Below are 125,562 nucleotides of genomic sequence, written 5' to 3' on the forward strand. Positions count from 1 at the left end.
CGGCGTGCCTTCCCACAGGGGAGGGCCCTCCTCTTTCTGGACTTGGCCTCCATTCTTTGCATCTGGCCCAACGTCTGGATTCATCCTGGCCTTAAAAGGAGCCCTTGTGAAACCTGGGAAGCCTCGCGGCCCTGCGGCGTTGGCTCAGCTGCAGCCCTGGTCCTAAACCCTGGAGCACAGACTTGAGGCGCCCCTTCCTGCCTGTTGGTGCTGAGGGGGTTGGGTGCTGTGTCACTTGATGACATGGCTGACTACCACCCAGGGCAGTGGCTGAGCCCATAGTGGCGTCAGTGCCGCCTCCGTCCTTGGGGTCCAGTAGTCAAGGCTCAGCCCGCTGAGGAGATCCGCCCGGAGTTGGTTCCAGCACCGGTCCAGGACTGGAGAGTTTCTCTAGGACCTTGAGGACCCCAGAAGTCCCTGCAGCAGGAAAGGCTGTGAGAGGGGGTCAGCCTGGGGCAGGACACAGGGAGGGGAACTTTCTCGATACATATTTGCCTTTTCATCCCATCCAGCAAGCACAGTGTTAATTTTATAAATTATAGAAGAAAAAATCAGCAGGGAGTGTGTGAAAACTGCATGCCCCAGGCCTCCCCTGCGCCAGGGTGAATTGGAAGTCCTGGAATGCGCCGAGGCACACCAGGCAGCTGATCTGGGTGCATGTGGGCCACAGGCCACCCTCACAAGGTTAAATCTTTAACGAGAGCCTCATGTTTGTTAGGAGAAGGTGGGACCCCGGCCCAAGCACCTCCCCACTGCAGCCTGGCAGGAAATCTTTGCCTTTTAGTGGCGATCACTCCTGCCTGAGTCCTGGCCGTGGTGGGGACTCTGCAAGTTGCTAACCCAGCGTCCATTCTCTTTCCTTCCTACTGACAGAACCCCGGTGCCTCTGCCCAGTTCCAATAGCGGGCAGACGAGAGCCATGGCCTGGCCTCCCTTGCAGCCCGGGGTGTGCAGCGGTGGCGTGGAGGTGGGTGGTGCTGGGAGAGACTTGCCGGGAAGCTCCTGTGAAGGGGGCCCAGCTGCCACGTGCAGGACCCTCCCCCTTTGCCTTCTGCCTGCCTGGAACATGGATGTGATGGCTGGTGCTGGCACAGCTGTACTGCCAGCATGAGGAAAGAGTCACACCCTAAGGACAGTGGAGCAGAACACGGGAAGGACCCTGGGCCTTTGCTGACGTACCAGCCCCGGACTACTTAAGTTCAGCTTTTTTTAAATGTGAGAAAATAAATGCACCCCTCTGGTTTAAGCCGCTGATATTTGGGTTTTCTGTTAGGTGCAGCCAGACCCACCTGTGAGAACTTTTTACATGAGGGAGTTTTCACAAGCGTTGTAAGGCAGCATCCCCATTTTAAGCCCAAAGAAACAGAAGTCATCTGCTCACCTCTGATCTGACAGCAGAACTGTCACGTGGCACCTTCGCGCTGTCTCCACCGTGGGGCTGGCCTCACGGAGGGCCACAGCCCGCCTGCCTGCTCCTTCCTTGACCCCGGGTGACTTCTGCTGGACACCACATAGGGCAGCCCCTCCTCCCCTTCAGGCAGCAGCGATACTGCCTCTTCCTTCTCCCGCAGGCCGGGGAAGAGGGGCCTGTTCTTGTTAGTTGCCCACCTGAGCCAGCCAGAGCATCTGCTTTCTCGATGCAGCCACAAAGGCCTCCGCAGTTCCTGGCGCGGGGTCTCATCACCTGTAAGGGCCACGCCGAGGGGTTCCCCCAGCTCTTCCTCCACCTTGGCCTGCTCAGGCCTCAAGTCCACAAGAAAGGAGGGACTCCGCAGGCTCGCTCTGCTGTCTCCTTGCAGTGGCCACACAGAAGGCTAAAGATGGACAGGAACTGACCTGCGACATGGGCTAGAATACTGCCAGGGACCCGACAAACCCATGGGCGTGACACCCACATCAAGGCCAGCAGCGACCCCTCACTGAGGGCCGGACCCTGGGCCTGGGTACTGAGCAGGCAGGGGCTGTCATCTGCAAAGGGCTGTGCATGCCTCAGGTCCCTCTTGCAGCCCCCAGCTGTGAGCAGTCCGCACCAGGCCCCGCCCTAGACGGCTGGGCAGCTGGAGCTCCCTTCTGTGCCACGCCTGGCTCTCACTGACGCTGAGACAGCCCCCTCAAGCCCACCCTGAAGCCAGACTCCCTGGCAAACCAGCAGAGGCCTGGGTAGAGCAGCTCATAGACCACAGTGCCCACGGGCCCCAGAGTGGACCTCAGACAGATCAGGGCAGATCCTGGAGGGCCATGATGGGTCCTTGGTCGAGTATCCTGATAATGAGGCCAGAGAGCTCAGTCTCCAGGGCTCCACTGTAACAGAGCACCACCTGGAGGGGCTTCAAACCACGGGAACGCATTCCCTCCCTGCGCTGGAGGCAGAAGTCTGAAGGCTGGGTGTGGCTAGGGCTGGCTCCTTCTGGAGGCTCTGGGGCGGGTCTGCTCCAGCCCATGTCTGCAGCCACTGCCGGTCCCTGTAATCCTCGGCATTGCTCCAGCCTCTGCCTCTGTCGTCACGCGGTCTTGGAGCGTCTCTTGGTCTCTGTAACCAGTATGTGGTTGGGTTTAGAGACCACAGGGAACCCAGGACCGTCTCTAGACCTTTTGCTGAATCACATCTGCAAAGACCCTTTCAAGAGAAATCCACATTCACAGGTTCTGGGGATCAGGACATGGACATATTTTGGGGAGCATCATTCGCCCCAGTACAGAGGCCAACACTGACCCAAGACCCCAAGATTGGGTGTGGGGCTGGTTTGGGGAAGAGGCCGGTGTAGGTGGGGAAGGAGGGTGGGTCATTCCCGGGAGCAGCATCTGGCCTGGTGCTGGAGGAAGGTGGCTGAGGGGTGGGTGGGCACCAGCCCACTGAATAGGAGCTGGTCTGCACAGGGCTCCAGGAATTAACACACAGCCTGATGAGGCACGAAGGGGAGGCGCTGCTAGTCGTGGAATGCTGGAGTCAGGTGTGTGCACAGAAGCAGGGCCTCTGTGGCTGTGCATGCAGCCTTGGGCCTCCGTAGCTGTGCATGCAGCCAGAGAGCCTAACTGGCTGTGCTTTCAGAGGGGACAGTCGTCAAAGTGCCCAGGACAGAGACCTCCACTTCTGCTCCCTGAGCTTCTGACAAGGGCCAGCGTCCTGGGTGTCTGTGTCACTTGGTGGGGGACATGTGCCAGGGCAGGGTTACGAGGTGGGGGGTGCCTTGACTGACACATAGGCAGTCGCAGCCTACCAGGATGGCAGTGACATCGACACCGCCTCAGCCTGTGCACACTGCCCGCCTGCTGTCCTGAGGGGTCTAGAGCCCTGTCCCCGTCCCACAGCCACGGCCCACCAGCCACCTTCTGTGTCCTGTCCCAGGAGAGACACAAAGGGAACTGCGTGTCCTGTCCCGGGGGAAGACGCAAAGGGAATTGTGTGTCCTGTCCCAGGGGAAGACGCATAAGGGAACTGTGTCCATGGGGGGAATGCACAGGAGTGCTGCTGCCATTTGCTTTTAAAAAGTGCCCAAGTTTAATAATTAATTTACGCTTCACCATTAAGAGACATGTTACTATTTTTCTTAAAATGACTTAGTTGAAGAGCCGAGCATGCCAACCCCAAGCTGGCCTGGCACTGCCTGGGACTCTGCCCCTCCCTTCCCTCACCATCCAGAGCCCCCTAGATCCCCGTGGCGCCCATGCCAGGCCCACCACAGGGCCGTGGCTGTGACTCGTGGCTGTGGCCGTGGGTCTGGGCCACCCCCCGGCCAAGAGGGGGCCAGCGGCTGCTCTGGACACCCCTCTCCTCTGGCCTCATCCCCGCCCCACTCCCTGCCCCAGCCCCAGGATGGAGCACAAGTGGTTTACTCCTGACCCAGCCCCCAGCCCCCAGCCCCTCTCTCAAAATTGGGCCTTCCCTTTAATATGGTGAAAACCATGGTGAGAATTTTCCACGGGCCCTGCATGGAAAGAGAACACGTGGTGAGTGGCCTTCCAGAGGGGAAGGGGTGGTGGCCCAGGGCCCTGGGGGACAGCAGGATAGGGACGCAGGGAGGTCACCTGGCTGCTCAGGCAATGCCCCAGGGGCTGTCTGGTGACTCCCAGCTGCTCTCTTGGGACAGTCCCACGAAAGGGAAAGGCAGCGCCAGGAAAGCCCCTTGGGGCAGCTGCAGCCCACCCCGGGGCCTTTGTGGGAACAAGAAGGGGTCAACCTCTCCCAGCAGAGAGGCTACAAAAAGCACCCACCTCCCCAGCTGACACAGCAGCCCCAGCCCTCACCCAGGCCCCGCCAGGTACATTCCTGCAGCCCCATGAGGAACGAGCTCAGGGACCCCCTCCCGCCCCTGATCCCCAGGCCACGATGCCCCTCCATGGCCCTCGCCCCCAGGCTGCCCCCACAGGCACCCACTCACCGATTCTGCCCTCGTGGTCTGAGCCGGGGCCTGCCCTGGAGGCTGCTGTGGGGGAAGGGTGCCCCCCTGGAGCCTGGGTGTCCGCGAAGTCCCCCGCGGTCTGTGGAGCTGATCCCAGGGAAGTTGGTTCTTTTCGGCAGTACCTGGAGCAAAGGCCTGTTTCGAGTCCTTCTCAAGGGGCAGCCAAGACCCAGCCCGCAGCCGCTGCAGCCCCCACCACCCTGGAGCGTGGGGTCCTGCCCAGCTCAGGACGCCATTCAGGCCTACAGGGTCCCCTGCCTTTGCCTACCATAGCTGTCGTTATGATACCCCGTCACGGCCAGCACCCCCGCAGAGGGGGCTCCCCCTGAGAGGGGACACTTCCCCACCACGCCACTGCAGACCAAACCCAGCTTCAGGTCTGAGAGTCCCGCCACATCCTGTCCAGGCCCAGCCAAGCACCGTGCCTGAGACATGTGGTGCAGAGAGGAGCCAGCTGGGGCTGCTGTGTGTCCCAGGGCCAGTGGGCCAGCCCCTCTCGCTCACGTTCCTGGACCTGGGGAGCACCGGCGCACCTTGATGAGCCGGCCCCGGAAGAGGCTCTGGTCCAGCTCCACGGCGGCCTGCACGGAGCCCTTGGTGGCAAACTCTATATAGGCATAACTGAGGGGAGGGGCAGGGAAGAGAGGGGAGGGGTGAGGCCGGGCCCTGTCCACATGGCCAGTGCCCCCACCAGGCCCCACACTGACCCCTTGGGGTGTCCAGAGAACTTGTCGCACAGGATGGTGACTCGGTGGACCTCCCCACAGCGGCTGAAGTGGGCCTCCAGCTCCTCGGCGGAGCCCCCGTAGTCCACCTGCATCCAGGCCCAGACCCGCACGTGAGGGAGACGTCTGCCCTGACTTGGGGCTTTCTTGTTAGAGGTGGGGAAAGAAACCCCAAGGCTGGGCCCCGTGGCGGGGATGGCCCCAGGCCTGCACCCCACACCCCTGCTGGGGATGGAGGGAAGAAAATAAAGGGTATCTCGTATGGAGCACTTCCTTCTGGAGGGTTGGAGCCTTTTAAAAAGCTTCTCAAAAGTGGAGATTTCAATTGCAACCCTCAATTCCAGCTCATGTTGTAAAAGTGGAATATGTGCCCAGGCCAGTGTTTCCTCCAGGGGACGGGGCTGCCCCCAGTGTCAGACCCCCTTCCCAGCAAGGCTGCCTGGCCCATGGCTGGACGCCGGACCCCCTGGAAGAGATGGGGCCCCACTCACTGCCTGCCCCCCACCCCGCCCGCCACTCACGTTGCCCACGTAGACGGATCTGTGGTCAGCCTCCACCTTCTCCTCCGGGGTCCCAGGGACGGGGCAGCCTGCGGAGAACACAGCTCAGGCCCGCAGGCCCTCGGCTCCTTCCTCACTCCTCTCACGGGGAAGGTCGCCCAGGCTCATAGGGGAGGCGACACCTTGGAGCCTGCCAGGCCCAACCCTCATGGAAACTGTGGGACCCTCGCTCAGTGGGGGGCTGCCTGTGCCCCTGGTTCCTACCCATGGTCTCAGGGCTCAGCAGCTGCCCGGCTGCAGTGCCCTCCTCTTCCTCGGCCTGCTGCTGCACTCCCGGAGGCCGCGGTGGCCCCTTGGCCTGCTCCATGGCGCACACCTTCATCCTGATGGCCTCCAGCTCCTGTCGACACATGGCCCTGAGCGGGGCAGGCAGCCTGCAGGCTCTGCTCGAGGAAGGTGGGTGTGTGGCCTGCCAGCTCCAGTACCGGGTCACAGCCCCAAGGGGCAGCCCTTCTCTGGACAGGGACATTCCTTCCTGGGGCGGCTGGCTGGGGTGACGAACTCGCCCCTGCAGAGAAGCCCCCAAAACTGCACCTCAAGGGCCCTTCCCCAGGCCAGAGAGGCCACCTTGACCCTGCAGTCTGTGTGGCCGGGGGCGGGGGGGTCTCCTTGCCACCTTCGTCCAGGCAGGTGGGCAATGGCCCTCGCCCCTCCTAAGTCAGCTGTAGCCGTCCGTCACCCAGACCCCGTGTCTCCACCAGCCCCCGTGTCTCCACCAGCCCCTGTGCCCCAGGTCCCCTGAGATCCTCAGGGCCTGCACACAGCTGTTACCTGGTCAGGCACTGGGCACTCAGCCAGGTTCTCCTGCTCCAGCAGAGACAGCAGAAAGCCTGCATCCCCATCCTGGTCTTCCTCTGCCTCGTCTTCCTCCTGCTTCTCTTCTCCACCCTCTGGCCCTACAATCTCCTTGGTCTCGTTCCAGGCCCCCCAGCCCTGGGCCTCAGGGTCTGAGGAGACCGTCTGGAGCCAAGCCTGAGTGGGGGGTGGGAAGAGAGAGCGGTTCGGGAAGGGCCACATGGTGGAGGGGCAGGAGGTAGGTGGGCCAGGCGAGGCCTCTCCTCCACTCCCCTCGCGTCCGCACCTGCCCGGGCTCTCCTGGAGTTTTAAGCCCTCCCCTGAGGCCAGCTGCTCCCACTAGAGCATCTGCAAAGGCCGAGTGGGGCTGAGCTTCCAGCCTTGGCTCCTGGCCCCGCCCCTTCCCTGTCACTCGGACAGGTACCTCCGGGACACTCCCTGGAGGAAGGAGAGGCTGAGTTGAGTGGGGGTCACTGGTCTCTTCTGCTTCTGCCCGGCCACGCTGTGGCTCACTGGAGCCTTGGTCCGTCACAGGGTTCACACCTCAGCAGCATCCACACGGCACGAACACCACATGGCACGAACACCACATGGCGTGAACACCCAATCCAAGTGGGAACACGGGAGTGGTTTCTTCTAGTACCAGGATCCAAGCAGGCTGGGGAGGTGGCTTCCGACAGGGGAGGCAGGGGCTGAGCTGGTCCCGGGGGAGGGAAGGGCCTGGGCAGGGACCGAGGGCAGGTGCATGGGATGAGAGGGCCGAGGCAGGTCGGGGCGGGGTCCTGGGCCCAGAGGAGGGGCAGCAACAGCTGTCTCTGCATCCTGACCCCTCTGGAGTCCCCAGGGACCCTTGCCTCTCTAACCCTCATTCTGGGCCTTTTTTTTTTTTTTAAGGCAGGAGTCTTGCTTTGTTGCCAAGGCTGGAGTGCAGTGGCGTGATCTCAGCTCACTGCAACCTCTGCCTCCCAGGTTCAGGTGATTCTCCTGCTTCAGCCTCCTGTGTAGCTGGGATTACAGGCACCTGCCACCACGCCCAGCTAATTTTGTTTGTATTTTTAGTAGAGACAGGGTTTCACCATGTTGCCCAGGCTGGTCTCAAACTCCTGACCTCAGGTGATCTGCCCGACTCGGCCTCCCAAAGGGCTGGGATTACAGGTGTGAGACACTGCACGTGGCCTGGGTCATCTTTTAGATGGGTGCCACTTCCATGAGGCCAGAATTCTTCTGCTGTGGGGTGGGGGCTCCGTGGGGAGTGACGGCGTGAGTTACTGTGGGGTGGGGGCTCCGTGGGGAGTGACGGCGTGAGTTACTGTGGGGTGGGGGCTCTGGGGAGTGACGGTGTGAGTTACTGTGGTGGAATTCCTTGGGCATCCAGTGGTGTCTGCACCTGGCTTCACCCATGCAGGGTTGCAGGAGGAGGTGACCCGGTCCGCCCTCGCGCCTCCCTCTGCACCTGCCACTGCGGCTGCTGGAGTCTGCTCTGGCCTCTGTCTCCAGTGCTGCCGTCTCCCACCCAGTCTGTGAAGGACTTGGGGCCAGGGAGTCATGCATGGCTCTTACCCCTGCCATCGGTGGTGGGGGACGGGGCCCCCTGCACAGCTGCCACCCCCAGGCCGAGGCCATCTTCTCTGTGACTGCACCCCAGTGTTCAGTCAGTGGGGCTGGGATTCCTGGGAATTTGGGACTGGGGGAGGAGAGAGAGACACGGCGTGGCCTAGGCTGGAGCCGTACTGCTGCACCATGTACCACCCACCCAGGGTGGCCCTTCCTCCACCTTGGGCTGGGGGCTCAGGGGGAGCAGGTAGTGACATGGAGGCTGCCACAGCCTGGGGACCCAGGCTCCTGCACCCACTCTGTTCTCACCTCTGTAAAAGCCAGAAGGTGTCTGAGATGGGTCTCAATCAATTTAGAGGTTTATCTTGCCAAGGTTAAGGGTGCACTCAGGAAAAAGGAACACGAAGCCACAGGCAACATCTGTGCTCTGCTTTTTCCAAAGAGGAGTTAGAGGCCGGGCGTGGTGGTTCACGCCTGTAATCCCAGCACTTTGGGAGGCCGGGCGAGGTGGCTCACGCCTGTAATCCCAGCACTTTGGGAGGCTGAGGCGGGCAGATCACTTGAGGTCAGGAGTTCAAAACCAGCCTGGCCAACATGGTGAAACCCCGTCTCTACTAAAAATACAAAAACAATTAGCCGGGCATGGTGGTGGGCGCCTGTAATCCCAGCTACTCGGGAGGCTGAGGCGGGAGAATTGCTTGAACCCGGGAGGCAGAGGTTGCAGTGAGCCAAGATCACGCCACTACACTCCAGCCTGGGCGACGGAGTGAGACTGTCTCAAAAAAACAAAAACAAAAAAACCCAAAGAGGGTTTGGAAGCTTTTGTATTTAAAGGGAAAGAGCGGGCAGGAGGGGAACACAGGAAGGAAAGAAAAGGGAGGGCGGATAAAAGGCAAGCGGTAGCGTTCCTTTGAATCTCTCATAGGCAGTCACCAAATGCACATTTTGAAATATGGAAGGTGGGGGTAGAAGAGTGAATTACATAGCCCCACGCTCAGCAACCCTGCGTTTCCACAGAGGATAGAACTGCCACAGGGAATAGGAACCTGGCAGATTCGCATTCGCCTCCGGTGAGTGGAGGGTGATGTTAGCTCTGCCCTTTTTCCCGTACCTGGGAAGATAAGCTACTAGATCACACTGTCTGGGTGGGATCCAGCAGAACTGTTTCAGAGCCAAGATCTTGGGACCCACAAGGAATTTCCCTGCAAGCGCATTGAGGGGGCACAGGCTCCTTTATCTTCGTAGCTGTCCAGTTAGGAAGAAAGTGGGAGGCAGGTGTGTGTGACTCAGCTCCCAGCTTGACTTGTCCCTTTGGCTTAGTGAGTTTTAGGTCCTGAAATTTTGTTTTCTTTTCACACCTCCAGGAGGCTGACTGAAGACCATGCTGTCACCCCATCTGTTCACCACCCAGAGGATTTTCTGGGGCAGGCTCATGATGTCAGGGAGGAGCGGGCCTTGTCTGGAACCTGGCTACGGCCCTGGATGCCCCTTCCCCTCTCCCTGGCTCCGCACAGCCACGCACTTACGTGTTCGTGGTCCCTGGACACCTCCCCCTGTGCACGGTGCCACTGTCTCCGGGAAGCCCGCCGGGCTGCTCCTCCTCCCTTGAGAGCCGCTGTCCTCACGCCTTTCCTGCTGTCCGTCCAGTGTTGATGACTTGGCCAGCTCTCCCCTTATAAACCAAAGCTCCTCAGGGGCAGCGCCCACGTCTGCACTGAGGACAGGCACGCTGGCCAGGGTTGGCCAGACGAGGGTGGAGTGCGGCCTCAGCCTGGGCCCCTCCTGCTGGGATGGAGCCCCCTGCCCCGTGTGTCTGTGCTCGTGTGTCAGAGGGTCTGCCAGCACCCGTGCCTCCACCTCCCTGTCAGAGGCAGGACTGCAGCCACTTCCGTCCAAGACCAGAGCCTGCTGGACTTGGCCCAGGCCCTGACGCATGCCACTCTGAGCTCGGGCCCTGGCCATGGAAAACCTTGTCGTCCTCACCCTGTCTGAGATTGCTGACACACGAGGCCTGGCCAGGGATCCTGCCAGCTGCGACACTGGCCTTCCCAGTGACGCTCTTCAAATAAACCCTGTCCCAGAGCCGGGCCTGAGGATTCATGGCAGTCTGGCCCCAGGGGCACCACCGCCCAGCCCAACTCCTATTCAGACAGGATCCAAGTGTGACCCAACACCAGGGCCCCATGGGGATGGCTGAGAGGGGTGAGCCATCCCTTCCTGCGCTGTCCACCCTCAGGTCCCCTCTGTCCCCTCAGTTTTCATTTCTTTTTTTTTTTTTTTTTTTGAGATGGAGTCTCACTCTGTTGCCCAGACTGGAGTGCAATGGCACAATCTCGGCTCACTGCAACCTCCACCTCCCGAGTTCAAGCGATTCTCCTGCCTCAGCCTCCCAAGTAGCTGGGATTACAGGCACCCACCACTGTGTCCAGCTAATTTTTTGTATTTTTAGAAGAGACGGGGTTTCACCATGTTGGCCAGGCTGGTCTTGAACTCCTGACCTCAGGCGATCCGCCTGCCTCAGCCTCCTAAAGTGCTGGGATTACAGGTGTGAGCCACCTCGCCCGGTCTCCCCTCAGTTTTGTCTGTGTCCCCTGAGGTACTGTGTCCCCCATCGGGGTCGGAGTTGTCATGGCCCCAGCCTCAGCACTGTCTGAGGGGGTGCTGCTCAGGCAGGGGCTCCAGTCTTGGAATCCTCAGAACCATCTCCCGGGTGTAAAGTCGGGACCCCCCCGAACGTCCCCTTTGCAGGCTCAGCTGTTGCCAGCCCTGCAGGGGCCCTTGTGGCTGCGGCTGCTGCTCCTCCCCGCCTGTGTGCTCCCGCCCTGCCTCTTCCCCGTCGCCCCAGCCGCACGTCACACACTGGCTTCTTTGTCCCTGCATCGTGTATGGTGCATAGGGAGGCCCGTCCCTGCCGGGCACGGAGAAGCCGCAGCAGGTAATCAGTGAATTCACGGGTGAGACGAGGCGCAGCCGAAGCCTCCTGGGACCCAAGGAAAGGAACAGCCAGGCGAGAGCGAACGTTCGCTTTATTACACGGACACGGCGCTAACCCGACCATTGCATCTCACAGCGTCTACAGGCCAAACCCATAGTACATCAGACGGGGCGGCGGGGGCCACCTCGCAGCCCTGCACAGCCGCAGATCCGGGGCATGGGCTTCTCACAACTACAGGAAAACAACTCAACTCCTTTGGGTGACTCAAAAAAAGAGGAGGAGGAAGTAGAGAGTAAGTCCCCTCCACACCAGGCTCCACGTGGCTGTGCCACAGCCTGGTCCTCACCGGCCCGACCCCCTTGGCCCTGGCAGATGGGGTTGGGGAGCTGACAGCTGGCCTGGCCGGGCTCTCCACCCCAGCCAGGTGGGGACAAGGGAGGCCTGTTGCCGTCATTCACGTATTTCAAAAGCAGGCTTCACTCTGAGTACTGACGCTGAGTTCCCGTTCCTCGGGGTCTTTGGGAAGCTACTCCGGGGCTTGGCTGGATTGAAACATAAAGAACAGAAAGTGTCCAAAATGGAGTTTCCTAGAACTTTGGGAAAACAGAGCAGGGGTTGTCAGCAGCGCCCTGGCCTTATCTCTGAAGTGTGCACGGGAGCTGGCGGGCCTCTGGGAGGCCAGCGCCATGGACTCCCCCCTCTCCTCACTGTCTTCCTCTCTGGCCAGCACGCTCATCATCCAGGGCTGTGGCCCCAGCCCCATTTTAGAGAGTGCCCCCTCAGTGTGGGAGCTTGCAGTGCAGTGCGGGAGGAAATAGGCCCCTGGGGCTCGGGGGTGCAGGGCAGGGAGACTGCAGAGGACCCTGGGGGGCCCCCACCACTCCTGGCGGAATTTATCCAGGCAGGTCTGTTCCCAGAAGCCCCCAGTCTCAGGCCGTAAGGACTCAACTCTGAGGCATCTGGGATCCCAGGAAAGGGGACGGGGGCCTGGCACCTGAGTACCCCCTCCAGGAGTGGGGCTCCAAGAGTGCGGGGATCTTGGGGAAGCTGCATGGGGTTGCCCTCCTCTCCTGGGGACACCCCCTCCAGGCACTGACCCCCGGAAACGAGGAGGAGGAGAGGGCGGCCCCGCAGCGTCGCGGCCCTGCCGGGGAATGTGCTCACCCTGGCGCCCTGGTCAGGGACCCCGGGCAGGTGTGCGGGCCGCCACCCAGTGTGTGCTCCTGGCCCCTGGCCACCCACCTCGAGCTCCAGGTGGCCCCAACTGGCCAGAGCTGTTGCGAGGTGTTGGTCCCACCTGCTCACAGTACCTGCAGCAGAATTTTATCTGCCCCTGGAGGTGTCTGGAGCAGTCCTGGACTGGGCTGGGTACGGGAGAGGCTGCCGCCCACCAGCAGGTTCCCTTAGGGCAATAGCTGAGGTCATGGCAGGAGCAGCCCTTGTCACTGGCACACGATGGGGGGCAGCTGGTGCCACTCTGGGGTCCGTGGGTGGAGAGGGTGGGGTGGGACGGAGGGACGGCTGTGTGGGTGGCCAGAGGACACACAGAGGACATGCAAGTGGGGCGCGTGGGGGTGGAGGGGGGGGAAGGGCGGGGGCTGGGGGTGGGGAAAAGTGATCTCTGGGATACTGGACAGATAGGTCAGAAGAAAAAGTGATGAGAGAGAAGAACCAGTAACTGGGGCCCGGGTGGCGCCAGCACGAGGACGGAGGGGCTGGCATGCACATGTCTGGGATGGATGGGGGTCGATGCTGGAGTCAGGCTTTGGTGTCAGCTTGAGGATCTATTTGGAAAAACGGGCAATAGGAGCCCTTTAGGCCCGTCTTGATCCCTGTTACTGTGTCGTTTGGGTGAACCCCCGCCCCTGCCGCTGGCTCTCCCGCTGGCCCCCCCATCACTGAACCTCTCGGGCCTCTGCGGCCTGTCCCCACCTGGCTGGGCCTCGTGGGTCCTTCTGGGAGGCTGGCCCCTCCAGTCCTGCAGCCTCACCCCTGGTCAGGTCCTGGGGCGGCCCTGGCAGGCAGAGGGGCTTGGGGTTGTCCATCTGGCCCCTCCCAACACCCACTCCTTGAGCGCCATGGGAAACGCTGGTCTCTGCCTCGTTCAGGTCAGAGGGCTGGCCTGGAAGGAGCCCTCCAGGTGCACAGCCATAGCACAGAGCCAGGCTCTGTTGGGGACTGGGAGGCCCTCTCAGGGGAAGGCTTCCTGGGTCCGAGGCTGGCCAGGACCAGGAGCAGTGAGAGGAGGGGTGGGAAAGGCTGAGGGGCGTGCATGATGAGCCTCTTTCCAAAGAGGTCACGTTGGTTCTGCTAACCCATCAGGCCATCCTCCAGCTGGGCCTTGGGGCTGGGAGCCCCTCACCTCACGGCCGTCCTGTCCTGGCTGTGGTCTCAGGATGGGAGATGCAGCTGCCGTTTGGTTTGGGGTTTGAGGAAAAGGCTCTGAGGAGTGTTTGGCTTGTCATGGTCCTGTCTTGACGGTGGCTGGCGGGAGGACACCTTGGCAGGCTGCACCTCTGGCCAGTGATCTGTGAACTTGTGGAGGTGGCAGCCAGGAAGGGGTAGAGACAGGATGACTCTCCCCAGTCCAGGTGTGGCCTCTGCCCAGACTCTCTGTCCAGACCCCCCTCTGCCTGGCGGAAGAGAGGCGGATGCCTGCAGGTGCAGACTGCAGGTCGGAACCATGGGCATGGGTGTTCACGGCCACCAGGGGGACCACCCCTAACACAAGAATGCCGCCTGTCCCCGTCCCCTCCCCAGAGCCATGGGTTCCACCTGGTTTGCTGAGGTCTTTGGCCACCAGGGCCTGGGCATATGAGCTACAGAAAGGCGGGTCTCTGAAGCATCGGAGGGGGCCCCAGAGCCTCCCTGGGTGGGAGCTGCCTTGCTTCATCTGACCTGGCCAACACCTGCCCAGGGTTCCCTGACACAGTGCCCCCAGGACATCTCCCTCTTCTCTCTCCGGGCCTCAGTTTCCCCAGCCGTCCTGATTTCGTGTGGCCCTTGGCCGCAGGGCTCCGTCTGCCTGGTCTCTGGCCAGGTCCTCACGCCAGGTTTTGTATTCGTGCATGGTGGGGGGCTACGCAGGGCAGATGGCATTCGTCTTTGGCTAGAGGGCTGACCCCTTCCCAAGATCTGAGGTGGGAGGGCCTGTCTCACCCTCAGCCTTGTGGTCTGGCCCCTGGAGGCTGCTGGCCAGATCGACACGGCCAGCTGGTGCGCATGCCACTGTCCCTGGTACGCCTGTGTGTCCCCAAAGAAGGATCCAGGGAGGGGAGGGAAAAAGAGGAGGCTTTTGCCCACAAAGTAAACTAGTGCCTCCTCCACGCTCCCCACCACAGTCCTGACCCCAGGGACCTGAGTAACCAGGGAAGCTGCCCATGGGTCCATTTGCCCTGGGGCTCGGCGCTCTACAGAGACCACCGGTTCACCCGCACAGCCTTGGAGGGCCTAACTCAATTTCCCCCACAGCACCGTGCCCATTTCCTGTCCCCTAGAGCCTTTGATCACCACAGCCAACTGCCCTGCCCACCTGGAAGGGCACTGGAGTTTGGGTGGGGACAAGATGGAGGCCCAGTGGGGGAGAGAGATAAGAAGAGTCCCAGGACGCCTACCTCCGAGGGAGGCGGGTCCCCTTCGTGGGCACGGGCGTGTCCGCTGCTGCCGCCATGTGGGTTCGGAGCTGGAGAACCGCAGCCCTGGAAGGAGAGGCGGGCTTCTGCCACTTCACCGAGAGCCCCAATCCCAGACCGGTCCTTGCTTCTCTGAAACCCACAAAAGCAAACCTTGGGGAGCTTGCTGGACCTGTCACTGAGGAGTGGAGGTGGTGCCAGGGCCAGGGCACTGTCTGGAGGACAGACTCCTTCTTGACTTTCAGAACGAGGTTTCTGTTGTCAGACTTGGTCCAGACGGTACCTGGCTGGTGGTGACCCGACAGGATCCATCCTTACGATGCTCAAAGAATGAATTTTCACCACCGTGAAAGAACCACCAGCAGGCAAACCGCTCCTCCCCTCAGGGCCACTGTTCGGATTTCTTTGAAAATCTGTTTCCTACACTTTGCAAACTCCCACGGTTTCTCTTTTTTTCATTTGGCAAACATCTCTTCTTTATTACCATCATGAATATTATTTGGACCTCTGCAAAGACTATATACATTCACATTAACGTACACTCTCAGCTTCGGGCCTCTGGCGGGCCGTTCGCGGCCGGTTCAGTAGCTGGGTCACTCCTGTATTGCACTGAGTTCCTGGAACTCCTGATAGCCACGTGCAGATGCCAGACCATGGGCTGTGCCTGCTGTCTGTCCTTGCACTCAGTGCAAGCGTGCATTTCTTTATCCCTTTATTTCCTTCTTGAAATCGCTGAGGGAGTTGAGAGGAGTGAAGGGAGTTGGGGGGCTGGAGGGTGGGAGGGAGCACGTCTGATAGAAAACATCACCGAGACACACCCCAGGGCCAGAGGCGAACGCATCCGAGGGGTGGCTGGGCAGGAGCACCAGGGCTATGTACATGGTCAGGGTCTTCCCCGGGGAGGAGGCAGATGGCTGCTTTTGTTTGTAGTTTTTTTTGTTTTGTTTTTCTGCAAAAGTTTGGAAGAAAGGGGAGTAGCTGCAGTGGGGCGATGGGGCGGAGAGAGGTTGGAGTTGGGGCAATGGGGCCGAGAGAGGTCGGAGGGCACGGAGAGGAAAGAGGTAGAGGAGGACGGGCTGGCTGAGAAGCAGTGTTTCAGGGAGCCATGCTGGCTCCGCATGCTCGAAAGCAGTCGAGAATCAACCCAAAAGATTGTCACAGTTTTGTTTCGGAATTATGCTCTCTCTGGGAAGAAAACTTTAGCACTTTTTTTCCACAAGTGGAAAAAGGAAATATGAAAAGTCACAGGGGGCGTGAGGACAGATGGTGTGTCCTTTCCGACACACACGGAGACGCAGGCCAGAGCAATGGCACACAGACCGCGCACACGCGGCGGACGCACCAACGCCTACGCGGAAGGGAACGAAAGTCGCTTCTCACTGGGCACAAACCCTCTGCACCCCAATATCCCGACACCCACAAACAAAACCAAACAGAAGGGAAAAAGACCCACATCCAAACAAACCCAAGAGCAAGTAAAACAGTGAAAAAAATACTTTGGCAGTGACAAATAAATTTTGGATTTTGATTTCTTGTGTTTGCTTTTTTGGACTTCCTTTCGAGCAGAGGTCTGTCCGGTATCCTTGGCTGGCTAGCTAGCAAGGTAGTTCACAAGTATGCTTCCTTTGCTTTTTTAAAAAAAACTTTTTGGATTTTTACTTAAAGCCAAAGAGTTTAACATTACAGGAAAAAAAATATGAAACCAAAAATGCTTCTTGAGTCAGAAATTGAAATCTTTCCTCCCGTCTTCGCTGATCAGCCTCACGCCCCTGGGGGAGGGGCACAGCTGGGTTCAGATCTCTGGCTATAAAATTGCAGTTTTCTTTCTCCCTTTTTAATCAGGAGGGGGAGAACCCCCCAGTTTTCTTTGTCCATTTCTGAGTAGCTCTTTTGCCAACAAACAAAAGCCCCCAAAATTCTTTGCTGAAAATATAAGCCACCAATTCAATTTTTTCATGGAAGAGAAAGTGTGTGATAGTCAGAGAGAGAGCGGATAGAGAAGACAGAGGAGGACAGACAGAGAGAGAGGAAAAGAGAGAGAGAGGCGGGCAGAGCCACCGCGCCCGCGGCATCCGCTCTGCTGTCTAAAGCTCAGTCGAGGCTTCTGAGGATGCTTGAAGAGAGGTTGTCAGGAGGTCTCCACGCGGAGTCATTAGGTAGCTGAGGCAGGTGCATCGAATGCGGTTTCGTTGGTTCTGTGTCTTCTTTTGGAGAGGGGCAGTAGCAGCAGTGACTCTAATTGGTCGGCTCCCCCAGGTCAGGTGGGGCGCAGTGTCTGGTAGGCCGGGCATCAGAGGCCAGGCACAGCGTCCAGCGGGTCTGGAGCTGGGTGGGGTTGGCACGGTGCTGTGTCCAGCAGGCTGGGGGCCGGTGGGGTCAGCGGGGCACGGTGTCCAGTGGGCCGGGTGGGCTGGGGGAGCCGGGGCGAGAAGGCCCCGCAGAGCCGGCTTCGCTGGGGCTGGCAGCACCCACAGGCAGGGAGGGGCCCAGGCTGCGGGAAGCTTCGGGCGGTCCAGGCACCGGGTCGGCCACCACGGCCGCAGGGCCCTGCAGGCTCTGGCCACACACGTGGTGGTGCTTCTCCCAGTCTCGATGCTGGCAGAAGGACCCGCAGTAGCGCGCGGCGTTGCAGCCGCTGCACGTCTCACTGGCTTTCCGCCCGCAGTTCCAGCAGCTCTGGGTGGGGGCAGAGGGTCCAGTCAGGGCTGGGTCTGGCCACCCGAATCCCCAACACACGCCTCATCCAAGCCACTCAGACCCAGCCACGTCATCACCAGGTGAGAAGAGAGAAACTCCAAAGCCCCACAGCCCTCGGGCCATTCCCCAGATACAGCCACTCACTGGGCCATTTTGGGGGCGGCGTCCCGCTACTGTGTCTCACGCTCCAGCCCACCCAGATAGATTTGCGCTGTGCTAACTGGACGACGACCGCTGCCTCCTCTCCAGGAAGCCCTCCTGAGCTCACCAGGCTCCAAAACCGCAAAACCGAAGGGCGTGGCCCCGGCAGAATTGAGGCTGCTGAGTTCTCACCATCCGCCTCTGCTGCACCCTCCTTCTGATCCCCCGCCTCTGCTGCATCCACCCCGACCCCCGTCCCCCTCCCACCTCTGCCCCACCCCCGCCTCTGCTGCATCCACCCCCACCCGTCCCCCTCCCACCTCTGCCCCACCCCTGCCTCTGCTGCATCCACCCCCACCCCTGTCCCCATCCCCATCTCTGCCCCACCCCTGCCTCTGCTGCATCCACCCCCACCCGTCCCCCTCCCCACCTCTGCCCCACCCCTGCCTCTGCTTCATCCACCCCCACCCGTCCCCCTCCCCACCTCTGCCCCACTCCCCGCCTCTGCTGCCCCCCCCCCACCTCTGCCCCCACCCTGTGGTGAGCTCTGCTCCCTTCCTGTAGGGTAAGTTGTGCCCTAGGCATCCCTGTGGGCAGAGGGGTTGGGGGATGCCACAGAAAGCCTGAGCATATTTCTTCTTGGGGCCTGGCTGGATCTCTCACAGACGGTTGGGTTGTAGGGTAGGAAGCCCAAACCTGCCCCAGGGGAGAAGTCCAGGTCCCTATTTGGCCTCCAAAGCCTCTGGTACCACCTCCCACCCCACCTCACCCTCACTGCCACAGCAGCAGCAGCCTCCTTAAGGACCGGGCACTGCCAGGTACAGTCCCTGCTCCAGGCCCTGGCCCCTGCTGGTCCCTCCGCTGGGCCTGCTCCCCCGATGCCTGCGTGGCCAGCTTAATTCCTCCCGGCATCTGCTCAGGTGTCACCTGCCCTGAGGCCTCCACAGCCCCACTCCCCACACACTTCCACCTCCCGAAACTGCACGCCTCACTTCTGCGTTGGGTGTTTCTTTCTCAGTGCCAGCTCTGTGAGAGTTTTGCCTGTGGTGTTCTAGCTTCTCCCCAGCTGAGAGCATGTGTGGAAAGGGCCGGTGCAGAGACCCCTGGATCGATGGGGCTCCATCTCCTCCCACCCCAGGGCTGGCCCAGGCACAGATGCACACAGGGGCTTCAGATAGAGATGTGCTCTGTCTCAAGGGACAGTCCTGGGGCTCCCCTGGAAAGTGTCTCTCCCTCTCCCCGCTTCGTGGACAAGGCAGAAAAGGCTCACAGAGAGTCCTCTGCCCCCGCCTGCCTCCCAGGTGCACAGGCACAAGCGCCGTAATTCTCAGGCCTGCCGTGTGCACCGGGAGGGAGCCGGGCGCCTTGGATGCCACCTAGGGCCCTCACAATTCTCCTGGATCCTCCTGCTCTCACAGGCTAGAGAACAGGGGTTTCAGGCCAGGCACAGTGGCTCACTTCTGTCATCCCAGCGCTTTGGGAGGCTGAGGCAGGGGGATCACCTGAGGTCAGGAGTTCGAGACCAGCCTGGCCTACATGGCAAAACCCCATCTCTACTAAAAATGCAAAAATTAGCCAGGTGTGGTGGCGGGCACCTGTAATCCCAGCTACTCGGGAGGCTGAGGCAGGAGAACTGCTTGAACCCAGGAGGCGGAGGCTGTAATGAGCCAAGATCATGCCACGGCACTTCAGCCTGGGCAACAAGAGTGAAACTCCATCTCAGCATCAGCCAACCTGGGCTCGAGTCCTGGCCCCACCACTTCCCAAGGCCGTGACTTCAGACAAGCTGCCAACCCTCTCGAGCCCTCAGTTTCTGGAACTACAGAACAGGGACACCCACAGGACGCCTCACCAAACCATGTGGGATCTCCGTGCTGATAAGCACAGTGTGGGCAGGGACGGCGTGCCTGCTGCAAGACGCCCACGACAACTGTGCTGATGCCATGTGGAGGCTCACAATTCTCACGGGGGTGGCGTGGGACTGCACGGGAGCCGAGGCAGGGGATGGGTGTCAGCGTGGCCGGGTGGCCTACCTCACTGGAGTCCTCCTGCTGGTTGACGACCGTCAGGGCATCCTCGGAGGCCTGCCGCTTCGCCTCGGCCAGGGCCCGCTCCATCTTGGCACGCTCCGTGGTAATGAGCTCATGCGCTTTGCGTTCTGCGTCCGACACGGCTTTCTGCAGCTCCGACATCGCCTGCCGCTTCACCTCATTCACGGCCTCTTCTGCAAAGGACATAGGCAGGGCTGGAGGTCACATGGGCCATCCCAGACGGGCCTCTGGACTTCCTACGCGTGGCCACAACCTGGGGACAAGGGCTGTGTGCAGCTGAACACACAATGCATCTGTGCACACACAGACACACGCTGATGGCCCTCATGCCTGTGCATACAAGTGCACGCAAACAAACACAAGCATCCCAGGCACGTGTGTACAAAGCTGGGTCATGTGGCGAGCACACGGGGAGCTTTTCAAAGCTTGCACTCCACTGCAGCGGCTCCCCAGGCACTGCACCCCTGCAGAGCAACGGCGAGGCCCACCCCAGGGCCTGGTCAGCCAGGGGCGCACCCGGAACCTGCATTCCTAACGCGAGCTGGGGGAGCTGCTGCTGCTGCTGCACCTGAAGCACTCGGACAACTCTGCGGTTCCGCCTTCGCCTCTGGCCCCACCCAGACGCAGCCCAGGAAGCCCCCTCGTCCAGGGCTCTGTGCTGTCACCCCAGACCCTGCTGTTATCCTCACCGCACTTGCCATCCTTTAACCTGGCTGGCCTCAGAAGACCACGCTCCCCGACCCACACACAGCCACACAGATCCTGATCTGTGCTAAGATGGGGTAAGCTCAGAGCAGCTCCAGGGAGTGCTGCCCGCCCAGCAGTTTCAACTCCACCAGGCCTCCACCTGGAGACCAGGTTTCAACTCCACCACTGAAAGAGACCCTGAGGCCAGCCGGAGACCCCGGTACCGCTGCCCAACCCTAACCCCTCTCGCTGCCCACAGATCCGGCTCTGTCCCAGCCCCTCCCCCAAGGCTGGTTCCCACAGCATGAGCAAATGTCCCCACAGCCTTGCCCAGCACCCAGCTCCATGTCTGCCCATGTTCTGACCCCATTCTGCCCAGACTCTGGCCCCGCGTGCCTGACGCGCCCAGGCTCCGAGTGTGTGCGCTTCTGCCTGCCCTCCTGGGTGTGCAGGTCCAGGACCTTCTTTATTCTGCTGGGCGGCCACCGGTCCGTTTTCTGGTAGGCACAGGTAGCAGCTGTCCTGCCCTGAGTGTGAATCTACTCTGACCCCTTCGTGAGCCACACAGCGGAATGCGTAAAGCCCTGTAGCCTAAGCCCCCAGAGGGAGGCAGAGCTCCTCAAAGCTGAGCTGGTGAGAGGTACATCCGGGGCCCTGGCCTCCCGCAGCTCTGCTTGCCAGGACCACCCCCACTCACCAGCCTTCCTCCAGATGTCCTCGGGCATGTAGCCGGTGAGGGTCCTTGGCGGGAACTCCCGGGGCACGTCTGAAACAGGGGCCGGCGTCACACAGGATGGGCCACACGGCTGCCCCTCCCATGCTGGGGCCCTCCCCACCCTGGCTGTGCCGAGTGCAGGGCGTGAGGGTGTGCGTCCCTGGGGGAGGGCCCAGGTGCCCTTAGGCAAGGTCTAGCTCAGTCGCCAGGCACCCAGGGCAGTGCCCGGGCACGTGGGGGGGGTGCACTGGAGCTGTGGACTTTGGACTCGGCTGGGAGCCGTGTGTGTCCTGGGCCCCTCCTGGTTTCAGCATTCATCGCTGAGGCGGAGGAGCAGAGACCCTCAGGACCTCCCAGCTCTGAGCCTCTGGCCCAGCAGACGCCCCTGAGCTCCAGGCTTCCCGGCAGACCAGGCAGTGTTTTCGTACAAAGAGAAAAAGGTGCCTCTTTCTCAAGTGCAACTTTTGCCTGGTGTTTCATTGCACTGCCTGCCTGACAGCTCCCAGGTGTCCGCCCCACCAGAGCACCGTGTCTGCTCCCTCCCCCCACAACCCCCACACACCTAGCTGAGACCCTTCAGGACCCGCGGAGCTGCTGCGGGGCCGGGCCGTGGTGGGACCGGGGCCCTTCTTGGTGTCCTCTGCATCGCTGTAGCGCCGCACCCAGTGGTTGAGCTCCTCGCGGTCGGCCTCCTGGCACCGGCGCAGCACCGTGAGCGAGCGCCGCGTCTTCTCCACCATGTCCATGATGCAGTTCAGGAGCTGGGGGCGGGCGGGGCAGCCTTCAGCACCTCGGAGGGCCCAGCACGCACCAGACACTCCCCGAGCCCACTCGGCCAGAGCCCTGGACAGGATGGGTGCCCGAGTCCACCACCCATGAGGATAAGGGGGTGAGGGAGGGCCCACCTCCAATGCTTAGAAAGATGGGTCCCTAGGCTGGGACTGCTGAGCGCCTGGGGGTACCAGACTCACACAGACACATGCTTAGACGCACGCAGGAGTTTGGGATTCTCCTTTTTAACCCGCTCAGCGGGGCTCTGCCTCAGGGACCTGGCTCTCTGCCTGGGCTCCCCTTTCCAAAAAGGACGAGGGCGAGGGGTGAGGCTGACAGCAGTGCTGGGAGGGGTGCTGGCCCCACGCCCCGCGACCCCTCCTGGGATGTGCTGCAGGATGGGGCCGGTGGGTTCTGAGGAGCCCAGTTCCGCGGCCGTCCCTGAACATGTCCTGCCTCAAAGAGGCCTCAGCACTGCTTTTCCCCACACTTCTTGCAAGACTCAGGATACACTCTGGGAAGAGCCAGTGAACAGAAAGTAAGTGGAGGGAAGGCAAGGCCCGCCACGATGGTTTTAGGAATCCTCCTCCCTGTGCCTCTCGCGATGCCTGGGCTGCGCCGACAGCTGGGAGGAGGGGTGCTCAGGTGAAGGATCCAACAGCTGGGCAGGGATGGGGCAGGCCACCCAGGCGGGCACTGAGCTCAGGGGCGCCCACATAGCCCTGCTGTCTCTAGCAGCCCCAGGCCCCATGGGGCAGAGCCATGGCCATGTTTATGCATGGGTGTACAGGTGTGGCTGTGTGTGGGTGTGGCTGTGTGTGGGTGTGGCCATGTGGGTGTGGCTATGGGCATGGCTGTGGGTGTGGCTGTGCATTGGTGTGATTGTGTGGGTGTGGCTGTGCGTGGGTGTGGCTCTGTGTGGGTGTGGTGTGCATGGGTGTGGCTGTGTGTGGGTGTGGCTGTGTGCATGAGTGTGGCTGTGAGTGGGTGTGGCTGTGTGTGTGCGTGCAGCTGTGTGGGTGTGGCTGTTTGGCTGTATGGGTGTGGCTGTGTGTGTGTGGCTGTATGCATAGGTGTGGCTGTGACCGTGTGCATGGGCGTGGCTGTGTGTGCACGTGTGGTTGTGTGCATGTGTGGCTGTGTATGGGTGGGGTTGTGTGCGTGTGTGTGGCTGTGTGCGTGTGTGTGGCTGTGCACATGGCTGTGGCTGTGTGCATGGGCGTGGCTGTGTGCACGGGCGTGGCTGTGTGTGGACACTCACGTTGTTGAGGTGCTTCCACTCTTCTGCCCACTCACGCTCTGTGAGCTTGTGGTCGATCACTTCTTCTGGCCGGGACCCAGGCACCACTGTGGATGGGGGAGGTGCACGCTTAGGTCCCGCCCACAGCCAGGCTCCGCCCTATTCTCCCAGACCCCGCCCTCTGCTCCCAGGCCCCACCCATGGGCTCTGCCCACTGGGGACAAGGGACAGGGTAACTGAAGGGCTGGTTGACTTGGTGAACGTGGAGGATGCCTGGGTTACTGAGCTGCCTGGGGCTCTGGGCCGACTGCTCTTCCCTTGCAACCCGGCACACGCCTCCAAGGGAGGGTCCAGTCTCAGTCCCATTCTGCAGCTGAGGAAACTGAGGCTGGTTAAGATGAAGTGTTTGCCCGGGGTCACCAGGCAGCGAGCGGTGGAGGCGGGGTGTGGACCGAGGCTGGAGCTGGAGCACTGTCCTCAGCCACTGCCCAGGAAGGCCTTGTTAGACTAAGCATGAACTGAGGATGCCTCAGTGCCGAGTCACAGCACGACCTGGACCTGCCTTAGTCTGTGAACCAACGGGTAACCTCGCTGGGAGGAGCTGGTCTCAGTCATTCACGGCAGCCCTCTGTGGTCACCCGCAGGTGTCCGCGACTCAGATGAGGCCACACCAAACAACACCCAACCACGTGGCTTCGGCACCCGCCTCCTGTCTCTGCCTGTGAACACCGCCAGCCATGCTGAGACCAGGGCTCTCGGAACACACTGGCTCTGAGGCCTGTCCTATTCGGGGGTTGTTCTTTGCTCAGTTAAACTCTGTTCAATGCAGCGTGTCTAAGGTTTTTCCCTTTTGACAGGCTCCAGGACTGAAGCCGCAGAGGCCACTCCCACAGGTCACCAGAAACTAAGACGTGAGTGACGCCCGGCAGTGGCTGACTCTTCCGCAGTGGCTGTGCCCACGGGAGACATGAGTGACGCCCGGCAGTGGCTGACTCTTCCGCAGTGGCTGTGCCCACGGGAGACATGAGTGACGCCTGGCAGTGGCTGACTCTTTTGTGGCAGCTGTGCCCACGGGAGATGTGAGTGATGCCCGGCAGTGGCTGACTCTTCCGCGGTGGCTGCACCCACAGGAGACGTGAGTGATGCCCGGCAGTGGCTGACTCTTTCGTGGCAGCTGCGCCCATGACTTCTGGAGACATCAGAGGCTTCCAGGCCCCACTGTTTTCTGCATTTGGCCACGGCCCACGTTGCTGGGGCTGGGGTCTCCCTCTTTGGGCCTTTTCATCCCCTAAAGATCTCCTAGCCGCGAACCTGAAATGGCTCCCCCAAATTGCAGAGGAAGCGGGGAGGTGGCAGCCACAGCTCAGTCATCACCCTGCTCTGCCGCCTGTGAAGCTGCAGCTGGCACCAACACCCCAACCAAAATAGTGGCTGAGACGTGCCCGACAGCTGGCGTTTATTTCTGTATCAGCAGAAGCTGGTGGGAGTCAGCACCTGCCCGACCCGGCTGCAGCATGCCAGACGCCATCACCTGCTGCCTAGGCCCTGGAACCCTCCGCAAGGTGGGGGCTGGGAGATGGCCTTGTGTAGGGCAAGGCCTCTGCTGACCCTGCTGCTAGGCCCCCACCGTGCCCTGGGCCTCTGTCTCAGCATGGCAGACTGGAGGCCTCCCTGCAGCCTGTCCTGGGGGGCTCCTGGGGTGGGGCTGGGCCTAACCATCTCTGGGTCCTCAGCACAGAGGCTGTCAAAAGGTCAGGCAGGCCGGGCTGTGAGACTGTGGGTGCATTATGTGTGCTCTCAGGCCTCAGTCTCCTCATCTGTGGTATGGGGGTGCTGACGCCACTCCGCTGACGGGCTCAGGAATGAGTGAAGGGTAAAATGCACGGAGACTTTGTTCCCACCTCTCTGTTATCCACACCAGCCACGCCTCACGCCGAGACTCCGTGCCCACCTCCTGTTCTAGATACCAGCCAGGCCTCACGGCAGCCCTTGCTGAGCTCTGCATTAACTCCCCCGGGCCTTGGACTCTGAGAGTTGGGACTCTCGTCTGACCCAAGTGACAGAGAAGGAAACTGAGATGCAGACAGCCATGTGGCCCGCCTGCAGGTGCAGTGGGCATCGCCAAGCCCGGATGAGAACTGCGTGGGCAGTTCCAGGCCCGAGGCCGCCCACACCAGGGGGAGAGGTGGGTTCAGGGCCCAGGACAGGCCCCTCTGCAGCCGCCGCTCTGCTCCGGTGGGGAATGGGGCCCCCCTTGGCCCTGAACAGTGCCAGGCAGGGGGAAGGGGTCTCCCGACCGCAGGTGCACATAGCTGCCCGTGGTGCCCTGTGCCCACATGCTCAGGTGTACACATGTAGGTGCACGTGTGCTCCTGTCACACGCGTCCAAGCTCCCGCCCTACCGTGCTGCTCACCAAGCGGCCGATGGCGCTCCCGCAGCTCCCGGGGGTCTGGGTGGCGGTAGGCGTCCCGGAAGTGGTGCGCCATGGCTATGCCCTCCAGGCGGTAGTGCGGCGGCGGCGTGGGCTGCGATGGCCCATTGCTGGGGCTGTAGCGCTGGGCAGGGTTCAGGGTGCACGGCCGTTTACCGAGGTGCTCGGGGTGCAGCGGGTCACGGTCTGACCCGTTCTCTTTGGTCCTAGCCCCAAGAGCAGGTGGGGCGGGGACAGTGGATATAGGATGAGCCAGGGACAGAGGCGCAGGTGGGGTGAGAGGCAGACAGGCGTGGGCAGAGAGAAAGAGGACACGTAAGGGCGAGACAGAGACACGGAGCAAAACACCAGCCCGGGGGAACCCAGCCCGGCGCCCCCACTCTCCACCCCTCTGCTGGGGCCCATGCCAGCCTCAACCCCCGCTCCAGCTGCCCGGGATCCTGGGGCCTGGTGGTCAAAGAGCCGGACTCGCTGCTCTGGGAATGAGGAGAGGGATACACCGACCTCCCGTAACTGGAGACCACCCAGCCCTTGGGCAGCAACAGCACAAGAGCGTCTGGGGCAGCACAGTGGGCCTGGCCCAGGCACCTGGGGACCCTGGACCCCGGACACTCAGAGTCCACGCCTGGCACACAGGGGAGAGCCGTCCTCCCACCAGCCTCCTCCCTGTCCTCCTAGGCTCCCCGGAGCATCTGAGTCTGCAGCCCACTGGGGTGTCTGCCTGTGCAGCCTCCAAGCCTGCTGGCCCTAGAATGCTTCGCCACGCTCCCTCAGCCCCAGAGGGCTGGACAGGCTGGCTGCCGCCCCAGAGGAGGTTCCCTCTCTTACCCAGAGGGGAGCAGGGTGAGCCGCGTGTCCATGGCGCCCCCAGCCCAGATGCCCGGAGCCCACAAGTACCTGTCGGGCGTCCTCCTCTTGCCGTTCTCGTTGACTTCCAGCAGCAGCTCTGAGGAGTCGATGGGGGAGGAGGTGCTGGCGTCCAGCAGGAGCTGCTCATGCTGGGCCAGGTACTGGGCAGGCGTCTGCTTCGCCAGGCGTGCACAGTGCAGGAGCTCCCGCTGCAGCAAGGGCAGGTTTGCCTGTGGGGTGGGGAATGAGGGACTGGGTGGTGTGCAGGGGTGCACAGCCCTGCTCAGGTCCGAGCAGAGGGGGCCTGGGCTGGGTGGCCGAAAGCTCAACTTGACCTCGGGCCTCAAAGGTCAAGGTGCTTGACCTCTCTGGGCCTCAAGTTCCTTCCTAGCAGTGCCGTGGGAGGGTGCCATGGGAGGGTGGGCACAGAGGCTCGCAGGAGTGCCTCACCCGGGGCCACACAGCAAGGTCGGGTGTGTGGGACTTGAGCCCAGATCCTGGACTCCCAGGCTGGGGCTTTTCCACTGCACCCAGCTCCCTCCCATGGCGCCGTCTGGAGAAGGCGAGGAGGGGACGAACGGGCAGCAGATCTTGGTTGGTCTTCCCGCCTGCACTCGCCCCGCCCAGCAGGCACCACATGACCCAAGACAGCTGGGGAAATGCAAGCTCAGAGACGGGGAGGTGGCCCTGGGCCTGCAGGCGGCTCACACGAGGGAGCTGGGAGTGAAACCCGGCTGGGATTGCCTGCAGTATGTCTGCTCCAGCCCTGATGGGAAACCCCTCAGGTTCAGCTTCCCCTTCCCTTCCCGCTGGTTTCCAGCCTTGGCCTGGATGGAGCGTGGACCTAGGACGTGGACACCCACGTTCTGTGGCTGCTCAGTGATCCTCCAACCTGGATGAGGACAGCCTCAAGACCAGGCTCCACGTTTGCGGGTAAGGGCCCCGCAGCATGTGGCCGAAGGGCGGCCCAGTGTACAGGATTTGTATGCAGACCCTGCCTGTGACGCCTGTGTGTACCCACGGTGCCCGCCGCCTCCTCCTTGGCTCCAGGCTGGCACTGCTGGGCCGTAAGCCGGGCTCCTCGGGCGCCTTCCCCAGTCTTCCCAGAGCTGCCGCGGGAGGGCGGACAGGCCGGACCCCGAGCGTGCTGGACCAGGGCCCAGCAGCAGGCCACTTGGGAGAGCCAGCAGTTCTAAGCATTTGTAAATAAATACAATTCCCCAACTTTCTCATGCGTTTCAAAGCTGCCACGCCGCCTTCTCCTGCCAGCGCCTCCCCCTTCCCCATGAGTGCATCCACCAGGCCCTCCAGCAGTGCCGGCTGTGGGCCTGTTTTTCTCTTTGGATAGCTGAACAGGGGCCAAGCGGCCATCTGTCGAGCACATTAGGAGCATGAGCTGGGAAACGAGGTCCCGGGAGGTCTGAGGAGCCAAACATCCTCTCTCCCTCATCAGCCCCTCCCCAGGGGCCTCCTCTCGGCCAGTTCGGGAACCGGCTGGTCGCTGTTAGGGCAGGGAGAACATCTGGATCTCTGGCTGGCTGGGGCCGGCTGAGGCCAGCTGGGAGCCGGGGCGGTGGGTGGGGCTCCATCCCCCAGCTTCTGGAAGGCCTTACCCTTGGGCTGCGTGTGGGGCAGGCTCAGGAAACGGTGCAGGGGACCCAGGACTGGGCAGCATCAGCGTGGGGGCCGGATGCACAGCAGCCCTTGGCCAGCAGGGAATGGCTCCCCCAGGCCTGCAAAATGGGGTGGGGACTGTGGGAGGCTCCTGCAAAGCCTCCTTCCAGGCAGTGTCCCCATTCTGTCCCCAGGAACCCAGGGCACCCGGGGAGGTGTCACCACTAAAATGCTACACAAACTGAGCTGGTCAAAAATGCCCCAACTCCACCACCAAACGGTGGTTGTGGCTGCAGAACATCTGAAGCTGCCCTCTGCACAGATGGGAGCTCAGGCTGGGGAACTGGTGTTTGCAACGATGGCAGCGGTGGCTGAGGCACTAGTTGAGCTACAAGGCCTTTCGCGGACTCCGCTGCTCTGCCAAGCACCCAGCTGAAGCCTCCCTGACTGTGGGCTCTGCCATAGAGGGGCTGTGGCCTTGGGCTGGTCACTTAACCTCTCTGACCCTTGCTGTATCTGCAAACTGGTGCTGTGGAGACACTGGCCGAGACGGACTCTGGGGAGCTCTGGGTGAATTAGCTCAGTCCTTTCCCACCACCCCGTGGGGGAGATTCACCATCCCAGCTATGAGAGAGAGGGCCCAAGCCAGGGCTGGGGTTCCAGCCAGGCAGGCCCCCACCCTCTCCGGCCCCTCAGCCACGATTCCTGCCGTTTCTAGGATGATGTCTCCAAGGGCTGCGTGAGGGTACCCCAGACTGGGCCTGGGGGGCTGTGAATGTCTTGGGAAGGTGCTACCCCTCCCCCAGCCCAGGCCACAGTCAGGAACACCGAGGCCCAAGGGGGCTGGCTGGGGGTCACTCCCACTCGGCACCTCCTGTCTGGCCTCGGAAGGTCGGGCTGTCCCATTGCCTCTGTGTCTGAAGGGGCTGTGGCCCTGCAGGGGTGTGGGTGGGGTGGGGGGTGCAGGTGGGGTGGCGGAAGGGTTTGGGTGGGGTTGGGGAGGGGTGCGGGTGGGGTGGGGTGGGGGCTTCTCCCTGGGTGGGACAGCAGGGCCGGGGTTCTGGCCGGCATCTGAGCAACAAGCCCTGGAACCAGGACTGGCCGCAGGATCTTCATTTTTTATTTTTGAATCCTCCTGGCCTTCCCTCAGAAGCTCCATGTCAGAGAAGTGAACGGACTTCACGTCCTACTGGCCCTGGGCCCCGGGTGGGGGCACGAGGTGGGCTGGCCTCGACGACCCCACACAGGCTGTGGGAGCCCCTGTGTACCGAGGGGAGACTGAGGTGGACACGGACCTCACGAAAGCAGTGCTGCGGGCGGCGCCTGCTGGGGTGTGGCTGGGGGACACCAGGGCCTGACCAGATGTCATGGACAGGGGCCGTAGGCCTGGTGGGGGCAGGGGTGGGGATGCTGCAGCGTTTCTCTGCCTGGCCCTGCTCCTCGGGTAAGCAAGGATGGCTGAGGCTGGGGGCATCTGCGGCTAATAAGCAGGCGCACCGTGTCCCCAAAGACTGGGAGGGGTGGAGTCTGCAGCAAGTTAAAAGAAGGACAGGGAAGGGCCGCTAACGAACTGCAAACGATGCCAGATGGGCCCAGGCTCCTGCCACTCCAGAAGCTTCTCTTTTGTCACCAGCTGGGAGCATGAGCACAGCAGGGCGTGGGAGGGGGCGGAGGAAGGCAGGAGGAGGAAGGGAGCGGTGGAGGAGGGAGGGAGGGCAGGAAAAAGCAGAGGAGGCAGGGCAGGAGGGTGGGAGCAGAGGTGGGTGTGATATGGGGTCCCCTTGGGGAGGGACTGAGGGGAATGAGGGTCTGGCCCTGGACGTGCCCTGTGACAACCATGGCGTTTGGAGTTTGACAAATCTAGGTTTGAGCCCTGGCTCCATCTCTCCACTACCTGGGGGGAACCCAGAGCCTCAGTTTCCCCACCTGTTAATCAGGAACATGGCAGTGCCTATGCTACACCTTGACAGAGATCAACAGGGCTGTGAGAGATCTTCATGAAGCATTCCTCCTCCTCTAGGGGACAGTTCAAATCCCTGGACGATGCCCCGCGATTCCTCCTCTAGGGACAGTTCAAATCCCTGGACGATGCCCCACGTGAATCTAGAACCTGCCTCACCTCCCTGTGGTCCCCGCTACCTGGGAGGCTGAGGTGGAAGATTCCCCTGAGCCCGGGAGCGAGGCCCCGTTCTTTCTGTGTGTCCCTCCATGCTGTCCCCTCAACAGCCTGAGAATGACTCCACTTTGCAGATGCAGAAACACAGGCACAGAGGAACTGGCCTGGCCCAGGGGCCAACAGCTGCTAAGTGGCAGTCTCGGGCTCAAGCCAGGGAACATCTGGCCTGGTCTGTCCTCTGGACCCCCGAGGGGAGGCCCGGCCCAGCAGAGACGGAGCCCACAGCAGGGCGGGCAGTGCTCAGGGTGGGCCTGAAGGTGTGGCCAGACTGGCAGCTCCCAATTAAGCTCCATGGAACCCTGACCCCAGCAGGTGCTCAGCAGAGATGGGCATGTGGTCAGACACATGTGGGGAACCTTCCCTCAGCTCCTGCTAGAGATGTGCAGCCGTCTTGGGGAAGTGGAGACCCGCAGAGATGGCAGTCTGACTCCACAGCACTCCCGTGCCTGTCCTATCTGTGTGTGCGGGAATCACTTTTCCATGGGAATCACTGGCTTGCTTCATTCATTCATTCATTCATTCGTCCGTTCAGAGACAGGGTCTTGCTCTGTTGCCCAGACTGGAGCACAGTGGCATGATCACAGCTCACTGCAGTCTCAACCTCCTGGGTTCAAGCAATCCTCCCACCTCAGCCTCCTGGGTAGCTGGGATCATGGGTGCACACAATGCTCAGCTAATTTTTAAATTTTTTGTAGAGATGGGGTCTAGCTGTGTTGCCCAGGCTGGTCTTGAACTCCTGGCCTCAAGCATTCCCCACTCCTCAGACTGGCATCTTAAAAAATGCAGGCTCTGATTCAGCAGTTTTGGGCTGGGCTGAGAGCCTGCATAGCTGAAAAGCCCTGCGTGCTGCCACCCTGGTCCACGGTTGATCAGGGTGTGACCATCTGACCTGCTTTCACCTGACACCTCATCATCCACCTGCCTACGCAGCCACATAAGCCCCTTTCCGTCTGTCCACCGCCTCCCGCCCTCACCTCTGCTCTCTCTGCCCCATGTATTCTGTTCCAGTCACACTGACCCCTCTGCTGTTCCTCAGGCACAGCGGGCGCCTCATGCCTCAGGGCCTTTGCACGTGCAGTTCCTGCTGTCTGGAAAAGCCTGGGCTGGCTCTGCACCAGCTCTGCCCTCATCCTCAGCCCTCACCAATATGCCTCCATGCAAGGGATGTTCGGAGTATTTCTCCAACACGTACAGCTGCAGATTTGACAGTGGCTGTGGGCCGAGCGCCTTCCCACCCCAGGGTGCTGGCTCCAGCAGGGACCTGCTGCACGTCCTGGGCCCTGTCCCCGAGACTCGCCCCACACTGGCACGTCATTAGTGCTCAAAAATCACCTGTGGAGTGAGCGAGCACATTCGGCCAACGGCAACCAGAGCCGAACCGGACAGCTCTGTCCTGCGCTGGATTCAGTGGCTGACTAATCATCCGGTCTGGCAACCAGTTTTCAGGCCTTAACTAGGAGGAATCAATCATGACTAGTCAGCAGTGCTCCCCTAGGGTACCACAGGGTCCCAGGTTGGCCAAGGTCGATGCCTGACACCTCTTCATCCACCTGCCTACCTGGCCACATAAGCCCCTTCCCGCCTGTCCACCGCTATCCACACCGGCAAGGAATGGGATTAGGGGCCTTCTAGGGAGGCCTCTGCAGCACGGAGGATGGGTTTGCTATTACCTTCAGGAAGGGAATGACAAACGGCCGCAGAGGGAAGTTGGTGGCCTCCTGAAGCTTGGAATGAAACTCCTCGATCGTCAGCGTCGAGTTCTGCAGGGGAGAAAACCCACCTGACATCAGCAGCGCTCGGCATGAGCCAGCGCCGACCCGCCCATGCCCGAGGAGGAGGCTCCATGTGGGAGGCAGGCAGGCAGCCCAGGAGGTGGGCACGGCCTGGGAGGGCACAGGTGGCATCGGGGGAGCGGGTCCACGCCCGGTTGTCAGCGTGGTGCCCACATAAGGAGTGGCTGTGGCTGCATCCTCATTAAACGGAGGGAATATGCACGTCCCAAGGCCCCGACTGCCCCTGCCCAACTCACCACCAGGCCCAGCACCAGCGTGCGCACGCGTTCCCCGATCTCTGGGGAGATGTCGCTGCCAAACTGCTGCAGTGTGGTGAGGAAACGCTTGAGCTTGCTGAGCTGCCGGGCCCCGCAGGCCGGGGGCAGGTGCTGTGTGGACAAGGAGGCCGTGGACGAGGTGGCCGGGCCATTGCTGAAGCCGTTGGGTGTGGACGGTGCACCGTTGACGGCTGTCGGTGAGTGGCTGCTGCCGTTCATCACTGCAGGAGGGAAGCGGGTGTGAGGGCGAGGGACACGAGGACACAAAGGTGATAGTGACAACACAACCCAGACGGCGGTGACAGTGAGGGCAGCAGCGACCAAGGTGACAATATTAATAGTGACGGCGACAATGACGAGACACAAGAACAGTAGTGCTGAGGATGACGGCGGGAGCCCTGGGCCCGCCCAGAGCATCTGAGCCGGACCTTTGCAGGCTGACCGTCTGTCCTTCCAGCCTGCTCTGAGAGGTCACACACACCCCCTTACAGACCTGGAAATGGATTCCCAGGGAGGTAAAGCCTCTTTGCCCCAGGTCCCCAGTGGGTAAGGGCTGGGATGGCACCCACAATGGTGGTGGCTGTGGAGTGACTGCGTTCTGAGTGTGGCTTCTCCTGCCTGGCACCACCCTTGGGACTTGCTCTGGGGCTGAAGTCAGGCCCTTCACATCCAGCAGGGGTGTGGCCCCTACGCCTGGCCTGGGAGACAGTGACCCCACCAGGCTGGCTCAGGTTTTCACTGTGAACAGGGAGCGAGGGGCTTCTCCACACACTGGGGGCTTGACGGCTCAGTTCCCACTTTCTGGAGGCACAGGAGACTTGGAAAATGAGAAGTCGCTCATCCCCCTGGAAGGCCAGCTTCCATCACCTCTGGCGTGATGTTCCCAAGCAATACCCCCACCCCAATCAGGCATCTCCCAGCCCTGAGCAACGTCCCCTGCAGGTGCTTTCCCACCCTGAGCAATGTCCCTCCTACAAGTGTCTCCCAGCCCTGAGCAATGTCCCAGACAGGTGACTCCCAGCCGTGAGCAATGCCTTCATTTGCACACAGCTCCAACGCCTGCTAATGGGGTTCCAAGAGGCAGAAGGGCTAGGGCACACTGGGTGGGTTCCTGCCCCTGGCGGCTGGACACGCAGATGCACGTGCACACAGGCCAGCGCATGTTGAGGACAAGCAGGTGACATAAGGAACAGCTGATGAGCGCGCTGCAGGGCCGCCTGTTGGCCACTGAGACGTGACTGCCTGGCTGGCCCTGCTATTGGGGTCAGCGTTCCAGGGGCCTGGCACACATGGGGCTGCTATGGAAAGTCCCAGGGCCGGGCCTCACCCCTTTTCTCAGGTGACAGAGCTAAGGCGAAGCCTCTTGCAAGAAGGCCAGGGCAGCCCTCCTGTGCCCGGGACACCTGCACCCTGTGCCCTTGGCCTCAGGAGCCTGACAGGTGACCTCCACGCTCTGCAGACAGGTCAGAGGTCACAGGGCTCCCAAGTCCCTTGCTGACAGGGGAGGGGGACCAGATGCCTCTGGGAGGCCTGAAGGCCTGGCTAGCTCCTGCTGTCAGGAGGACCGAAGCCCCACACACACTCACGGCTGGCTCCCGCCTCCTGCACGAGGACACGCTCCCTACACAGGGTACCAACTCGCCTGCCCCCAGAGTGAGCCCTCCATTTCCCTACCTCCACTCACCCCCACCACCCTTACACACGTACACATGTGCACATGCACACAACGTGAACACATGCACACACGCATGCACGGCTATGATGTAAATGCGCGTCTCTCTTGCTCCACTGTGGCCCTGAGTGCCCCTCTCCAGGGGCCCCACCCCTCACCTGTGCTGAGAGTGTGGGTCTGGGGGTTGGGGGGGGCAGCTCAGAGCCACCTGCTACCTCAGGGCCGAATTCCTCTGAGGCTCCAGCCATGTGTTCGCACCTGCGGCTGAGGCCTGGCGGGGTCTGTGTGTGCCGAGGAGGAGAGGAAAACCCTTTCTCCAGGATGGAGATGCTGCTGGGCTGGGCTGGTGCAGCGGCTCCTCCTGGGCAGCCGGTAGGCACCAGCTGTTTACTTCATGTGCCCTGGATGGTGGGGGGTCTTGGTGTACCCCTCAGATCAGGCCAGCCCTGCCCATCCTGACCTGGGCCCTGGGAAGTGACCCCTGCTGAGTGTTGTGGCCTCTGCCTGGACGGGAGGGAACATGGGACGTGGGGGCCCACATGCCGGCCCCCCTTCCTGCGCTGCGTCCCCACAGCTGGGGCTCCAGCTAGGCCAGGCCTCCCTTTCTACCCGCTCCTGCAGGCCTGCACTGGAAGGGGCCGCACCCTCCGGAGGGCGACTGACCAGCCCGTACCTCCACCAAGGCCCTTCTGAGGGGTCAGGCATCTCTAACTGTTCCTTCAGTAACCCTCAGGTGGCCGCCATCGGCTTCCTCCACTCCACCTTCCCAGAAGCCGCCTGAGGCTCCCACCTTCCCGACCAGCCTTCTAGCGGCACCTGCGAGGCGCCTCCGGGTCAGGGAGCTGTGCTGTGGCCCGAGCCTGGCTCTGCACCTGCGCAGACACAGGCTGCGCGGTTATCACACACATCCCACGTGGCAGATGGGCTCCGAGGAACCGAAGACACACAGCAGGGTGGCCCGGCTCCCCGAGACTGCCTCCCGTCCCCGGCAGACCCCACACACCGAGCAGCCAGCGCTGGGCACAGCGGCACAGGGGTGAGGCTGGCCCTGTGCCCAGGATGTTCTTGGTGGAGCGGGGGGAACAGATGTGCCCACAACGACGGCCTCCCCCGGAGCCCAGCGCTCACCCTGCTCTCGCTCCAGCCTGGGCCTCACAGATATCCGCTGCAGGGGCTGTGGGAGGCCAGGAGGGCGGGGGACGCCGCAGAGGCCCTCAGACACACCAGCGTGGTGAGGACATCCAGACAGACACAGCCCTGCCCTCGAGGGCTGGGGGACGCTGCCCTGGTTAGGAGTGAGGACCGGCCGCCAGGCCCAGACGTGCCCTCAGTCAGACTCGGCGCCTAGCCTCAGTTTCTTCATTTGCAAATGGCTCCCAACCCATCCTGGAGTTCCAAGTGGGGCTCCAGGGACCAGAGGACAGCACGGCACTGACCTCCTTTGTACCGTGTGTCCCCAGCCAGAGTCGCTCAGGCCTGACCTGGGCTTCCCCAGCCTCTCCTGCGCTGCCCAAGTCAGGCCCCCAGGGTCGCTCCCTCCTGACTGGTTTTATGGGTTGGGTGTTCTGTGAGGCTGTTGGCAATAAACGGCTTAGTGGAATTCTGGAAACCGCTAACTGCAGGTCAGATACGGCACAAAACCTGAGTGCAGGCGCGCCTTGGCCTTTCCTATGGGGTGGCCATAGAATTGAGACATCTCTGTTGCTGGGGCCGCGAACCTCCACACGGTGCTCTGAGCGGCTGCTCCCCTCAACCGGGGCAACTTGCGCAGGGGGGAGCCTGTCTGCGCCCCTGACTTGAATGGTCTCAGCAGCGCCTTCCTGGGCTCAGGATGGATGCACAGGCCCTCTGGAGTGCGCGGCACCGATAACGGCGTTGTATTCTGGGGTTTTCCCTCCTCTAGGGGGACAGTGGACACTGACGCAGGATGCAGCGAGCCCCTGGTCTCTCGCCCTCTGAGGCTCTGTCCGGAGGACCCCACCGCGCTGCTGTTTCCCTCTCACTGGTGAGCTCCATCTGGCCACACGGTGGACTCTGACACACACACACCCCGTCAAGACTGAGGACAGCCACTTGCGGTCACCCAGCAAGGCCAGGAGATGGCCCGTCACCATGGGAGACCTCACCACAGCAGGAGGCTGGTTTCTCCAGGACAGACGGGACTGTCGTCAGGACTGCGGACCTTCCAGTGGCTTCTCAGACACGCCACGGTGCACGCCGGGGCCCCTGCCCACCGTCCCGGCCGGCCAGGGCCTGGCCCTCCCTTAGGTGCGCTTACCAGCCTTGCCCTGGGTGCCTGGTCCTTCCGGCGGCCTGCTAGCCCTCGCCTGCCCGCGCACTCCCTCCCGCGCTGCTGGGCAGTCTCAGCAGCTAAAGAGACGCCAAAAATAACCCCAGCACAAGTGCTTTCATTCCTGCAACAGGTGTGTTACTAAGTTAGACCGCACACGTGTCCCCAGCTGAGGTTTGCGGGCACATGCGAGCACCCCTGTGGCTCCCCCAGCCTCAGAGCCTTGGTGGGGGGTCAGATGCGACAGAGGCGCCCTAAGGCAGCCCCTCCTGTCACCCCTGCTCCTTGCTGTGGGGGCTGCAGGAGCTGAGATTCACCAACTTTACCATCCATAAGTTCACACAGTGGGTGACAACGGCCACTGTCCAGGAGCCGCATGCCAGGCGCGGGTGCACGGCCAGGCCCATCACAGAATAACGGCTGTGACAAGGACAGCCCTGTGCAACAGAAACAACGCACAGTTGTTCTGCCGCCCTCGTTCTTAGAGCCGGGAGTGCCGCGGCAGCCACACCTGGGCCATGCTGGCTGGTAGTGATGGACCGGAGCTGTCTGATGGGCTCAAGCATGGCTGCAGTCACTGGTTGACAAAAACTCTAAACACCGCCTGGTAAGAGCCCGTGCTCCCTGAACGCCTGCCATGGGCCACACAGGTCGACAGAAATGTCTGCTGGTGACTCAAGCCCGCTGAGCTCCCAGCGTGTGCCTGGCGCCATCATCTCATGGCTCCTGGAGAGCGCCGTTGGCACTAGGGGCCGTGATGACTTCCATTTTACAGGTGGGGAAATTGAGGCACGGGGGGCGTGGTACCTGGCCAAGGTCACCCTGGCAGGAAGAGTTGCAGCTGGGACTCCGGGAAGGTGGGGTCTGCCCTAGCAATGGCTGAGCTACAGGCTGGCCAGGGTCGGTGTCTCGCCCCTCCCCTCGGCGCTCGCAGTTAGCCCCATTGGCCATGTTTTGCTGCTGGGGAAGGAGAGCTCAGAGAGGCTCTGCTCCTGCCTAAGGCCCTGCGGCTTGGAGCGGAGGGTCTGTGGGATGCAGGGACCCGGCAGCTCTGCCCTCCTGTGCCCTCTTCTCCCTAAGGAGGCAGGGCCAACACAACAGAGGCAACACTGAGGATGCGGAGGCCGTGGAGGAGAGCCGAGCGCCCCCAGGGCAGCAGTGTTGGGCCGGCTGAGGGTGCTGCGGTGAAGACCTCCGGGGAGGCCTGCGGTTTTTGTTATTTTACTTACAGAGACAGACCATTGACCATTTTAAGCAGCCATGAAAACGGCCGTGGGGCAGCGTCGCAGGCCCGTCCTCTCGATCTGTAAGCAAAATAAGAAGAACACGCTGTCAGGAGGGGCGTGGGCAGGAGACTCCGCCCTCAGGGGCACCTGGCCGCCTTTTCTTGCTTCTCAGAGTGATTTCTGGTGGGGGCGTGGGCAGGAGACTCCGCCCTCAGGGGCGCCCGGGCCGACGTTTCCTGCTTCTCAGAGTGATTTTCTGATGGGGCTCTGTCACCACCTGGGGCCAGGCCACTCCCCTCTCCGAGCCTCAGTTTCCTTCTCTGAGAGTGGGTGATCCCTAAGGGCCATTATGGCAGGACTGTTCCAGGGTCTACAAGAACTGCGGCTTCTCTATGAGCAGGGGCGGGGCCCCCCGTTTTCAACCTCCTCTTCCCAGAAGGCCCCTGTGACCCCATCAGCACCATTCTCAGGGACCTGGGCCGAAGCCGCATGTCCTAAAAGTGACCTGAGTCTCAGCTTGGAGTCTCTAAAACAAAGCCCTGGGTCAGCGCTGGAGGAGGAAGCACCAAACAGGAAGAAAGATTCGGCCGGGCGCGGTGGCTCATGCCTGTAATCCCAGCACTTTGAGAGGCTAAGGTGGGAGGAACGCTTGAGACCAGGAGTTCAAGACCAGCCTGGGCGAGGTAGGGAGACCCAAACCCTACTATATAAAAAAAGAAAGAAAGATTGAATTTGTCCGAGCTGAAGTTAGTGGCAAAGGCCACAGGAAGACAGGCTGTAGGGCTAGTAAACACGGGTAGTGAGTTCTCTGTCATGGGGGTAGTCAAGGGCAGGATAAAGCCTTAGCCCTTTAAGGGTCCTCCCAGCTTTAGAGGAGCTTGGTCTGGGTCCCTGCTCCTTATATTCCTTCTCCCCACCCCCCAGCCCCGCAGCAGCATCTTAGCTTCAACTCCAAGATGAATTTGCGCCCAGGGCAGTCACTGGGAAAGAAAAACTTCGGCCCTCAAGTCTCCGTTCAGGCTCAGTCTCCCATCAGCTTGGCTCAGAGGCCAGTTCCCGGGGAGGAGCCTCCCGGCAGGGCTCTGCAGCTGAGCTGTGGCCCCTCAAGGGCACCCACCAGCCAGGGGCAGGGGTGCGGCCAACCACCTGGCTTTCAGGGAATTGCGTGGATTAGGGGATGAATCTGAGGCCACCTCAGGGGTGGCCAGAGCCTCAGACTGATGCTCCCGACAGCCCGCTGGGACTGAAGCATGGGCTTAGAAAAGAAAAAGCAGCTGCTTATCTCTTTTATAACCTTCGTGCTCCTTAAACCAGCTGGGCCCTCACCCCAGAAACATGACCCCAAGGCGGGCTGACAGTGGAGGGGGCGGGAAGGACCCCAGCCCCAGGCATGCCGGCTGCCCTCACATCCGTTCACAGGTCTCCGGAAGCAGAGCCCAAGGCCCCGCTGATCCCAACCCACTTCCAGCCAGGAGCATCAGGCCAGCACCTTCGAAGCAGAGGCTGCTGCTCCCCAGGGAAGAGCAGGTGGGGGAGACGCAGGCTTGAGGGTCTGGGGAACCAGGCTCAGCCCACGGCGTTTGTCCCCGATACTGGGGCCTGAGGTTGTCTGTGGAGCGGGCGTTTTAGGCACTGCACCCACGGCTGGGTCTCTTGTGGTCCGCCCTGAGCATTGCCTCCCCCAGGACGGGGGGGTGTGCTGCGAATTCAACACACCAGGGGTCTCCCCTCTCTACCTACGTGGGCTCGGTGTGGTCACAAGCTGCCTGGTGGAGAGATGGCTCCTGGTTCATACCAGACGGGAGGACTCTTCCGGAAGAGGGAAGGGTGATCCCAGCCCCGCCACATCGCCGTGTGACAAGGACACGTGAGAAAAAGCCCAGCCAACCTCTCACTAGAAACCGTGGCCAGCTCCGCAGAGCCAGGACCTGCACGCTGGGCCTGCCGTCCTCCAGGACCTGCAAAATCATGAGTGCGGCGTCCCGACTGTCCGAAGCAGGGCCAGCCCCCAGTACAGGCTCCGTGACATGTGGACGCCCCCGCGGGTGCAGGGAGTAGGCGTTAGGTTGTTTGGCTCCTACTGAGTGCTGGGCATATTTCCAGCTGTACCTGCCTCTGGGCGGTACACCTGGGGGCACCCCAATGCTGGGCCACCCCATTCCCCAACCAAGTCAGAAGGCTGACTGAGAGCCAACATCCTACAAACAGGGCCGCAAATCTGCTGCCTGACCCCACAGCCAGTGCTCTTTCCAGATGGAGGGGAGATGATGGTCAAAGCCCTCGGCGAAGCAGGCCCCCGGCCTCAGGGCCAGAGCCAGGAAGGGAGCCAGGCCTGGCCTATAGCCACCCGGTGCTCTGGGGACAGTCGTGACATAAAGGGACTGAGGAAGCAGCTCTTCCTGGCCTGTGGGGGACCCGGGGTCAGCAGGACGGAAGTCTCAGGCTCCTCCCCCAGAGAGGGGCTTCATTTGAGTTTCAGAGCCTGGGGAGGGTCCCCCAGGTACAGGGCCTTCTGGCCTCTGAATGCGGAGGTGGCACATGGAGTCTCCCAGCAGACACTGAGATGCACTCCTGAGCCCCGGCCTTGAGGGCAGGGATGCTGCCACTCCACCAGCCCAGCAACTGGGCCACAGAGCACCAATGTCTGTCCTCAAAGCCAAGGCTCTGGGGGTGACTGTGATGAGAACTGGCTGCTCCCTGCCCCACAGCCTCCCAGGCACTCCACAGAGTGGAGCCTCCCAGAGCTCCCCACACCCTTGGCAGCTCTGTGCGCCAAGCATGGCCAACCCCTTGCCCAGGGCCAGCAAGACAAGGCCTGACAGCTTCTCGAGGTCCCGCCCTTCCGGCCTCCTGTGCCGAGGCCCCCACCCTGGCCCCTGTGCTCAGCCAGGCTGTGGAGCTCCTGGGATCTGAGCCCCTCCAAGGCCAGAGCTGCCTCTGTGGTCCCTCCATGGGGCCTGTACGCAGGTGACCTGCTGTGTGACCCTGGGGAAGCCCCTGACCCCATCCAAGTTCCACATTCCCTCTGGATGAGCCTGGCATCCCTAGGCCTGCAGGACGAGGCAGGAGCCTGAGGCACAGCGGCCGGCTTTGACCCACGGCCGGCCCTGGTGCAAGGCCTGTGTGGGCTCACCTGGCCCCACCACAGCCCTGGGAGGACCTGCACTGCAGAAGAGGAAGCCCAGGCCCCCCAGAAGGCAAGGACATGGCCCAGAGCTACACACTGGGAAGCCGGGAAGCTGGGATTTGAATCGGCCAAGCTTGGGCTCTGGGCCACATGAGCGCCTCACACTCAGGGCTCACAGCAGGTGCACACCGGCTCTGGGCAGGAAGCTCAGAATTTCAAACAACACAAGGGGCTCCCCTGAAACACCTGGCCCTCAGCTGCCAGGTGGGGGCTACTTACGTGTGTGTGGCGTGAAGGAAGGGGGGCGTGTGGCCCCCTGGGACGCGGCAGGCGGTGGGGGCGGCATGCTGGGGGGTGTGGACCGGGGCTGCGTCTTCACCTCCGCTGGGGAGTCCGGCATCGCTGAGGCCTTAGCCTTCCTGTCCACTGGGGCTGCGACCAAAGGAGAAAGAGAGAGTCGGTGAAGCAGGCTAAGTGCAGAGGCCAGTGCCCGCAGCCCCACGGTTCCCAGCTAAGGCCCCACTGCGTGTCTGCTCAGCGCTGGGGCAGTCTGCCCCAGATGTCCTGACAGGTGGCTGACGTCCCACCTGCAGGATGACGGGGGGGCAGAACCAGGCCGGAGGAGGGGCTTGGGCCAGCTCATCTCAGGTGGCCGGCCAGGCTGGAGCTGGGGCCCTCAGTGTGTGGCGGCCCTGGGAGAGCCGTGCCCCACTCCAGGCTTGAGGCTTCTACACACCAGGGAGTGGACAGTGCCCCGAGGCCGCGGTGCCTTGCTCCCCCCTTCATGAGCATCCCCTAGGGGGGTGTTCGGACAGACCTCAGCCTCTCCCCCCAGTTCTGATTCAGCAGGTCAGGCTGAGACCCAGAATCTGCATTTCCGGCATGTTCCCCGGTGGGGCTGCTGCTGGTCCGGGCCCCAGAAGCCATGGTTCTAAGAGTCCCTTCCACTTTCAGATGCTAAAAGGCTCCCCTAGGCTGGCGGGCGGGGGACGGTGTCTGCCCAGGGAGAGGCTGGCAGGCAGCCCATCTAGGGCGGCAAAACCTCTATTTTAATCGTCTTCTGCCCCGGTGATTCATAGGACAGCCAAGACAGAGGCGGCGTTGACTTCAGGATGGCCAAGGCCTGGCCACACCGAGTGCGGCCACCAGAGGCGCAGGAGGCGTTGATTTCAGGATGGCCGAGGCCTGGCCGCGCTGAGCGCAGCCCCCCGCAGGTGGTAATGCCAGGACACTTGATTCATCACAACCTGCAGCTGAACAACATTCCCTCGTGGTCTGAGGCTCCCTGAAGTCTGAGAAGCTCTACCCAGGGCCAGCGGTGTGCGGAGACGGCAGGAAAAAGCTCAAGGCGCTGGTGGGCTGGGACTGGGGGGCACTAAGCCCCCCTGCGCCACCCAGAGAGCAGGGCCTGCAGACGAGGCTTCCAGGTTAACCGAAGGGCTGCAGCACAGACCTGCCCGAGACACCGGGAGGCCAAGCCAGCACACTGTCTGCGGCGTTTTCTGCAGGGGATGCGGGTGTAAGCCCCTGGACCTCCCCCATTTATCTTAAGGCAAAGTCAGCCAGCGCCAAAGCAAGGCAGAAAGACCTAGGATCCGTGCCTGAGACTTCGGGGGCTTCAGCGGCTTAGAGCAGCAAGGTGGGCATCCTCAATCTGCTAAATACTGGACTGCAATGCACTCTCCTCCTGCTAACACCTGTGGGTCTCACCCACCACTACCCTGCAGCTTCCTCCTGCTAACACCTGTGGGTCTCACCCACGACTGCCCTGCACCCTCCTCCTGCTAACACCTGTGGGTCTTACCCATGGCCTGGGGCATGAAGCAGGTGAGGCCACAGTTGGGGGTTGGTGTCTGTCATGTTATTAGTCAACTGTGGGCACTGCCCCTGCTTCTGCCCATTCCCCATTCCCGGGGCCCTAGCAGCATCATCAGACGGAGAGATCCACCCAGGGCCACAGCCACGCGGCCTCTGTGGAAGGTGACAGATAAATGACTTCTACAGTGATCACATGCCAAATATGGTGCAAACCTCTCCTGATCCTCTTGCCGCCGGCTCCTTTTACAGAGGGGCAGACAGGTTCAGAGATGCTGAGGTCCTGCCTAACATCTCCGGGCAGTGGCGCCTGGGCTCTAACCAGCCCCTGGTGCTCCAGGCAGGAGTGGAGCAGCCCCGTCTGCTGGGCCTGTGGGGAGCGGTGGGGGGAGGAAGCAGCCAGTAAAAAGCCACAGGCCTCGCGGCACCTGCTGTTCCCTCCGCACAGCCGCTGGCCTCCCTCCCACGGGGCGCCCTGCCCCTCCTGGCCACCCGCCTGTCCGGAGGCTGATGGCTGGGCACACATGCGGCCACAGCTGTGGGGGCCGTCAACACTGCCTGGCTGCAGGGCCGGTGGCCAGTCCCTGGTGACAACCAAAGAAGGCGAACGTGGTGGGCCGTTCCTGTGGCGGGCATTCCTGTGGGGGTCAGCTCTTTCAGACCAGGCTGCCCTTGGGCCAGCGTGGGTTGGGCATGCCCAGAAGGGAGCAGGCAGGGATGCGGCTGAGAGCTTCAAACGCCAGGCTGGCTCTGGGGACACGGGTCCACGACACGGGGATGCCCCCTGTTTGGACTTTCCAAAGCCCTCCCATGGAGGCAGCTACATTTGAGCCATGAGACTCGAATAAAACAGAAGTGGATGCAGAGAGCCCCACTGGGGAGCTGGCACCGGGCGCTGGACGGGCGCTCGTAGGATGGATGGACACGCCACAGTTCCTAAGGTGGAGAGGGTGGCCAGGAGACCGCTGGGGCGTCGTGCCACAGTGCAAGGAGTCGCCACAGCCGTCATCCAACAAGGGCTTATGGCCACCACCTGCGTGCTCGTGACACTCTGGATCCCGAAGCCAGAACAGACAGTGCCCTGACGGCGCCCGGAGCAGTCGGGGACTTCGTGTGGTTCCCTTTGGACAGAACAGGAGGCCGCCCCTTTACTTCAGAGACCTGGACAGAGGCTCACTGCAGGAAGACCCTTCTCAGTGCTCTACAGATACCGATGACTCATTGCACCCTCACCAGGACCCTCTGCAGCTGATGCTGCCATCAGCCCATTTTACTAGGAGTGACCAGGCTTGGAGAGGTGAAGTCATCTACCCAAGGTCACACTGCGAGTGTGCTGCGGGTCTGGATCGGAACCATGACCTGGTGTTGCTCCCACAGGGCCAGGGCTCTGCAGGACTTCAAAGTCCCTGCTTGTCATCAACACGCTCGCTTCCTTTTAGACCTCAGGGTACTTGCAAAGAGGCAGCAGGTCTGGGATTCAAACCTGAGGCTGAAGAGAGGCTACAGGGGCAGGAGGCCCCGTGCCTGAGGAACACCCTGGGAGCTGGTGGTGTCCTCCCCTCCGTTCTCTGGGCCCCACCCTGGGTTGTGCGGAGGCAGCTGTGCAGGTGATGGGACCTCACGGGTGTCTTGAATCCTGTTTGAGTGCTCCTGGCTGTGTGTCCTAGGGAGAGCCTCTTCCCCTCTCTGAGCCTCACTTTCCTCCTCTGTACATGGGGAGGAAGCCAGGTGATAGGAAGATGACGGGGAGGTCCCCACGCCCCGCCTAGCACACAAGGAAACCAGGCCAAGGCTCATGGAGCAGCGTGTGGCTGGGACCTGCTCCTGGGGCTGCCCCTGGCGCAGACTCCACCCGAGAAAGCAGAAAGTGACAAGGACCCTCAGAGAAGATGAGGGGTGAGTGTGGAGAGGTAGAGGAACAGCATTTGTGGCCAAGAGAACAGCCTGGGAGTTGGCCAGGACCTGTGGAGGGACCTGGGAAGGAGGGGGGTGGGGTTGCAGGAGGGACCTGGGAAGGAGGGGGGTGGGGGTGCAGGAGGGACCTGGGAAGGAGGGGGGTGGGGGTGCAGGAGGGACCTGGGAAGGAGGGGGGTGGGGGTGCAGGAGGGACCTGGGAAGGAGGGGGGTGGGGGTGCAGGAGGGACCTGGGAAGGAGCAGGGTGGGGGTATGGGCAGCAGGGAGTCGGGAGGTCTGCACAGCAGCAGCTGGGGCCATCTCTGGTGGGGCACATCGTCTCTCTCCTGCTTAAGACCCTTCGGCAGCTTCCACTGTACATGGGGCTTCACCAGCCCACACCCCCTCCATGACACCCATCTTCCTGCTCTCCCCCATTGCGGGGCTCAGGGCCATGCACGACTCCCCCACAACCCCTAGTTCCCTCTGGGATTCAGCTTCAACCTCACTTCCCCAGGAGAGGCTGCCCCGCCCCCGTGAAGCTCTTCCACCCTTCCCCGTTCAGTCCTCAGGATGTCACCCCACTCTGGGCGGTCCTGCCTCTTGTTCGACCCGTTTACAGGGTCTCTGTGCTTGACTGGGCCCCCCAGGATGCATCTCGCCCAGGGTAGCCTTCAAAGGAAGTCCCCCAGGGGAAATGCCTCTTTGGGTTCCCCCCTCCCCCGCTTAGGGGCTGGAGGGGAGCAGAGAGGGAAGTGGGGTGAGTGGAGCGCCCTGGTCAGGGGCGGGGCTGAGGGGAGGTGGGGCTGAAGGGGGCGGGGCTGAAGGAAGGTGGGGCTGAAGGGGGCGGGGCTGAGAGCTAGTCTGCGGCAGGTGGGAAAGGCTGGGCTGCCCAGCTTGCAGGACAGGTGCTTTCTGCAGACATGGGGGGCCGGCTGCTCAGGGCAGGGGACCCATGGCTGCCCTGAACACCCATCTCCTTGGTGCTGGCTGGGAAGGGAGGCACGGTGGGTCCACCCCACAGCCACAGAGGGAGGCTGAGTCCTGCTGGCCTGGCTTCCTCGGGCAAGCCACAGCCTCTCCGCCCATTTCCTTGCCTCTTCAAAGGGGATGGAGATGAGGCCGTGCGCAGCAGGGGGGTCCAGCACTCTCTGCGATCACTCAGAATGGTGGCTATTATTATCCTCCTCTATCCCTGCACCCGCAAGCAGTGTGGGGAGTCTCTGGAGCCTCCCACCAGCCCACAGCTCCGCCAAGGCCAACAGCAGGCTCCTCTCCAGGCTAAGGCACCGCTAGACAGGGGCAGCCTCGTCCTTCCTGGGTGCCTGGCTTTCCACCCCATTCCCCTTTGAGACCCTGCACCTCAGCCACGGGCCATTTCTACTCCCCAGACCCACTTCGAGGCTCGGAGGCCCTATGGGCTACCAGCCCATGGCTGCGAACCACACAGGAAGAGGCCTGGCCACATCCCTTCGTCCCCAAGACCACTTGCTGGCCCTGCTCCCCACTCCATCCACAAGACGGCCCTGCCCAGACACACGGAGGTGAATGAAGTCATCAAACCACTCGGAAAAATAAAACCGCACAGAGCTTCACAGTAGACCCCAGCATCCTGGTGCAATGGCCCTCAGGCAACCCCGGGGGCTCAGCAGCCGTCTCAAGGGGTTTGTATCTCAAGGCAGAATAGAGAAGTGGCAGGAAGGGCTAACGTCACGGAGGAACCTGGCGCCCCAGGCCTGTTCTCAGCACCATCTACCCGCTGCCCCATGAGGCAGGCCCTGTCACTACACCCACTTTCTAGATGGGGAAACTGAGGCCCAGAGGGGGTGAGTGACTTGTTCTGGGTCTCAGGGACCAGAAGCACCAGGGCATGTGCCTGGAGCCCCCAGGAGATGAAACGGTCCCGATGCCAGCCAGCTTGGACCCTGACTGAGCCTTACTGGGACAGCCCAGGCATCCAGCCCCACACTGGGACGCGCAGCCCTGTGGGTGTCACGTGGGCTAAAGGGATGCTGATTTGTACTGGAGGCTGGGGGGGGGTGGCCCGTCGCCATGCAGAGTCTGGGGTAGTGCCTGGGGTGGCCGGCTCTGAGGCATGAGCGTAAGGACCATCTTTCAAACCCCAAGGGGTTTTCTTTCCAGAGCTCGAAGTGCCCATGAAACAGAAACGAGGCCTCCAGCATCCCGGAAACCTACATCAGCTGCAAGGGGACCCCAGTCCCCGAGGACACCCCCATGTATTTTCAAACAGCTCCCGAGGCCCAGCGCTGCCTGTGCAGAAGAAAGCATGGAATTTGGGGAGGAGTCCCGAGGCCCGGCCGCCCAGCACAAGGGGGTCCCCGGGGTACCTGCTGTCCCTACCCTGGCTGTCCTCCCGGGGCCTACACAAGTGTCCTAACCCCTGCCTGGCTCAGAACAGCACTGGGGTCCTCTTGCTGGGGTGGGTGGGGTCAATCTGGGTCCCAGCCCCTTCCCTGTGGCCCTGGCTCAGAGGCAGGTGGGTGGCAGGTGCAGAGTCTGATGAGAAGGGCTCTGACGCCTGGAGGGGAGGGATCTCACACAGAGGACCAACCCTGTCCTCACGGATTCTTCCACAGCCCTGAGGGAGATCCTGCGCTTCTCCATCTTACGAGTGGGGAAACAGAGGCACAAAGAGGCTGAGGAGGGGGAGAGCCAGGTGTGGATCCAGGTGACCTGGCCCAGCTGCCCCTTCCCCACTGGCCACAGAGGGTACCTGTAGCCTGGGAACCCCGAGGGGAGGCACCTGCCCTCCAGGCCTCCCTCTGTGGCCTGGGCCTCTGCCTAGTGTCCTTCTCACTTTCCCTGCCCATGGCTGATGGTGGCATCTTCTAATTGTCCCCCCCACCCCAGAGCAGGGGCTTTGCCTGTCCTTCCCGCCCTGGATGGTTCAGGCACTGGCTCCGGGCACAATGCGCCCGTCTCTGGGCACGCCTGAGTCCGCCCTGATGTTGGGTTTCCCTCTATGCGGTTCTCCCCAAAGGGTCTGGGCGTGCAGCAGCTGGTCAGACGTCTAAAGGAAGAGGACAGGGAGAGGGTGCCAGCTCCTCCCCCAGCCCTGGCTGCAGCCTCATCTGCCTCCCAAGCTCCCACTAATCAAGAAAATTCCCAGACCTGCTGGATGTGGTGACTCACACCTGTCATCCCAGCACTTTGGGAGGCCGAGTTGGGTGAAGCACTTGAGGTCAGGAGTTCGGGATCAGCCTGGCCAACATGGCGAAACCGTGTCTCTACTAAAAATGCAAAAATTAGCCGAGCGTGGTGATGCATGCCTATAATCCCAGCTACTTAGGAGGCTGAGGCCCGAGAATTACTTTAGCCTGGGAGGCAGAGGTTGCCATGAGCCGAATTCGTGCCATTGCACTCCAGCCTGGACAACGAAGCGAGACTCTGTTTTAAAAAAAAAAAAGAAAAGAAAATTCCCAGACCCTGGAGGCCGCTCCCCGAGGCCCATGGGAGAGGCTGTGTCTTTCCCAGACGGCACATCCAGTTCCCAGCGAAATGTCACTAATGGGCCGGGACAGGAAGCCACTTTCCAGGCTGGGCAGAGCGAGTGGGAAGGAGCCTGCAATATGCCGGGACCACTCATCCATCACTTCCCCGTCCGCGGGGGCACCCAACCCGCCCTGCCCAGCTGGGAAACGGCCACAGCCCAGGGCTCCCAGCCTGGGAGTTCCAGAACCCTCCATGGGAGGAGGACCCATGGCCACCAGGGCAAGAACGCACCTTCCTGGCTTTCCCCGCCTCGCACCCTCGCCTGCTCTGGAGTAACAAGCCCTGCTTCTGCTGTAACCTCCTTTGAGCCCTCACAAAAGCCTTGGGGCATAGGACGCCGGGCAGGTAACGCAGGTGACCTGTCTTGACCCCTTGGCACAGGCAACACAGCCACGGTGATGGCGTCCTACTGCGTGCCAGGCCTGACCTGAGCGTTTTGTGCAGATTACCTCATTTCGTGCCCCCGAAGGTCTAGAGGCTGTCAGGTGGGGAAACTGAGGCACGGGCCCAGGGCACCTGGCTCTGGATCCCATCCTCTCCGTGGGTTTGGGACATGCTCCCGGGGAGCGGGGGGCACCGGCTCTGCCCTTGCTGGAGCTGACCACAGGCAGGCAGGGGAGGAGGAGGGCATGGCCTGCAACCAACCTGAGGGTTCCAGGCCTCTCCTCCTGTTAGTCCAGCCGACCCCTCATCCCAGGATGCCCCAAAGTCGACCCTCAGAGGCCCAGCAAGGCCCCTTGCAAAGCCCTTTCTGGGGCTGTGGTGCAGGCCGGGCTTGGATATGCTCAGGACACGTCCAGGACGGGCCCTGGACCCAGAACAGTGCTGTGCCTCAGTTGGCCCCTCCATAAAAGTGCAGAATTAAGGGGCTGAGCTCAGGCTCCGGGCCCTGCAACCTGGGTGGGCAGCCTCAGTGTCCACATCTGTGCAATGGGGGTGAGGGTTGACATGAATGCACGCGTCACAGTCACTGGCAAATCCCGGGTGACCCTGACGGCAGCTGGGATGTTGAACACCACTGCATCCCGGGTGACCCTGACGGTGGCGGGGACGTTCAACGCCACTGCTTTAAACAGCTGTTTATTTTCCTTCAGAATCACACGGTCCCACACCTTCCTCTGGGAAAGGCACAGATGTGCAAAGAGGAGACCACGAGAGTCATCCGTCCACGGCCGCCCTTCCACCTCCTCACGGCCCTGGAGATGGACAACCCCGCACCCACGCTGCCCCCGAGAGGTGAGGTCACCTGAGGTCACTGGCCACGGCCATGCAGGGAGTAAGGGGCAGAGCCGGGAATGGAGCCCCAGCCTCTGAATTCCAGCCTCTACTTGGCCGGCAGTCATCCAATGCAGTGAGCCCAGGCCAAGGTAAACCCGCACACTTGGCTTTCTGGGGAGTCAGAGGGGCGAGCCACCCTCTAGCACACATTTCCCAAGAGCAGTCCACGGCGGTCCCATAGCGGCTCGCCAGCTGCTTGGCCAGTGCCAGAGTGGCCCGGCTGTTCCTCACTTGGTGCGTGGCTGTCCCTTCTGGCCTCACCACCCACACTACCCTGCACCCACCTGCGCTGGGCCTCGGTCACTTGCTGCACCTGCCCCAGGGCCTTTGCATGGTGGTGTCTCTGCAGGCTATGCATTTCCACCAGGTCCTCGCAAGTCTGCCTCTCATCCTTACGCCTTTGCCCCAGGCTGCCTGCTTCCCGGTGATGCTGCAGCCCGCGCAGCCCTTCGCCCTGGCTCCCCTCCTGTCACCAGCTCTCCCTGGAGCTCTGCCGCTGAGCCCACCTGCCTGTCCTGCTCCTCTTCTTCTCTTGTGGATGCTCCCGGTGAGCTCAAGGAGGGCTGGGCTTCCTGTGCATCGGTCACAGCCCACAACAGTGCCAGCCACACCGCAGGTGCTCAGCAAACACTTGCTGCGTGGTGACGGAGAAAACTTGGAAAGGCACAGCTCACTGAGGACCAGACAGTCCCAGCCTCAGTGTCCTCCAGAGCCACCGTCATCTGAAGGCCTGGGGACAGGCAGTGTCCTCCCACCTCGGGAAGAGCTGTGGGGTGAGCTTCGGATGGTGTGAGCAGTGCAGGGTGGCCCTCGCAGCGGGGTCTCTGTGCCGCTCTCCGGCGCCCCTGAGGGGCATGTGAAACAGAGGAGAACTTGGTGCTCACTCTGGGAAGGGCCCTGAGAAGGTCTCTGACCTGCATCAGACCCGGGGCTCCCAGGCCAAGACAGAGGCAAAGTGAAGGGATGTGGGGCTCCTCCTGGGCAGGCCTGAGGACAGCGGGTGCCCCCCCAAATCCCCTCGTATCCGGATGACCAGGAGGCGGCTCCCTCCCCCGCCCCCGCCCCCAGCCTCCAGGGCTGTGCCAAGTGTGCGGATCTAGGGTGGGTGGAGGCGGCCCGAGAGCCTTAGGCGCTGCCCTGTAGCTGCCTCCACATCTGGCTTGTATCCAGCCTTCCTGCCTGGCGAATAGGCAGCCATATAAACACAGGGGAGCAGTGCCCTCTCTGCCATCGGTCTACGCGGACCCTCCCGCCCCTGCAGGGATAAAGAGCCAAGTCCCATTTTTTTCGCAGGCCCTTCCGGGTCCTCGTGGGCCTGACCCAGGGCGGACCCTTCCTCTGGCCCCACTGACTCACCCCTGCTGCCCTTCCCGCCGCGTACAGGAACAAGGGACCCTAACCCCAAGGCCTGTGGGTGATGACGATGGAGGTCACGGGGTTGCCATGGCAACAGAGCGGGGCCAGGTGGCAGGAAACCCAGTTCGCCTCCCGCGCCGCTGTGTGAACCGACTCTGTGAACTCAGGGTGGGGGCCGTCCCCAAATGTGTATGAGTCTCCGGCTCCCCTCGGGTAAGATGGGGTGCCTCTTTGGGTGGGGTGACAGCGAACAAAAAGGCTTTCGTAAACTCAAAAGCCCTCTGTGGCTCTGCCATGGGGACGTCATCTCTTGCGATCTGAAGGACAGGGCAGGGAGGGAACGGGAACCTCAGGTGCCCTCTCCCTGCAGGAACGGAGCTGGCTTTTCCATCTCCTAATCTGGCCTCAGTTTTCTCATCTGTAAAATGGGAATGAGGATGGAATTCCCGCAGAATCACGGAGGGATGAAGTGCATGAGCTCACGAAAAGCGTCTAGAACAGAGCGCCTGGCCGCTCGCCCCGGCCACCCAGCTGTCATACTTCGGGCCGTCTGTCCAGCTGCAACGGCCGCGTGGAGCTGGCACAGGTGGGGCTTGTCTTTGGCACTGTGCCCAGAGCTGGCCCATGGGTAACAGTGAGCATCCGTGCTGGGGAACGGGACCAACCGGAGAGCCTCTGGGGCACCATGAAGACCCCCCTCCCGCCTCGCAGCTGTGTGGGGGAAGCTTTGTTGCCCAGAGTTGGCTGGCAGGGCCCGGACTGCCCACCGGCTGCCATCACCACCACGAACAGGTACCCAGGGCATCCCTTCAGCTGGCCTGGGTGCAGAGGTACCTTCTGTCACAGATGTGCTGCTAAACCGTAGCAGACAAAAATCTCACTGAAACTCCCTCCGGACCCCGGCCCAGGGCTCCCCGTTGGAAGGTGCACAGGCCGGCCTCTGCCTGCAGGCTGGGCCCACCCGCGCCTCCCCAACCCACTATGTGGCTCCAGGCAGACCTGGTCTTGCCTCTTCCTTTCCCAAGGAGAGAAGAAATCCTCCCTCATGGGTTTTTGAGGACCAAGGAGCCTCTCTGGATAAATGCACCCTGCAAGTGAACCCAGGGCTCGCCAAAGAAATGCAGAAGATGGGACAAAGTGTGCTGTGCGTCCTGGGGCCAGATGGGGACAGGTGGGCTGGGGGTCTCTCCACCAGTCTTGGCCAGCCATGCCAGCTGCACTTCTGTCCCTCTCGCCGGCCTCAGGGCCTTGGCTCCGGCTGGAATACTTCCCTTGATCTCTGCATAGCCGTCTCCTCATCATTCAGGTGTTGGCGCAAATGTCCCTCCTCAGAGAAGCCTTCCCTGACTGCCCATGTCCCTGCCCCCACGCTCTCTGCCACATCACCCATTTTTCTTCTCCAGCCACTCGTCAATGTCTGAAGCCTCTGTTTGTGTTGGTCCTCGTATTTATGCCCGTCTCCCCCAGGGCAGGGCCCTGAACAGCACCTGGCACATGGCAGGGCCCCATAAAGGTTTGCTGACTGGCACATAAGGACAAAGCCCCCCATCTGCCTCCCCTGGCGGCCCTGTCCTCTGCAGGTTCAACGGGGCGGCTCGTTGCTGCAGGACACAGCCTGGGCTGGACTTGAATTGAGGCCTGCCCCCTCTGCCGTGTGAGCCCAGCAGGCAGCTCCCCTCATCCATTAAGTGGGAGGAACACCCCTCCCGGGGGTGCGTCTGAGGACTAAGGAGCTACTTGAGTCTGTCCTGCAGCAGGAGCGCAGGGAATGCCGGTCATGGCTATTCGGGGCCCTCTCCCGCAAGGTGGGTTTCCCGCTAATCTCCTCGATTTCCCACCCTGCCAAAGCCCCTGCCGTTTCGATGTGATTGCAGCTCTTCCGGTGGAGAGGAGGGGTCTACTTCCCTGCCCCCTGGATCTGGGCTGGCCGGGGGACTTGCTTTGGCTGGGGGGCAGGATGTGGCACAAGGGATGTCAGATTATGCTGAGCCTGGACGTCAGCGGCGGGCAGCCCCACCAGCCCTCTGTGGAGCGCCCACGTGAACACGCTCAGGATGAGACACACGCAGGACAGAGTTGGCCCAGCCAATTGGTGGAGCTGGACTGATCCATGGCTGACCACAGACCAGACAGCAAACCCAGCCACGCCCAGAACGAACACCCCACTGAGCTTGCCAAAACTGCCAACCTAAAGAACTGTGAGCCAAAGAATGGTGGTTGCTTTGAGCCACTGTCTGAGGGTAGCTTGTTACACGGCGATAGCTGACTGATACACTTTGCTATTGCTACTTAGAATCTCAACATATCGGCCGGGCGCGGTGGCTCACGCCTGTAATCCCAGCACTTCGGGAGGCCGAGGTGGGCGGATCACGAGGTCAGGAGATCGAGACCATCCTGGCTAACACGGTGAAACCCCGTCTCTACTAAAAATACAAAAAATTAGCTGGGCGTGGTGGCGGGCGCCTGTAGTCCCAGCTACTCGGGAGGCTGAGGCAGGAGAATGGCGTGAACCCGGGAGGCGGAGCTTGCAGTGAGCCGAGATCGCGCCACTGCACTCCAGCCTGGGTGACAGAGCCAGACTCCATCTCAAAAAAAAAAAAAAAAAAAAAAAAAAAAAAGAATCTCAACATATCAGAGCTGCAAAGGACCTGAGGGACAATCAATCAAATTTCACAGCTGGTGAGAGGGAGGCTGGGAAGCTGGAGAACAGAAGTGACCCATCTCGTCTCTAGCCGAACCAGGCCTCAGATGCCAATGCTGAGCTTGCCCTCCGCTACTCCACACCTCATTCCTCTGTGGTGGGGTCTCAACTGGGACCAGCAATTCCACCTTCCGGAATGCATTCTCAGGAAATATGCACAAACGGTGATCTACAAGGATGTTCGTCAAAGCATCGTTTATGAGAATGACAAAAGGAATAAATACGATGACTCCTCAGAGAGGGCTGGGTAGATAAATTATCTACTCGATGCAAAACTAAGGAACCTGAAAATCACACTGTGGCCACCTTCGTTTTGGAAAGCTGTTTGTTGGTATCTGCTGACTGGAGCAGTCACAGCTGCTGGAATAACCGGCTCACTCCTGGGCACAGAACCTGCAGAAGAGCCAACCCACAGACACATGTGCCTCCAGGGCAACGAGCCAGAGCTGCACCGGCAACTTCCTCAGCAAGGGTGCACCGAGGTAGAGGGACACGAGGCTGCAGCATGGCCACACAATGGAATACAATACAGCAAGGAAAAAGGACAGGCCCACCAAGTACAACACTGCACACGGTCTCTCACAAACACAAGGGCCAGGCCCCGCAAAGCATATGCTGTGAGAGTCCGTTTCTACAAAATTCAGAATCAGGCAGCAACACTCTGTGATGCTAGAGGTCAGGAATGGTGGCCACCCTGACAGCGGAGTGACCAGAGGGGGACTGGAGGCCTTGGGGGCAGGTCGGAAAACGTTTGTTGGTCAGACCCGTATCCGTGTGCACGTGATGCTTTGTGGAGCCTGTCGGGCTGCACGCTTGTGTGTGCGGTGACGCAAGGATACGTTTACCTTCAAAAATGATGTCACGGGATGCTCTCTATTCACATCCCCTATGAGTGAACACCAACAAGGCGACAAAGCGTGAGGTTCTATTTTGGAAATAAAAACACGTACAGAAAGACGACTAGACAGAAAAAGTGATCGTGGTTGCCGGGCAGGACGCTGTCGCAGCCATCACACTCTTGCCGTGGTTTCAAAGCAACCAGGGTGAGTCTGGGCCTGTCCTCTGGCTTAAGCCCAGAGCCCCAAGCCATCAAAGGTGCCATCAAAGGTGCCCTGACCCTCTGCCCTGCACCCTGCGGACGGCGCCCAGGGCCTAGTCTTCTACAGCACCCTGCCGGTCGAGTGAAGCCTGGAAAGGCGGGGGGAGAGTGGTGAGCTCAGAGGCTGGAGTGAAAAATCTTCCCTGCTCCCCAAAAGGCCGCAAATGGGACCCAGATGTCCGGGGCCTGTTCGCCCCGTGGCTGCACACAAAGGAAGCACATTCCTCGCCCAGCTGCTGGAGCTGCGCTGCCAACAGCAACTCCCTGAGCGCCCTGGGGGAGGCGGCCCTGCCATCTGGGCCGCTCGCTGCCAGGGCGGGGTGAGGGTGGGGTGTGGCTGCCAGCCGGGGCAGGGGTGGAGGGAGGAAGGGGTGCTGTCCTCGCCCAGCACCGGCCCTGGCACCCTGGGAGTCCTGGGTGTGGCCAGTCCCTTCTCTTGTCCCCATGCCCCCAAGCCACCAAGGGAGGCAGCCGACCTGCAGACAAGCAAGCTTCCGCTTGAGGATCTGTGTGCCGGGGGTGCCGCCAGGAGGCGGCGTGGGTGTGGGGTAGGGAGGAGATGGGGCTGGCGGGGGAGGAGATGGGGCTGGCGGGGGCCTATGGGTGGGTCGGGGGGTGGGGGAACTGGTGGGTGGTGGCCTCCTGCCCTGGGTCTGCCTATCTGAGTGAGTTCTCCAGTCTGACCTCAACTCAGAGGAGGGACAGCTCCTTCAGGAGCTCCACAAGCAGCACGGAGTATGGAGGGGGGAGTGTGGAGGGGGGAGCGTGGAGGGGGGAGTGTGAAGGGGGGAGCCTGGAGGGGGGAGCGTAGACGGGGGAGTGTGGAGGGAGGAGCGTGGAGGGGGGAGCACAGAGAACAAGCAGACACGTGCGCTGGACACAGGGTGGGCGGGGGCCCTGGTGGGCTGTGTGGCTGGTCACCTCGGTCAGAACCTTGCCCTCTCTGGGCCACTCCCTGCCACCTTCCCCTCTCAAGAGCATCACGGTGCCCTCTATCCATCAGGTGTGTGTGCGTGTGTGCATGTGTGTGTGTACGTGGGTGCATGGGTATGTATTCATGGGTGTCCATGGGTGCATGTGTGCATGGGTGTGTATCCGTGTATATGTGTGCACGCACGTATAAATGTGGATGTATGTGTGCATGTGTATTCATACATGTGTGTATTCATGTGTGTGCATGGGTGTGTGTCCGTGTATGTGTGTGCACTCACTTGTACATGTGGGTGTGTGTGTGCTTGTGTATTCATGTGTGTGCATGAGTGTCAGTGTATGTGTGTGCACTCATGTCTACACATGGGTGTATGTGTGCCTGTGTATTCATGAGTGTGTGTATTCATGCGAGTGCATGGGTGTGTGTCAGTGTGTGTGCACTCGTGTACATGGGGTATGTGTGCGTGTGTATTCATACGTGTGTGTATTCATGTGTGTGCATGGGTGTGTCCGTGTATGTGTGTGCACTCACTTGTACATGTGGGTGTGTGTGTGCGTGTGTATTCATGTGTGTGCATGAGTGTGTCAGTGTATGTGTGTGCACTCGTGTACACGTGGGTGTATGTGTGCCTGTGTATTCATGTGGGTGTATTCATGCGAGTGCATGGGTGTGTGTCGGTGTATGTGTGTGCACTCGTGTACATGGGGTATGTGTGCATGTGTATTCATACGTGTGTGTATTCATGTGTGTGCATGGGTGTGTGTCCGTGTGTGTGCACTCACATGTACATGTTGGTGTATGTGTGCGTGTGTATTTCTGTGCGTATTCGTGGGGTGGGTGTTCGCGTGTGCATGTTGTCTAATAAGGGCTGTGTGACCTCAGGGATGGCCGCAGAACATTCCGGCCTGAGTCAGAGGTGGTCTGATCTGCAGACAGTGCTTCTCTGGAAGGAAGAAGGGCGGCCCCTGGGGAGAGGTGGGTGGGCTGGGCGGGGAAGGGGGTTGGGGGGGCTCCTTTGCCTTCACTCTTTGCCTCCCAGTCCTTTATTTTATGCCACGTCCTTGTTTTATTTTTAAAAATGCCTCTTGGCCACTGGCATAGGCCCCTCCTCGCTGCAGCCCCTGGGGGTGAAGACGTGACTGCTAGGTGGAGGAGGGGCCCACAGAGAGGAGGTCAGGGTCGCGAACGTCATATTGGTTACTAGACAGGCGTGGAGGGGCCAACAGAGGGCAGGGTCGCGAACGTTGTATCGGTTACTAGACAGGCGCAGAAGCACGGATTCTTCTAGAAAAGGAGGGCTGCTTGGGAGGCTGAGGCAGGAGAGTCGCTTGAACCAGGCAGGCAGGGGTTGTAGAGAGCCGAGATCCTGCCACTGCACTCCAGCCTGGGCGACACAGCGAGACTCCATCTCAAAAAAAAAAGGAAAAAAAGAAAAAGGAAAAAGGAGGAGAACTGGTGGAATCTGAGATCATCGGCTGTCGGCTGACCCCAGGCCCGGGCTGCAGGTGTGAGTTAGCTGACCCTGCCCTCGGCACAGCCACGTGCCTGGACTTAGGTGTGGAGCAGAAAGTCCCACAGACAGCCCCAGACACAAGCGGAGCAGAGAACCTCACAGGAAGAGGCTGCACCTGGTTCTGAAGGCTGCGGAATTGGCACCGTGGGAGAAAGGTGCCACCGTGGGAGGGGAGGGCCTGCCCTGGGGAGGGCACAGAGGCTGGGATGCCAGGGCCAGGCAGGCCGCACAGCCCTGGGAACAAGACCCTCCCACGTGCAGGGCCTGCAGGGCCCAGTGGTGGGGGCTGCAGGGAAGGCTCGGCTGTCTGGAGGGTCTGGAAACCCCTGGAAACCTGAGGCCTCTGTTAGGATTTTCCGCCAATGAGGCGCCAGGGGAGGCTAAACCCGTTCCCAAAGTGTCAATGCTGTTTAAAAAAATGTGCGAATTGGCTGCAAATCACCTTGAACTCTGCAGAGGGCGGCTGCCAAGTTTAAAGTCATGCCACTGCCCCTGTGGACGCTAAGGAGTAATTAGGGTCTGGTGGCTCAGGGTGCCCCTGCGTCGTCGAGAATGTTTCCCCTGAAGTGCCAGAATGTTCTCCCAGCAACCCCCAGCAGCGTCATGAGTGTGACATGTGATGTGCGCACCGATGACACACGCATGCAGAGAGTGCGGGGGCGGGGGAGAGTGCGGGCGCGGGGGAGAGTGCGGGCGTGGGGGAGAGTGTGGGTGCAGACGAGAGTGCGGGGCCACCATCCCCTTGGTCCCTCCCGGGTGTGCGGCGGGACCCCAGGAGACGGTGCAGGTGAAACCCGCAAATCCTAGCAGCCCAGACAGAGCTTTAGAGGTGGCCTCCCTGGAGTGGAAGAGGGGACAGCCTGGGCTGGCTTCGCCCTGGGGCTTCCCGCCACATCCTGTGAGTGGAAGTGGCCCACGTGGAGAGACAGCGTGACCTCCCTGGTGCTGACTGCAGGAAGCCCCTGGGACCCCAGGACCCTGGGCCGGGGATGCCTGCGGCTTTTCTCTCTCACCCCCACCCAAATGCAAACACGCACACAAATGGCCCTTTTGCTTCTCAGTTTTTTGACACTGAGGCCCCGACCTGGGCCCTCCCTGATCCCTGCAGGCCGGGGGTGAAGGGAGGCCTGGGAGACAACCCCACCATGGCCTGGGCCCCGTCCTCTTGCCCTGGGCCCCCTGCCTTCGCAGTGTGGGCTGCGGCTGCCCCTGGGACCAGCTGCATCACATCGAGGACCCAGCCCACAGCCGTGGGGAGGCCTTTCGCCACTCTCACCTCCCAGACAGGGTGGGGCTCCCGCCCCTCCAGAGCTGTACAGCTACTGGCACAGGCCTCGAGCTCCAAGCGTGCGGCCCACCAACCTCCTCAAAATTTATGTTGTGAGCCCCACACAGGAGGCTGGGTGGCCTCCAATGCCTCCAGGAGTGAGGGTGGAGCAGAGCTATGCCCAGGCCAGAGCCCCCAGCCCAGAACATTCTGTCTTCTTGCCCTAAGAACTTTTGAAATGTCCCAGAAGTTCCATGGCAGGTCGCCCACATGGCCCAGCCCGGCCTCCCACAGCAGGGGGTGCCGAGAACCTTGGGGCCATACGGCCTCCAGGGTTGGTGCCGAGAGAGGTTGGAGCTGCAGGATCACCGGGTCATCCGTGCAAAAAAGTAGAGGTTCCTCTTCAAAGACTTTCCTCCCCGTCTAATCAGGAATAAATAGTAACTTCTCTTAGAGGCAGAATTTATTCAAAGACCTGTACTAACATTCTTAAATATCTGCTAGCCATAATAAAGAAATCAATGTACTTTATGTTCTAAGCTCCCACAATTTAGCCTAAGTATCTGCCCTGGCATGCTTATACTGATCCAAGCAAGCATTAGGTCACAGCCTGTTCCTCTTCCTTATTTGAAGGTGTTTTTACCTTTCTCAGCATTCCACAAGTTACTTCCTCCTTCCTTTGTTCTCCTCTGCCTTTGCCTCTTTTAAGAAGTTCTAAGTTGCTAACCAATCGGGACAAATACAGAACGTGAGGTCCCGTTCCAGCCAATGGAAACCGGACACAGCAATAGGGTGGACGCGTCAGGTTATAAATGACCCTGTCTCCTTTGTTCGGTGTACTCTCCGGGCAAAACTGCTGGCGAGCGTACCCTTTCTGCAGAAAGTAAAAATGGCCTTGCTGAGAGAATTAAATTTACGTTCAAGTACTATTTCTTTGCAGCACCAGGGAACAAGCATTCTATTTCTAAAAAAACATTCCTAACATCAGCGTGGCCTCAGGCGCTGTCCCCACGGCCCAGTATTCACTCAGCCTTACAGGTAAGAAGCTCAGTGCCCAAGGCCATGATCACAAAGGCAAAACCCACTCCTTGAATTCTCCAAACTGGACGCATGGTGCACGGCAAGCACGGGTGTTCCCTCCCACCCAGAGCAGCCTCTCCGCCAAGTCCCCTGGCGGGACCCCAGTTACTTCTGAGCACGTGCAATGTTTACTCTAAAAAGTAAGACACGGATGGTGCCTACAAGTGGAACTGTTGGAAAGTCAGCTTTGCTCCACGTAGTCCGTGGACGCCGTTTCAATGCAGGTCTGGAGGCCGCGTCAGACCCCGCCCCACGCTGCAATTCCTGGGCCTCGGTTCCCTCATCTGCACAAAGAGGCCAGTGATAACGTCTCCCTGGAGAGTTACCTTGGCAAGCAGCATGAGAATTAATGAGAATTAAAGCGATTTACAAGGGCAGGCATACAGCAAGTGCTCAATTAGTGCCAGTCTGTAAACCAGCAGCTTCCTCAGGGCTCTGCTCAAGGATTCATCACGCTCCCTGGGGTGGGCGTTCCTGCCTCCCTCCTTCCCCAGATGGTGAAAGGGTCAGGCGGTGTGCGCCCGAGGCCTGCAGTCCTCCCATACCAGGGACGCGCAAGTCAGCTGACCAATGAAGCTTGTGCCACAGTGGAATGTTCTAGGCCCATGCACTGACAGTCGCCGGAGCTCCACCTGGCTGCCAAGTACTTGAAAGGAAGCCCTATGAGGGGAGAACTGAATTTTACATTTTATCTTTTTTTTTTTTTTTGAGATGGAGTCTCGCTCCGTCACCCAGGCTGAAGTGCAGAGGCATGATCTTGGCTCGCTGCAACCTCTGCCTCTCAGGTTCAAGTGATTCTTGTGCCTCAGCCTCCCGAGTAGCTGGGGTTACAGGCGCCCACCACCATACCCAGCCTTTTTTTTTTTTTTTTTTTTTTTTTTTAATAGAGACTGGGTTTCACCATGTTGGCAAGGCTGGTCTCAAACTCCTGACCTCAAGTGATCTGCCCACCTCGGCTTCTCAAAGGGCTGGGATTACAGGCGTGAGCCACCACCCCTGGCCAGGAATATTTCATCTTAATTAATGTAAATTCCAACAGCCACAGGTGGTGCGTGGTGACGGAGTGGCAGGAGGCCCCACCACGCAATGCCAAAGGCACCAAAAGTGCAGGTGGACGAGGGCAGCCTCTGCCTCCCCTTGGGGGCAGCCACACCTGCCTGCTCCCGGATTCTGCCAGGAGGACTGGGTCCCCAGCCCCTCCCTGCCCTGCCTGCTTGCCAGCCCCAGCTGGGTGGTCTTCCTCCAGCCAGGCCCACCTGAAGCTGCCTCCCGCCCTCCTGGAGGCCCAGCCCTGGCCAGGGGCCTACATTAAACAGCAGGGCCAGACTCACTGGGGAGGCGTCTTGGAGAGCAGCGGGACTGGTGTCTCCACAACCTGGAACAACACATCCTTTCTCTGAATTTAAGGAAAACAGGCTGCTCTGGAGGCAAACCTTTTAAACAGATGTTTCCTCTTGGCGGAACCTCCCTGCTCCACCCCCACCCTGGGCCTTCCCCCAGGCGGGGCCTGCCCGGCTCTCACAGGGGGGAGGCCTGGGGCAGGGGAGACCAAGTGATTTCAATTCTTTTTAGGAAGAGGGAGGAAAATATTTTTAAAAATGTGTTTTACAAGCCTGCCTTTGCCATTGTTGATGTAAACAGGTAAATTGTTTCCTGCCTCAATTAAAAACATCTGCCACATAAATGAATACCAATTAACTCATCCTGTTTTTAATTACTCTGTTAATTACACGCAGGCAGCAGAAAGGATGGTGGGGGAGCAGGGAAGCCGAGCTGATCCTCCGTGCCACGCCGCCCCACCCCAGCTTGGCAGGATCGGAAATGTGTCTGGCTGGTGACGGATGGGGTGGCAGGGAGGTGGTGGCACGCCGCCAGCCGGGATTTCCCCATCCAGGGCGGTGAGTGGGCCCCTCTTCCCGGGATATCCCTGGGAGGGGGTCCAGCCCCTGCCCCTCTCCTGCCCTCCCTCTCTGTCTGCAGCCCCCTGCTCACTTCTTGGGCCACATTTTGCTGGGGGAGGGAGGGAGGGGCGGTGCGGGGGAGGCCTGGATTTTGTCCAGGAAGCTCTGCCTTAAGGCTAGGGTGGTAGGAGAATACAGTCACCCTAAACAGGACCCCTGGGAATTAGGATCGTGTCAGCTGCCATTTCCTGAGCCGTACATCCGAGGTGCCGGGGGACTTGTGGCTGCAGCTCCCTCATTTGAAGCTGCTTCCTCGGGGGCACCTGGGACACCCCCCATATGCGCCATAGTCTTCGTGGTAATGACAGTTACTCATTCACTTGCTTCAGTAAATGTCTACCTGGGGAATGGGGACGCCTCACCCCATCTTACCCAGACCTCTCTGCGCGGCGCATTTTGACTCCCAGTTCACACGTCAAAGCTGAGGCCCACACAGGCAACTGCCTGTCCAAGGTTAAATCACTGGGACAGGCCAGGGTGAGCCGTGAGCCCAGGACTCTGATTTCAGGGCTGGTGTCGATGCCACCAAACGTGTCGCGGCCAGGACATCCCGGGAGCTGGGTTCAGCGGCTGAAGCCCGCCTGCTCCACACTTTGGGTGGGGGTGCTCCCGATGTAAGGCATCTTCAGGGTCTTCACCCAAGAGGGTGCCCCATGCCTCCCTGGAAAGCAGTCCCCACAGAAACTGACCCTGTTCTTACCCTAGGTTTCTGCAGCCTAAGGATGCGGAGGTGGCCAGAGCTGGCTGGGCTCTCAGAGCCAGTCTAGCCAGAGTAAAAGTCCTGTCCAGCAGCAGGGCCTAGGGCCCTCCACGAGAAGGCTGCTGCTGCCTTAGCAGGATTGAGGGGGCCGAGGGCTGCGGTGCACTCACCATGTCTGCCCTGGGCTCCAGCGTGGGTGCTGCGGGAAGGGGCTGTATGGGCTGGAGCATTAGATCCTGTCTGCCGTTTGCAGCACAGAGGAGAGAGGACCTGAGTCCCAGGGCCTGGCCATGCTGGTGCCCCGGGCAGACATTCTGCAAGCAGTCTGCCTCTCCTACCCCACGCCAGGGCTATGCTTGAGGCCTTCCCAAGGGCGGGTCAAGAATGCACCAATGCCCAGGACAGCAGCCAACCCACGCCTGTTCCTGGGCAAATCCCTCCTACAGGCCGGGTCCCAGCTTGGCAGCTGTTGGAGGGTGGCGGACGGCCCCTTCCTGGAATCCCATCCCGACCTCGGAGACAGCGACGCCAACTTTCCCGTAGCACAGGCTTTGCCCCTGCGTGGTTTCACGTGGCCAACAAAATACTAACTCATTTAACCTTGGCAGCCCCCCCCACCCAGGAGGCTGTTGTGTTATATAATCATGATGAAAACATAAACCTCTCACTCTTCCCACTGTACAGCTGGGGCAGCAAAGGCCCAGAGAGGAAGGAAATGCTCAAGGTGCACAGCGGACGGACAGAGCTGGGACCCGACCAGCTCTCTACACAGGCCCCCAGCGCCTTCACCTAGCGCACCCCAGCTGCCTGGCTCCCACCAGGTCCCTCCAAATACCCCACGTCTCCCCAATTTGCCAAATGTGGAGGGAGAGACGCGGAGGAGTTTGTGATGTGCTGAGATGGCACAGCAGGTTGGCGAGCTGGGGGCACAGCTTTTGGGTTTGAAGTCAGCGTCCACTGGTGTGGGCGAGTCCCCTGGCCTTGCTGGGCCTCAGCATTCTCCCTGTGAAACGGGGGGACCCGCACCCCCTCCTCATCGCACAGAGGAGGTGAGGATTCGGTGCTTCCGCCTCCTGCCCCCTGCCTGCCTCCTTTTCCAGGGAGCCCACCAGGCTGAGCTCTTGCTAGTCGCCTTGAGGTTTCCTGAGCTGCCAGGGACTTGCACAGAGACCTCAGGCTGAGTGGGGGCCTCTCAGACCTTTGGCTGCCCAAATTACCTGCCATATCCACTGCCACCAGAAGGGCTGTTTGCGGCCTTTGAGACAATTTGAGCAACAAATGCACTTACTGCTGTGTGAGCTGAGGAGCAGCTGAGCCGTGAAGGGGCAGCTGGGGAGCAGCTGAGCCGTGAAGGGGCAGCTGGGGAGCAGCTGAGCCGTGAAGGGGCAGCTGGGGAGCAGCTGAGCCGTGAAGGGGCAGCTGGGGAGCAGCTGAGCCGTGAAGGGGCAGCTGGGGAGCAGCTGAGCCGTGAAGGGGCAGCTGGGGAGCAGCTGAGTCGTGAAGGGGCTGCAGGCTCTGCACAGCCCAGTCCTGGTGCGTAGCACGGCTTGGGGAGGGAGGCCAAGCTGTGCATCCTCCACAACCCGGCTCACACATCTGTCGCTCCTGCTGTCAGGGTGGGAAGGCCCTCACATGGAGGTCGGCTTTGGAACGCAGGATCTGGGCTCCTGGGCTGGATGCCGGCACCTTCCAGGTTGGGGAGGCTCTGGAAAAGACCAGAATGCCAAACCCACCCCCAAGCACTGTCCTCTCTCAAAGGTGGGGCCGGGGGAGGAGCCCAGTCAAAGGTGAGAGGCCAGGCTCACTGGCCAGGACTTTGAAGCATACATCACCACAGTGCAAGGACCAGGATGCCCTGCGGATCTCATGCTGAGGGTGCACAGCGACCCAGCCATGGTTATAGCAAAGACCCCGGGTGGAGGTGGGGGCGTGGTCAGGCAAGGTCACAGCAACCCAGCCAGGGCTAAAGCAAGGAGCCAGGGTGCGAGGGCCATGCCTGCTGGGCTAAAGCAAGGACCGCCGCGGTGGGGGCGGGGCAGGTGGTGGTCATGTCTACCCTGGAGGGGCTACACCTGCTGGGCTGAGTCCCAGTGAGCCTGAGTGAAGATCTGCCCTCTCTGGGCCACACCTTCCTCGCTATTCCCTGGGAGCTGCAATGGCTGTGCTGATGTGGGGCACACTGTGTGCCTTGAGGACCGCCCCAGTGGCCCTGCATAAGCTCCCCCGTGGCCCTGCACAAGCTCCCCCGTGGCCCTGCACAAGCTCCGCCCTGGCCCTGCCTCCCTGGGGTCGCCGACCACGAGGAGACTAGACTCTGCTGAGACCAAAGGGGAGGGACCTGGGGTCCAGGAAGGTGGTGGAGAATGAGGCTTTTGGGGCCGATGGTCGGGATGGCCTTGGAGAGGGGTCCAGCAATGGGCAGACACAGGCCACGGGGAGAAGAGCGGGCGCAGGGCCCAGTGGTGGCTGCGGGGGCCACCAGGGCAGCTCTCGGTGCTGTGCCGTGGGGCCTCGAAGCAACTGGATGCAGGGAGTGGTCCCTGCAAGGAGGCACAGGACAAACCTTGTGGCTCCCAGAGGCAGAGGCCTCATGGCCGGGAGCATGAGGTCACTCTCGTCAGACAGCCTCTGCTGCCCAGATGCGGATGGTCTCACCCACTGCCCCAGCTGGCCGGACACGGTGGGGACAGCCAGGCACTGGGGGCCAAGCAGGTGCAGGAAACCACCTGTTGAATTTAGACCCAACCAGGGGCCGTGACGGCAAGTCCTGCCCACAGCTTCGGGCTGATGGAGGCCGCTGCCACCGCCTCCCACCTCATTGAGTGCTTTCTCCACCAAGGCCACAGAGCCACACTCCCCGCCACCAAGTGTGGGTGCAGACAGTGAAAACAGGGACGGCCCTGAAGAAATTACAAGCCACTGGTCACCGTGGCCAAGCCCAGGGCTTGCTGTGTCTGTGAGCGATCTCAGCTCTGCAACAGCCCAAGGGGGAGGCAGCGGAGAGGACAGGGACCCCCCTGGAGTCACACAGCAACAGCCTCGTCTTGGATACCGAGCTCCCTGACCCTGGGGCAGCAGGCCATGTCCGCGGTGGGCAGAGGGCCGGGTTCCAGCCCTGCCCCGATTGGTCCTCTCTCAGCTCCTGGCCTTGGGAAGGTGCCAGGCAGGCAGATGGGCTGGGCTCGGGCACGGTGCAGCCACAGCCGTGGTGGCAGCTGCTCGGGGGAGACCCATGAGGGGCCGGCTCTGCTGCTCCCTCCTGAGCGGAGCCTTCCGGGTACCCTGACTCATCCACCAAGCGCTCTCACGCAGCCTCCAGGAGATCTGCGGGCGGCCGGGGGGTGGTGCTGCTGAGTCAAAACAGCCCCCAGGGAATTTTCTGCAGGGGAGGGAGGCCCTTCCTGTGCCTGGCAGCCAGAGACCTGCTCCGAGTGCCCCGTGCTGCTCTCATCCCAGCAGGAGGACGACTCTGAGGGTGGCAAGTGGGACAAGCGGTCACTTTGCAGTGGCAGACACAGGCTCAGAGAGGCTCCAGACCTGCCTGAGGCCACCTGGATGGCTCTGAATGCTGCTTCTCCCTCCAGGGCACCAGGGTAACCGGACGCTTCTAGTTTCTTCAGGGACCATCCCTCAGCTTTCACTGTCTGCCCGACTGCCCGCCGGGAGCCCCTGCGTGTGTGGAGTCTGGCAATGTGCTTTCCGGGGGGCTCAGAGCTGCCCCTGCACCCTGGACTCCCAGCTCCCTGGCGACGGGCTTTTCCAGGCTGCAGCATAGGGAGCCCCAGTCACCAAGGACATGGGTGGCACTATGGAGTCGGTGCCATCCTTTCTATACCAGAGGCCATGTGAACGTTTTTACGATGATTTTTAAAAGAGAGGCCGAGAAGGACCAGGATTAGAAGGACAACGCTGTCCTCTCTCCCACGGGCTGCAGCCTCGAACTGGCACCACCTCTTCTGCCCCCTGGAAGGTCAGCTCCGTGAGACCAGGGATGCCCCCGTGAATTGTGCAGGGAGCACTTGCTGGGCGCTGGGCGGTCTCACTTTCCCCGCCTGTGAAACGGGGTTAATCCCACTGTGGTGGGGCCAGTGAGCTAATTCCCAGCAGGGCAGAGCAGAGCCGCCGCTGGGGGTACAACTGGCTTCTGGAGCCGGGCTGCCACCTCCAAGAGTGCCACCTCCTTGTTCCCAGAGGCGAGGAGTGAATCTGGGCTCCGTGCAGGGGGTTCCAGCACCTAAAAGGTGTGACAAATTCCTCCTCCAATGTCCAGCTGGACAAACCTCCTCCATCCACCACTGAAGGCCCCCCAAGCGCTCCCAGGGACCTGGTGTGCTGTGGGCTGGGGGGCGTCTGTCCCAGCCTCGTCTCCGAACTGTCGGTGTCTGCTGCGGTTTTCAGGAGTCGAGGTTGAGCCATCTCTCTTTCCATCTCTCCTGCTCGGGGTCAGTTGCCAGGCCGAGTCTCAGGGCTGTGACATGGAGGTTTGTCATGCGTCACACCAGGTGGCCCTGGGTCAGCCAACGAGCTTTGTGTCAGGAGAGCGTGGATGAGCGCCGCCCCCACTGCACGGCTGCAGGGAGGCCCGAGGGCAGGATCTTCCCGAGGGACAAGCTGGCCACAGCCCTGTGTGTGCCAGGGTGGGGCCTATTGAGCCTGTTTCCTCGGCTCAATAAGACGGGACGGAGGCGTTCACGGCGGGGGTTGCTGGGAATTCCTCCTCTGGATTGGGCTGGGGCCTCGGTGCACCGTGGGCTCCCAGGAGCTCACAAGGCCTTCTGTGCCTGTCCCTTGTGCCCCACCTCAAAGCGAGGTCCTTGCAGCAGCAGGGCAGCCGCGTCCCGCCCCGTCCGGCCCCTGCCACCTCCCTGCCCTCATCTCCTTTCTCTGAGACAAGGCTCCTCGCTGGTCCTGGAGGTGGCGGCACACTCCTGCCTCGGGCCTGGCACGTGTGGTCCTTCCCTCCTCCTGCAGCTAAGTTCCACATCCCTTTACCAGAGAAGCCAGCATCAACCCCCACGGCCCTTGGTGGGGCAACACCATCGCTGCTCCCTTCCTTCACTTCTGTCTCTCCCAGACGGAGCAGCAGCCCCGGGCGTACAGCAGGCACCAAACACCATCGCTGCTCCCTTCCTTCACTTCTGTCTCTCCCAGATGGAGCAGCAGCCCCGGGCGTATAGCAGGCACCAATCACTATTTGTCGAGGGAATGAACGGGCACCGCCTAACGAGTTGGGTCAGATGGAGGCGTGGCTCAGAGATGTCAGTGTGAAGGCCAGGTCGACGTGACAAGCCGGGTCCCGCCCTGCCCTCGGGTGCATGGACTTCCCCAGGCAGCACTGATGCCCCCACGGAGGTGAGGCTGCTGGGCCCCGTCTGTGGGGAGAGGCAGCTGGAAACTGGGGGCCCCAGCTCCTCCTGGAGCCACATCTTGACCCCACACCCAGCCTGTTATCCGGGTGTCTGAATCCTGCCGGGGTGGAGAAGCGGCTGGAGAAGGGGTGGGTCCACCTGTTCTCCTCCAGGGACCTCCCTGAAACCCTTCGTGAGGTCAGAGCTGGGCACCCAGGGAGACAGCGACCTTGGCCACAGGAGCCACGCCAGCCAGGTGCCAGCCTGGCATGCAGCCTGCAGGTGATAATTTCCGGGCTGCTCTGGGGCTAGGCGGCAGCTGTAGGGGGTTCAGCTGACACAGAGGGAGCCTGGGAAGCCAGCACTGCCTGGGGTGATCCCCCTTCCGCCTCCTCCTCCCCAGGCCCCGGAGGCCCAGCTGGCCATACCCTACCTGGGGAGCCAATCCCTGCTAGGCCGCCTGTGCTGACACCCTGGAGCCAACACTGACCCAAGACAGGTCAGCCACACTTCCCACCTGCTCCCTCAGGAGGTGGGATCTGGTTCCCTCTCACTGGGCTGCACAGGCCACGATGGAAAGGCGCCTCGTGACACTCTGCAGTCAGCTCAGAAAAGCCGTAGATGCCGACACAGGCAAGCCTGCCCAGTGTGGGGCGTTCTCTGAAGTGGGAGCCACAGGGAGGGCCTCGTGAAGGCCTCTGTCCACAGGCAGCGACTCCCGGCACCCACCGCTGCTGACCAAGCCCCTGGCACCCCCGAGCCGAGCCTTTGAACCCCAGCAGGGAAGGCCACCTGGCCAAGACCCTGGCCACCACGTGGCCATCACCGTCCCACGGGGCTCTGTTCCGACCCCTGGCCCGAGGGTCGCTGAGTACCACCAGGGTTGCCTCACGCCTCTGAGTTTGGGGCAGTTTGTTCGGCAGCACTGGGGCCCGGGCAGCTTCTTGCCTGGCGTGTGGCACAGCTGTCCTTGGAGGGGGCGTTTCTGGGATCCTGTGGTTTAGGGGACGCTCCCCCACTCCCTGGCCTTGGGGGCCGATGACCAGGTGGAGCGGGCCCGGTCTGTGAGGCAGTCACAACGCCAGGTCACTCCAAGCTGCCTCTGTGGCCACAACGTTCAGCTGTCCCCACACAGACGAGACCCATGATCAAGCCCTAGGGCTGGAAAGCGGACACAGAGGATGTATTTGTTTGTGGAATCAAATACGACGGCAGCTTGCAGGCAGTCCAGCCGCTGTGCAAACAACCCTCTTCCAGCACCCAGTGAGGGTGTCCCTGAAGCAGCCGGCGACCCTGGGCACTGTCACCTGCCAGGTGGGGTGTTGGGGACCGTCCCTCAAGCAAGACAGGGTGCCTGTGTACTGAGTGCCTCCTGTGTCAGGTGCAGGTGCAGACAGACAAAAGTCCTGCCCCAAGGAGCTGACCTCGGATGGGAGCCCAGGAATACGGTGCAAACGTACAAGACCCACGGCCGAGGCTGGGGGTGCAAACACACAAGACCCAGCAAACGTACAAGACCCAGCAAATGCACAAGACCCAGGCTGGGAGGTGTGGTGGTTGGGAGAGGCACAGGTGGGTGAGTGGACGGCCACTGAAAAGATGACATCTGAGCAAGGACTGAAGGAGGGAAGCCGGGAGCCACGCAGGCGTCGGGGGAGAACATTCCAGGCACTGGGACCAGCAGCACAAAGGCCCTGAACTGCAGCCAGCCAGGCGAGGTGGGCAGCAGCAAGGCAGAGCAGAGCGGGTGGTAGAAGGGAGGGGAGTTTGTGTGGTCTTAGAGGCCCCACAAGGACCTCAGCTCCATCCCTGGAGAGCTGTGACTGGCCTTTAATGGGTTCCATCTGGATGCCAAGTGCAAAATAGACCTGGGATGGGGGGCAGGATAGAAGCAAAGAAACCAGGTACAGAATCTGGCACAAGTCACGTGGTCAGAGAGCAGGTGCTGGAGAGATCCCATAATTGTGGAATCAAACATGACAGCAGCTTGCAGGCAGCCTGGCCGCCGCTGTGCAAACAACCCAGGGCGTCCCTGAACCAGCCGGTGACCTCAGGCAACGGCATCCATCACCGGGGCCAGCACACCATCACCTGTGAGAGGTGTGGTGAGGGCTGCTCCCAAGGGCCTGCGGGAGGACCCGGTGACAGCAAGGCCAAGCCCCCTGCCCACCAGGACGGCGGCTTTTCTTGATAACTTATCCCTTGAAACCCCGTGGACAATTAAACCCAGAGTTACCAGGTGAGCCAGGGATTCTACTCCTAGGAATCCAACCAAGAGAAAAGAAGACATTCGTCCACGCAAAAGCTACCAATACCCACAGCTGCATCATCCACGCAAAAGCTACCCATACCCATAGCTGCATTGTCCACGCAAAAGCTACCCATACCCACAGCTGCATGGTCCAACATAACCACAATGGGGGCAACAACTCACGCATCCATCAACAGACACACAAAACGTGGTCTTTCTGCACAGTGCAGTGCAACTCAGCCACAGGGAAGGAGGCGCCCACTAGGCTCCAGTGCGGGGAGCCACGAAGGCCCCAAGCTGACAAAGCCAGACGCAAGGGCCACACGTGGCCCCATCCCTTTCATCCGAGGTGTCCAGAACAGGCAAATTCACAGAGATGCGGGAGGGGGTGCAGACTAGGGGCTGGGGGTGGAGGATTGAGGAGATGGGGGAGGGGGCAGACTGGGGGCTGGGGGCGGAGGAGTGAGTGGCAGTGGGAGTGGGGTTTCCTTTTGGGGTGATGAGAATGGGAGCTAGCTCGTGGCGGGGGGTTGCGTTGCATTGTGAGTGCACTAAATGCTACTGAAGTTACACTGTACGATACTTAAAATGATAAATATTATGTGTATTTTCCCACAATTAAAAAAACAGCGGGGAGGCTGAGACAGGCAGCTCATGACCTATTAACCTCCCCCTGCCAGGGACCCCTCCACCAGCTCACAGCCCAGGGGTGATGAGTGGAGCCACCTCTTCCCTGACTTTGGGGACCTCAAATGTGAGAAGGGCTCAGCCTCCCTCCCAGGGGCCCTGCTCCTGTCAACTGGGGCCGACCTGCAGGCAGGTAGCGGGAGGCACTGCTGTGACCCCAGCCCTGGCTCTGTGGGCCTGGCTGTGCTGGAAACCAGGAGGGTGGAGGCCAGGCCCAGAAGGCTGGTGGCTGGAGTGGGACCTGAGCGACCTTCTTGCTGCAAACACCCCCCTTCCAGAGACACAAGCACACCCTCAAGGGTGGGAGGCACCCACAAGGACCGGTCTGTGGCAAGTGACCTTTCCAACCTGAAGGTCTCCTGGGCAGAAGCCCCTTCACGTGCCAAGGACGAGCCAGAGGTAGAGAAGGGCCATGGGCCGGCCCCGTGGATGAGGCAGAGGTGGAGAAGGGCTGTGGGCCGGACCCGTGGATGAGCCAGAGGTGGAGAAGGGCCGTGGGCTGGACCCGTGGATGAGCCAGCGGTGGAGAAGGGCTGTGGGCTGGCCCCGTGGTGCAGAGTGAGCAGATGCTGGGGACACTGGCCTGCAGCTCAGGCCTCTGCTTATCCCTCCGGTCACCCCAGTCCTGGGGCAGCATGGTCCCTGGCTCTGGGCAGGTTTAGTTGGATGTAGGTGCTGTGGTCCCCAGTGAGCCCTAGTGTCACGGCTCATGCTTTATAAAAGCTCTCATGGGATCACAGTGCAGAGGGGACGGGAAAGAGGGTTTGGGAAGGGTAAGCACTTCGCCGAGGCACTTATTGTTTGTGGAACATTCTCTGAGGCTGGCTGTGGGGATCCCGTGAGTCTGGACAGCCAGGTCATAGGTCATGCTTCCTCCTGGCCCGGTTTTCACACCGTAGTACCCCACACGCATGCACACGTGTGCACACCATCACACTCAGACTTTACACACACGCACCTGCATGTGTGCCCCTGGCAATGGCACCCGACGCAGTGACCTCGGGGCTGGTGTCCTCATGGAGACAGCCTGCCAGGTGGCCCCTCACACGGCCCCCGCTTTCCCATCCCAGCAAACAGGCAGAGCACACTTCCAGGAAAGAAGCCGCCCTGGCGTTGGACTCAATGACCATAAAACTGCCTCTTAGGCTGGGTGCAGTGGGTCACGCCTACAATCCCGGCACTTCGGGAGGCTGAAGCAGGAGGATCGTTTGAGCACAGGAGCTTGAGACAGCCTGGGCAATGTAGCAAGACCCCATCGCTACCAAAAAAATTAAAAATTAAAGAAACAATTAGCTGGGCATGGTGGTGAACACCTGCAGTCCCAGCTACTCTGTAGGCTGAAGGGGGAGGATCGCTTGAACCCAGGAGGTTAAGGCAGCAGTGAGCCATGATCGCACTACTGCACTCCAGCCTGAGCGACAGAGGGAGACCCCGACTCTAAGGAAAGGGAAAAAAGAGGCCGAGCACGGTGGCTCACGCCTGTCATTCCATCACTTTGGGATGCTGAGGCGGGTGGATCACCTGAGGTCAGGAGTTTGAGACCAGCCTGGCCAACATGGCAAACCCCCGTCTCTACTAAAAATAAAAATTAAAAAAAAAAAAGCCAGGTGCAGTGGTATGTGGCTGTAATCCCAGCTACTCGGGAGGCTGACGCAGGAGAATCACTTGAACCCAGGAGGCAGAGGTTGCTGTGAGCTGAGATTGCGCCACTGCACTCCAGCCTGGGCGACAGAGTGAGATTCTGTCTGGGGGGAAAAAAGAAAGAAAGAAAAGAAAAATGGCCTCTTGGGCCAGGTCCTGGGAGCTCGAGGGAGGTGATGGCATGGAGCCAGGACCCGGCGACGTCACTTCTAATGGAAGTCCGCACGCCTAGAGACAGGCCAGGCCCTCGGTGTGCAAGCCACCAGCCTTCTCTCCTTTCCATAAAGGCTTTGCCCTGTGGTCCCGGCCCTGCCTGGTGCACCTCCCATTTGCCTCACTGGTCAACTCCTGGGGGCTGCTTTGCGCTCCCCCAGGGTAGGGTCCCAGACTACACGTCTCACAATGCCACACGTCTGCACACCTCTGCACACATCACATGCCTCTATACGCCTCAGAGTGCCACACGTCTGCATCCCCACAGCCATAGTGGCCACTTCATGCCATGCGTGTGTGACTTGGTGAAATCCCTGTCCCTCTGCTCTGTGCAGCGCAGCAGCAGCAAGCACAACACCGGCACAAGGAGGACAGAGGTGAGACCCCAGTGAGCCAAGGTGCACGCTGCCCCCACAAGAGCTTAAATAAAATACCTCAGTCACTTAAAAATCAGTGGATGTCGAAAATAATGAGTTTTGGACACACTGGGTTAAGTAAGATTATATATTATAAACATCAATTTTGCCCGGTCTTCTCCCTTTTTCGTCGTGGCCATGAGACAGTCTGAAACGATCCACGCCCCTTCCCTGGCACGCCGAAGCTCCCTTGGGAGAGGCCGCCCCTTGGCAGACAGAGGCACAGGCGAGAATGGCTGCCCCACGGTACCTGCTCAGGTCACAGGAGAGGCCGACTCGGGCCCAAAGGGGAGGCTCCGTGCACATTCCCGAACACTCTGCTCCCAGGTCCCCTGTGGGCTGGTTTGGGCTTCTGGGCATGAACAGTGCTGGACCCTGATGGAGCAGCTGGGCCGCAGAGGCACGGTGGGGACACGGCAGCCAGCAGGGCCACACAGAGAGGGTCTCAGCCACACACCTGGCCCGCACCATTGGGGGGCGACAGGCGAGGCTCCATCTTCCCTGTGCACAGTGTGCTGTGCTGAGCAACCCCCGCAAGGGACAGATGGGGACACGGCGGCCCAGAGGAGCGGAGATAAGTCTGGCCTCGCTGCCTGCCTGTTCTTGCTGTTGGCAGGACCTGGTAAGGGAGGCAGAGACGCCGCGAAAGAGGCATGAACGTTCCCTGCCCTCTTCCACCCCCGAAGTTCAGAACGACGCATTCTTTAAGGGAGCTGAAGGCCACGTCGTGGAGCTGCAAGCTGCCATCAGGCACAAGGATACGTGGAGTCCAGCACCCAAGGCCCCTGTTCCGTCCACTCGGCCACAGGGATACGTGGAGTCCAGCTCCCAAGGCCCCTGTTCTGTCCACTCAGGCACAGCCACAGCCCAGAGACCCAATACTGCCCCTGGTCAGGGGCAGTCCTGCATTCTGATGTCTCTGGCGCAGGAGAGGCTGTGTGGAAGGGCCCCGTGTCCACTGCGCTCTGAGTACAGGCTGGGCTGGATTAGGCTGTGGAGCCCCGGGGTGGTGGCCAAGGCAAGGGGAGGGGCCTGACGATCCCCAGGCCTGGTGAGAGGCCCCCACCACCTGCGTGGGGACCCTGGTGGTGCAGAAATACCTGGGCTTTGGATGGCCCGAGTCAGGTGGCCTCGGCTCCCAAGTGGGAATTCTGCCTCTGACGGGGAGAAACTCAAGTGCGACCGATCTTACCCTGTTTCCCCTCTGTAAATGGGTCTACAGGTGGCTGGTGCACACGGGCCCCAAGCTTGCAGGCTGTCCTCCCGTAGGTAGAACAGGCACAGGGCCTGCGGTCTGGACTGTGCAGGAGTCTAACCATCGAGGTGGTCTCTCTGGACCACCCCATTTTGCAAAGGTGCAGGCAGTGAGCTTCTGTTCGGGGGCCTGCAGAGAAAGGGGCCTGGGTGCAGAGCTGCCTTCATGCCGCATCCACCACTGAGCCTCAGGACACCACCGGGTGTCCCCCCAGAAAGGGGACGAGGCTGTTGGTCGCAGCCCATACACACACAGACCTTTCCCAGCTCATCACAGCCCGAAGGGGTAGATTGCCTTTGTGACTGCATTTTGCGTTTGAGACCTGAGAGACAGATGGGAATATTTGCTGTAGGTCACGCAGCTGCTGGGAGGGGAGTCGAATCCAGGTGGGGGCTCCAAGAAGCCAAGGGGCTGCCCATCCCCCTCCCCGCTGGCTCCGGGAACTGGGCAGGGGGCTGCAGTCACCCCTGGCCCTGGAGGGGAGCCCCTCCCCACCTGTAAGAGGGTCTCACTGCAGCTGGAGCTGCTTCCCCTGCTGGCTTGACGGCACCCTGACTTTCCCGGGTACTCAGGGAGGTCGGGTACACTGGGCGGGGACTTCCTCATGAGTTCCATCTGTGACCTGGAGCCACCAGGGTGCGCAGGAGCCCTCCTGACTGCCCCGGGCGTTTCCTGGGCGTCTCCCAGGCATCTCCCATCCTGGTCGCTGGCAGGTCCCACCTGCTGCCTCCCCAGTGTGGACTTTCCTCTGCTGAGTAAACAGAAGACTGCCCTGGTGCCCAGACTTCCTCCCCAAATCTCCTCCTGCCACGTCCACCGTGACCCCAGCTTCAGAGGCCGCCGAGTATCCACCACGACCCCAGCCTCAGGGGCAGCCGAGGAGGCTCTGAGCTGCCCAGACCAGACGGGGCAGAACCAGCCCTGGGTGGCTGAGCAGGCGAGAAACGCAGAGGCAGGCGGCCGAGAGCAGCACAGGGTGAGCTGCCGGCTGGGCTGCTGGTGCCTTGGCTCCGGGAGACATCTTCCTTATTACGGCCAAATTCATCTTTGTTTTCCTTCCCAGTGACATCTGGCTCTCAGTGAGGTCCCATGAATTACAAAAAGCAGAAAAGTCTGAACTTCTGTTTTATTGCCACAGGAAACTCACTGCCACAGCACAGGCAGAAAGCCGGATCCCAGCGGGTCCTGAGTCCCCAGCTCCCACCCTTGGGGCAAGCTGCGAGCTCAGAAGTGGGGACTGGGGAGCGGTTATTTCTCACTCTCCTCGTCGTCAGTTTCCAGCCCAACTGCCAGGTCTCCGCCTGAGCCTTTTCCACCAATGCTACAAGAGTGGCTTCCACTCCAGGAATTTTTTTCCAGACAAGCAAAGCCCTTGCCTGCATTTGCTCTTGGCTAAGGCGGCCCTCCCAGGCCTGCCTGGTGGACTGTTTCCCGCAGCGCAGCCTGGGCTCCGCTGAAAGGAGGGTCCCGGCCTGGGGAACTGCAGAAGCAGAACCAGGCCTTCTCACTCTGCCCAGGAAAGTCAGAGGGTGGAGAATAAAACCCCCAGGAAAGGATCTGGGGTGTGGTTCACTGACGCAGGCATTCCCAGGGAGACTAAGCCACGAGGTGGACGAACAGCGTGGTGTCCACCCAACCTGGCCCAGACCCTGACACCAGGGATGGTGACGCTGTCGTGAGCCTCCCTCTGAGCTACCCTCAAGCGGCCTGCACCTCCCTAGCCAGTACCCCAGCAGTTGTGTTTCCACCCCCTCCTGCCCCTGCGAGGCAGCGGGTCCCAGCCCACAGTGTGCACTGGACTCTGCAGGTGCCCGGCCCACTCCCTGCCGTCCCCACGCTGGCCTTCCCGTGTCAGAACTCAGTGGGAAGTTCCAGGGGCCTGACCACCCCGGATGTGTTGCAAGCAGAGCCCGGTGGTACCCGCCCGCGTCGGGCTCCTGAGCTGCGAGCTGGGAACCTCTGTGGGCCTCAGCTTCCCGGTCTGGAAAGTGGGACAGCAGCGGTGGCTTCAGGGCTGCCGTGAGGATCCAATGCAGGGCCTGGGTGCCTCTCACTGCATGTGACTCTGCCCCCGCCTGGTATGGAGTAGGTGTTCGATCAATACTTGCCCCGGGAATGAGCACTGGAGTAAAGGCACTTTTTGTCCTGTAAGTGAAGTGATGGCAAAGCCACCCTCTGGCATTGACAAATTGTAGAGTTTGGGTCCCTCCCATCCCCAGGGGCCTGGGGCCAGCCTGGGAGGTGACATCAGTTGCCTGGACGTGGATTTCTACGAACAGTGGATGCTGTGTCTGTGTTAATAGCCGGGCAATGTTCCAGTGGCTTCTGGAGGGTCTTTAGCAACAATGACCCCCCTCCTCTGCACAGCAGGGCAGGAAGCAGAGGTGGGGCTGGCCAGAGGTGCAGGACTAGAGCAGCTGGGATGAGGCTGGCCTTGGGGCTCCATGATCCAGGCAGGGCAGAGGTCAAGTTCTCCCACCAGTGCCCTGACCCCAGATGGGCCCCAGGGCCTGTATCCAGGTGAGGGCTTTTGCACCTACAGTGCTAACCCCGAGTCATGACTGAGCCCTCAGCCACCAGATCCCCCAGCCCCTTGGGGGTGCTCACATGCTCTAAGAATGTGGCCTGGCAGGCTGGGGATGGGGACTGACGGCACAGGCAAAGGAACGCCCGGGCAGGGCTGGACAGGGACTGGGTGGGGCTGGACAGGGGCCTGGAGACACTCGCTGCAGCCCGCCGTCAGACTGGCTCCCTGCATGACCTGTGGAGTGACTGTACCTCTCCCGGCGTCGGAGAGGGGGAACGCTCCACGGCCCTCATGGGTGTTACAGGGACGTGACAGTGCGTGTAAGCCCCAGTGCTGTTGTAGGCTATAAGACCCACCCAGGAAGGTTCCATGACCCTGTGGGCAGGAGAGACAGGCCACAGGCAGGCAGTGCAGCAAGCGCGGGCCGGGAGAGCAGCCCCACGGAGACGCCAGTGCCTTCACCTAACAAGGCCCTGCTGCTCCCTCCATGCTGGGTCTGAACACCCGTGTGGCACACACAGCACTGGGGCACGCTGAACTTGTTTCTGGTTCCTCCCTGCCTGGGAAGGAAATTCAGATCCACTTAATTCAACCACCATCCTTCCACCCTGGCACTGTGGGAGGCTGAGGATGAATCAGAAAACCCCAAAGTCAACCTGCTAACGGTGCAGCAGGGGAGGGGGAGGCCAGCGGAGAGCCCCAAGATGGTTCCAGAAGCTGGCAGGGAAATGCCTCACCCACCTCACACCCTCCCTGCCACCCCAGATGGGGCAGCGGCGAGGCCCGGCCCTCCCCGGTGCAGCCCTGAGGGCTGGGATCTTGGGGATTAGTGACCCAGCCTGCCGGCAGCATCTCCAGATCCTCGCGCAGGGAGAAAAATTAATTTCTTCCAGTCATGCAGAAATGAAAATATGTGGAGCCAAACCAGAGAGATTTCCTGGAGGTGGTAACTGAATTACGCGGATAGCGGGCGGCAGGGGAAGAGCTCGGGGGGGCTCGGGCGGCTGGCGTGTGGCTTTGCAGCCCCAGAGGGTTCTGGAAGATGTCTGGGGAAAGCCCTCCCACTCACCAGCCCTGGCTTCACAGGTGGCGACAGCACGGCCCCCGCACCACGAACCACTCATGTGAACTTCCCTTGTCCCCTGTCACTAGAGGATCCCAGCACATCCCAGGAGAGATGGAGCCTGCCGGAAGACCAATCCTGATGCCATACTCTTCCCTCCCTGAGCCCCAATCTCGGGTGGAGGCCACATCTGTTCCTCCTGCTCTGGGCGCTTCTTCCTTTCTGTTTCCCTTTCAGTGTGGAAGAGTGGCCGCTTGCCCAGCAGGACGGTCCCAAATAGCATGGCTTTTCCAGGCACGGTGCTGTCGGCCGCACAGAACAGGACCCTCCCGGTGGCTCCGGCTTGCACAGCATCCGCCTGTCTGCCTGTCTGGCCCCCGGGGAAGTTTCTGATTCCCAACGCCCAGACTGGAGCGGGCCGAAGGACACAGCCCGACCCCAGAGGCACACAGAGCCAGCCCTCCACGGACAAACTTGCCCAGGAACTGTGGGCTGGGCCTTCCTGCCTCCTCCCCTGCCGGGAAAGCGATGCCAGGAGCAGGTGAGGATCGGAAGCGCTCAGGCCCAGCCCTCACCCCTTCGGGTCTGGGGGACACAGTGGAGTCCCAGCCTCAAGAAGTTTCCCCAACCTCTCAGCAACTTGAGGAGCAATGCCAGGCACCGAATAACCGGCCCCCGCCCCTTATCCCCGGCCGACCCGTCCTCCGAGGTGCCTGCCCTGGGAACCTCCTGTTCCTGGTCCAGGAGAGGAAACGCACACCCGGGCCGGACGCACAGAAGCCGCACCCTGGCCGGGGCCACAAGCCTGACAGCTACCGACAAACCCCCACCCACAGGAGCAGGCGACGTGCTCTCTTTTCAAGGGAAAGGTTTTTCTTCCTGGGTCCTGGAATGGGCCTGAAGTCGGCCGGCCTCAGCCCACAGAGTGAAGGAGGGGTGGGCACAGCCCGGCCGCGGCCCCAGCACACACAGGGCGCGCGCAGGGGCGGGGGAGCGCCAGTCCCGCAGTGTGTTCGGAGCCCAGCGGCTCTGAGTCGCCGCCACCAGCCTGGCCGCCTTCTGCTCCACGTAAGTGAAGTCAGCCGTCTAGGGCTGCGTTTTCAGCCATCTGTCCCTCCACAGAGGCTCACACCTCCCTCCCCGCTGTTCCCACAGCCTGGCTCAGGGCCTGCCCAACACAGATGGACGCTTCCCAAAGGCTGTGCGCGCCATCGCTGCCACCCGGCTGTGCCGAGGCCCGCAGCCGTCAGGACCCCAGAGACCGCAAGCCAGGCAGGGTCCAGGCCCCCAGCGCGGACCACCTTTAGCCTGCGGGGCAGCGCCCGGGACCTGGGCAGGAGAGGGAGCGGCTGGAGGGAGCTCTGGACTCTCCTCCCCAGCCGGGCCGCCGGCACCTCTGCCACTCCCAGGGCCGCCCTCGGCCTCCCCACACCCGGGTCTCCGTCACGCGGGCCGCGGGGCCTTTGTTAGGAAAACCGGGCGGCCCCAGGGGAGCCCGCGAGACTCCCAGCGCCCGGGCGCGTCGTTCCCCCCTAAGTTTCGCCGCAGCCCCCGCAGGTCAGGCTCCGCTCACGGGGGGCTGCGCTCAGCCCGGATGGGTGGGCGCTGGGCGGGCTGGCTCCACCCTGCCGTGGGCACCAACTTTGAAAACGGCCCGTGCGCTCCGCGCGGCTGCGGCGCAGATCCGGGAACGGCAACCGCGGGCGGAGTCGGGGGAGAGCGGCGGCGGCGCGCGGGGAGGACACGGCACTTACGGTCGGGGGTTCCGGGGGATCCGGGGGGCGGCGGACGGCGCACACTCGCGACTCGGTCCGGGAGTCGCTGCTCCTTCCAGCTTGGTCCCCGCCTCCACGACTCAGGGGCGGCTGCGCGCTGTCTTCTGGCGCCGCACCGGGCTCAGGCGCGCGGCGGGGCTGGGGCGCGCGGGGCGGCCTCCTGGGCCATGCCGGGGACTCGGCTCCGGCCACCCCGCGCGGGAACAAAGCGCGCACCCCGCCCCGGGCGGTCTCCGGCCTCCGCGGCCCGCGCCAGGTCCAGCCGCCGCGCCTGTGGCTCCAACGCCGCGCGCTTGCCCGAGAGTCTCACGGGGCCCCGCGGCCCCCGCCCCGCGCGCTCCGCCTCCGCCTCCTGCCCCCCGCCGCCGCCGCTGCGCCACCTGCCTCCCGCCCGGCGCCCATCGCGCTCAGCTCCGCCCCGGGGCGCCAGCCTGGAGAGGGGCTCCCCGCCGCCGAGAGCCTCCCCCAACGCCTCCGCCACCGGGGCGCGCCCTAAGAACTGGCCGTGGGGGCCGGGGCTGTACCGAGCGCCGGGCGCGGGGAGAGGGGCGAGGGGCGCGGGGAGGGGGGCGAGGGGCGCGGGGAGGGGGGCGAGGGGCGCGCAGCCTCCTGCGGGGGGCGGCGCGGGGGCGCGCGAAGAGGTTGAGGGGCGCGGCTCTTGGGGGCGGCCCCCGCCTGCGCCCACCCTCTCCCCCTCCGCAGGCCGCGCACACCCACCTCGCAGCAGTCGGCGGCCGCGGGCCTCGCAGCTTTAGAGCCGCGGCTTCTGGCGGCCGCGCGGGAGGCTGAACGGGGGTTGGGGTTTGGGGGTGTGGGGAGGTGGGGAGTTGGGGGGGAAGTCGCTTCTTCGGCCGCAGCCGCCCCCTCCGCCCCCCGCTCGCCCCCCGCACGGCGCCCGGCCTGGCCTGGGGCCACCTCCGTGCGTGGCCGGCAGGGGTCGCGCTCCCCCCGCTCAGCCTCCCGGGCGGGTCCGATGCGAAGCCCTCGCTCCCCGCTGGTCCCGGGGCCAGGTCATTTGCATATCCTTTGCTATCATTTGCATATTGTGCGTTTCGTGTCCACCTGCAGAAACGCCCCGAGCCGCTGCTCTGGCCTCTCCGCACTTTCTCTGCGGGCAGGCCCCCTCCCCCACCCGCTTTGCCTTTCCCTAAAGTACTTTGTGGCGTATCTGGTGCATTTGCCTGCTTAGTACATTTTAGTAAAATTGGCGCCTTTTCCCTGTTTCCTGCCCCAACTCACACGTGCTCTTATTTCTTAGACACAAACGGGGCTGGGGGGGCCCAGGGGTCACCATTAGGAGACACAAGAGGCCAGACCTTCAGAGCAGCAGGGCCTTGGTTTGCCTCTCATTTCGCATAAATTTTGCATGTGATGGTCCGAGGTCCCCAGTATAAAAATATAGCAACGTGCGAAACATGGCCCAGTCCAGCTTTGTGCCGCGGCCTTTTTCCTCCACCCCTCGTCCCTCTCATGGACTTGCCTCTGCCCACCTGAGCTGGCAGAGGAAGGGGACAGAAACCCAGAACGGGGGTCCCGTGAGGGGGAGGACAGCACCACCCCCCCTGCAGCCCCTGGGCAGCGGTCTGGTCAGCTGGGTCACTAACCGCAGTGTGGCCCAGCCAGTTCCTCCAGCTCCTGGCTGTGGGAAGTGCTGTCTAAAGCCCGCCAGACTCCTTGAAAATTGTGACACAAACGCCAAGCACCTTCATTCTCCTGGTTTTCAGACTGCGCTTAACTTGGTGCTTGCCCACGTGGCTCAGCCCAGTCCTTGTGGAATGGAGTGGGGGGGTTCTGAGCCCACCCCACAGAACAGTGTGAGTCTCCATGCATTGGGTGTGTTGCCTAAGGTTACCGATTTTATGCTCGAAATTTATCCATCCTGGCTCCCTGGCTTCATGGACTCTGAGGCACAGTGGATTTTAAGATGCACCATTATTTTATGTGCCACTAAGAAAGGAAAACATTCTGCCGGTGGTAATCCTAAAACGCCCCCAGGTTTCAGAGATTTTACAAAGCAACATCAACGTGGGAGTGGGGGCAGGTGGGAGAATTCAGCAGCGAACCACCCTGAAGTCAGTCAGGTTCTGAGCTCAACAATGCCTGCGGCAGCTCTGGCTTCCCACAGGGCCTGGGAGCAGAAGCTGGCCTGGACCTGGGCCGGAAGCCCTCACCCAGCACCAGCGGCACATCGGTGGTCTCGGTTCTCTGGACCGCAGGCTTCAGGTGTTAAGTGACCAGTTACAACGTCTCTGACTTACACAGGGTGCATACAACCATTTGAGGAGTGACAGACCTGAAGGCACCGAAGATAACACTTTAGCCATCAGACACCACAACCCAGGCGCTGCACCTGCCCCACCACAGCCCCTCCTCCCTACTCCTCCGTACTCAGGAGAACCGCGGTGGCATGGTAGAGAAGGAAGGGATATCGCGGGCAGGAGGGCTTCCTTTTGTGCCGTGAGTGGGTCAGCCTGACGCCTAGCCCAGTGGTCACAGGGTGGTCAGATGATCCTGGCAGTAGCCAGCACAAAGCTGGGCACCGTCTCTGCATTTCCCCGTGCTGTGCGGATGCTCCCGGAATGCCCATTTTACAGGTGGAAAGGCTGAGCCTCTCAGCCACACGGACTTCCTGCTGCCTCATCCAAGGAGTGGTTTCTTGCCCTGGATGCGGCCAAGTCACAGCTCCTGGGCATTTCGAGGGGACATTTAAGGAGGAGACTCCCAGCCCTGTGTGAAAGATGTCTGCAGTCTGTCCGACAAGGCCAGCGTCACCTGTGCGGGAGACAGACCGCGGGCGAGCAGGACCTCAGAGGACCACACTCAGGGCTCGGGGAGAGGCAGAGCAGTGAAGGAGGGAGCTCGAGGCTGCGCCCATGGAGCCCCCAGTGTGTCACTGTCTATAGCGGCAGGAGCTCAATTCACTTAAAAGAAACCACCACGGCCGGGCGCGGGGGCTCACGCCTGTGATCCCAGCACTTGGGGAGGCTGAGGCGGGCGGATCACGAGGTCAGGAGATCGAGACCAGCCTGGCTAACACAGTGAAACCCCGTCTCCACTAAAAATACAAAAAATTAGCCGGGCGTGGTTGCAGGTGCCTGTAGTCTCAGCTACTCGGGAGGCTGAGGCCGGAGAATGGCGTGAACCTGGGAGGTGGAGTTTGCAGTGAGCTGAGATCGCACCATTGCACTCCAAGGAAACCACCTCCCCTCCTCATGGCATGGCAGCGGTTCCAAGTAAAGTTGACTCCCCACCAGCATTTAGTGCCGCGATCACACATCCATGGAAGCCTCAGGGGACCGTGCCTGGCTCTAGGGCCCGCAGTGCACAGCAGGGCAGCCCCAGCTTTGCTGACCTGTGCTGGGTCGGCCTCTGAGGCCCCACCCTGCTGCCCTCAGGAAAACAAACCCAGCCTTCTGTCTTGCCATCTGTACTTCTGGCCATCCTGATCCGTCTCCCCAAAGGGCAGCACCCACATCTGATTTCCCTCTCAACTGCCCAACAGTGCCCAGCTCAAGGTCTGGAAAAAGAAGCAGTTTATAAACACTTCCACAGGCGGCCCTGCACTGTCACCCCCCACAGTCATGGCCCCTTCTTCTGACACCAGGTAAGACTTGCTGTTTGTGGGGCCCTGGCCAAACGGCAGGCACTAGGCCCTCTCATGTGCCCTCCGTGACCCTAGGAGGTAGGTCTTGCCACCAGCCTTGTTTGCCAGAGGAGAACACCGGGACCCAGAGAGCTTGAGTAATCGCAGATCACAGGCTGGTCTTTGGCAGAGCTGGGGTCCTGCCAGGCAAGCGTGGTCCAGGGGGAGGCCAGGCCATCACCGTTGCTGATCTTCAGAAAATAGTTCTGAGCACTATAGACTCTCAAACATTTTCTGTTATAACTAAAAATCTGCAACAAAAGTTTAGATAGCTGCCAAGAATAGAAAGTCTGATACACTGTAGGTATAGATTTTTTAAAATAAGCGGGTGGCTAATGGATTGTACATACCATAGCAATTTGATAGCCACTGTCGTTCATTAAAAATATCTGAATAAACTCTTCTTAAACACCTGCATTTTCACTCAGCTCCCTACCTAAAACAGTGAGTTTTTAAATATAACACCAAAAGTATGATGTATAAAATAAAAATTTGGTAAATTGAATTTCATTAAAATTTCATACTTCGGCTCTGCAAAAGACACTATGAAGAGAATGAAAAGACAAGCCATAGACTGGGAGAAAATATTTGGGAAACACATATCTGATAAACAACTGTTATCTAAAATATACAAAGAACTCTTAAAACCAAACCGTAAGAAAACAAACAGCCCAATTAAAAATGAGCAAAAGATCTGAATAGACACCTTATCTGAGAAGAGATCTAGAAGATGATCTGGCAAATAAGCGTAGGAACCGATGCCCAGCAGCCTTGCCACTAGGGAGTGGGTCAGCAAAGCCATGAGAGGCCACGACACGCCTGTTAGAATAACTAAAACTCAACACACTGACAACCCCAGATGCCGGTGAGGATGTGAAGCAACAGGAGCTGTCATTCATTGCCGACAGGAATGCAAAATGGTACAGCCCTTTGGAAGACAGTTTGACTGTTTCTTATGAAACTACACACTCTTAGCACGTGACCCAGCATTCACATTTCTTGGTATTTACCCAAATGAGTTAAAAACTAATGTCCACACAAAATCCTGCACATAAATGTTTATAGAAGTTTCATTCATATTTGCCAAAACTTAGAAGCCACTGAGACAGCCTTCAATAGGTGAATAGATAAAATACTGTGGCATATGCAGATGATAGAATGTTATCCATGGCAAAAGTAGTGAGCTATCAAGCCATGGAAAGTGAACACTGATGGCCGGGCGCAGTGGCTCACACCTGTAATTCCAGCACTTTGGGAGGCCGAAGGGGGTGGATCACTTGAGGTCAGGAGTTCAAGACCAGCCTGGCCAACATGGCAAAACCTCATCTCTACTAAAAATACAAAAATTCGCTGGGCATGGTGGCAGTGCCTGTAATCCCAGCTACTTAGGAGGCTGAGACAGAATTGTTGAACCCAGGAGGCAGAGGTTATAGTGGCAGTGAGCCAAGATCATGCCGCTGCACTCCACCCTGGACAACACAGCAAGACTCCATCTCAAAAAGAAAAAAAAAGTGAATATGGCTAAGAAGTCAATCTGAAAAGGCTACATACTGTCTGATTCCAACTCAATAGCATTCAGGAAAATATAAAATGATGGAAATAGTAAAAAGGTCGGTGGTTTTCAGGGGGTTATAGAATAGGGAAGGTTGAGTAGGGAGGGCAGAGAGGTTTGTTTGTTTTTGGAGACGGAGTCTTGCTCTTGTCTCCCAGACTGGAGTGCAATGGCATGATCTCGGCTCACTGCAACCTCTGCTTCCCGGGTTCAAGTGATTCTCCTGCCTCAGCCCCCCGGGTAGCTGGGATTACAGGTGCCCACCACTACACCCAGCTAATTTTTGTATTTTTAGTAGAGACAGGGTTTCACCTTGTTGGCCAGGCTGGTCTGGAACTCCTGAGCTCAGGTGATCCACCCACCTCGGCCTCCCACAGTGCTGGGATTACAGACATGAGCCACTGCGCCTGGCTGAGTTTTTTTGTCTGTTCGTTTTTAGACAGGGTCTCACTCTGTCTCCCAGGCTGGAGTGCAGTAGTGTGATCACAGCTCACTGCATCCTTTGACCTCCCAGGCTCAAGTGATCCTTCCATCTCAGCCCCAGCTAATTTTATTCATTTTTTTGTAGAGACAGGGTTTTGCTGTGTTGCCCAACCGCACAGGGGATTTTTAGGGCAGTGACACTATTCTGTATGATACTCTAATGGGAGACACAAGTCATATGCTAGACACATAGAATGTAACACCAAGAGAGAAGCCCAACGTAAACTATGGATTTCAGTTAATGAAAAGGTGTCAGTGTTGGTTCATCAGCTGTAACAAATGTATCACACCAGTGCCAGGTGCAATGCAGGGACCCTCCACTCCCCACCCCAGGGAACGAGTCCGAAAGAGTAGGGAGAACTCGGTGCTTTCCGCCTAGTTGTCCTGTAAACCCAGAACCACGCCAAAGAATAAAATCTATTACCTTAAAAAATTCAGCAGACAAAAATGAGGATATCAATAACATTTTATGAGCCGTTTAAAAGACAGATACAAATCGACTCTTCTCCAGCTCCTGAATCTCTACGTAGCCCCTCTCTCCCTTAATGCCTCCTTCCATTCTACCCAGCCGATTTTTATCCTCATATGTTTTCATGTTTGAAAGTCTTTTGATTCTCCTATCGTGCAAAACTAGGTACATAATTGGAATGTCAAGATTTAAACATTTTCCTATGTTAACATTTATTTCCTGAGCTGGATTATCATTGTAATTATTGGTAGTATACAACCGACACAAACAATGTGAATGTGTTATACATTTTGAGAACTAATAAGGATAAAAAGTGGGCTGGGCTTGGTGGCTCACACCTGTAATCCCAGTGCTTTGGGAGGCCAAGGAAGTAGGATCGCTTGAGCTCAGGAGTTCAAGACCAGCCTGGGCAACGTAGCAAGACCTCATCTCTACAAATAATTAAAAAGTTAGCCGAGTGTGGCGGTGCGTGCCCGTAGTCCCAGCTACTAGGCAGTGGGATTGCTTGAGCCCAAGAGGTTGAAGCTGCAGAGAGCTATGATCACACTACTGCACCCCAGCCTGGGTGATGGAGCGAGACCCTGTCTCAAAAATAAAAATAAAGATACAAAGTAAATTTTTGTTGGAAGGCATCTCCTAAAAGGAGGGAGGGGCACTTTTTGGTAGTAGTTTGTGTATTCATGCATGAATAATACTGCCAGAAAAAGACAAGATTTGACATTAATTCCATTCCCGTGGTGGGTGTTTAATGTGAAAGCCAGAGAATCTTCAGTCCCATAAATAACTCGATCAGAACGGGAGCTGTGTCCTAACAATCTCACTGTGACCTCCTTCTGAGAGTCAGATGCCGCAAGCCATGTGGCGATTGGTCATGGAAGTCATTTTTAATAACTATCAGTTGACAAATCGGTTCTGTCCCCCCTCAATTCTGTTTCATGCAAAGACAAGAAATCAGCAGGTTGCAGCAGAGACACATTCATGGTGAGTGGGGAGCTGGGGGCAAGGCACCAGGCTGGCCCCAGGCAGAGAGACGTTGGTCTTTCTTGGGGAACTGGGAGAGGGTGACTGTGCAGGGGTAGCTGGGAAAAGGACCCACACTGGCCCAAGCAGGTTCTGCCTTGGCCATCTGGCGTGGGCACCAGATGACGCGCCTTCAAGTTGCCAGCGAGGTCAAGGAGGCCCTCCTGGGAGGCAGGGAGGAACCCTAAAGCAGAGGGAGTCTGGGCTCCGGCCGGGAAGCTTCCCTGCCTCAAGAGTGTCTCTTGGCTTTCTCCCCTGGCTAATGTTGGCATCGCTGCTGTTGCAGAATGAGGTTTCCTAACTGTGAAGTGGCTTCATTCACGTATTCATGTCTTTTTTCCTTCACTCTCCATATCCAATGGAAGGTAAGTTACTGAAGCTTGCCAAACCTCAGTTTTTCCTGTAAAATGGGGCTAAGAGCTGGCTGGCCTACACATTTGCAATGTGGCGCAAAGACAAGTTCAGAGTTCCCTCTTGTCTTTGTTGAACTTCACAAGAGAATCAGTCCAGGCACGAACAGTTGGAAATTGGAAGTGTCCCGCAGGAAAACCAGCAGGTGCACATGTGTAAAAGGGAATGTGGGTGGGATTGAGGTGGCATTTAAAATCCCTGGAGAAGCACAAACTCCCCAGTAGATGGTGTCAGGACAACTGCCCCATGTGGGGAAAATAAATTATATACTCCTCACTTCACTTGGAAAAATAAACTCCACTTGGGTTAAAGAATAAAATGTGAAAAACTGAAACAGTGAAAGGATTAGAAGAAAAAGCAAAGCATTTATATCATACCAGTTTAAAATTAAGGCAGCCGAGAAACACTGAAAAAATTTTAAGAAGCTGGAGGGGTTAGGCCGCGTAGGCACGAGCAACTTCTATGTCCTGAAAGAGACCGGGGACCCTGATAAGAGATGGGCTGGGAGGCCGGGCGCGGCGGCTCACGCGTGTAATCCTAGCACTTTGGGAGACCGAGGAGGGCGGATCACTTGAGGTCAGCAGTTCAAAACCAGCCTGGCCAACATGGTGAAACCCTATCTCTACCAAAAATACAAAAATTAGCCAGGTGTGATGGTGTGTGCCTGTAGTCCCAGCTATTCGGGAGGCTGAAGCAGGAGAATCACTTCAACCCGGGAGGCAGAGGTTGCAGTGAGCTGAGATCGAGCCACCTGCACTCCAGCCTGGGTGACAGAGCGAGACTCTTGTCTCAAAAAAAAAAAAAAAAAGAAGATGGGCTGGGAGTGGTTGTGGGGACAAACGACAGTGGCCCTAGCACACAAACATTGCTACAGAGAAGAATGATACAAGCAGTCAAAATAACGCTCAACAAAGTTCATGAGTAGGCAAATCCCACAAGAAGAAAACAAAAGGGGCCAGGCACGGTAGCTCATGCCTGTAATCCCAGCACTTTGGGAGGCCGAGGCAGGCAGATCACTTAGGGTCAGGAGTTCAAGACCAGCCTGGCCAACATGGTGAAACCCCGTCTCTACTAAAACACAAAAATTAGCTAGGCGTGGTGGTGGGTGCCTGTAATCCCAGCTATTGGGGAGGCTGGGGCAGGAGAATCACTTGAACCTGGGAGGCAGAGGTTGCACTGAGCTGAAATGGCACCACTGCACTCCAGCCTGGGTGACAGAGCAGGATTCTATCTAAAAAAAAAAAAAGAAAACAAGAAAAAAAGGAACTATAACCCCCACCACGCTCGAAGTCACATGGCTTCCTTGCTTCTCTTCTTCGTGCCTGGCCCCCTCCCCTCCTCTCCCGTCTCTCTTTACCTCTGTTTATCTGGATCTATCTGTGCTTGTTCTGCATTTCCCTGTTCTCCAGGGCAGGAACCACACCAGTCTGTTCACCCCTCCCCTGGACCGGCACCGGCACAGAGGGTCAGGAGTGTTGGCACCTGTCTTCCGGGTCTCCACCCCTCCCTTTGTTTGCTGAGTGACTGCATATGTTCTCATTTCCTTATCATACAATTCTTCAAGAGGTATCATTATCCGCATCTTATTTTCACCTTCTTTTCTGTTACCTGTATGTTTGAATTTTCCTATAAGTATTTTTGTTTCATCTTTGCTTTTTTAAATTAAAAAATCAGTTTTAAAATTGCACCTGCAGTACAAAATCAGACCGGCGACTGGGTTGCTGCCATTCCCTCCCCTCGGGACTGTGGCTTCTCAGCTCCAGCTCAGGTCACAGACCTGCTGCCATGGCCCCAGGGTGGGCACAGGGCTAGCAAGACAGTCATGCGGGCAGCCGCGGCCCCAGCGATTGGTCCAGGAGGAGGGCAGGTGACCACACGTGGCCAATCACAATCCTTCCCTGGGAGTTTTTGAACTGGAACAGGAGAGGAAGGACCTCTTCTTTGGTCTGCGTGGGAGACAAGCCCAGAGTGGCCTGGACAGCTGCTGGGAAGAGAGGGTGGGCAGAGCGGCTGAGGGTGTGCTACTGGTTGGGTCTGTGGGGCCTGAAGCTGGTGCCCCTGCCCATCCAATAGTTTGGTGCTTGAGCCAGCACAGTCCCAGGTCTCCCTGATGCCTCCCAGCTGGGTTTCTGTTGCTTGTGGCTGCAGCATTCTGACACAGACCTTTAGCCCAGGACCCCTGTGCAGAGGTGGGTTTGGGTCTCCCCCGCCCCAGCAGCCCCCGCAGCCTGTGAGATCTAAGCCGGAAGCTGCTCCGGGCACCTGAGTGCTGACAGCCCCAGTGATGGGAACAGGCCCGCTGCTGTGAAGAGACAGACTCATTTTTATCAGTCAGAGACCTGGCCAGGCCCCAGGGTGGACGATCTCCAAACCGCACGCATCCCAGCACTGACAAAGCCGTCTAACATCACTGGAGCCAGGACACCCGGGGAGGCTCTGCCACGGGGTGAGGGAGCTGCCGCCTTCCAGTCCTTCTCCCGCGGAGCACAGAGACGGCTTTCAGCAAGACAAATGGGACCCTGCCACTCCCTGCCCGAAATAAAGTCTCAGCTCCTGATCGTGGGGTGCGTGCTGCTCACCCCCACCGCCTCTCTGAGCTGCAGCCTCACAGGCACACACTGCTCCCCTGCCCAGAACGTTCTGCCCACAGACTCCTCTCAGCCTCAGGTCCCTGCTGAGTGGCCATTCCTGCTGGGAGGCAGGAATTCCCTGATCTACCCTTCCTGAGTCTGGGAGAGATGCCTCCCATACCCCCACGATAGCCCATCACGATTGTTCACGGATCTCTGTGTTCTCCCTCAACGAATAGTTGTCAGACCCCCTGGAGCCACAGCTCGAGGCTTCCTCCCCCCAACCCCCGCACCCTGGGGACGGCACGTCCAGGACCCCCACGCAGGGCCTGTGTCGAAACGGCACATCCAGGACCCCCACGCAGGGCCTGTGTCGAGACGGCATGTGCTGCCATCGGGTTTGCTGCTGAATGAGCAGATGATCTAATGAGTGACCATCCTCACCCACGAGAAAAAACACAACCTGGTCTCCATCTGCCGGTTAGATCGGCCCCCAGTCCTGCTGGCCCCAGCGATGACAGAGGAGAAGGAATGAGGAGAGCCGTGCCTGGGCTGGGCCAGTGTCTCTCTCCCTCGGCTGGGTTTGTCATGCTCAGCCAGACCTGCTGCTGGTGGAGAGGCTGAGTGACCCTTATTTCTGCCTTTGCATCCCTTTCTCCCAGGGCCTGCGGGGCTGTCAGGCACACAGCCAGTGGTGAGGGTTGACGGAAGAGCGAAGGAAGGAGTGAGTGTGGGGAGAGCCAGCCAGGCTCCCCATGTCCACCCAGACGGTGAGCTGGCCCTGCCCTGGAGACACTGTGTCCAGAGGCCGGCAGAGCCCTCAAAACGGTTCCCACAGATCCCGGCAGAGCCCTCAAAATGGTCCCCACAGCTCCCGGCGGAGCCCTCAAAATGGTCCCCACAGCTCCTGGCGGAGCCCTCAAAACGGTCCCCACAGCTGCCGCCCACTCTTGGGACCCTAAGTGTGGGGAGGCTGGGGTTGAGCAGTGGGGATCAGGATCTGGCAGGATCGGAATGTAGGGGCCTGGGGGCTCCCGGCTGGGGACAGCTCCAGCAGGAGTGGCCGGGACGACGGGAAAGTGAGGTGTCTGCTCCCAGACTGTGTGTGGCTTGGATGCCAAAGCACCTTTTGCTGTATTCGGCACCCTGAGACCCTTATGTCTACCTATTGAAGGCACAGTTTACTCCCGGGAAAATAAACATTTGGGTTTATTGGTTGTGACTGCATCACCTGAATCTTAATCATGTGTGTCTCTGGGTTTCCCTTAAGGGGGATGGCTCCCCTTAAGATGACTTTGGGGCTGCCATAGGCCTTGTCACCTGTGTTGGGCTGGTGAGGACAGGGACAGAGATGCCCACAGAGCGTGTGGGCTGTGCTCCTGCCCTGGGCAGCTGAGGGCGGTGGCCTCTAACCGCTGATACCATGTCAGGACAGTGGCCACCTAGCCCGAGGCTCTTTCATCTAGAGTCCTGGTCCTTCTGGACTCGGGCGTGAATGCGCCGTGGCCATGCCTGGGTGTGGTCATGGCCCCTGTACAGCTGCCAGTCAGAGAACTGCCCAGGAGCTGCCATTCCTCCTCTGAAGACCCCAAATCCCACCACTGACCAAGATAGCCCCCTGACACAGTGGGCTCCCCCAGCCACCATGATAGTACCCCAACTGCTATGAAAGGTCCCCTAACCACAATAGGCACCCTCTCCACCATGATAGGCCGGCCCCTGATCTACTCTGACTGCCCCCTTCCCAGACAGCCCTGCCCAAGGCTCCTGGCCCCAGCCAAGGCTCCTCACCCACCCAAGGGTCCTGACCCTGCCCAGGGCTCCCAACCCCCAGGCCTGCCGAGTTCCCGCTCCCTGAGGCTTTGGGAAAGAGACCCTGGATGTCAGTTGTCTGCCAGGAGAGCCCTGGAGGGCAGCCGCCTGGCCCCAGCCCCAAAGGCCAGGTAGAGCTTCCAGACAGAATGGCCAGGAAACTGGGTCGGAGCCCTGTTTATCATGCGTGTGACGGAGGGCGAAGACCTGCATCATGGGAGAATCCCACGCACACGGAGCTCACGGCCTGTGCCAGGGTGGGCGGGAGACCTTCACCCACCCGCCGGGTCCCCGGGATGCAGCGTGTCCACCTGCTCTTCCCCAGGGGTCTCAGGGCTCTCTGCTGTTTGAGCCCAGGGATGACCCTGCTCCCCCAGGCTCAGAGCCCAGCAGCTCCCGGAGGGTGGAGGGTGGAGGGACGCGGAGCTTCTACGGCCCTCACAGGCATGGCCCTATTCACTCAGTTCCACGGGTCGGGGCTTCCCAGCAGGGGACATGGAGGCCCGGAGGTATTTGTCTGGAGTCACACAATTCCATGGCAGAGGGAGGCGAGGCTGGGACCCACAGGCTCTGTCTCCGTCACCCCACCTGGCCTGGTGTCTGTTACTGGTGGACCCTGCTGGCGGTGCCCTGGGAGAAAGAGGCGCTCCAGGTGTGAGTGGTGGGGCCTGGCATCTGCTCCTTGGCTGCTTTCCTGGCCAAGTTTTGAACTGGACCGCATGGCCCCTGCCCTCCCTCCGTGCCTGCTCCAGGTGGCATCACGAGGCCTGCAGCAGCTGCACCAAGCCCGGGCCCTGGGGTTCTGGGCTGCCTGGCACCGTGCAGTCCACACTGTACTTTGCCAGGGCCTCTTAAATGCAGAGGCTGAACCATGGAAGGAGTGACTCACCCGGAGACTGCGGCAGCCTGAAGTCGGGGCCCTCTACGTCTTTGTCACGCTCTCCCCCAGAACAAAACCACCCTTGGGCTTCAGGCCCCAGGGGTTATGCCCACGGGCAGCTGCCCAGCAGAACCACCATCACACGGGATTGGTTGCTCACTCCTCCCCCATTGACCCACTGCCCGGAATCTTCCCTCTCACCAAACGCTGCAGATGGTTGTAACCTCACAATCTGGACAGCCAGCTGATGGCCCCAGAGGTTCCTGGTCAGAAGTGCTGCCTTTCTCTGCCCTGGGACACCCCGCCCCCACGGCAGATGCCACTGCCTTTCAGGGCCAGTAGCAGACATGGCTGAGCACTCTCCGTGGGGCTGCCACCTGACTCGGGACAACAGTGCTACTCACACAGCACAAACGGGGTCGGAGCTTGCACAGAGACCATGACGCCCCCTCAGTCCGGGGAGGACAACACGAAGGTGATAGCCAGTCCCTGCACCCCCAGGCACATCCCCTTGCTGACCCCCACATCTGTCCTCACTGTACATCTCGTAGGCCCAGAGAGGGTCGGAGGCTCACCTGAGACACACAGCTGTGGTGAGACAAGGTTCTTAACGGACTGTCAGCCGAGCATAGATAAACTCAAAAGCAGATGCAGTGCACACAGTGGAATGTTATTCAGACATAAGAAGGAAGGCAGGTCCGACACACGCTCCAGTGGGGATGGACTCAGAAAACACGGGCGAGTGGAAGAGCTGAACACAGGATCCCGCTTACACACAACGCTGGAAACGACAAATCCACAGAGGCAGGAAGCAGATCACTGGTGGGCAGGGCTGAGGGAGGGAACAGGCCTGACTGCCCGTGGGCGTGGGGTTTCTTTTGGGGGAAAATGTTCTAAAACTTGTTAGCAGTGATGGTTGCACACCTCTGTGACCCTGCTAAATGCCACTGACTTGTGTACTTGAGATGGGTGAGTTGTAAGATGTGTGGGTTATATCTCAACAAGCCTGCTTGAAAATCACAGTAGATCCAGAACCAAAGCGCCTGTGAGCTGCGGACACTCCCTCGCTCACAGAGACGCCACGGAACTTTGTCAGTGCACCGGGCACGAGCAGGACGGGTGTCAAGGCTGTGTACACCCATGAGGCCGTAGGAAGCCTGGTCAGGCTGTTGGGGCCTCAGATGGCACAAACCTATCCCAAGAGGAAAGGGCCCTGGGTACAGGCTATGGCAGAAGAGACCTAAAATAGCTTCAAGAGCCCAAAGCTCCCAGGGAGAAGTTGAGGTTGATGTGGTCACCTCGAATGGGGAACTCCTCCAGGAAGGAAAGGAGAAGTTTTATTTGGGGCAGGGGTGTTAGAGTAATGCCAGGCGGGGCGACGGGGAAAAAGGTTCTGGGGCGGGGGCATTAGAGTAATGCCAGGTCCTGGTGCAGAGCTCGTGAGTACCCCACGTCCCAGGGCATCACACACGTGTCGTCTGCAGCAGAAGCCTGCTGGTGGAGAGGCGTCTTTCCTATTTCTCAGATGGGGAGACTGGGGCCTGGGTGGGGGCAGGTGGAGAAGCACAGTCGCCGCCCAGCAGCCCAGCACTACCTTTGGAGGGAGAAAAACTCACTCCCCCAGGGCTGGGGGCTGGGGGCCTCGGTGTGGCCTTTGGAAGGAGATGAACTTGCTCTCCCAGGGCTGGGGCCTCGGGGCCTCAGCGTGGCCCAGGTCTGCACTGGCTCTGTGCTCTTCCCGCTGCAGGCTGTGGGTCCCCTGTGGGCAGCTCTCACGCTGCAGACCTGGCTCCCTAGGGGGATGGTGAGACTGGGATCCTGTACCACCTCGGCCTCCCCTTTCCCTTTGCCTCCATGGAGCGGGCCTGAATTCCCAGAGGGCCAATTCCTCTCTCTGCCCCGACCCCTGGCAAACATGTCAGCTGCTCATTCACCCAACAGACAAGTGCTGCGTGCCTGGGCTGTGCCGCACCAACCCAGGGCCAGGATTCGGAGGGGAACAGAGAGAAAGCCCCATCCTTACGATGCCAAGGTCCCAGCAGCTGGAGGGGCAACGCCCCTGTTGATTGACGGGCTGAATCATGTGCCCACGTCCTTACCGGCAGGCACGCCGCGTGTGCTCTGTGCCAGGTGTTCAGGCCTGGCCTGGGCCCGCTGGGTCCTGGTCTCATAAACGCTACATGGACAGTCACATGAGCAGCTGCTGTGGCCGTGGATGGGTGGTGGGGCCAGGACATGACCCTATTGGGGGAGCAGAGTGGCCTCCTTGCGGGAGACAGTTGAAGTAGTCCTGGTGATGATGGTGGGCTCCCAGGAGAGGCAGAGAGAACACGCATGCACACCTGGGGCAGAGAGAACACACGTGCACGCCTGGGGGCAGAGAGAACACACGTACATGCCCGAGGGTGGAGAGAACACACATGCACAGCCAGGGATGGAGAGAACACGCGTGCATGCCCGGGGTGGAGAGAACATGTGTGCATGCCCGGGGCTGGAGGCACATGGGTGTTCAAGGCCTGTGAGGAGGCCCGGGCACCGGGGCAGCACTCAGAGCTTACAGAGCCTGCAGGTCTTAGACAGAGGGGCAGGCAGAGGCAGGAGGTGGCATGGGTCATACCACCTGTAAAACCCAGGCACAGTAGAGAATGTTCTAGAAATAAATGTGATGCTGTGATTGCCTGAGAGGGAACCCAGGTGCAGGGCAGGGAAGGTCCCAGGGAAACCCTCCTTTTCCTCCTCCTTCCTCCCAGCCGCTGGGAAAGGCGATGGAGAGAAAATGGGAGCAGGGCAGAGACGGTGTCTGGGATTACTGGAGGAAAAGTGGCTCGTTGTTTAAAAAGATCATTAAGCCTGTAATCCCCGCATTTTGGGACGCCAAGGCAGGCAGATCTCCTGAGGTCAGGAGTGGGAGACCAGCCTGGCCAACATGGTGAAACTCCATCTCTACTAAAAATACAAAAATTAGCAGGGTGTGGTGACGGGCGTGTGTAATCTCAGCTACTTGGTGGGAGGCTGAGGCAGAGAATCACTTGAACTAGGGAGACGGAGGCTGCAGTGAGCCAAGATCGCACCACTGCACTCCAGCCTGGGTGACAGAGCCAGATTGTCCAAAAAATGATAATAATAAATTAACATAACTAAATAGATCATTAAGTTTCCAAGGAAGATGAGTCCGTTTCCCTCGGATGATTTTCAGTAGAAAACAGGCAGAGATAAGACAAGGTCCTTGATTCCCAGGTTTGTCTGCCCTCCCAGGACGGCCCACGAGATGTGAGTGGTATTGAATGACCCAGGCCTGCACCGTCTGGGCTGGGAGGGCAGGGCAGTCTTCTGCCTCAAGCTCTAAGTTCAATGTGGACGGCATCTGTGAAATGGAATCGCGTCACCTGCTCTGCTGAACTCACGGGGCCAGGTGCGAGGTCGATGGGGTCATGGGTGCAGAGGCTGTTTGCAGATAGCAGAGAAGATGTGAAGAAAGAAGCTTGAAAATCCTGGTGTGAGAAGGGCCTCAGGAGTGTCACATTTGAACACTATTGATTTGTGGACTGGAACCTACTGGAACGAATCCATTTGTCATGGGGCATAAACAGAAGTCAGCTAAGTGAGGCCTCCACAAGAGTCTCAATTTTCCTTATGAAAAGAGGCTGGCCTAGTCTTTGTCCTCTGCCCCTTCTTCCTCCTTCCTGCCTGGAATGCATACGTGATGCCTGGAGCAGGGGCAGCCACTTTGCAGCCAGGAGACCAAAAGCAAGAGGATAGTGAAGCTGAAAGAGCAGAAGTGCCAGGTACCAGACAGTGTCGTTGCAGCACCAGCCTGGGCCACCTGCCTCTGGGTTTGGTCATGTAGAAACAAACCTTGTTTACACTCCTGTTAGGTTTTCTGTGATTTGCAGCTGACATAACCCTATTGGCTACAGGGATCAAATCAGTCACAGGGAGGGCTGCCAGATTTTGGAGATTACAAAAGCAGAATGCCTGGTTAAATTTGAATGTCAGATAAACAATAACTGATTTTTAGTGCAAGTCCCAGGTAATATTTGAGATACACTTACAATTTAAGAATTTGTTTATCTGAAATTTGACTTTAACTGCAACGCTATTCACCGATGAAGTCACAGAATCCAGAGAGGCTGTGAGACCTGTCTGAGGTCTCCCTGTGGGCAGGTGGTGGGTGGGGCTCTGCCTTCTGTCTTCCTCGGCCCCTCCTTGTTTTGATCCTGATCTGGTGTCTCTAGAGCTTTCTGAAACCTGCTGTAACAGATGTGTAAAGAAGGGGGCCTGTGATCGCCGCTAGAGCACATGAGAGGTGGTTCGCAGACAGGGGGCACAAGGGGAGTGATGGAACCTTCTGCGGGAACTGACACACAGCACTGGAGATTTCCACTGGATAGTAACCGACGCTCACCCCTGGGTATTCCCACTGCATAGTGACTGATACTCAGTTCTGGACATTCCCACTCCGTAGTAACTGACACTCACCCCGGACATTCCCACTCCATAGTAACTGACACTCAGCACTGGGCATTCCCACTCCATAGTAACTGACACTCACCCCTGGACATTCCCACTGCATAGTAACTGACACTCACCCCTGGACATTCCCACTGCATAGTAACTGACACTCACCCCTGGACATTCCCACTGCATAGTAACTGACACTCAGCACTGGACATTCCCACTCCATAGTAACTGACACTCACCCCTGGACATTCCCACTGCATGGTAACTGACACTCACCCCTGGACATTCCCACTCCATAGTAACTGACACTCACCCCTGGACATTCCCACTGCATAGTAACTGACACTCAGCACTGGACATTCCCACTGCATAGTAACTGACACTCAGCACTGGACATTCCCACTGCATAGTAACTGACACTCAGCACTGGACATTCCCACTCCATAGTAACTGACACTCAGCACTGGACATTCCCACTCCATAGTAACTGACACTCAGCACTGGACATTCCCACTCCATAGTAACTGACACTCACCCCTGGACATTCCCACTGCATAGTAACTGACACTCACCCCTGGACATTCCCACTCCATAGTAACTGACACTCACCCCTGGACATTCCCACTGCATAGTAACTGACACTCAGCACTGGACATTCCCACTGCATAGTAACTGACACTCACCCCTGGACATTCCCACTCCATAGTAACTGACACTCAGCACTGGACATTCCCACTCCATAGTAACTGACACTCACCCCTGGACATTCCCACTCCATAGTAACTGACACTCACCCCTGGACATTCCCACTCCATAGTAACTGACACTCAGCACTGGACATTCCTACTCCATAGTAACTGACACTCAGCGCTGGACATTCCCACTGCATAGTAACTGACACTCACCCCTGGACATTCCCATTCCATAGTAACTGACACTCAGCGCTGGGCATTCCCACTCCATGGTAACCGACACTCAGCGCTGGGCATTCCCACTCCATAGTAACTGACACTCACCCCTGGACATTCCCACTGCATAGTAACTGACACTCACCCCTGGACATTCCCACTGCATAGTAACTGACACTCAGCACTGGACATTCCCACTCCATAGTAACTGACACTCACCCCTGGACATTCCCACTGCATGGTAACTGACACTCACCCCTGGACATTCCCACTCCATAGTAACTGACACTCACCCCTGGACATTCCCACTGCATAGTAACTGACACTCAGCACTGGACATTCCCACTGCATAGTAACTGACACTCAGCACTGGACATTCCCACTGCATAGTAACTGACACTCAGCACTGGACATTCCCACTGCATAGTAACTGACACTCAGCACTGGACATTCCCACTCCATAGTAACTGACACTCAGCACTGGACATTCCCACTGCATAGTAACTGACACTCAGCACTGGACATTCCCACTCCATAGTAACTGACACTCAGCACTGGACATTCCCACTCCATAGTAACTGACACTCACCCCTGGACATTCCCACTCCATAGTAACTGACACTCAGCACTGGACATTCCCACTCCATAGTAACTGACACTCAGCACTGGACATTCCCACTGCATAGTAACTGACACTCAGCACTGGACATTCCTACTCCATAGTAACTGACACTCAGCGCTGGACATTCCCACTCCATAGTAACTGACACTCACCCCTGGACATTCCCACTCCATAGTAACTGACACTCACCCCTGGACATTCCCACTGCATAGTAACTGACACTCACCCCTGGACATTCCCACTCCATAGTAACTGACACTCAGCACTGGACATTCCCACTCCATAGTAACTGACACTCAGCACTGGACATTCCTACTCCATAGTAACTGACACTCAGCGCTGGACATTCCCACTCCATGGTAACCGACACTCAGCGCTGGGCATTCCCACTCCATAGTAACTGACACTCACCCCTGGACATTCCCACTGCATAGTAACTGACACTCAGCACTGGACATTCCCACTCCATAGTAACTGACACTCACCCCTGGACATTCCCATTGCATAGTAACTGACACTCACCCCTGGACATTCCCACTGCATAGTAACTGACACTCACCCCTGGACATTCCCACTGCATAGTAACTGACACTCACCCCTGGACATTCCCACTGCATAGTAACTGACACTCAGCACTGGACATTCCCACTGCATAGTAACTGACACTCACCCCTGGACATTCCCACTGCATAGTAACTGACACTCAGCACTGGACATTCCTGCTCCATAGTAACTGACACTCAGCGCTGGACATTCCCACTCCATGGTAACCGACACTCAGCACTGGACATTCCCACTCCATGGTAACCGACACTCAGCACTGGACATTCCCACTCCATGGTAACCGACACTCAGCGCTGGGCATTCCTACTCCATAGTAACTAATACTCAGCACTGGGCATTCCCACTCCATAGTAACTGACACTCAGTGGTCGGCATTCCCACTCCACTGTAATTGATACTCAGCACTGGATATTTCCACAGCATACTCGTACTATTTTACTTTTACAAAAGCATCAATTGCCAATGGATATTTATTTTCCACAAATAACGTGAGACGCCCTGACCCAGCCTCAAAGGTGAATGCACTTCCCAGGCTGCTGCATCCACTGTGTCTGCTGTGGCTGCTGGGGTCACTGTCATGTGGGGGACACTAAGGCTTCCTCTGTGCTCAGCAGGAAAAGCACTGTGATCCATTAGCCATGCCTGAGTCCTGAAGGAGGGGCCCAGGGTCCAGGCCACCCTGCACCCCAAGGACACATGGTGGGGCCGGATCACCCAAGGGCGCATTTGAGAGGACTGAACACAGATGCCAAGTTCTGTGGACCACGTTTCAGGGGGAGAGAGCCACGCAGCCGGAGCCAGTGCCCTCCCACCCAGCACCTCCTCCTCATGGTGCTTGGCACAGCCATGAACATGGGTGTCATTAGATGTTGCCTGGTGGGAAAACAGGGGGAGCAAAGCCTGCTGCTTCTTTCTAGTCTGTGCCCCGAACCCCGGAGATGAGCGGCGCTGACCCTGCACGGCTTCTGAGCACCGACGTGAATTCCCAGGTCCACTCAGAAGGGAGCTGGGCAACCCCACCCTGCGTGTCCAAGAACTTTCACTTGCTTAATTTCCACAGGGCCTCTAGGAGGGCACAGGGCACGCCACCCCGCACTGTGGTTTGCAGAGGGGAGATAACGGAGGTTGGGTCCGCAGCCACATCCCCACCACCTGAGCTGCAGGGACAGAGTCAGTGCTGGGGGCCCTGGGCAAATGTGTAGCTGGGATTGGCAAGATGCTGGGGGTGCTTCTTCAAATCTGGAGGGGGAGCCAGAAGAAGCAGACACAGGCCAGGGCCGGAGGGAGAGAAGGTGGGGGCTTGGACAGAGGCTGTAAGGAGTTTCTACCAAAGTCCAGGGCACTGGGGGAAGGCCAGGGGCGGGCGCTCGTCTTCTGCCAGGGGCGGGCACTCATCTTCTGCCAGGGGCGGGCGCTCATCTTCTGCCGGGGGCAGGCGCTCATCTTCTGCCAGGCTTTTTTTTTTTTAAAGAACGTTAAGATCTTTAAAAAATTTGTGACGAACAGAACACAAAATTTATTATTTTCACCATTTTAAAGTGCACAATTCAGTGGTATTTAGTACACTGGCAATGTTCTGCAACCAGCACCTCTACCTAACTCCAGAACACGTCATCAACCTCGCAGTGAATCCTGGCCCCAGGAGCTGTCACTGTCTTCTCCACACTCTCCCTGCAGTGACCCCAAATCCACTCTGTCTCTATGGATCTGTTATCCTGGACATTCCATAAAATGGGACCAGACCGTATGTGGCCTCTTGGCTCTTTCACTTAGTGTAATGTTCTCAGAGGTGAAGCATCGCGCTGCAGTGCACATCAGGAAGAGATTTTAACGGCGTCACGCCTGGATTTCCCTGCTCAGCTGACACTTCATGAGCCAGGCACACAGTGGCCCGAGGAGAGCCGCGTTCTGTGACTCAGGGTCCTGCGGGATCCTGGAATGCAGAGAGGTTCAGGTCGGTGCACGTCTAAGGCAGGAGGCCTGGCCTGGCCACACGGGCGTGGGTTCCTCATCCCTCTGAGCCTCTGTCTTCTCGTGGTGACTTAGGGGACTCTGCAGCTCGCTTGCAGTGCATCTTGAGAAAGAGAAGAGCTCTGTCTGCAGTGAGGAGAGGACAGAGAGCTTTCTGGGCTCCCAGCCCTGCACCTGTGCTGCAAGTGGCACAGCTCTATCGGGGTCTTTAAAGGGGCACGCACACAAGACCATCCGCATACCTGGGCCATTCGGCTTAAAGGAATCCATATGCGGGTCTTCAGCTTCCAGATTGTTCTGCAAACACGGCTTGGAGTCAGCTGTATGCTGCTCCTGCCTGCTCTTCCCCCAATTCATGGGTTGCCTCTCTCTAGCCTGAGTCTGATTACAGGGCTTCGACCCACCAGCGAAAACCTGGGGCGGGCCCCATGCCCTGCCTGCCTCCTGTTTGGAAACCACAGACCTAAAGGTATAAAAAGGCACGTTGACTTCCGGCCCTCCTGGTGTCAGCCAGGCTTCCAAGGGCCCAGTGGCCTCTTTTGACTTTTCATTTACTGCTGGTGAGTCTTCAGTTAGGGTTAGGGTGCAGGGAAGTGACAAGTTGCAGGCTACTTTTTGTTCTGAAGAAAGATTGCACTTCACTAATTCCCATTCATCGGGTTCCGTGTGGCATTTCTTCTTCACAGGGTTTTTAATGTCCCTTGTCCCCCTCTGAATCACCTGGGCTGTCCGGCTGGCTCCCTCGTCAAGGAGTAATACACCTTTCACACATGCTTACTGTATGTGTGTATAAGAACTATGTTTTTAAGTTTTGAAAAATACACTTTGACCTTTCCTTCCTGCTTCCTTACTTTTTTATCTTCCCATCCATCTATCCACCCACCAACCCATCTATCCATCCACCCACTCACCCATCCATCCACCATCTATCCATCCACTCACCCATCTATTCATCCATCTATCCATCCACCCACCCATCCATCCACTCACCCACCATCTATCCATCTGTCCATCCATCCATCCATCCATCCATCCACCATCTATCCACTTATCCAACCATCCATCTATCCACTCATCCATCCATCCATCCATCCACCCACCCATCTATCCATCCATCCGTCCGTCCATCCATCCATCCATCCATCCATCCATCCATCCATCCACCTACCACACCCATCCATCCATCTATCCATCCGTCCATCCATCCATCCATCCATCCACCTACTCCATCTATCCATCCATCCATCCATCCATCCACCTACCCCATCCATCCATCCATCCACCTACCCCATCCATCCATCCATCCATCCATCCATCCATCCATCCATTTATTCACACACCCACCCATCCATCCATCTATATCACAATTAGAATTCAAAGTGAGGCATTTGGATCATTTAATAACATGCTTATTTGAATTAATATCTGACAAACATCACTCTGGGTAGATTGTTTTTCAATGAGGACCAGTTCTGCCCTTTGTTTTTAAGGCAGCATTTCTATAAATCAAGTGAGCTAAATCTGCAGATTTTCGTAAGACTAGATGCCAAACACTGGTAACATATTAGGTATGCTAGAAAATACAGTTTTTGAGACTGTTTAATCGATGTTTAGGGGCTGCAAATTGGCCCATGTGGCACCATTGCCAAGGGTCCTGTGTCCAGCTTTGGTTTAGAAAGATACTTGGTGTGCAGTGCCAGCCAGAGGCCCTGAATCCTGCTTCTGCTACCCAGAGGGCTAGGTCCTTGCAGGGCAGAGAGTTTGCAGAACAGGTATGTGCCACGGCCAACACACGCCTCACACACTTTATGCATCTGTTCTTCTGTGACCCAGTGGTAAGGTTGTGGGGTGCAGCTGTCACCTTATTTATTTTAACAACGTCTTGTCCACAGATACCTGTCATGTTTGAAAACCTCTCTAGTGGCCCCTGGGCCACCATTATCTGCCAAAAACGAAGCAGCACAAGGTCTGTGTGTGGCCAGGCTGGGTGAGGCTGCTTTGTAAGCAATTTCATCTTATAGGGGAACTTGGCTTGTCAAAAAAAAGTTTTAAGGAGCTTGCAAACAAAAGCGTTAAAAGCCCACAGAACCACCGGCTTTGAGCATCGGGCCTGGTGCTTGGCACCCGACGGGTCCCCTCCACTGTGCCTGGTCCTTCCTCTGTGGGCTGATGTCAGGGGAGGGGATCGGGGCCCATTTGGCAGCAGGAACAGAGAGACTCCACAGAGCATGGGCGGATACAGAGTTCCCACCGGGCCACTCCTTGGCCAGGTAAAGCAGCCCTCGCCTCCTCTTCTACCTGTAAGGTGGGGCCCCTCAGGATGGAGCAGGGTTTGAAGCCCTCACCTCCTCTTCTACCTGCAAGGTGGGGCCCCTCAGGATGGAGCAGGGTTTGAAGCCCTCGCCTCCTCTTCTACCTGCAAGGTGGGGCCGCTCAGGACGGAGCGGGGGTTCCCGGTTTGTGTGGGTCGCTCTGCTCTGAGGGTCACTCTGCTCACTGGCCTGCACGGTCCCAGGACTTTCCCCCACCTGAGTCACGGCACAGCACCCTGAAACGCATCTTGGCCACATTAGGCTGTCTCCAGGGACAGACTCCAGAGCAGCCAGCTAACAAGGCTGCCAGTCTCCCCTGGTCCTTGGCAGGAGTGAGGCCTGTGCCAGGGGTGGGGGGTGGCAGCCCCTGTGAGTGCCCACAGAGGAGAGTAGAGCGGGGCATCGCGAGTCCACAGACCTCCTGGCCCCTCTCCCACCTGAGCAGCATGGCTGGGCTTCCTCCCATGCCACACCCTCATCCCACCTGGGGTGACCGCGAACCCATGTCCAGAGGAGGCCCAGGCCCGATCAACCTCTGGCCTCCCGTGAACTCAGTAGTGGAAGCAATAAAAGCACCCAGTGCCAGGCCCTGCCCAGCACCCAGCCTCCCTTGGAGGCCGGCCCTGGTTTCCACGAACAAGGAATTCCTCCAGGAGCAACGGACACTCTTGACCTCCAGAGCCACTGCCTGCCATCACCAGCACCGGCGCCGCACACAGGCCTTTCCGAACACGAGCTGGGTGGGTTGGGCTGCGGGCATCTCCAGTGACTCCCGTGCCCTGGCCCTGCCTGGCTTGTCACCCAGATGAAAGTCGGATGCAGCACGCCCACTGCTGCCCCTCAGAGACCAGGCCCTCATTTCTCCCATGAAGCCGGGTAGGGCCCACACCCACCCTGGACTCCGGACGCCCAGGATGAGAACTTCGTATCACACTCTTGCCCCTGTGGCCAATGTCTTGTGTTTGCTTTGGAGAAACCATATGGGTCCCAGGGGAGGAGGGAAAGCATCCTTGATCGAAGCATTGTTTGTAGCGCTGGAAATTGACGCACTCAACCTCTCTCCACAGGGAAGCCAAGAACAGCGCACTGGTGTGCGCCACCCCCCCAACCCCCGAGGTGCCACTCGGCCCCAACACAAGGCAGCACCATGCCACCCCCCTAACCCCCGAGGCGCCACTCGGCCCCAACACAAGGCAGCACCATGCCACCCCCCTAACCCCAGAGGCACCGCTCGGCCCCGACACGAGGCAGCACCATGCCACCCCCCTAACCCCCGAGGCACCGCTCGGCCCCAACACGAGGCAGCACCATGCCACCCCCCTAACCCCCGAGGCACCGCTCGGCCCCAGCACGAGGCAGCACCATGCTCAATGCAGTCAGCCTCGCAGCTATCAAGAGAGGAAATTGCAAAGGAAAATGAGAATTCGATGCCTTTTCTGTAACTGTGTGAGACACACTGTGCCTGGGAGCGACGGGGACGGGGCGGGACAGCTTTCCACACCCTAAGTGCTGCCGTGCGTCCACCTGTTCAGTTTTCATGGATGTGCCGGAGACGGGGATTGCTATTGCCCCATTTACAGATGAGGAAGCCTTGGTGGGGTGTGGGGTGGCTGAGCATCTGAGCTAGGTCCTCCCAACCCCTTGATCCCATCTCGCCGCCCCCAGGTGGGGTGGCCTTCCAGGCGGGGACACTGAACCCACAGGAATTCCTTTCTATAAAGAAGAGGGAAGGAAGGAGCAGGCTGGGGATGGGGACGGCGTGCTGCCCTGCGTGTCTCCCATGACCTGGCTTCTCCAGGGGGGTTAAAGATTAGCCACAGAGCACAGGGGTGATGGTCAGGTGCACACTGCTTGGGGGCTTGTTGCGGCTCAGCCCTCACACTGTCCCTTCCCGTCCAGGGCCCCGAGCGCTCAGGACGCTCCCTGCCCCGGAGCAGCGTGTCCAGCGGGGGTCAGCGTGAGAGCTGTGTGGAGACGCCCACCCTCCCTTGCAGCCAGAGGTAAGAAGCGGAAGGCAAAGAGGAGAGGTCGCTCTGTGACCTCCGGAATGTTACCATTTTCACACATACTCAGTTTATAAATTATTAAGGCATTCTGCATCCTTCTTTTTGCACCATGACTGAAATGACTGAAGTTCGGTGGGTTCGACGGGTCAGGTGGCCGAGTTGGGACCATGTGACCACAGGGCTTTGATGAGGACCCCCCCATACCGCCCATGCTGGGGCCCACCTGGAGGAAATAAGCCCAGAGAGGCACGCCCTGGTGAGAGGCCGAGTCAGGTGGACCACAGGGGCCTGCCAGGGGCCCTGGCCGCAGGCCTGCCCGTCCCAGCTGTCTCTGGCCCTGGGGAGGGGCCCAGCAGGGAGGGGCGGGAAGCACCTGGCAGTTTCGGTTTCACCAGGAAGTGGCCGCCTGCTGTCTCCCTTCCCACCCGCTGCCCGGAGAGCCCCCCAGGTGGGGACGGCCCCTTGCACTGCAGACGACGAAGCCCCAGCTGAGGGGCCGCAGGACAAGCCTCACGGCTCCTGGCAGCGGGGACAGAGCCAGGCCCAGCCTCAGCTGCGTCTCAGGAGGACCTGGGGTGGGAGAAGCCCCTGGGGGCCAAGAGCAGATGAGGGCAGATCTGACTGGCATCTTCTGTCACCTGCTGGTGACCTTTTAGAACACGTGGTCCCAACCCTTGGTCTAGAATATGCTGCTGTGCTGGAGGGGCAGAAGCAGCTGAGACGGCTGTCCGTCCCCCCCCGTCAGTCCATCTGTCTGGGGCTGGGGGTGTCAGGACAACACCCACCACTGCAGGCCCCCTTGGAAATGAGCAGCAAGAAGCTTCCGGGTCCAGTTTGCACCAAGCCCCTCCAGCGGGGACGCCTCTTTCATTTCTGCACCCTGCGCCTGGCACGGAGGGGTGTGCGGTCAGCGGGTGGGGGCTGACTGGGTGACTTGCAGTGACAGGGTGGTGAGGCCCTGGACCTCAGTGCCCTGTGACCCCCGTGGACCATAACCCCTCTGAGCTCCAGGGTCTGCAGCGCTGCAGGCCTCACACAAATTGCTGGCCGGGAGCCCAAGATCTGTTCTCTAAATCTGGGAGCCCAGCCTGAGCAAGCCCTCAGCAGCCCCAGCCTCAGCGTGCGGCCTGGGGTCCCCGTTTTGAGGTATCCCCTATCCTCTCGTGAGCAGTTGGCAGGGTCAGGCTGACTCCACCGGCTCTGGGAATCGGCTGCGGCCTGGCCCAGATGCAGCCAGGGTCACTGCCGTCTGGAGTGAGGGGCTGCAGCGGACACGGCTGGAGGGACGGTTGCAAGGTCCCCTCCCCCACTCTGTCCCCCTCAGGTCTGTGAAGTCGGGACTTTCTAGACACTCAAAACGCACCTGAACTTGGGAGTGCAGGAGGAAGCTCTGGGAGCCCACAGGGTGGGGTGAATTCTCCAGTTCCTTCTCTATGGGGCTCCCTCCCAGCTGGCGCCTCCTGGCCTTGGCAGGGGTGGGAGGTCTGGTGTCTGCAGGGACAGCTGCAGGGGTCGCAAGAGCGGGACCCCTTGGGAGGGAGCGGCAGGAAGAGGGTCTTTCCTCACCAAATCCCACCCCAGCCTCAAGGAGGGGCTCGCCGCCACCCCGTTTTACAAACAGGAGACAGGCTGGGGTTGGCGTGGCCGATGGACAGCAGTTTCCATTCCCTCCATGGTCAGGTCCAGCCACTGCCCCTCACAGACCAGGGAGCCAAGGGAGAGGGGGCGGGGCCGGCCCGAAGTCGCACAGACCTCAGCACCGCCCCTGGGGCTCCATCTTGCAGGCTCAGGGCAGCAGGCCAGGCTTGGCTGCCCCAGTGGGGCAGGTGCCAGGGCTCCCAGTGGGCCCTGCTAGAGGGCACCATGGACCCGGTCCATTTAGGGTGAGCATGGCCTGGGAGGTTGCAATTTGGCAGAGCCCCCGACCTTCTGCAAGGCTGTGGGTTCACCCCATCCCTCTCCGCAGGGGCCTCCCCAAATGAGCCCCAGTGGCTGTGGCTGTTGGCGGCTTCTGCCATGTCTTCTCGGGAGGGCATGCCTTCTGGCCACACTCCTCCCAGGGAGAAAGCCACACTTGGGGCCCTCACCCCAGGAGCCCTTGTCTCCACAAAGGAGGTGCCTGGAAAAGCTGACGGAAATTCACGTCAGTGGGGGGCAGGCCTGGGGGAGGGTTTAGCCCACTCTCCAAAAGCTGCCAGTGAAACAGCTGCTCTGCAGCTGTCTTGGGCAGAGAGAGAATTTCAGTCCAGGAGGCAGTGGCGGCGGCCCCAAGCCGGCAGCCTTGCTGTGTGATCAGCTGGGTGTCAGGACATGCTTGATCCAGAGGTCAGCGACGGGGGTGTCAGGCAGCACCTGCGTGGGGCTTCCTCAAGTGAAGCAGGGTGATGGAGAGGTGGGTTCGGAGGGGCTCAGCTGATGGCGTGGCTCTCGTCTCGGAGCAGGGCATGCAGTGGGGTCCCTCTCCAGCTGCCTTGCCTCCGGAGGGTCCTTGGCAGACAGGCACAGCCTGGGAGGACGTGGCCTACCCCAGCCCCGCTGTGTGAGCTCAGCTGGTTTCCTGACCTTTCTGATTTGTGTCCTCATCTGAGGTCAGCGATGCCCTTGAAGTGTTGCCGAGTGAAAGCCGGGAACGGGATTGCTGTCTGCCCCTTCCCTCCGGGGCCACAGGGCCTGAGTTCCTGGGAAAACTGTGGAGCCAGTCCCTGCCTCCGCACCAGCAGGATGCACACAGCCAAGTAACAACTCTAGAACCAGGAGCGAGGAGGCCTCGCCTCGCCTGGAGATGGAATGGACTCACGCCTTCCAGGGCTGAGCACCCTCCTGGGCCAGTACTGTCTGCGGAGGGCCCTGCTGCAAGCAGGCACCAGAGCTCCCGCCTCGTGCAGCCGACGCTGGGGGCAGGGGGATGAGTAGTACATAAGGGGACGGCTGGTTTGTCTCATGGGGTGAGAGATTGAAGGAGAGGAACACCGAGGGAATGAGGCCGGTGGGAGCGAGACCTCGCTAAGCGGAGGCTGAGAGCAACCCCGGGAAGGAGGCCGGTGGGGAGGGGGCTCCTCGGTGAGGGCACAGCACAGGCACGGGCTCGGGAGGCTCGCGGAGCCACCAGGCAGCTGAGGCTGTGAGTGCCGCAGGCGGACGCGGTGGGGTCGGGCCGGGAGGGCTGGGCCGTGGGTGTGCGCAGGTGTAATGTGGCTGAGGTGTTTTCATCAACTCAATTTTCCGTTTTTTTTTTTGTTTTGTTTTTGTTTTTTTTTTTTTTTGTTTTTTTTTTTAAGACAGGGTCTCCCTCTGTCACCCAGGCTGGAGTGCAGGGGGGCAATCTTGGCTCACAGCAACCTCTGCCTCCCGGGTTCACGCGATTCTCCTGCCTCAGCCTCCCGAGTAGCTGGGATTACAGGCGCCCGCCACCACACCTGGCTAATTTTTGTATACTTAGTAGAGACAGCGTTTTGCCATGTTGGCCAGACTGATCTCAGAATCCTGGCCTCAAGTGATCCGCCCGCCTCGGCCTCCCAAAGTGCTGGGATTACAGGCATGAGCCACTGCACCTGGCCTTGATTTTTCAAATGAGTTGGTGACACAGCCACTCTCTGCCCACCTGAGAGAGCTGCCTGGGGCCTGGGGTGAGCAGAGCTGGGAGAGGAAGCCCCTCAGTGGGGTCCCTGCTGCAGACCTGTGTCCTGGGCAACTGCCTGACAGGCCTCGGAGCAGCCGTCCTGGGGGTGGACTTGGGGGTTTAGTGCTGAGAACTTCATTGGCTCCTGCTGCAGTCTGGCCTCTGGCTTTGTAACAGTCGACCTGAGTGACCCAGTCCATAGCTCCCAGCTGGAATTCCTTCAGAGAGTGGGTGGGTGGCACTCAGACGTGCCTCTCTTTTCCCTGCTTCTCCCCAGCTGCCCCTGGCTGACGTCTCCTCAGAGGAGCACTGGCTGGCGAGTGCTGGCTCAGCTGTGACCAGTCGGCCTGTCCCTGCTCAGGGCTCTTCCTGCCCTAACCGGATCTTCTGCCTCCGCCTCGCTGGTCAACTGCAGTCACAGAAGTGAAAGTGCCGGAAAACCCCTGCCCAGCGCCCCAGCAGGTTAACGGGACGCACTGCTTCTCGGTCCACATGTGGTGAGAAATGAAAGTCGTCTTTGCCTAAAGAGTGGCTCCTGGAGCCGCCCCCGTGGGGCCACTTCCTCCAGGAAGCTGGCCTGGATTGCACCCTGACCCTGGGCACCACCCCAGTCTTCCTAGGTGCTGATTCGAGGTCTTTCTGCTGGACAGGAGGACGTGGCTGGTTGCTGTCCTTGTTTGTGGGGATGGGCTGGTATGGGGAAGGAGTGGAGCATTCCAGCAGCCACTGAGGCCTCAGGGAAGCAGTGCCACGCTTACTGGGGAGGGAGGGACGTGCACTTATGGGGCCTGGAGAGCTGGCTGCACCTGGTAGTGAGGACATGCCCAGAGCCCCTGCTCCCTGCTCTGCGCCAGTGGAGTGTCCAGTGGGGAGATAGTTGCGGGGGTCGGGCTTTGTCCCACCGTCTACTCTCCTGAGGACTTCCTGCCTCTGTGGACGCCCCTCTCTCTATTCCTGGCTCATCCATTCCTCTTCACCTTCTGGCCTCAGAGCTCTGCACTCTCCCACCTCTGTCTGACTTTCGTAAATCCTCCCTCATGGAGCTGTCCATGCGCTGGCCGCCCTGTCCCCTCGCGGTGCTGCTGGCTTCCCGCCATGACTGACCCAGAAGGGATTCCAGGGCAAGCTTCCCTCCGAGCCTGGGGCTGGACTCCACGGTCAGTCTGATTTCACAGCAGCAAGATCCTCACATCTCCAGCCCATCTGCCTCTGCCCCACAGGGTCAGCGGAGCCTGCTGTGTGTCTCTCAGAACCTCAGTCTCTTCTGTGATGGCAGTAGCAGCAGCACTCCCGGGCTGGTTCCCCGACATGGAGCCCCCGACCACCATGTGGTCAACAAAAGGGGGGACAGGAGGCGGGAGGTGAGGTCTGCAGGTGCTGGGGCCCTTGGGATGACGGCTGTGACGGCACGTTGCTCACAGACGCCGGTCCGACAGCCACTATCTGGCCCCTTTGCAGGCACCCTTGGGGCTGCCTGTCTGTCTGTCTGTCTGTCTGTGGCCTCAGACGTCTTGTCATGCACACACTGACTTCCCTGCCTCTGGCTGGAGCCCACGGACACCCTGGCCGAGCTCTGCATGATCCGCCAGCTCCATAGCCCAGCAAACACGGGGCCTGCGGCTGAAGGAGTCGGGCTGAGACCGCCCGGCTGCTCGTGTCCACTCCCCCTCCCACCACACCCCCTTGATGGGGCACCTCCCATAACAGGGGCTGCCTGCAGCCTCTCCAGTGCCTCCCTGTGTCCCACCGCCTGGAGTGCAGAGTGAGTGGCTGGAAGTCTGGCCTGGAGTGGGCTGGCCCTTAGAAGAAGGAGGCAGAGGAAGATTTGGGAGGGAGGAAAAGGCCTCGCGAAGATAGAAGTAGTGGCTGCGGCACGGCGGCCACAGCCCAGGAACACCTGGGGCCAGCAGGACCTGGAGGAGGCAGGACCTGGAGGAGCACAGCCATCTGATGCCTTAGTTTCGGACTTCTGGCCTGCGGCGCTGTGAGAGGAGAAGCCTCTGTCGTTCTGAGCCCCCACCCAGCTTGCAGCCTGTCCTTACTGCAGCCCCAGGAGATAGAAACACCGGGGGAGGTCATTCCAGACCCAGAACATTCCAGACCCAGAACATTTCAGACCCAGAACATTCCAGACCCAGAACATTCCGGACCCAAAACATTCCGGACCCAGAACATTCTGGACCCAGAACATTCCAGAACATTCCAGACCTAGAACATTCCGGACCCAGGACGTTCCAGAACATTCCAGACCTAGAACATTCCGGACCCAGGACGTTCCAGACCCACAACATTCCAGAGGACAGCTGGGCCCGGATGGCCACTTGAGGGGATGGAGGATGGGGAGTGACTGGTGGCAAAGCCCAGCCCCAAGGGCAAGGTCGGGTGGAGGGAGCCAAGGCTGACTGCAGGCTCTGGACGTGACCCCTGTGCCAGGTGGGCTCCAGCCAGGGCTCAAGCTTCCTGCACGGATGGTGCCTTCACAGCATCTGCCCATTCCCCATAACATCTGCCTGTCTTGCCCGGTCCCCGTGACACCAGCCCGCCTTTGCCTGGACCCCTCCACTGATAGTGCTCACCACCTCCCCAAGATCCCACGTCGTCCCTCTAAGGTGACACCAGGCAGGCCTGACTCAGTTTCTCCCCCATGGAGGTCCCAGCACGTGGCACTGAACCTTCTCTGCCTCAGCCTACACTTGCCAGGTGGATTTCAAAGTCTCCGTCCCCGGCACCCTCCTCGGGTGACCTGGTTCCCAACCCTCTCTCCTGGGGCAGTCAGGTCACCATTCTGACCTCAGCCTCTTCTTCTGCAAAGTGAGCTTGCGGGGAGAAGGCGGTGAGAGCCTGCACAGCTCCGAGCACACACAGCGGGCGCCTCATAAACCCAGGACCACAAGCACTTGTCTTAATGGGTTCCTTCTGCACCACTGGGCCAAGGGGTCAGTGAGGATCCAGATCCTCCACGTGAGGGGGCTAGGGAAGGAGCCCAGGGAAGGGGTGCTGGCCCCCAGACGGCGGCGCGTGCTCTGTGGCCATCTTCTGATTGCTCACATCTCAGCCCCCAGGACACTGTCAGAGGAGACGAGAGGCTGAGGTCCTCCCACTCCCTGCACAGCACACAGACGCCTCTCCCGCCTGCTACCAAACACGCAGCAACAGAGCCCTGTTCAATACGCCTTTGGTCTAAAGACAGGAAGGTTCTTCTACTTCAGCTTTTAAAGATATTACTGTTCTCCCCAGAGTTTAAAGCCAATCGGCCTGTTTTCAGGCCTCAAAGGTTTTAGGAACTCTTAGGAAGCCTGCGTGCCTGAGATCCACACAGTGGGACTGAGGGGCCCTCAGGTCTGTCCAGGGCCCCCCACAGTTCCCACGGCCCCCATGGCGCCCGCTCCTCCAGCCAGGCGAGGCTTGATGCTGAGGCTTTCTGGCATCACAGGGCCCCCACATCTGTCCCCTGGGGGCCTTGGGGGGCCCCTGGGGTACAGGATGAGAAGCCCCAAGCCCTGGTATTCACGTGTATCTCTGCTGCCTGATGTGGCCAAGGCTATCCCATGGGCACCCTGGAATAGGGCTGGGTGGTTGCAGGGACAGAAGCCCCTAGAAGCCAGGGGCAGGACCCTGCACCCAAGTGAGACCCTGCTCCCTCCTCATGTTGCAGCCCCTAAGCAGGGGCTCCCTGGGGATGGGCACAGTGGCTGGGTACTCTGTGTTAGAGGCCACCCTGGCCCTCTGCTCCTGTCCTCCAGCCATATCAAAGGCCCACCCTGACCCTCTCTGCTCCTCCCCTCCAGCCGTGTCAGAGGCCCGCCCCGACCCTCTGTTTCATGCCTCTAGCCAGCAGCCCCTCGCATGACTAAGGTACGGGGCCACCTCTTGGCCCTAACCTCCTTCCACGGTAGACACCCCCGTCCTTCCACAGTAGACACCCCCATGCTAACAAAGCGGCGGCTCTCCATGCACCTCAGAGCCCGTCTCTGTCCCCACCGGTGAGAACCTGCTCTCAGGCGGGGAGCAGGTGGGAAGGGTCTGACCCATGAGGAAACTGAGGCCCAGGGAGGAAGCACCTGGCCCAAGGCCACTCAGCACCAGGGGACACACAGGGCCACTCCAGAGAGGACAGGATGGCAGATGCCAGGGCCAGTGAGCTGGTGCTGCCTCGAAGGCGGCTCTGCGTCACCCACTAGGGAGAAAGCAGCAGTAGCACTGGCTGTGGTGAGGTCCGGCCTTTGCATGCCGGGCACCTGGGGTTGTGATGTTCCTGCTCACGTCTGGGGCCCTCGTGGGGGATGGCCCTGGGGCCCCACGGGCAGCTGCAGGTGGGAACAGCCTCAGGCAGCTGCCGCCAGGACCTGCTCAGGGAATGTGGTCTCCGGAGGTGCGGACGGCCCTCGGTCCCGGGTTCTGTGTGTGAGTGTCAGGGGTGCAGTCAGACCTGGGACCTGACGGCCGCAGTGAGAGCCCCGAGAGACGGGAGACCGCGAGCTCCGGAAGGTTCCGACGGCTGCTGGGAGCGTGGCCACGAGAGCCACTGGGAAACGGGGCCACCAGCCTGCAGCTGCCGCCCCCAGCATCCGGGGAGCCTTGTCCTGGGACTTTGCAGGCTCGGGTGGGGGTGTCAGCAATAGCTGGCATCCCGCTGGACCCCTCCCCAGCGCCCGAAGCCCCAGGAGGGCAGGCCCAGGTTCCCCGTAAACCCCCACTGCCCTGGCTGGAATCATTCCTCGGACAGGGCCCCGGGGTCGGGTCCATTTCCTCCTCACGGGGGTCTTGGGCCAGTGCCCTCCCCTCTGGCCTCAGTTTCCTCATCCGACCTGCTGTGAGGCGTCGCACCCGGAGGGCATCCCAGGAGGAGGAGGGCTCTCTTTGTAGGAGCCCTCCATCACTTCCCGGCTGCAGCCCTCCCAACCCCAGGAGAACACAGCCCACCCTCCTAGACGGGGCTGAGCAGTCCGGCCTCCAGCATCTGCCTCTGGGTGGGGCCGGGGCACCCAGCTGGCACCTGCCAAGCCCTCACCAGCCCACCTGCCCCAGCTGTGCAGGACCTGCCTGTGGGGTGGCCCTGTTGATATCTGAGGTGAGTCAACATGGCTGTCCGTGCCGGCGCTGTCAACTAAGCCGGGCAGGCCCCGCGAAGCTCGAAGGAGTCACAGCCCTGGCACCGGCTGCCGCCCTCTGCCCCCACCCCACCACCTTCCCCTCGAGCCTCTTACCTGGGCCGCCCTTCCTGGGACCCCGGGGTGCTGAGCAGCCGGCAGAAGCCAGGAGGCCGCTCTCCAGCACAGGGTGCGTCTGGGACATGGAGTCACAGGTGGATCCCGAGGCTGAACCGGCTGCCCTGTCCCTCAGTCTGGAAGCCGGCATGAAGAGGGCCGCCCTCAGGGGCCAACCTGGGACCCAGGACAGGCCTCTTCCGGGACTGCCTTTCCCGACCTCCTGCAGCCTTGAGGGAAAGAGGAGGGGCTGGGCCAGCTGGGGCGTCCTGGAGTTGGGCCTCTGTCCCTGGAAAGCCCAGGCCCTCCTGGCTACCAACTGGGTGTCCTCTGCCCTGGGGAGGGGGTGGGAGCCCTGGGGCTCATGTGATGCGGGGCGGGCCTGGGGCTGCAGGCTGGGGGAGGTCTCCCTGCAGCCTGCGGATGAGGCAGCCAGCTGTGTCCCCGTGATAATGCAGGGGCCGGAGGCCTGCAGCTGCGCCCGCCACTTCCCTGACAGGAACCATCTGGGGCCCTGCCCTGCGCGGCCTTCCCTCGGGCCATTCCGGTTTGATCTTCCAACAACTTCCTCCTCCCAGGCAGCTCTGGTGACGTCCCACCCACCCTGAGCCCTACTGCGCGGCCACTGGGCATGTGTTTCCTCAGCCCCAGCGCAGGTCTGCAGGCCTGAGGGCAGCTCCGTCCTGGCCCAGAGCCTTCGGCCTGCCCCGCCCACCCATCTTCCCACCAGGGCTTGGCCCTTCCTTCAGCCTGTGGTATCTGGGGGTCTCCTCCCTCTCCGCTTGCCCTCAGTCAGCCGGACTTTCCCCAGTACCCCTTTTAGTTTGCCCCCACTCCAGGGGCCACCTTGCCCATGTTCCTCTGGCTGCCGACTGTGCCTTCCAGCCAGATGGGGCCTCTGACCAGCCTCCCGGCAGCCCCGGCTCCCGCAGATGATGGGGGTTCTTGGGCCCCCGACCTGTCCTCAAAGTACCTCCCGCCTGCTGGGAAGGAAATGCTGTCTCTCTGCTTGGCCTCGTTCACAGGGCTTCTGGCCCTCTGTGGAGACAGCAGGGCTCCCCGACTCTCCGGGGGTGCCTTGGAAAGACCCTCACCCCACGCCCCAGCGGCCGCCTCTGGTGAGCAGCCTGGAGTTTTCGGGGGTTAGGGAGGGTGGCTTCTGCAGTCTGAGAAATGCCAGAAGCCACCTCAGAGCCCTCTTGTGACTACTCAGACCCTAGTGAGAGTCCCTAGGACCCCTTCCTAGCGGCTGTTGGGCTGAGAGAGTGAGGCACATCCCAGATGCTGGAAAAAAAAAGCCACTTTCTAAAGCTCCCTGACAACAGTCAGAGGGCTGGAGCTTCCTGGGAGGGGACAGTGACCCTTCGGCCCTTCAGCCCTGGTTTGATGGCTTTTCTGATGCCGTTGGCTGGAGGTTTTGCGGCCTCAGACAGGTCAGAGGTGTGGAGCCTGCAGGCCCAGGGCCGGCTCACGGGCATCTGTGCTATTTTGATTTGATTTTTAGGTCACATCTGCACACGGTTAATAATTCAAGCCATGCAGGGTAAAAGCCGACTCCTTCCCCGCAGGGTCTCCAGGTGTCCCAGGTCTCCCTGTCCCGGTAATCGAGTGTCCTTCTGGAGTTCATGACAACAAGCTGCATGCCAGCGTGTGTGTCCAGTTACAGTGGGGATGTGTTTGTTCCTGCTGGGGAACTTCCCAGACGCAAGGCCCGTCCAGGGCCTCCCCGGCCCTGGGTGGTCGGCTGTTCTGCCCCCAGGACCCAGGCTGAAGAGGACCTTCCTGCCAGCCCGGGGCTTGTCCCCTGGTGCCATCATCGAGTCCCCACGTCCCCTGATGTTCCCTGTGGACTCAGGCTGGAGGGGACCTTCCTGCCAGCCCGGGGCCCGTCCCCTGGTGCCATCATTGGGTCCCCACGTCCCCTGCTATTCCCTGTGCTCTGGCTTAGGGTGGGATTAACAGTCAGGGTCCTGGGGGCCCTGACCCTCTTGGTTTCCTCATTTGTGCAGGGCGCACGATCCTAACGGCCTCTGCTCCTAGAGCGTTTCCGGGAGTGGAGACAGCAGAGGCGCTGAGCGGCCACACGGGCCAGGGCCATGGTGATCATGTGGCTGGTGTTTGTCTATGTCAGTGCCTGTTCCCCAGCTGTGTGCAGTGGGAGTCTCAGAGTCCTGGAACTGAGGGTCTCAGGGGGCGCAGCCCTCACTCCGTGAGGCAGCAGGACAGCACCCTGGGTGGGGGTGGTGGCTCCGCCCACCAGGGTAGGAGACAGGCAGCCCTGCCCCCAGCCCTGAGGCAGATGTTCGAGGCCTGCACCTGCGCGCCCCGCAGATGGGACACTTCCACTTTCGCAATGAGGCCCTGAGCTCCCCGCCTGGCCCTGTCTTGCCTAGTGTCTAATCAGGGGGTCTGAAGGAGGTGGGGTTGGAAAGAGAAGAGAAGAAAGTTGCCCACAAGTTGGGGGCAGGAGCTGCCCCCCAACTTTGGCGGCCACCTGGGGGTATGGGCACCACTCCCCACCTCCCCACTACCCGCCTCATCTCCCCCAGGCCGGGCAGTTGGTGCTTGTGGGGAAGCAGACGTTGGCTGTGGCTTTCAGAGCTGGGCGGACGGGAGATAAGGGGCTGGGGAGGAAGTGGCTGCAGAGGTGGAGGCAGCAGGAGGGGGCACATCTTCTCCCAGAGACCCCTGCTGTCTGCAGCCAGCATCCAGCCTCGAGGGGCAGGGCGGGAGGGGCCTTTCCTTCCTTCTTAAAAGACCTATTCGGGCCCACTGGGGTTCTTTCAGTGTCCAAGACAGCCCCTGGTCCTGCTGTCTGGGAACTGTAGGAGACACGTTCCATCAACATGGCCCAGCATGTGGGGCCCGTAGAGCAGTTGGGGAAACTGCCCCTGGGTGGGCAGAGGGGCCCTAAGGCAGGCTTTGATGAATCTACAGGATGGCCAGAGAACTGGAGGAGGGTGTGGGAGCAGTGGGGGAGATGACGCCATGTGGGGGTGGGTGAGGAGGCCTTTCTTCAGGCAGGGTGTCTTATGTTTGCCTTCTCTTCTAGCATGTAGGAACCCCCCAACCCCTAACACACACACCCTTCACTGCTGGATGAATAGATGAATGAATAGATTGATGAATGAATGGATGGGTGGATGAGTGGATGGATGGGTAGATGATGAGTGGATGGGTGGGTGAGTGGATGAGTGAATGGTTGGATGGATGGGTGGATAGATGGGCGAGTGGGTGGATGGGTGGGTGGATGGATAGATGTGTGGATGGGTGGGTGGATAGATGGGTGAATGGGCGGATAGATGGGTGAATGGGTGGATGCATGAATGGATAAACGGGTAAATGGGTGGATGGAGAGATGGGTGAACGGGTGGGTAGGTGGATGGATGAGTGTGTGGGTGAATGAATGGTGGATGGGTGGATAGATGGGTGAGTGGGTGGATGGGTGGGTGGGTGGATAGATGGGTGAGTGGGTGGGTAGGTGGATGGGTGGGTGTGTGGGTGAAAGAATGGTGGATGGGTGTGTGGGTGGGTGGGTGGATAGATGGGTGAATGGGTGGATGGGTTGATAGATGGGTGATTGGGTGGATGAGTGGATAGATGAGTGAATGGGTGGATGGATGGATGGATAAATAGTTGAATGGGTGGGTGGATGGATAGATGGGTGGATGGGTGGGTAGATGGGTCAATGGGTGGATGGGTGGATGGATGGATAAATGGGTGAATGGGTAGGTGGATGGATAGATGGGTGGCTGGGTGGATGGATTGAGAGATGGGTGAATGGGTGAGTAGGTGGATGGATGGGTGGGTGGATGAATGTGTGGATGGATGGGTGGATGAATGGGTGTGTGGATGGATGGATAGATGGGTGGACCAGTGAATGGGTGGGTAGGGATGGATGGGTGGATAGATGGGTGAATGATTGGATGGATGGATACATGGGTGGATAGGTGGGTAGGTGGATGGATGGGTGGGTGGGTGGGTAGATGTGTGGGTGGGTGGGTAGATGGGTGAATGGGTGGATGGGTGGATGGGTGAATGGATGGATGGGTGCATGGATGGGTGAATAGATGGGTGCATGGGTGAATGGGTGGGTAGGTGGATAGATGGGTGGGTGGGTGAATGTGTGGATGGATGGATGGATGAATGGGTGGGTGGATGGGTGGATAGATGGGTGGGTAGGTGGATGGATGGGTGAGTGGGTGGATGGGTGGGTGGATGGATAGATGGGTGAATGGGTAGATGGGTGGATGGATGGGTAGGTGGATGGAGAGAGATAGGTGAATGAGTGGGTAGGTGAATGCATGAGTGAATGGGTGGGTGGGTGGATGGATGGATACATGGTGAATAGGTGAGTGGGTGGATGGGGATGGGTGGGTGGAGGGGTGGGTGGAGGGGTGGATGGATGGGTGGAGGGGTGGGTGGGTGGGTGGATACATGGTGAATAGGTGAGTTGGGTGGATGGGGAGGGGTGGGGGGAGGGGTGGATGGGTGGGTGGAGGGGTGGGTGGAGGGGTGGATGGATGGGTGGAGGTAGGTGAATGGGTGGGTGGGTAGATGGGCGGATACATGGTGAATAGGTGAGTGGGTGGATGGGGATGGGTGGGTGGAGGGGTGGATGGATGGGTGGATGGATGGATGGGTGGAGGGATGGGTGGGTGCGTGGATATGTGGATCAATGAGTAAGTGGTAATATGGTTTTATGTAAGTCTCATGCCAGCCCACTTTACAGAGGAGGGAGGAGGCCCACAAGGGTGCCATCCCCAGTCACAAAGCCTGGAGAGAGGAATGTAAGTCGCAAGGCAACCCCAGAGGAGGATGAACAGTGACATGTATGGAGGAGCCTGACTGGCCATGCCTTGCCCCGGCTTTCTGGTCCTGAATAAGGTGTGGACACTTGGGGTGAGCCACAGAGGGAGTGGGGGCCGGGGGTGGAGGCAGGAAAAAACCTGCCCCGGGTGTTCAAGGCAGTGCAGCTGAAGCGGCCCATGGCTGGATGCCCAGCCACTCCTCAGCTCAGGGCACGGCTGAGCAAACCCAGAACCACAGAGACGGTGCCACGGCCGGAGGGCTGGGGTGATTTGGGGGAACCTGGTACAAAGCAGTGCAGGATTCCAGGGCTCTGAGACTGCAGTTACTGGGCGTACCTGCCACCCCCAAAGAGAGCAGGTCTACCTGGGGAGTCCAAGCCGAGGCGCAGGCTGGAGACACCCCAGCGAGAGCACGGAACTGGAATCGGGGCCTTCACCTTCCCGGTGTGTGGACTCCTTGGGCATGTAGTAAATAAGTAAGTTCACAGAATTACGAAGGAAACCCATTTTACCAAAATACAGCTACCGCCCCGTTAGAACATTCTGGTGTAGTGAGCGCTGTGCTTTTCATTAAGCCATGATTTAAAGTGGTGAGGCGTGGGAACCGTGTTATGAGATGTGGTGGTGAGTGGAAGGCAAGGGGGGTCTTTTGTGGAGCCCTGGACCCTCCCAAGGCGTGGCTGCTTGGGGCCCACCAAAGTGGCCCTGGGGCAGCTCTATCAGTGTCAATGGCACAGGCACGGCTGACACCCTGGGGAGGTGCCCATGTTCATGGTTAAAAGAAAGGCTAAATTTTGGTTAGAGACTCGACACAACGCCAGATGAAACTCATCCAAGTCCACGGATCCCCTGAATTCCGAGGAAAGAACCGCGGTTCCAGCTTATCTCGAAGGTGTCCCCCGGTCCCGGCTCACCACCTCAGCTTCCAGGAGTCTCCAGTGGGACAGCCAGAGCTCCACTGAGGGTCTGGAAGTCACAGGCCCCTGGTTCACACTCAGCATTTCCTGTCTGTGCTGGGTACGCTTGGGCAAATGTCTTGACCTGTTTCCTCAACTGTAAAGTAAGAAGGTAACAGAGGCAGCTGAACGGGGGTGTGTGAGGATTTCATAAAACAGTTCACGTTTGGACTCTCCTATGGTGCCCGTGAAGGTGGGCAAGCACGGATGGGCAGCTGTGACCCCTGCGAAATCCCTGAGCCATGAAGGGGCCAGCCCAGAGGGAGAGTGGGATCCCTACACCGCCACCTGGCCATGCCCGCCTCCGAGGCAGGCGCGTTGCTGCTAGAAAGCTCTTCCTAAGTTGAGCTCAGGTCGGCATCTCTGCAGATGCGGCCCCTCTCCGGAAGAGTGCTTTGGAAGGGAGAAAGGGCTCTCCCAGCCCCACCGCCACCTCCTGGAGTCAGCCACAGCCTCCTTCCCCACAGCCTTCCCGCCTCCATGGTAAGAAAGCTGCTTCAGTTGTGATGTGGCCGCCCCGCCCCTCCTCTTAAACCTTCAGGGGCTGCCCACCTCCCTCAAGTTTAAGGCCAGACCCTGAAGGTGGCTGGGGACCCCTCCACACTCTGCCCCAACCCCACATCAGAGCCGCTTCTCCCAAGGGTGTTTCCTCATTCCTGGGCCTTCCCCAGCCCTCCCATCGAAACTTGCCTCACCTGGCAGGCTCCTACCCAGCCCTCAGAGCCCTCAGGAAGTGCCCTGTCCTGTCCTGTCCTGGGCTCCACACCCCCTGCACACCTCCATCACAGTATTAGCACCTTGGGTTACAGTTGCTGTGGGCTAGTTTCCTTGGACCCACAGGAAAGCAGCCCTGGGTGGGAACCTTGCCTGTCTCCAAGGGCTGTGTTCCCGGCACAAGGTGCAGGGCTCCATGGGTGATGGCTGGCTGGTGGAGTTTGGCACACCCATCTCTGGGTCCCCCACACGGACACCTGGAACTTCTCTGAGCTGAATTCCACCTCCCTCGCCCTCAGGACTCCCCTGGGGCTCTGCCCCACACACATCCCAGGAAACACAGACGAAATGGCCGGTCTCCCCAGCTGCTTCCAAAGAGCAGGATGGGCTGAGTCTCCAGGCCTGGCCGCCCACGGCAGCCTTGGGACCCTAGGGCAGCCCCCAAGGCCTGGGGGGCTCAGTGGCCTTTGTCCGGACAGGAGGGCCTTCCCCAGCTCATCAGCCACCCCAGGCGGGCAGTGGGTGTGGGACAGAGAGCTGACAGCAGTCAGAAGCCACAGCCTCGCAGGACCCGCTGTGCCCTTGGCTGGCATCCTCCTCCCCTCCTGAAGCACATGGGGCTAAGCCCAGCAGGGTGGAGTCTGAACAGAGACAGGAATTTGAGCATCAGGGCAGCGACAGCCTCGCCCCCGCTTCCTGAGCACCCTGGACTTGCCGGGGCCGCTGGTGACCTGGTGGCATCTACTTAGCGCCTCACAGGACTGGAGAGGTTAAGCAATTTCCCAGGTCACCAGTGGTGCCGTGGGGTGGGATTTGGGACTCAGGCTGGGTCTAAGCCAGTCCTCTCCCTGAGGCGGAGAGCCTGCTGTGACTACACCCACCCAGCTTCCAGGGCACGGAGCCCTCTGCCCACCATGGTCTCCGCTCCTCCCCAGCGCCCAGGAGGCATCAAGACCCGGCAAGGCTGCCCGTTCTGCAGAACAGGAAACCGAGGCTCCCAGAGGGGAAAGTCCCAACCTCCCTAGGGGTCCCAGGGTCCTGGGCTGCGCACCCCAGCTGCAAAGGGGGAAGCCCCGTCTGGAGGCCACTTTCCCTGTAAGGAGCCCAGGCGGGGTGGGGGCTGCGATGTGCCGGTGCCTCCCTGGTTTCCCTCTGACTCAGGCTGAGGTGGCTGCCCCTGTGCTGGTGCCGCATCTAGTCTGCAGGCCCCACACCGGTGACCGGCCCTCATCTCATCTCCTGTGAGTCCGCGAGGCCACGGCTCTGCCGACAGTGGGTGGTGTGTGTGCAGCAGAAGGAATGAACGAGGGAACCCCCACCCTGTGCTCTTGCTCTCCTCCCCTCCGTCCTGCCTGGGTGTTGACAGCAGCTGAAGAGGGAAGAGCGTGGCCCTGGCCTACCCACCAATGTTCTAGAACATTCTGGAATATTCTGTTCTCAGCCCGGAGCCTGGGAGCTGTGTAAACCTGGGCCATCAAGCAGCATCCAACATGAGGAAAATACCAAGAGGCTGGTGTGTGGCTCTCTGTGTGTGGCGCATGGTGCACGGGGAGATGCAGCCGCCCGCCCTCCAGAGCCAGGGTGCCACCTCCTGCGTCATAGACACCTCCCCCAAGCAGTGCCCAGCTCCTGCCTCCCACCAGTGGCTACTTCGGGCTGCAGTGGGGCCTGGGGCCATGGAAGACCCAGCTAGGTCTGGCCAAGAGGCCCAAGGATATTCCAGGCACCCAGAAGGATCCGGAAGGACCTGGGAGTCTTGGGTTAAGAACCATGCAGCCTGACCTGCTCCAAACGTGGACCTCGTCCCTGAAGAGGCTGCAGGACCCTAACCATGTCGCGTCCTGCACGAATGTGCGTGTGATGGACGATCACAGCACTGTTACTGTACCTTAGAGCTGAACTGGAAGACAAACTGGCCTGTATCCAAAACGAAAAAAACTTTGTGTTTTGCTTCCGTTATTTATTTTTTCTGAGGCAGGGTCTTGCTCTGTCACCCAGGCTGGAGTGCAGTGGTGTGATCTCGGCTCACTGCAGCCTCCACCCCCTGGGCTCAAGCGAACGTCCTGCATCAGCCTCTTGAATAGCTGGGACCAGAGGCGCCCGCCACCACGCCTGGCTAATTTTTTATGTTTCCTAGAGACGGAGCCTCACTATGTTGCCCAGGCTGGTCTCAAACTCAGGGCTGAAGCGAATCTCCTGTCTCAGCCTCCCAAAGTGCTGGGATGACAGGCATGAGCCACTGCATCCGGCCTTACGGCTTTTTAATAGCTAGGTTTCTATTGATCTTGTTTTCAGACACACACGAGCTTAGAGGAGATAACACAGGCTTGTGGATCAAGCAGTCTGCGTCACTGAACTTGAAACATTTTAAACATCAGATTCTTTTAAGGCGCCTTTGGGTGCCCCAGCCTAAAACACCCTTCCCACTCTGCCCAGATTCAGTCTCGACTCCAGACGCTGAGGAAAGTGAGAGGGGTCGGAGAGGAGAGTCCGGGGGTTCTCCGAGCACGGTCCCCGACCCTGGGAGCTTCTCAGAAATCCTCGGCCACCAGGATCTGTGCGTGGGGCACCTGGGGCTGTCCTGGATCTGCTCCGGTTGTCCCCGAGGGGATCTGGAGGGACGAGGTTGCCCTGGGTTCTGCTTGGAGACAGGGTGAGGCGGCACTGTGACTCTGTCATTGCAACGGTTGTCTCTCCCCGTGGGTGGGTGGAGGGACTTCCCTGAGGCTCTGGGACCTCCCTGGCGGTTCCAGCCACCTGAGCTCGGAGCACATGTCTGTGGTTCTTGGCGTGGGGTTGGGTCCAAGGTCCAGCCCCTTCCTGGCTGTCGCCTGCAGGCCTGACCCGTCTAAGGGGGTCCAACCTGGCCTGACCCGTCTAAGGGGGTCCAACCTGGCTGGCCTGAGAGGGTAGGGCTTCTTGGGAGGAAGCTGAAGGTCATGGAGGAGAAATGGGGGCAGGGAAGACCGTCAGGCTGAATCCTCCCATGGGGCAGCTCAGGGGAGGGGGCTCCATGCTGGGCCCCTGCATCTCCTCCTGCTGTCACAGCGTGAGGTTTATCATTCAGCAGCCAGGGAAGCTGGCCCCGCAGGCAGGGCTCCGGACTCCACCCACCTTCCGGCTGCCCCACCATGTCCGGGGACCCGCTCCAGCCCTCCAGTCCTGCTTCCTTCCTTCCCTCTGCTCACTCGGCTCCTCCTGGAAGTTCCTTCTCGCTAGCCCCCAGGGGGTTTGGATGCTGGACCCTGGGGAAGGGGTCTTGGGGTCCGTAGCAGGGCATCTGAGGGTCCTGGGACACCCAGAAACCCCAGGAAGGCTGTGGATGATTCAGCAAACCCACAAGCCCGGGGGTCTCTCAGGCATGTGCTGCGGGGCGGGGGGGGGCGGGGGGTATGATGTGGGGTCTGCCCTGAGTGAGAGTCTTGGCCCTTGTCTGCTCCTTGTCCCCCTGCCACTGTCCCAGCCACAGCCCGGAACAGCCCACGCCACTGCCACCTCTGCCGACGGCTCATCCCGGGCCTCTCAGACCCTCGCCTCTGGGACCCCCTTGTGGAGATCCGCCTGCCCCCCCACAGCCCCTCCCTGCTTTGTTTTTCCTGAATGGCAGGTGGCAGTCTCGGATGTGCTACGTGTTGTTTACTGCCTGTGTCTCCTGCGAGGTTAGCTCCAGGGAGATGGGCTTTTCCTTTTTTTCTTTTGTTTAAACGGATTTTATCTTTTAAAGCAGCTTTAGGTTCGCAGCAAAATTGAGCATAAAGTACAGAGGGTTCCCCTGCACCCCCGGGCTCAGCATCCCCATGAAAGCGGCCGTTTGTTACAGCTGAGACACCCCGGACACAGCATCATCACCCACAGGCCACACGACCTCAGGGTCCACCGGGTGCTGTGCAGTCTATGGTTGGACGAACGTATCCTGATGTGGACCCACCGTTGTGGTATCATACAGAGTAGTTTCACTGCCCCAGGTCCCCCATGTTCCTGCTGCACATCCCTCCATCCCTCCCTCTCCCCAGCCCCTGACGTCGCTGATCTTTGTGCCGTCTGCACAGTTTTGCCCTTTCCTAGATGTCAGAGTCGGAACCCTACAGCGTGTAGTCCTTGGAGCTGGGCTGCTTCCACTCAGCGACATACGTTTATGGTCCCTCCGTGTCTTTTTCTTTTCTTTTCTTTTCTTTTTGAGACGGTGTCTCACACTATCACCCAGCCTGGGGTGCAATGGCGTGATCTCGGTTCAGTGCAACCTCTGCCTCCTGGGTTCAAGCAATTCTCCTGCCTCAGCTTCCCTAGTAGCTGGGATTACAGGAGCGTGCCACCACGCTCAGCTAATTTTTGTATTTTTAGTAGAGACGGGGGTTTCTCCATCTTGGCCAGGCTGGTCTCGAACTCCTAACCTCAAGTGATCCACCCACCTCAGCCTCCCAAAGTGCAGGGATTACAGGTGTGAGACGCCACGCCCGGTCCCTTCGTGTCTTTTCAGGGCCTGGCAGCTCATTTCCTTTCACTCACTGAAGGGCATCTTGGTAGCTTCCGTGTCTCAGCATCGGCAATTGTGAATAAGCTGCATTAACACAGGTGTGCAGGTTTTTGCGTGAACACAAGTTTCCAATTCGTCTGGGTAAATACCAAGGTGTGCGTCACGTAAGACGCTGTCAGCTGTGTTTCCTGCTGCAGCCCCAGAGTCCAAACAGCACGCGGCAAATGGACACTCAGCAAATCCTGAATTAATACATGAAGAAAGAGGCAGGACGGCTGGAACAACACACCACGCACGGGGCTTCGGTGGCAGAAACCGGCCCCGGAGAACACAGCTCTCCCCAGTAACGTGCCACATGGCTCTCCTTGGCCCAACTTCCTTTAAAGTTCTCGTTTTGCTTCCTCCACGGTCTCCAGGGTGGCTGCCCCGTTCTCCATGCCCGAGGGAGCCACAGAAGGCTGAGTTCACAGGTGTTCTGCCTCCTGTCACAAACTCCAAACTGTGAAGCAGCCACCGTGTGTGAGGGTCATACACTCGGGGGTCCGGAGTCTGGCAGGGAACCTGGGATGTCTTGTTTCTGCTCCAGTGTCTGGAGACTCACGGCTGGGGCAGGACCAGCAGGCGGTACCTCCTGTGGCCTCTCGCTGTGGCCGTCCTTCCTTGCAGCACGGTAGCCTCGGGGTAGCCAGCGCTGGTGTCTAAGCAGTAAGGGAGATGAGGCAGTCACGGTCAGGGCCCAGCGGGGGTCTGGGCGGGACTGGGGCCCCAGCACTGCAGGGACAGAGTGACATGGGAATTGTGGCCATTTTTCTTTTTTTTTCTTTTTTTCTTTTTTTGAGACAGAGTCTCACTCTATTGCCCAGGCTGGAGTGTAGTGGTGTGTGATTTCGGCTCACTGCAACCACCACCTCCCAGGTTCAACCAATTCTCCTGCCTTAGCCTCCCGAGTAGCTGGGATTACAGGCACCCGCCACCACGCCCGGCTAATTTTTGTATTTTTAGTAGAGATGGGGTTTCACCATGTTGGCCAGGCTGGTCTCAAACTCCTGACCTCGTGATCCACCTGCCTTGGCCTCCCAAAGTGCTGGGATTACAGGTGTGAGCCACCGCGCCCAGCCGTAGCCGTTTTTCTTAAAGCACCAGAGAAGGGGCTTGGAAATGATCCCACATTTCATTTAAGAAATGAGGAAACAGAGGTCCAGCAAGTGTCTGGAATGTCCCCTAGGCCACCCAACCTGTGTGGGCAGAGCAGGGCGGGCGGTGGGAGCGTGGCTGTGGCCTGGGACTCAGCATCCACCTCATCTTCCCCTGGGTTCAGCTGTATCGGTCAGCAGGTGCCGCGAGAGCGAGTAACAAGCTTTCCAGGAGCATGCTGGCCCGTGGCACCGCCCCACCCACTCAGCTGGGAGCGCTTTGGCCCGTGGCACTGCCCCGCCCACCCAGGTGCCTGCGGATGGTGGGCAGCTGGTCTGGC

The 125,562-nt window shown here is 60.0% G+C and overlaps 2 protein-coding genes across 12 annotated transcripts; both read right to left on the reverse strand.

Moving 5' to 3' along the window:
• Nucleotides 1–3,016: 3,016 nt before the first annotated feature.
• On the reverse strand, nucleotides 3,017–10,302 carry PABPN1L (PABPN1 like, cytoplasmic). 5 transcript variants are annotated; one of them, XM_063612553.1, is made up of 9 exons: nucleotides 8,344–10,302; nucleotides 6,905–8,164; nucleotides 6,457–6,657; nucleotides 5,890–6,068; nucleotides 5,647–5,714; nucleotides 5,108–5,214; nucleotides 4,934–5,021; nucleotides 4,380–4,522; nucleotides 3,017–3,926 (listed from the first exon to the last, which is right to left on the reverse strand). In XM_063612553.1, exons 3-9 carry the CDS (start codon nucleotides 6,525–6,527, stop codon nucleotides 3,887–3,889), a joined length of 696 nt encoding a protein of 231 aa, XP_063468623.1. In that variant the 5' UTR covers nucleotides 6,528–6,657; nucleotides 6,905–8,164; nucleotides 8,344–10,302; the 3' UTR covers nucleotides 3,017–3,886. The 5 variants fall into 5 exon arrangements, with proteins under 5 accessions (XP_063468623.1, XP_063468624.1, XP_055088797.2 ...); XM_063612554.1 differs by lacking the exon at nucleotides 8,344–10,302 and having other exon boundaries at nucleotides 5,890–6,025; nucleotides 6,905–6,918; nucleotides 8,041–8,113; XM_055232822.2 differs by lacking the exon at nucleotides 8,344–10,302 and having other exon boundaries at nucleotides 5,890–6,025; nucleotides 6,767–6,918; nucleotides 8,041–8,113.
• Nucleotides 10,303–11,040: 738 nt separating this feature from the next.
• Nucleotides 11,041–114,040, reverse strand: CBFA2T3 (CBFA2/RUNX1 partner transcriptional co-repressor 3). Of its 7 annotated transcripts, XM_063612533.1 has the most exons (13): nucleotides 42,144–42,347; nucleotides 41,587–41,747; nucleotides 40,619–40,771; nucleotides 37,216–37,290; nucleotides 32,004–32,245; nucleotides 31,645–31,734; nucleotides 26,233–26,414; nucleotides 25,318–25,541; nucleotides 22,925–23,010; nucleotides 21,455–21,653; nucleotides 20,875–20,943; nucleotides 19,473–19,663; nucleotides 16,117–17,277 (listed from the first exon to the last, which is right to left on the reverse strand). In XM_063612533.1, exons 3-13 carry the CDS (start codon nucleotides 40,737–40,739, stop codon nucleotides 16,978–16,980), a joined length of 1,779 nt encoding a protein of 592 aa, XP_063468603.1. In that variant the 5' UTR covers nucleotides 40,740–40,771; nucleotides 41,587–41,747; nucleotides 42,144–42,347; the 3' UTR covers nucleotides 16,117–16,977. The 7 variants fall into 7 exon arrangements, with proteins under 7 accessions (XP_055088795.1, XP_055088796.1, XP_063468598.1 ...); XM_055232820.2 differs by lacking the exons at nucleotides 41,587–41,747; nucleotides 42,144–42,347 and adding an exon at nucleotides 113,134–114,040 and having other exon boundaries at nucleotides 11,041–17,277; XM_063612532.1 differs by lacking the exons at nucleotides 41,587–41,747; nucleotides 42,144–42,347 and adding an exon at nucleotides 78,603–78,992.
• Between the last annotated feature and the right edge of the window lie 11,522 nt (nucleotides 114,041–125,562).

This window comes from Symphalangus syndactylus, chromosome 11 (assembly GCF_028878055.3).
Source record: "Symphalangus syndactylus isolate Jambi chromosome 11, NHGRI_mSymSyn1-v2.1_pri, whole genome shotgun sequence".
In the NCBI taxonomy this organism is placed as follows: Eukaryota; Metazoa; Chordata; class Mammalia; order Primates; family Hylobatidae; genus Symphalangus; species Symphalangus syndactylus.

What these genes read in the sequence shown, in the direction of transcription:
- PABPN1L (XM_063612551.1), bottom strand. Translation starts at nt 6,702, where the DNA reads ATGTGGCCCTTCCCGAACCGCTCTCTCTTCCCACCCCCCACTCAGGCT. An exon ending in GCTGAGCCCTGAGACCATGG is followed by an intron (nt 5,715 to 5,889) that starts GTAGGAACCAGG and finishes TGTTCTCCGCAG; the next exon opens with GCTGCCCCGTCCCTGGGACC. An exon ending in GATCCGTCTACGTGGGCAAC is followed by an intron (nt 5,215 to 5,646) that starts GTGAGTGGCGGG and finishes GCCTGGATGCAG; the next exon opens with GTGGACTACGGGGGCTCCGC.
- CBFA2T3 (XM_055232820.2), bottom strand. Translation starts at nt 113,284, where the DNA reads ATGCCGGCTTCCAGACTGAGGGACAGGGCAGCCGGTTCAGCCTCGGGA. An exon ending in TTCCTTCACGCCACACACAC is followed by an intron (nt 37,291 to 40,618) that starts GTAAGTAGCCCC and finishes TTTTGCTTACAG; the next exon opens with ATCGAGAGGACGGGCCTGCG. An exon ending in AGCAGGAGGACTCCAGTGAG is followed by an intron (nt 17,278 to 19,472) that starts GTAGGCCACCCG and finishes GCCCCCACCCAG; the next exon opens with AGCTGCTGGAACTGCGGGCG.